Genomic DNA, 133,385 nt, shown 5'->3' with positions numbered 1-133,385 from the left:
GGGGGGAAATTTGATGTTTCTGTTTAGTTACAGGTTCCATCTGGATTCTATCCAGAAGAGCCAATACCTTAGTTGACATTTATTCAAGAGCAAGGCAGAGTTCAGTTATGGAAAGCAGTTATGGAAAGCTCCTATGGTTTTCTGTGCTTTGACTTTCACTGCCTCTGTATAACACTTCCCAGAGAGGCATTCATTAAAGAGTACACCCAGTTATTTAAATGAGTGAATTTATTCTATAGGCTGCTGATCCATGTCTGCCAAAAATGAAGAACTTTGTCATAGAGCAATTTATAGATAGGCTTTCCTGTTTACAGTATTTGCTGGACACCTCCAAAAGATTTTTGAGGTCCAATTGGGAAAGAGAGAAGGGCAGTAAATCATCTGCACACAACAAGATTGAGATCTGTCTGTTCCTTATATGAGGTCCCAGAAAATACCAGAGCATTTTGCATGGACATTTCATCAACAAGTCAAGATTTACTGCCTCTTTGAGCCAAATAGTTGTAATGCAGCATGAGAGAAGAACAAAGATGGCTCTAATTGGTTTTCTAAACATTGCTAACAGATTTGGGTGGAGAGGGAAATGAATTTCACAAAGAGAGGGTTTGCTTGAGCATAATATGAAGCAGGCATCAAAGGCCTAGCATCTGATGATAGAATCATGATTCCATGACTAATGAATGTCCTTATTGACCATAATGAAAGAGCCCCCCCCCCAATGGCCTGGCAATGCTTATCCCTGTTCATGCAGAACGCAAAAGCCGTTGACTGTGAAATTACCATTAATTAAATAGGACATCCTCTGAAAGTCAGAATATATGCAGAGATGATGGTGGCAGCGGCTGGGATAGAGCAGAGCAACACACAGGAAAAGGCAGTAATGAAGTCAGCAGGCAAGAAACATGTGCCAATCAGGCCTGGATCCATGACAGAGGGGAGACGTTAGTTGCTGACCCACAGCCAAATCTCCATGCTCTGTTCCACAGTGTTACAGGCCTCTCCTTTCTTTGGACCAATGGAGCAGCAACTGTCCAAACAACCTCCCAGTGCTAATGACTTCCAGAAGCTTGTTTTCTCTTAGGTTTTCTTCCCAGCTAGATTACTACAATGCACTCTTCCTGGGGCTGCCCCTGAAGAGCATTTTTTATAACATACTTAGATTTTCCTTATTGTAAACCTCTTCAAGATCTGTGGGTAGTAAGTATGAAAAGAAAGAAAGAAAGAAAGAAAGAAAGGAAGGAAGAAAGAAAGAAAGAAAGAAAGAAAGAAAGAAAGAAAGAAAGAAACTTTAGCCATAGCGGTTGATACCATTGTGCTGTCAATCAAGGATGGAACTGCTCCTCCCCCTTGGAAGTTTTGGCACAGAGAGCTGCTTTCTCCCTGCACCAACACTAGAAATGAGTAAAGCTGTCAATTTTGCGTTCTCTCTGTTTCTCATGTTTGAAATCTTAAGTTTGGTTCACATTTCCACATGAGCTTTTTTAAGTTCACTTGAAAATTCATCATCATTTTAGTGCAAATTTCTCCTGATTGCAGGTTTTTGTATGCAGTTCTGCCTACTATATGTATTTTTGCAAAGCATATTTACCTAACAGTTAGTAAAGGTAAAGGTACCCCTGCCCGTACGGGCCAGTCGTGTCCGACTCTAGGGTTGCGTGCTCATCTCGCTCAAGAGGCCGGTGGCCAGCGCCGTCCGAAGACACTTCCGGGTCACGTGGCCAGCGTGACGAAGCTGCAGCTGGCGAGCCAGCACCAGCGCAGTACACGGAAACGCCGTTTACCTTCCTGCTATAAAGCGGTACCTATTTATCTACTTGCACTTAAGAGTGCTTTCGAACTGCTAGGTGGGCAGGAGCTGGGACCGAACGACGGGAGCTCACCCCGTTCCGGGGATTCGAACCGCCGACCATACGATCGGCAAGTCCTAGGCACTGAGGTTTTACCCACAGCGCCACCCACGTCCCTAACAGTTATAACAGTACCTAACAGTTATATGTCCCCTAATATAATGATTGTCTCTCTATTATTTTCACTAAAAGGGCCCACTTTTACCCCTAGTATATGCATTTTTATACTCATTACTTGGCTGGAGAAAGGCATTGCAAAAGTGCAGATTTTGCAGGATTTTGTTTGGGAAGGTGCAAATTAGGTTGATTTGCTTTTATATGTGAACTGGATCAAGGTCCTTTCTAACCAATGCATTGAGCCATTCTTCAAGAGCGTGAGGACATTTATCTAATTTTTAGCTATATCTTTATCAAGATGCCCACTGTTGGATACTGGTCTCTCTGAGGGCCACCAAATGGCCTCCCTTCCACTTTCCCTAGGAACACTCTGCTTTCCACAAATTATCCCTTCCCTGCCATTCTTTATTCACCTGAATCCCCTCAGGCCATCCTTTTCCTCCACAGATGGATCTCATCCATCTTCCCAAAAGTGTCTCAAAGACAAAGGAAAGGAGCATATGTACAGATGGAGCCAGGGACACTCCATCATCCATCCAAATCAGCGGCCAATAATGGGACCCCAAGTATCCCCCTGTGTCTATTGACTGACCATCCCGGAACTGCCTAAGATGGCTGTGTGCCCATGTGTGTGCGTGCAGGAAGGGGAGGCAGGCTCAGAAGAAAACAGCATGTGTAAGTTATTAAGGTGCAAAGGCTGCCGGGGGTGGGGTTTCTGGAGGAGAATTTTAATAAATAGCCTGTGACACAAATAAATTATACATCTGGAAAGCAAATGGCTGTTGTAAATTTAGCTGCCAAATTAAATTGACGGTGGGTCTCCCTACGTGACAATGGGTGAAATGTAACCCGATGGGAGAGGAAGGAAGAGCATAGCCACACTCATGCTTCATATGGTCTATTAGACACTCATTAAAATGTCACCGCATCATTAGGTTTTGCATTTGGGGCATCAGGCAGAGCAGGGGGCCCTGCGCTCAAAGCACCAGAGAAAGCGTTAGCCGACCCCGCCCAGAATCTGCGAATCTTCTTATGTGTGATCTTGTAAAGGTGATAATAATAAATAAATAAATTGCAATGCTTCTGCATATATTTTATTCATCAGGAATGCTTTGTTCATCTGTTAAAAATGGCGCAACAGAAACTAAATTGGGGGAGAAGAAATCTCAGAACGAGGGACGCAGACCCTTCTTTTTCATTTGGCTCAGATGATGCCAAATATGGTAATGCCCCTGCCCCCACCTTCCCATCTCCTCTTCCCGTAAGGAAAGAAGTGACCCCAGTATTCCTAAAACAAATCCATGAGGAAATGGGACCATTCTGCTGCCTCCTTCAGGGCTGGGGGAACATAAAGGACACTGTCTATGTTTAAACGGAACTGACTACCCTTAATGCTGTGTCTTGAGACTTCCCAAAATTGACTGGAAGGTTGCAGGCAAGGAGGAGGGGAGGGGAGGAAGGAAGGTGACTTGTCTCTCTCTTTTCCAATGTGCAACATCCTACTCTGATCTTGCATATGGTTCACTGGTCACAAAACACATTCAGGCGACATCTGTGGAAAAGAACATCACCCAAATGCCCCAGTTTCCCCCTTTTGTTTGCAAAGCACATTTCCCCCATTCTTATTTTCTGTTGGTTTGTTTGTTTTATTTTCATTATTAACCCTCCCATTTGATGTCATAAATAACCACACAGAGAGAAAGAGAGAGAAAACAAAAAAAAACCAATTGCATCCTCTCGTTTCCAGATTCGCAACACAATCCTATGCATGTTTACTCAGGGGCTAAGTCCCACCGTGTTCATTGAGGCTTTCATCCAGGAACATGTACAGAGGACGGCAGCCTTGGAGTGGGATTCCATTTGCCTCTTTCCAGCAGTTCACCAGGCCAAAGCTTGACATGAGCCAACAGCGTGACGCGGCAGCTAAAAAAGCCAATGCAGTTCTGGGCTGCATCAATAGGAGTATAGCATCTAGATCAAGAGAAGTAATAGTGCCACTGTATTCTGCTCTGGTCAGACCTCACCTGGAGTACTGTGTCCAGTTCTGGGCACCACAGTTCAAGAAGGACACTGACAAACTGGAACGTGTCCAGAGGAGGGCAACCAAAATGGTCAAAGGCCTGGAAACGATGCCTTATGAGGAACGGCTAAGGGAGCTGGGCATGTTTAGCCTGGAGAAGAGGAGGTTAAGGGGTGATATGATAGCCATGTTCAAATACAGTGGTGCCTCACAAGACGAAATTAATTCGTTCCGCGAGTTTTTTCGTCTAGCGAATTTTTCGTCTTGCAAAGCACGAAATCCCATAGGAATGCACTGAAATTCAATTAATGCGTTCCTATGGTCAAAAAAAGTCCAAACAAAGCCAAATTTGGTACAACAAGAGTTTATTAAGTGCTCTTTAAAGTCACATATACTGTAAAGAGCATTTCAAAAATTGAAGGAACAATAAATTAAGTTTCTAAACATGACAGAAAAACATTTAAAAATCAACAAAGTGTACAGTATATTTTCTAAGACTCTGGGAGACAACTCGAAGAAGGTTCCTCTTCCACTCTTTGCTTCTTGCTGAAGAACCTGTCCATGGTCTGCTGCTTCAGCCGCCTTTTAAGCACCTCCCTGAAAGGCGACATGACCCTCATATCAAAAGTGTTCGCAAGGTCATGTGCCACGTGCTTGTCAGGGTGGTGCCGCTGTGCAAAAGCCTGCACATCCTTCCACTTCAGGCAAATGTCCCTCAGTTCTTTGGAGGACAGCCGTTCCTCAGTTGCTTCCTCCTCTTCCAGCGAGGCCTGCTCCTGCGCAGCCTCTGCCTGCAGTTCGACCAGCTCCTGGGTGGTCAGCTCGTGGTCGTGCTCCTCCACCAGCTCGCTGATGTCCTCCTCTGTGACCTCCAGGCTCATGGTCCTCCCCAAGGAAACAATGTCCTGCACCACTGTTGACTCTGGTGCATCAGAGTCACTTGGTGCCACACAGTCCGGCCACAGGCTGCGCCAAGCGCAATTCAAATTTCTCTGGCTGATCCCGTCCCAGGCCGTGGTGATCATCTTCAAGCAGGTGACGATGTCGAAGTGGTCCTTCCAGAATTCCCGCAGGGTGATGGTGCTGCAATCAGTTGCCTCGAAGCATTGGCTGAAAAGCTCCTTGGTGTAGAGTTTTTTGAAATTAGCGATGACCTGCTGATCCATCGGCTGGAGCAGTGGCATGGTGTTAGGCAGCAGGAACATGATGCTGATGAAGCTGAACTCCTCCAACAAGTCCTCCTCAAGGCCTTTAGGATGAGCAGGAGCATTGTCCATCAGAAGCAAAGCCTTCAGTGGCAGGTCGTTGTCCAGCAGGTACTGTTTGACAGCAGGGCCAAAAGCAAGATTGACCCAGTCCACAAACAGCACACGTGTGACCCAAGCCTTACTGTTGGATCGCCACATGACACTCAGCTGCTCCTTGTCGATCTTGTGTTTCTTGAAGGCCCGTGGGTTCTCCGAGTGGTACACCAGCAGGGGCTTGATCTTCAGGTCGCCGCTTGCGTTAGCACAGAAGAGCAGGGTCAGACGGTCCTTCATGGGCTTGTGGCCAGGCAACTTGGCCTCCTCCTGTGTGATGAAAGTCCTTTTGGGCATCCTCTTCCAAAACAGCCCGGTCTCGTCGCAGTTGAAGACCTGCTGTGGAACGTAGCCCTCCGTCGTCACAACCTCCAGGAACTCCGCTGCAAAGTCTTCAGCCGCAGGAACATCAGAACTGGCAGCCTCTCCATGTCTGACCACGCTGTGGATTCCAGATGTTGCCTTGAACCGGTCAAACCAGCCTCTGCTTGCCTTGAAGACTTCTGGCTCGCCTGAGGTTCCTGGCTGTTCCCGGACGAGGTCTGCGTGCAAGGCCTTGGCCTTCTCACAAATGACGGCCTCAGTCACTGTGTCCCCTGCACGCTGCTTCTCTTCTAACCAGATGAGCAGCAACTTCTCCACCTCCTCCAGAACAGCTGGGCGGTTCTTCACGATCCTGGTGACTCCCTTGGCTGCATCAGTCGCAAGGATCTTCTCCCTCATCTTCAGGATGGTCCCGATGGTCGATGGATTCCTCCCGTACTCCCTGGCGAGGTCTGTCACACACATTTCACCGTCGTGCTTCCGGATGATCTCCTTCTTCATTTCCAGTGTAACCTTCTCCTTCTTCCCCTCGCCGGCCTCTGCAGCAGCAGTCTTCTTGGGTCCCATGGCAGCACAGCTCCTACCTGCGCAACCCCCACCCCCCAAAAAAACCAGTGCTTCACATCCAAAAAATTCAAAAGCACCCAGCCACCCACCACACAGAAATTCAAACCCAGAACCAAGTCCTTGAATTCCAAACACCCCAACCCAATATCCAAAAACCCCCAAAAAAGTTTTAAAACTTTAACTTACCAAATGGCTGCAAAAGAAGTTTTGGAAAAGCTTCAAAAATCACCAAAGTCTTCAAAAACCTCAACTATTCCCCCAGCCACCCACCACACAGAAATTGCAAACCCCTCCCCAACTGCTGCAAACCCCTCCCCAACTGTTCCCCCAGTCACCCAGCACACAGAAATTCAAACCCAGATTTTTTTAAAAAAAAACCAGCAGAGTGGCCGAATGGTCACAGAAAATCATAAAAATGCAGAAAAAAACCACACAAGCTTCCAGATTCTTGCAAACCCCTCCCCAACACCAAGTCCTTGAATTCCAAACACCCCAACCCAAAATCCAAAAACCCCAAAAAAAGTTTTAAAAGTTTAACTTACCAAATGGCTGCAAAAGAAGTTTTGGAAAAGCTTAAAAAATCACCAAAGTCTTCAAAAACCTCAAAAAAGGCTACCACACCGCGTGCTATGAGTTGCTCCTCGAAGTCAAGTCGCAACTGCACCTCTTCAAGCAATGCACCCTGGGTATTAACGGTTTTACGAAAAAGGAAACAAACTTGCAAGACGTTTGGTCTTGCGAAGCAAGCCCATAGGGACATTCGTCTTGCGAAGCACCTCAAAAAATGAAAAACCCTTTCGTCTAGCGAGTTTTTTGTCTTGCGAGGCATTCGTCTTGCGGGGCACCACTGTATATAAAAGGATGTCACATGGAGGAGGGAGAAAGGTTGTTTTCTGCTGCCTCAGAGAAGCGGACACGGAGCAATGGATCCAAACTACAAGAAAGAAGATTCCACCTAAACATTAGGAAGAACTTCCTGACAGTAAGAGCTGTTCGACAGTGGAATTTGCTGCCAAGGAGTGTGGTGGAGTCTCCTTCTTTGGAGGTCTTTAAGCAGAGGCTTGACAACCATATGTCAGGAGTGCTCTGATGGTGTTTCCTGCTTGGCAGGGGGTTGGACTCGATGGCCCTTGTGGTCTCTTCCAACTCTAGGATTCTATGATTCTGTTCTATGAAAGCTCTGGGCTTGGAGCGGGCCATTTAGGCTGCAGCATTGCCTGGCTGAGCATGCTGCCAGCTGACCCTCCCATAGGAACAAAAAATGAACCCAGACTACTAGCAGGTGGTGGAGAAATTTGAATAAGTTTGCATCCAAAGACCAACCTACCTAATCCATACGTTCAGAAAAAGACATGCAGACTACAGCACATACATACATCAAACCTCACACTCCTCTGAATTTTGTGTGTACAAATATGCTCAGACTAGGTGTGCATGAAAATGCATATATTTGAGAAGATAACATTTGAGAAGATAAAGATTACAGTTGGGGAAATAGCTTTGCTATTTGGACAAATATAGCTTTGCTATATTAGACAAATCTGCATATAAAAGCATGTAGATTACAGGAAGTTAGCACTAAAATGCTGATGAATTTTCATGAGTGCTTTTAATGAGGATGAGGGTGATAATGATAATAATGAACCCAAACTGATTTGGAAATGTGGGGAAGGAAGGCTTAAGATTAGGAAAATGAGAAATGGTGAGAAACTGGAAGGGGCTGATTCATCCATCCATGCAGACCATCCCTGGACTCTGGACTGTGTGAAAGGAAGCGCGACCTTGCACTCTCTGGAAATATGAATAAGTGCTAACAAAAAACTTAAGTGCCCTGAGAATGAGGTGGAAACATGGAATCCACTTTTCTAGGGGAAGAAAAAATTGCAGACTATGCTAGGACAGGTTTCTTCAAGGAGCTCCAGGTGGTGTACAGGCAAGGCTAAGAAGCAGTAACTGGCCCAAGTTCACCTCAAGTGAGCTTCCTTGCTGAGTAGGGATTCAAATCCTGGTCTCCCAGGTCAAAGCCCAACGCTCTAACCATTATACTGCACTTCTTCCTTCAATATCCCTGAAGACATTTAGTTAAGTAGGTAGGAGCAGCACTGCACGGGTGAGTGGTGTCCCTAGGGGGCTGCTAAGAGGCAAAGGGGTAGCAGGAGGGCTGGAGGTATAAATGACTACCAGGCTTTGAAAAGCTGGTGTCACTGGGGCAAGTTCATCAGGTTTTTTGAATTAATTCAACTGAATAGATTTATTTGGATTTTGAATCAATATGCAATTGTTAGTGTTTGGAATTTCATGATGTTATTATGTTCCTTAGTGGGTCATGCAACATGCTATTCTGGTTCATGTTTTTTATAGGATAGGGGAGTGGGCACAGGGATTGAGTTTATGGAACCAAAGGAGGAGTGGCCCCAAAATATTTGAGAACAACTGAAGGTCAAACAACGAAAACCACCTTTATACCATAGTATTATTTACTGAATTTATATACCACCCTATACGCATAGGTCTCAGGGTGGTTCACAACGTAAAGTACAATGTAAAAAGGACAAGGTACATAATAAAAATAATTAAAACAGTTAACAATACTAATATATACAAAAAACCCCAAAACCATTCCCCAGCAAAGCCCCTAAATAACAATACCCCAGCCCACAAATACCAGGCTCTCCAAGTCTCCCTGTTTTTCAGGGACGGCCCTGATTTAGAGAAGCAGTCCCGGTTTCTGATTTGATCCTGGAATCTCCCACTTTTCCTTAGGATGTCATAGAATCATAGAATCATAGAGTTGGAAGAGACCACAAGGGCCATCGAGTCCAACCCCCTGCCAAGCAGGAAACACCATCAGAGCACTCCTGACATATGGTTGTCAAGCCTCTGCTTAAAGACCTCCAAAGAAGGAGACTCCACCACACTCCTTGGCAGCAAATTCCACTGTTGAACAGCTCTTACTGTCAGGAAGTTCTTCCTAATGTCCTTATTTTTTGGGAAGAAATGTTGGAGGGTATGGAGTTATCTGACCTCCAAGCTGTCTGAAGGCAATCCTGTATAGGGAAGTTTTTTTAAAATGTTTAATGTGAAATCCAGATACAAAATCCAAATTAACATATAACATTTAACAACAGTTTAAAACAACCCCATCCCCAATAAAACAACACCCCCCCCATCCCACCCCCAAAGGGCAGCCCCCAAAGGGACAACTCCTTCGGGGCAGCCCCAACCTTGGGCAGGCAGGCAGGTGTTTCCAATGCTGGCTACCTGCCCAGGGTGTTGGTTCCTGCCCTACTTGCACAGCTGCAGGCAGGTCCTGGTCTGGAAGTCCACTTGAGGCCACAGGTCCAGCGGGGGGGCGGGGGGGGCGGAGATGGAGATCAGATCAAGTGCTGGAAATCTTTGCAGGCCCTCTTGGAGGAAACTGATTTTCTAGATGCATTTCAGTCAGGATTTAGGTCCAGTTTTAGTGCAGAAACTGCTTTGGTCATCCTATTTGGTGACCTTTGTCAGGAGAGAAAGAGGGGGAATGTGCCCTTGTTAATTCTCCTTGAGCTCTCAGTGGCTTTCAATACCATCGACCATGGTATCCTTCTGGAGTGACACTCCAAACTAGGGGTGGGTGCCTTTAGGTGCCAGGCAAAAACATTCCTCTTCTCCCAGACTTTTGGCTAATTAAGCAATGTATGGCATTTTAAACTGGGGAGGGGGCATTGTTTTTGTTTGTTACTATGTTGTGCATTTTTCTGTTATTATATTGTAAACTGTGCTGTGATCCTCGGATGAAGGGTGGTATGGAAATTTAATAAATATTAATAAATAATAATTTTGTCTTCTGGAGCCCAGGCACAAACAGAATGCAGATGTGAAACAGGATAATCTACTATAAAAAGCAGATCTAATGCCAAGCGCCCCTTCATGTTTGAGCTCCATAAATGAGGTTTGTCAGTGAAAGGTTAGCTGATTGTCCCATCCTAATTAGAAACCACATCAGCCAATTATCTCAATTATCGTGCATTTGGAAAGATCTGCTGCATCCCCACAGGGAGGGAGGAATGTCTTAAAAATTAATAATAATAACCCAACCAACTCAGTTGTTAGAAGCAATTTGAATTACACAGATTTAAGCATCCATGTTCAGTGCATAATAAGACAAGCGCAATGGGGCATTCCTCTGTAAACTCAGCATGATTTGCAATTTTAAAAAATTCTATTGATCATGACAATCAGGAAATGGGTAGAACTATGTGGGGGGAAAAGATGACATTTGGATTTGAGAATTGAAGGTAATGGTTTCTAGAAAGTAGCTTTATTAGGTGTTATACTGGAGAGGGTGAAGTGAATAATGTTTATATATAGCAGACAGATGAAGAATTGGAAGTTCTTTAGCTTCTTAACTTTTTTCTCTACCCCCCCTTTTCTCTTCTCTCTCTCTCCCTCCTTCCACTTTTTCTTTCTATTCCCTTTCCTTTATCTCTTCCTCTTTCCTTCTTTCTTTGCCCCCCGACTTTCTCTATCTTTTTTGCTTCTTGATTTTACTTTATACATTCTAATAAAATTCATTTTTTTAAAAAGAAATGGGTAGAACTGAATTTCAGATTGGAAGAATGAAAACCTGAAAGAAACCAAAATTGACACATTTGTCCATCTCTAATCCCCGTTTTATATTTTTTACTGTAATTATTGGTATGTTTTAAACACATTTTATATAGGGACGCGGGTGGTGCTGTGGGTTAAACCACAGAGCCTAGGGCTTGCCTATCAGAAGGTCGGCGGTTAGAATCCCTGCGACGGGGTGAGCTCCCATTGCTCGGTCCCTGCTCCTGCCCACCTAGCAGTTTGAAAGCACGTCAAAGTGCAAGTAGATGAATGGGTACCACTCCGGCAGGAAGGTAAACGGCGTTTCCGTGTGCTGCTCTGGTTTGCCAGAAGCGGCTTAGTCATGCTGGCCACATGACCTGGAAGCTGTCTGAGGACAAATGGCAGCTCCCTCGGCCTATAGAGTGAGATGAGCGCTGCAACCCCAGAGTTGTCCACAACTGGACTTAATGATCAGGGGTACCTTTACCTTTATAGATGTATATAGTTTTCATTCTATCAATGTTTAATTGTATTTTAATGATTGATTTTTTCTATGCTTTTCTAACAGGTCTTGTTCTTATCTATAAGCTACCTTGTGTCCCATCAGGAAAAATGCAGAGTATAAACCAACCAACCAACCAACCAACCAACCAACCAACCAATGAGTGGTTTCCAATATCAAAGAGGCTGTGATATTCTGAAAAGAGCAATTTTGACAGGGTTCCTCCTACATTCTGATGTCTAATGCCCTTTGGAGTGGGACACAGGAAATCAAGAGTCGCCTGTTTGTACTTGCAGGACTTTTTATTATTGTTATTTTAAAGTTTTTAAAAGTTTGTGCAAAATATAATGAAAGAAGAGAGAAGAAGGTACAATATATGCTAATATATATATGATTCTTATATATGCTAATGCCTATATAATAACCAACTGTATTCTGTAAAAGAGCTGTGGGTAGAGCTGTGGTCTAAACCACTGGTTAAAGGGAATCATAGTTTTGTACTTCCAGTTCATCAGTACCAGGCTTTCGGCTACAGTTAGGGTGCATAGAATCCATTTTTGTTCTTCTGTTTCCAATTTCCATATAATAGGTATATAATTCAAAATAATATTTTCCTCTGAAACATTTAAGTTTTCCCATACACTCAAATTTATACAGTCCAACACTTTCTCCCAAAACCTGGTGAGAACAGGACACTGTAAGAACATATGTTTCAAAGAGACATTATCCTTAGTCCATCTCCAACAAAGAGCTACATACACCAGACACTCCTTTTTTATACAAACATAATGGAATCCAATAGATTCTAAATATTATTTTCTGTTGCATAAGTCTTAGTTTTAGATCCATTAATATTTCTGCTATTGCAGCTGAGACAGTGTCCCACTGCCAAGGTAGTATTGTTGTTGTTTAGTCGTTTAGTCGTTTCCTACTCTTTGTGACCCCATGGACCAGAGGTCACAAAGAGGCGGACACGAATAATGACTAAACAACAACAAACAACAACAATACTACCTTGGCAGTGGGACACTGTCTCAGGTACTCTAGGAACAACCAATTCTTCATTCCAATCATTTTGCAAAGTCTGCATATCGAACTAATTTATTAATAACAAATATCTATAAAAACGATAGTTGGTTTTTTGGTTCAAAATGATTTTATCAATTGTTCTAATATCTCTGGTGTCTCAGAGGCTGAAAAAGCTGCCAGTCCAAACATTGTTGTTACAACATGTTGTAACTGCAGATATTGCCATTGGGATGCATCTGATAGATAGTTGTCTCTTAAACCACTCTGCGTATAAAATTCATCTTCCTCATTTTGCCCGCTTGCATCCAATTTTTAAATATTCCCATCTTTTCCTAATTTTTAAAGTTGAGTTTCCCCAGAAAGCCAATTTAGCATGTGAAAATGGATCACATTTTTTTCTTAGACATTATATTCCATAAAAGACCCAGGGCTTGGCTATGCCTGTTTATTTTTATTTTATTTATTTCATAAAATTTATATACCGCTTGAGTATTTTTTTTTATTTAACCCCCCCCCCCAAAGCAGTTTGCAAAATGAAGAAAACAATAAAACTATTAGTGAAAACAATTAAAACATTCAGAATAGTAAAACCAGCAATAAACTGTTCTGGGTCAGCTCATCTAAACAGGCATTGAGAACACAGCAATGTCATTAGGCAGGGAGTTCCAAAGCACAGGTATCACCATACTAAAATACTGATTTCTTACAAATGCACCTGTGTCACTTCAGCTGAGAGGGCCTGTATGGGACAAGGGGGTCTCACAGGTAAACTGGTCCCCAGTTGTTAAGGGCTTGGTATGCAAGTAGCAACACTTTGAACTTGGCATTGCAGGGAAGACCCTTTAGTCACCTTCCAACTGTACAATTCTCTTATTCTCTGATTCATGGCCCTTCCTTTTGGCCCAGGGAGCAGAACATGGGGCAGTCTGTGGTCCACAGGACCGTTGAGGTGCATGAAATTGCAGGAGAGCAAAGAACAATGAAATGGTCACATATGTCTCTCCCCCCCCCCCATCCCCAGCCAGAGGACTTCAGCTGCAACTTCATTGAAGCCAAGACCGACCACGGTCGCCATGGGACCGTCTTCATCCAGCAAGAATGGCTTCTTGTAATAACCTCTTATGTTCAGCTGCTTCATGAGGGCTGCAGCGGCTGCTGTGACTCTTGTCAATGACAATTAATGAACAGCTCGTTAATGCTCGTTTTTGGAGACGGCCCTGCTATTATCATGAATGACTACAATTAGCCACTGGAAATGGAGCAGCTGTGCTGGGTGGGTGGGAGAAAGGGAGAGGAGCAACAAAGAGATGCAAAGTAGCTTATCTGGTTAGCAGGCCTCCTACAGAGCTTTTGCCCCTGGCTATACAAAAACAGGATCCGGATGCATCCTCCAGCCTGGAAGTGGAGGAAAAGAGGCACCATTATCCTGGATGACTTGATTAAGGCGCTCAGAATGTAGAATTTAGTCTGAAGCTGGTCCTTGTCTCTTTCCCTGCAATCTGGGGGGGGGGGGCATGCTTGACATTTAGATGCACAAACTCTACACTTCTGAGTTATTTTGCATAGCTTTATTTTGACCTCAGAAATGGTAAGATGCCTCCCATAGGTGTGTGGACAGAGTCCTTATATGGCTTAGTCACTAATGGGAACACGGGAAGCTGTCTAAGACTATTAATCAGCCTATCTAGTCCAGCATTGTCTACACTGACTGGCAGTGGCACTCCAGGGTTCAGGCAGAAGCCTTTTGCAGTCCTACCTGGAGATGCTGGAACTTGAACCTGGGACCTTCTTTGTGGACAGCAAGCCCTCAACCATTGAGCTTCAGTCCTTCCTGAAGGCACAGAGCTTGGATGAAGCCAGGAGTTTTCTGTGGCTGTTCTGTCCTTGCTTAAGAGAGAAAAGTTCTTGTCTCTACTTACTGGTGTGTCCTATAAGCCTTTCCTTCGTTCAAAAGCCAAACCATTTAAAGTAGAACTCTGTGAGTGTTCTGTGAGCTCTCAAGGAAGTCAAAGTCAAGAGGAGAGCATGGAGGTGCAGGACCTTGGACAGCTCAAAGGGACCCTGCCAGAGGCATCTGCCAGAGCTGTTTCTTCTGCAGTGATCTAGAGGCAACAAAAGCCTTGAGCGCACTGTCCAGACCTAGAGGGGCTGGACTCCACTGTCCCGGAAGAGCTGCCTAGGTGGCAATGTTGGAGAGAGAGGCTTGGAAGACAGATCCCTACTCTCCATTTGCAGAGTTAAGCACAATGGTGATTGCTCCAAGCATATGAAAACTTAGATTTATATCTGCCCTCACCCACCTTGAAAGTAATGTTCCCCATGAAAATACTTGGGCTAGAATACACATCACAGACACTTAGTTTTGCAAATAAGTGAATGCTTTAATCAGATAGTTTCCAGAAGTTACAGCAAACAAGTCTCCATCTGCTGGCAGTATAACAAGGATGGAAACAGGTTCTAAATGAGTTAAAAAGAAAAGTTTGGTTTCCTTACAAAAAGGATCGTGCCATCTTCGGGTTGGCAAAGATACAGGCTTTAAAATCTCCATTTGGGGAGTTCTGTTCACTTGGTTTTTCTTGCAGCTGGGAGTCATTGGCCGCCTGACTCCTTGCTTGTTCTAGGAAGCACAAACAGGGGAAAAGGGCAAAGAGGTAAAAGCTACTGGAAACCAGTTAGGCCACCCTCACTAGCAGCATGAACTCAGGGTTCAGGTTAAGTCTGTTTATGCAGGCAAGTAGGAGTCAGTAACCGCATATTACACCAGGCTAAAGGGTCTTCACATCATTTTGCAGTCTTTGGCTTTGCAAGGCTGGAGAGACTGAGGTACTCCAGGGGACTCATCCTCTAATTCACCCACCAACCTAACCATTTTATTTGTATGCCACTTTCCCACAAAACAAACATGCTCAAAGCTGCTTACAACAAAGAAAAGGGGGGCATTTCAAAACCATTCAATGGCAGAATGATAGAAATGCAGATACTGGCTACCACAGCAGCTCAACACATCTGGCCATTTCCAATGCAAGAGGTAGCTACATCATCTACATCACAATAATGAACTTGCCATGAGTCTTGGACTTATAGCCAGACAGGTCATTGGCCCAGTTCCCTGTTACATCCAAGCTTGAGGAACTGTGGTTTGTTCCAACCATAATTAGTTAACAAACTAGAATATCACACCATGGTTTGATCCTAGCTTGTTTTAAATAATCACAGTTCCTTGAAATATGATGTAACAGGGTATGGTGGTTAGTTCAAAAGCAGAATGTTCCAATCTTTTTCTTGCATACTTGAAGTGTCTAAGCTCACATTAGCTTGTTTTTACAATGGAAAACCAGTGTAAACTGGGCCATTAGCTGGGGAATGGGATGAAATGAAAGCAAATGCATCCAGATTATCTTTCTGACACTGCTGAAAATTCAGGTGCTGAAGCATATTCAAATGGTGGAAGAAATAATTTTCCATATGATTTCATTCCTTCAAGGGAAGAGATGGCTCTGGCAGAGCATGCAGCAACTCTGGGACTTGTCGCATCAGGTTGGATGGCAACGTCATAATGTGACATGACTCAGAAAGGAAAATGCCGTCTGTTGCCTCCTAAAGCAAGGTCTGCTCCAACACATTAAGCAGAAATAGAAATGTAAGTTTGCTGTGCAAAGCTGCCTACCTTGCTGAGGCATGGGAAGTGAATGGATGGATTATTTTCAGGTAGCAACAAAGGGGGCTGGCTTAAACTGAGCCACACCATTGCCCCACCCAACTCTGTACTGACTGGCAGCATCTCTCCATGGTCTCAGGAAAGGGACAGTTCCAGACCTACCTGAAGATGCCAAAGATTGAACATGGGAGCTTGGGCAGGCAAAGCAAGTGCTCTTCCAGAGACATCACATTTTATTCACCTCTGGCCAGAGGCAGGCCGTGTGGTGCCCTCTCATTCTCCCTGGTCCCAGGCTGACTGGGGCTGATGAAAGTGATGGCCTCCTCCCAATTCCCAACTTATTTACAAGGAACGTCACCCGAGTTTAGTAGTATGTGAATGAATGACCCTTTGCTGGGCTCCCCTCTCTGCTCTCTCTCCCACCTGACTTGGAAGGGGAGTTTGGAAGGTTTGGGGTTTGCTTTCCCTTAAATGCATCTTGTCATTTTCATCCAAACTGGGGATCACCATTTAACAGGAGCTTTGGGTAGTTTCAAAACAAGCCAGTTTCAAATCAGGCATCATGGAGCTGACTTGGTGAAACTAGCTATAGTTATTGCTAAACTATGGAACCCATTGCATGCAAACCAACCTTGATTCTTAGATTTCAAGCTTCCTTTCTTCTTCTTTGTGCAAGGAGAGAATCAACAGCTCACACTCCTGAGTTTGAACTAACCACAGTTCCTTGTTATGTCAAACTCAAGGAACTGTGGTTTAGATGAAACAAAAAATTGTGAATTAAGCTTCCAAACTCCTCCTCCTTGCTGTACAGGAAATGGAGAGAAGAGGAGGAGAAGGTGAGCCTGGGAGGATATGGTCACTCAGACAACACCAAAGCATAATTTTGTGTTAAAACATAGTTGAGACTGCCCAGTGGTTAGAGCAGCTTTCACAGCTCCCTTCATTTCTAACCATTGGCCACACTGGCTGCTGAGGCTGCTGTAACCTGGCATCCAACAACTTCTGAATGGCACCAGGTTGCGAAAGACTGAGTTCAAATCCCCAGTCAGTCATAAAGCTCAGCGGGTGACTCTGGATTGATCACTGGATTGCATTCAGTGTAGCACTACTTTCAAGTCATTTAGCACTATAGTTGTTGCACTAGTGGACCATTGTGGTACAAAAGTAAAGACAAGCACATTCCAGAAGATGGCTGGGCAACTGATACCACACCAAGGGTTAGCTGTTGGGCAGCAGACTTCCACTAGAGTAACTGTTGCATTGGATTCCTCTGTCATGGACCAAGAACTCCAGATACGGCCTAGCATTTCTCAGCCTAATCTACCTTGCAGGGTTGTTGTGAGTATTTTAGCAGGGCAGGGAAGAGGAACGTCTGCTGCCTGGAGGTCCTTGGAGAAAGCATGGGGAAAAAGTAATAAATGACATTTGGGGTGTGGGGAGAAGGAGTAAGTCTTCTAAAAATGGTTCTCTTACTCTTGAGGATAACATTGCGTGCATTTCTGAGAGGTTGCATAAAGTTCACTGTTGATTTTTCTGCTTAGAGGTTGTCTATTTTTGTTTTGCTTTCATGCCAAAGGAGGCTTGATGCATGGCTTATTTTGGATCCTTTGGCTTCTGAAAATCCCCAGGTGTCATCCCAGCGAGGTCGCTCTGCATGGCTTCATGCAGCCTCTGCAAAGTCTGCGGCTGAGGGAAACTGGGTCATGTTGACAAACTCATAAGAACATAACAGCACAAAAAGAGCCTGCTGGATCCAGCCAGTGGCCCATCTAGTCCAGCCTCCTGTTCTCGCAGTGGCCAGCCAGATACCCCAATGAGACCCCCTGGGCACAAGAGCACTCTCACCCATGCCATGGTTTCCAGCAACTGAAATTCAGAAGCATTGATGCTTCCAACATTGGAAGCAGAGCAGAGCCATCCTGGCTAGTGGCCATCAATAGCCCCTTGTCAGCCATGAATTGATCTAATTCTCCTTTAAAGCCACCTAGGTTGGTGGCCACCCCTGCCTCCTGGGGAGTAAGTTCCCTCGTTTAGTTATGTGCTGCATGAAGAAGGGCTTCCTTCTATGTGTCCTGAATCTCCAAACATTCAGCTTCAAAACTCAGCAGTACCTTTCCCCCTATTCAGCCACAGCAAACAATTTTAGCTGTGATCCTAAACATGTTGACTAGGAAGCAAGCTCCATTCTGCTCAGGGAGACCAATTTCTGAGCAAGCATGTGTAGGATTTTGCTGCTTGTCTGAGGAACACCACAAGGAACAGCCACCCACCCAGGATCATGAGCGCCCTCATAACTTGGAATAGAGGAGCTGTAAACTGCAGACACCACACCATGTTATTTGTTTGGGATACAAGCACCCCCCCCACTGACACAGGGGTCACATTCTGGGCCCCCAAGCAGAAGCAAAAATCATGTAAGTGGGGAGCACCCTCTAAAAAGCCTCCAAACACCCATTTTAACCCTACTCTCCAGCTCTCTCCCCTGCTCTCTCTCTCCACACAACTGGAGTTGAAGCTCTGGAGTCGGCTGGAGGATGTGCAGGAAAAGGGCCGCTGTGGCTGCTGCGCTATGCTGTACATCAGCTGTTAGGCTGTTAAGGGTGCAGAGCATTCTTGTTGTTGTTGTTTAGTCGTTTAGTCGTGTCCGACTCTTCGTGACCCCATGGACCAGAACACGCCAGGCACTCCTATCTTCCACTGCCTCCCACAGTTTGGTCAGACTCATGTTTGTGGCTTCGTGAACACCATCTCGTCTTCCAGTGTCATAACTTTCATATGCCTGTTGTCTTTGTCCATGGAGTTTTCTTGGCAGGGATACTGGAGTGGCTTGCCGGTTCCTGTTCCAGGTGGATCACATTTGGTCAAAACTCTCCACTATGGACTTCCGGGTTAGCGCCATCGGCGAATGGCGGAGTTCCTCTGACCGGAGGAACTGGCTCCGTGGAAACTGGGTCTTCCCACCGCGGCGAAGGTGGGGACCCGCTAGAAATCCCAGGTGGAGGAAGCCTGGGAACGTGGGGCTCAGCAGGGCACCAGGAGCGCCTCCCCTACTCACGGGGAACCCCATTCCGGGGTTCCGGAGTGAAGTGGGGTGAGCGGCGTGGTGCTGTGAACTGATTGCTACTTTCACGGAGTGAAGCCGCACAGCCATTGCCGGAGAGCGCTGACTTTTTCCTGTGGACAATTGGATTTAAAACAAGTACCCGTGAGTAGAAACGGAAAATTGGATCAAGAAATACCCTAATTTGGCACCGAAGCGGGAAGGTTCAAACAGGAAGTCCGCCTTCCGCTTTTTGTACATAGACTGAAGCAAAAACCTTGTAAGCTAAAGTCTGGAAAGTTGTTAAAAAAGTCTAAATTTCCTTCATTTATAACCACTAAAACCCCCTTGGAAGCAGGAGAAAGGGGGGGGGGATCTTTGTTTAAGCCTGCAGGAGAGGGAGTGAAGAAAGATAAGTTTCCACCGTCTCAAATCTGGGAACGGGGGGGTCAGAGACAGAAATTGTTGGAGAGGTTCACTGACTGTGAATGGAATACTTTGACAGATAGCTAAAGAAGAGAAATAAACTGATTCCAATGTTGCCTTTTGCATTCTAAAGAAACAAAATATCTGAAAAATGAAAGTAATTTTCCTTTGTTGGACTTGCCTTAAAAAGATGGATACAAATAGAAATTGTCTCCTCTAGAGGGAGCTTGTTAAATTGTTGCTGCAGTCTACTTGAGGACTCTACAGCTGTGAGATTAAGATTGTGGGACCAGTCCTTTTGACCTTGAATAAAAATGAGCTGGGAGGAAGTTTTGGTGCTTGCTTTATGCAAGACAAGTGCTTTGTTGGAACAGATGCATGAGAAGATGGATTTGATGAATGAGAAAACGGATTTGATGACTGTTGTGGTCAATAACTGTGGACAAACAGGGAATATTGATACAGAAACCATTCAGGGACCAACTCAGGAACCTGTATTGATTGGGCAAGTGCAGAAGATAATGGAGGAGGTTGCGGTTGCACCTCAAATAATACAAATGGAGAGATCCGAGGCCCTGCAGGAGCATAAGCCGCTGTTTTTGAAGATTGAAGTTGGAGTGGGCCAGGGGGAGTCTGGAGCTGAGGAGGTTCTTAACTTCGGAGGGACTTTGAAATATGCTCTTAAATATTTTTTGGATTACATTGATGACTGTGGGGAGTGAGACTGTGGGGAATGGGCTGGTTTGATGAAGGGAGATGGAGATAATTTTGGGCTGGAACCTCCCAGAGACCTACTCCTTAATGAGAAAGGAAATAAATTAATAAAGAGACCAACAAAAGACAAGGAAAAGTGCAGATATAAACAAGAAGAAGAAGATCTGCAGAAGGGACATGGAAGAGACTTAAGAGCCTTGGACATAAGATTACCAGGTTGATGGACTAGATGGAATGAACAGTAAGGACTGACATGACCCGAGACCAGGAAGAAGAGACGTTGGATGAAGATTGGAAGAAAATTTATAAAGAAAAATTTTTATTTAGGGAATTAGCCTAAAATTAATGAATATTAGGGAAAATGTTGGAATGAAACTATATGGCTTTAGTAGAAATGATATCAGGAGTTATGTATAATTGAGTATTAAGTTTCAAGCTCTAAGGTATTTTACAGTAAGATAAGGTTAAATAAATTAAGGCAATTTGAATAACAGAATATGGGGAAAGATGGAAAGGATTTGTTGAGTTAATTAATAGGTTAAATTGTTAAGATAAATTATTCAATAAAAATTGAGAAAGATGGAAAGAATTTGCTGAAATAACTAATTAAACTAGAATACAAAAAGGGAGGTGTGAGGAGGTCAATGAAACAAGCAAATGGAAGTTAAAGATATGTAATATGGGATTTGTGTTTTTTTTTAAATCTTTTTGCTGTATTGTTGTATTGGTTTTTATGCTTTGTTTTTTTCTTTTCTTCTTTTTAATGTATTGTAGTGTTGTTTCCTATTTTTTCTTTTTTTCCTGTAATTCTGAAACTTTTAATAAATATTATTTAAAAAACAAAAACAAAACTCTCCACTATGACCTGTCCATCTTGGGTGGCCCTGCATGGCATAGCTCATAGCTTCTCTGAGTTATTCAAGCCCCTTCGCCACGACAAGGCAGTGATCCATGAAGGGGCGGAGCATTCTTAGGAAGCCCCTATTCCCTCTCACAGAGCTGCCATTCCCTAGGAAGAGAGATTGATGGTTAAACAGCTCTGTGAGAGGGAATAGGGGCTTCCTAAGAAGGGATGCAGGTGGCGCTGTGGATTAAACCACAGAGCCTAGGACTTGCCGATCAGAAGGTTGGCGGTTCGAATCCCTGTGATGGGGTGAGCTCCCGTTGCTCAGTCCCTGCTCCTTCCAACTTAGCAGTTCGAAAGCACGTCAAAGTGCAAGTAGATAAATAGGTACCGCTCCGGCGGGAAGGTAAACAGTGTTTCCGTGTGCTGCTCTGGTTCGCCAGAAGCGGCTTACTCATGCTGGCCACATGACCCGGAAGCTGTACGCTGGCTCCCTCGGCCAATAAAGCGAGATGAGCGCCGCAACCCCCGAGTCAGCCACGACTGGACCTAATGGACAGGGGTCCCTTCACCTTTAAGAACGTTCAGAATCTTTAACAAACTGCGGCTCCCAGAATTCTCTGGGGGAAGCCCTGACTGTTTAAAGTGGCATCATAGTGCTTTTGGTGCCTGGTGTGGATGCAGCCAATGTACCTGCTTTCAGAACCGCAAGGGTAGTGCCTCCTGATTCTTAGCTGGCCTTCTTTGGATGTGTTGAAATGACCTGGAAAAGTGGAGCTAAATGCTTCTGGGGCTTTTCCACACAGCGACGGCTTTGCCTTCTACAGCAGCTTGTCCTGGGGGTATATAAGGCCTGCTCAAGTGCAGGACTCCCGCCCCCCCCCCCCCGCTTCAGAGGCTCAGCCTTGGCCTATCAAGCCTCACACAGGTTCTTTGGAGAGGATGTGGTCGGCCACTGCGAGAGCCGGATGCTGGAGTCGAGGGGCTGAGCTCTGCTTGCTTGAGCCAAGGCCCTGCAAAACGCCCTTCCTTGTTCCCAGTTCATGTCCTCCAGGTCTGATCCACTGCACAAGGAGGAAGCAACCCATCCTAAGTGAGGCCCTCAATCCAGTGATCCCGTATTGCTCTTAGCACAGAAGGTTTCAGACAGAGGATATCCTCAGCCTTACTGGGAGATGCAGGGATTGCGCTTTCTGCGTGCAGAGCAGATGTTTGGCCCCTGAGACGCTGCCTCCCCCTGCCTGGCACCTCGCTGCCCTCTGGGTGGGATGAAATTAAGCCTGGCTTCTCAGGAACTCTGAAAGATGAACTGAGTCATAAAAGATGTAGGAACTGGCCTCCGCTCTCACTCAGCACATCCCAAAACACAATGATGAACTTCTTTTAAGGCTAAAGTTTCCATAGGGGAAAACAAAACACCAAACAAAGACTGATGACAGCAAGTGTGTTAGCGTGTGTGAGAGTGGGTGCACATAGGGTGAAGTCAAACCAGTACATCATTTAAAAAGATATCAAAGCGGTTTACAGTAATATAAACATAAAAGCATACAATACAACCTACAAACAGTTAAAAGCAGACATCAATTAACTATTGTGGAAGGATGTATTTGTAATTCTCTGCATGGGTGTGGCAGAATAAAAAAAGTTTTCAGCAAGCATTTTAAAGTTAGCACAGAAAGCACCTACTGAATCTCTAGTGGCAGAGAGTTCCACAGGACTGGGCCAGTGACACTAAAGGCTCAGTTTTTTGATGTTGTCAAAGGAGCCTCACCAACTTGGGAAATGACCAAAGAAGCTTCTGCAGATGTCCTCAGTGACTGAGCTGGAGTATCAGTCTGCACTCTGTTGGGCTTCCCACTTGCAGCGTCCAGGGAAGAGCTAAACTGTGCCAGGGTTAGCAAGTTCACAAGTGTACACACAGAAACATATATCCAAATTAAATGCACTTCTTCAGTGCCTTGATTTAAATGGTTTTACTCGGAGTATGTCTTCATTTAGGGGCAGGAAAACTCTGGCCCTCTCGATGTTGTTGGAGCCCGGTGTCCATCCGCCTCTGCCAGCATGTCCACTGCTTAGGGACAAGAGGAGTTTGGGTCTAACAGCATTGGGAGGGGAGCAGGTTGCCCCTCCCCGACTTAGTTGGCTATCACTCATCTATTTTGTGGAGAGAATTGCCAGTCCCGTAGTAGGAGCATCACCCTCTTTCTCTCTCCTAAGAAAAATAAGATATGAATTGATTTGTTAATAAGACAATACTTAGGCCTTCAGGAAATCACAGCAACTGACATTAAGGGCAGATCACAACTGTACATTTAATGCACACCCAACAAACAGTTAAGCCATATGATCCCCACCCCCAATAATCTTGAGAACTCTCTTTGGTTAAGGGTGCAGAGATTTGTAGCTCTGAGAGGGAAACATGTGACTTGCTCCAAAGAATCCTGGGAACCATAGGTTCCCTCGGCAGCTTTGTGGGCTTTTTAGCACGAGGGCTGCAGAAACACCGCCCTTGGCAAACTACAGTTCCCAGCATTCATTTTTGGGAGGGGTGGGGGGGCATGCACGAGAAGTGTGTGAAGCTACAGAACATGCAGTGTTTGGAAATAAAGTAGGACGCTTGTCCCCCAAACCTTTTCAGCTTAGCGGTTGCGCAGAAAAGAAAGGAAAAGAGTGGCTGATGGTTGGAGTTTTGGAAGTTCCCAGGAAGGCAATGAAACGAAAGGAGGGTGAAAACCACGTTTGATGGTCTTAGCAAAGTCAGTGCAAAAGGATATGGGACGTGTGAGGCCCCCATATTCCTTTTTGTGTTTGCAGAAGCGCGCTGCCCCCCCGCCCGGCCCAGAGTTGCTTGGCGACCCAGCCTGGCGACGGAGCCCCCGCGCGCCAGCAGCCCGACGCCCTCTCCGCAGCCACAAGGGGCAGCAGCGAGCGGAAAGCGCAAAGGACGCCGCCCGGCAAACGGCCTCCTGCCCACCAGGTGGCGGCAGAGAAGCCCCTCTCGGGGCTTGCCAGGATTTCCCCGCCCTCCTCCACGACCTCCTGGCGGCGCGCGGCGCGTCATCGTCTGCGTCACCAGGAGGCGCCGGAAGTGCTGCGGGGAGCCTTGGAGACGGGTTGAACTATCGCTATATCCGTCGAGACAAAGATCTCTGAATTAGAGGCGAGCACTGCGTGCGGGGAAGGCGAGGGAGGGGGCGGGGTTTGCTAGGCCGCGTTTCCATAGCAACATCCCTTTCGCCTCCCTCGGGGGCTCCCTCTGCAGAGCGAGGAAGGGGTCCCCCCCCCTCAGGGTGGGCCTCTTGCCCGGGGAGGCGCTGGATGCGGCCGCCCTTGCGCTGCTGCCTCGGGCGCCTTGGGGCGAACTTTGGGCCATTGGCTGGGATGGGAAGCCGAGGGGAAAGGCCTCCCCTTCCGCCACCTCGGGGAGAGGGCGACCTCGGCGGCGGCTCCCTCGTCTGCTATTTTTATATTTCTTTGGACTCACCTTTTTTCCATGACAGGAACTCCAGGCGGCTTACAGATAAAATAGAAACAGCTGAAAATAAAGAGGGGTGGGTGGGAAGAGCCATTAAAAAGCAATTAAACAATAAAATTAAAGCTATCTATCTCTCTATCTGATATATGAGAACATACAGATCATTATAGTAAAAACATCACAGCACCAACCTTTTAGGACTTGGAAATCATGACCTAGTGAATTTATGGCAGAGGTGAAATTAGAACATGTAGCTTGTTTTCTTGCTCTCTACATTGTTTATTTTTTTTTGCTTTCCTTGTAACTTGATCTTACGCACATTTATTTCTTCACTGGGAATGTTTCTACCTTGGTTTGACTACCCCTCTTTCCTTCCCCAGACCAATTCTGTGTGTCCTCAGTTTGTATGAAGAAATGACTACACAAGTAAGTGTATCAGAGCCACAACTTTTAATTTTATGATTTAAATTTTATTACTTTATAACAGGGATATTCCTTTTTCTCCCCTAGTACAGTATTCTCTTCAAGCAAGAACAAGGTGAGGAAATAATCCTACTTTGTGCCTGATTAACAAAAGCTGGCAAATTGAATGTATGAGAAAGGTATAGACTTTTAACATAAGTTATGAATTCCATCTTAACTGTTCAAAGAAAGAAAGAAAAAAAGAATTTATGAAAGAAATGTTCTAGTTGTCGTGATTTCTGGTATGTTTGAAATATGAAGACACAAAATTAAGGATCAGAAAAGGGAAAAGTGTGAAAAACGAATCCAAATTGTATCCAGCTGTCATAATTTCTGATACCATAGGGAGAGGGTACCTTTGGCCTATCACATGTTCTTGGGCTCCAATTCCCTTCAGTCCCAGTCAGCATGGTCACTGGTCAGGATGATGGGATTTGTAGTCTCTAGGTTGGAGAAGTTATGTACAGTCTTGAGAAGAGACAAACGGGGTGGTGGGAGAGACATCCTAACACTCTTCAAATGGCTTCCTAAATAAAAGCTGGCAAAGGCTTAAACTCTGCTGTTCAAGAGGACATGATTAGATCTAATGGGCTTTAATTGCAGGAGAGTAGATTTTGGTTGTACCGTTCTTGAGAACGAGCAGTTTGACAATGGAACCAGTTTCCTAGAGCAATGATAGTGTGTCAGACCTAGTCACTTTGGATATCATCATCAACCTTTATTACAGTCCAGAGACTCAACAAATCGTTACAAGGCAATACACAATTCATACAGCCTACCTCCAAGTTAAACAAGCATTTTGTTCAGAATATAGGGATCATTGGTTCTTGCAACCACCGATAAAAACTTTGCCACTGCTAATGTTCTAGCGTTTGTCCGGTCTTCCAATAGGAACCTGATATAGTAAGCCTCTGATTTTCCCAGGAAAGGTACCAGCAAGGGTAATATCAGTTCAGCCCTGGCTTGCTCATATTTTGCACAGTGCAACAAAATATGTTTTATGGAATTGATGTCTTGAGCACCACGAGCAAAGTCTGTCCTGGTAGGGAACTCCTCTCAACCTGCCATCCAACACTGCAGAAGGAAAGACGTTTAGTCTGGCTTTGGTGAAAAGCCTTCGATAATTTGGTACTATCAGGTTTTTAATGTAAGATGTTAACTTAAAGACACTTTGGATATGGAGCCATATTTTCTGTTACTCCACCCACCCCTACCCCACCTCACTAGCTGAGTAAAACAAAGGAGAAAAATATCTACTTCTAAAATTGTGTCCAGAGTGGACTAATGGATATTAGGGCAGAATTGATACTATCTGTGACACCTTGCTGTTATCCAGTAAAACTTAAGATAACCACAGCTGTTAAACTGCATTCCTTTTTGGAATCATCTTGCATTCATCTTTCAATCAGTTATTTTCTTTCCCAGCACATGATGACGCCATCTGGTCAGTGGCCTGGGGGAAGAATAGAAACGATGGCTCAGAAACAGTCATCTCAGGCTCTTTGGATGACATGGTGAAAGTCTGGAAATGGTGAGTTCCAAAAAAGAAAGAAAGAAAAAGAATTGGTTAAACTGAATTCTCGAGAAGCCAGGAGCCTGATGTAAACATGTGCTGGTCTGTTTGGCATCATAGCTAGTTGCTGCTGGTATAACTTCTGTGAACTTGTCTAATCCTTTTTCTTTTAGCTCTGATATAATTTGGTTTCCTGTGTATACACGCTGTAGTTCAACACAAATTCAGATTTGATTTTTAAGCTGTGCTTTGATTTACCCAAGCAAGCCTTGCAAAAAATTGTTTTCATTGTGCTGTTAGTAACTTGTGGTTTCGAAAGTGTTGACAGTGGGTTTCAGACAAGGGTGTTTCCTTCCTGGAAATGCCAGGGATTGAATGTGGGATCCTTGCCACTGAGCTAAGGCCTTTCCCATTGACTTTCTTGGGACTTCTATGTGCATAATTATTTCATCTCCTTTTCATGTGGAAGACTGAAATTTGGGGAGGGCAATGGATTGTGAAAACCAAAATTAACATGGAAATGGAAAAATATGCAGAACAGAATTTCAGAATGTGGTGATAGGTGTGCCATATGAAGAAACATGTATTGTTTTTAAATTTTAGTTTCCTTTTATTTTGCAAAGGAACGGAGAGAAGCTGGATCTCAAGTGGACATTAGAAGGTCATCAGCTGGGTGTAGTTTCGGTGGATATTAGTCACACGGGTACCATTGCTGCGTCAAGTTCTTTAGATGCTCACATTCGTATTTGGGATTTAGACACTGGCAAACAGATCAAGTCAATAGATGCTGGACCTGGTAAAGTTCAAAAGTTCTCTGACTACTAAGAATATACAAATAAAAAAATTCCTTCCTGTAGCACCTTAAAGACCAACTAAGTTAGTTCTTGGTATAAGCTTTCGTGTGCATGCACACTTCTTCTAAGAATATACAGTTCAAGGGCTGCAAGTGTTCTGATGAGTAGTTAATATTTATTTTTAGCATACTGTTTCTAGTATATGTGTTATGAAATTTATATGAGAGTTATACATTGCTCTGAACCCTTTGAGAGGAAGGTAATTAATAGGTTATTGATTTATTGTTGATATTTAATTTAAAACATTAACTAAAGCTTTATGTATGTATTTGCTATTTTCATAAAAGAGGACCTTGTGGCGGATTACAAGGTGAACATATCATCATCAAACCTTTTGTTGGCATCACATACAAACATCCATAACATAACAGTACAGAGTTACCACTTCCCCCGTGGCACAAAACATTTACCAAAAAAAAAGGAGAGGCAGAGCAGACTATTGTCACATCTCTAGGTCTCCAGGGAGATCAGTCGTCTGCAATGTGTTTCAACAACAGAATACCAGATAAAGATATTTGGCCACTAACTTGGTGAGCTCCTGGTCATTCCCCAATAGTAGAAAGTGTATGACCACTGACTCTGGTTTCTATTTGGGGATGCAGAGTTGCTCTAGGAATTGCTGGTGGAGATCAGCATATAGTTTACATTTAAGAACCTTATAAGTAAGAGTTTCCACCAGGTGGTCATCACATGGGCAGATTCTACAGTGGTACCCCGCAAGACAAACGCCTCGCAAGACGGAAAACCCGCTAGACGAAAGAGTTTTCCGTTTTGGAGGCGCTTCGCAAAACGAATTTCCCTATGGGCTTGCTTCGCAAGACGACAGCCCATAGGGAAATCTCAGGGACAGCGGGGAAGCGCAGCGGGTCTTCCCCACTGTCCTCGGACCTCCTCCGAAGCCTGGCGGCGGGGCGGGGACACCTCCTCCCGCCGCCGCCGGGCTTCGGAAGGCTCCTCCGAAGCCGGGCGGTGGGGCGGGAACACCTCCCGCCGCCGCCGGGCTTCGGAAGGCTCCTCCGAAGCCGGGCGGCGGGGCCGGAACACCTCCCGCCGCCGCCCGGCTTCGGAACGGTGCTCCGAAGCCGGGTGGCGGGGAGGGAACACCTCCCGCCGCCGCCCGGCTTCGGAACGGTGCTCCGAAGCCGGGCGGGGGGGAGGGAACACCTCCCGCCGCCGCCCGGCTTCGGAACGGTGCTCCGAAGCCGGGCGGGGGGGAGGGAACACCTCCCGCCGCCGCCCGGCTTCGGAACGGTGCTCCGAAGCCGGGCGGCGGGAACACCTTCTGAAGGCGGGCGGGGGGCGAAAGTCTTTGCTCCCCCCTGCCTGCCTGTCCCGGAGGGCTTTTAAATCGCCCCGGACAGCGGAGAAGTCCTCCGCTGTCCCGGGGCGATTTTAAAATGCCGCCCGCCAGCATTTTAAGATCGCCCGGACAGCGGAGAAGTCCTCCGCTGGCCCGGGGTTTTTTAAAATGCTGGGGGTGGGAAGAAAAGCCCTTGTCCCCCCCCCCCCCGACTTCAGAAGAGGTCCGGGGACAGACTGTCCCCGGACCTGGCCTGAAGGCGGTTTCCCTAGGAACGCATTAATTGATTTTCAATGCATTCCTATGGGAAACCGTGCATCGCAAGACGAAAAACTCGCAAGACGAAGAGACTTGCGGAACGAATTAATTTCGTCTTGCGAGGCACCACTGTACCTCACTCCGCCTTGCCCGAGAACGTTTCTCCAAAGGAGGTTTTGATGGGTTTGAGTTGAACCTGGCCAGCGAAAATGCCCTTCTTTCTTGAGGGTTAAACAAAAAATTGAGATAGTTGTGGTTAGTTTCATGTGCCCAAGAAAGTAAAGAGGGGAGCATGTTTTTTGTGCTGCTACTGTTAGATCTGGCTTTCATTGTCCGACAACCTAGCCTTGGCAGATGGTAGGGACATTGAACGCAGAAGTTCCATTGACAGCCCAAGTTGCTGTACCTTTGTGTTAAACTGTTGTAGCCCTGGGGAAAGAAAGGGATCTAGCAACACTTCACTAAGGAGAGGATCTTTATCTGTTGTGAGGCAGATGTTTAACCAGCATAGAAGAAATCTCGTCCAGGCAACAGTCTCTACCTTGTGTTGACCTCCCTCTAGACACAAGGCTGCATAGGGTACACAGCGTGGGACAGCAAAAATCTTTAAAAGGAAAGCTGCCTGCACTTGTTCAACCATCTGGGTAAACCCTAGCAGCCAGATTGGAATTCCATAGAGCAATTGAGCTATAATTTTGGTGTTGAAGACCTTAAGGGTCATATGTTCCATAAAAATCTAGTCACAACTAACTGCAATCATATGCATGCTGACTGTAGTTCATCACATTAAACTCTTCAGTACTGACTTCTGAATAACTTGACACAGGATCAGGCTGTGGATCCCATAGAAGTCAATGGGGAGTTAGTAATTTGTTCCATTAGGAAGTAGAGCTCTGCATGTTTGCTCAGATGGTTTGTTCATTGGGACAGTTCCAATGTGACTGAGCTGGTGATGATTCAGTAAGGGGCCCCAGTTTTAACCTTGTCACTGTGATGAAGTTCACTAGCTGAATTTCAGGTAAGCCACTTCTTCTCAGCTTCTTTTTCTCCATCTGCAGAATGGAGGATAGTAATCCTGACTAGTGATGTGAGGTGAGAATATTCTCCGGAGAATGTTATCGAGAATGAGAATACAGTGGTACCTCGGGTTACAGACGCTTCAGGTTAAAGATGCTTCAGGTTACAGACTCCGCTAACCCAGAAATATTGTCTTGGGTTAAGAACTTTGCTTCAGGATGAGAACAGAAATCATGCTGCAGCAGCAGCAGGAGGCCCCATTAGCTAAAGTGGTGCTTCAGGTTAAGAACGGACCTCCGGAATGAATTAAGTACTTAACCCAAGGTACCACTGTATCCTCTGCTAGAAAATTATCTGGAGAATATTCTTCTCAAATTATAAATTTGAATGTAAGAACCAGTTTTACAACCCACATTTTAAAAATCTAGTAAATAGTCAAGCCAGTGTAAGTAATGAATAATGATTTTTTTGATCCACTTACATTACTGGGCATTGTGTCATTCACCACTGGCAGTTCTGAAATGTGAGCATTATTTATTTATTTTTTAGTTTTAAAAATGCTATTCATTTAATCTGATGTGCATTTTAATTCACATGCATTTCAGCTACATGTAATAGCCTTTTTTTCTATTTTGGTGTGACCTTATTCTTAACAATTCTGTACCCTTGGCCATACAGTGTTATTTTTTTTACAGAAAGTAGCTTTAATGCTTTATACACTTAAAAGTACCTAGGCTTATACAATTATGTGTAACAGCATGTGAGGTGGCTTTGATTTAAACAGTTGGTGTTTCTATATTTTTATTTAGTGCCAGTAACTGGTTTTTGCAGTGCCATTCAATGGTACAAGGTGCCATTTACCAGGGATTGACATACTGAAATATATTATCATTTTTATATGTATGCATATAGTTTTGTTTATCAAGCTGCGTTTTAGTCACCAAAACAGTTATTAAGTGTTAGAGCTATTAGAAGCACAAGATAGCCTATTACTAAATTTACTTGTATCAAACCTTAACATGCCAATTGGATTTTTTGACTAGTCCTGTAACATATACAATACGTGTTCTAATGGAAGAATAAAATATGATTTAACTACTGAGTTTCCTTATACCAAACCTTAACATGACCATTACTGGTGCCATCACCTTAGAATGGTTTAACTTTAACTATAATGAATATTCTATTTTAAATGAAAATTCTCTAATATTCTCATTAATCAAGAATATTCTCGAGAATATTCTCCAAAAGATTATTCTCAAGAATTTAGCATCACTAATCCTGACTCACCTTATTGGATTGTTTGTAAGGATTACAAGCTCCATCTGGTACGCAGGCTGAGACCCTACCTGCCTGTGGACTGTCTTGCCAGAGTGGTGCATGCTCTAGTTATCTCCCGCTTGGACTACTACCAATGTGCTCTACGTGGGGCTACCTTTGAAGGTGACTCGGAAACTGCAATTAATCCAGAATGTGGCTAGACTGCAGCTAGACTGGTGACTGGGAGTGGCCAACAAGACCACATAACACTGGTCCTGAAAGACCTACATTGGTTCCCAGTCGTTTCCGAGTAGAATTCAAAGTGTTGGTGCTGACCTTTAAAGCTCTAAATGGCCTTGGTCCTGTATCCCTGTCTCCTTCTGCCTGGACACTGAGGTCCAGCTCCCAGGGCCTTCTGGTGGTTTCCGCCTTGCAAGAAGTGAGGTTATAGGAAACCAGGCAGAGGGCCTTCTCAGTAGTGGCGCCGGCCCTGTGGAACGCCCTCCTGTCAGATGTCAAGAAAGTGAGCAACTACAGTGGTACCTCTAGTTGCGTGCACCTCGATACGAATCCTAGGGTTACGCACGTGGCAAACCCGGAAGTATTTTCCCAGGTTTCACCATGTGCACATGCACAGAGCAGGCACCTCCGGTTGTGAAAACCTCAGGATCCAGCTGGAGCTCCGGAACGCATCCTGTCCGCAACTGGAGGTACCACTGTATCTTACTTTTAAAAGGCATCTGAGGGCATCCCTGTTTAAGGAAGTTTTTAATGTTTAATGCTGTATTGTATTTTTAATATTCAGTTGGGAGCTGCCCAGAGTGACTGGAGAAACCCAGCCAGATGGGCATGGTATAAATTATAATATTATTTATATTATTATATAAATAATAATAAGTTGTTGTTGTTAAATAATTAATATAAATCATTTTGAATGATTCAAACCATTACACAGATATCATCTTCAACACCATCACCAGGATATTGAGCACAATAGCATGTGAACGATGATAATGGCTCGCAATGGGATGCACCTTCTAATATCTGCTTTCATGCACAGCTAGTCATACATCAACATTGCTGTGCACTTATAAGAACAGTTCAATCAGTGTTGGATATTTAATCTGGAGTTTAGAGCATTAACTTTTCCCTCCTTCTCCTCTCACAGTGGATGCCTGGTCACTCGCTTTTTCGCCTGACTCCCAGTATGTTGCAACAGGAAGCCACATAGGGAAAGTGAACATTTTTGGTGTCGAGACTGGAAAAAAAGAATATTCCTTGGATACAAGAGGCAAATTCATCCTGAGTATTGCATATGTAAGACTCCTGTCTGTTAATTGGCCTTTGGTGCAACCTCTTTTACTATCTCCACCACTTACTAATTTGTCCTGAATGCCCTGTGTTTTGCTAGCATTTAAAAAGTAGTGCCAAGGGAGAGATGACCAGGCCCTAGACCTCCGCTGTGCTAGGTCATTAATGGTTTCAAAATGCAGATCAATAAGTGCTGCTTAAGAAGATTTTCCACTCCAGCACCTCTTACTCCGTTTTCTTCTTCCCAAGGCTGTGTGTGCAAATCTAAACCAGATAAAATGCTATGCTTTCACACTATATGGGGCCCACAGTAGGAAAATTGTATGGGTGCCCAGAGACATTAAAACACAGGCCCAGATAAATTGAATGCGACAAGAATATAACTGTGTACTTGTCAACAATCAGTGTTTGTTTTTTCATGGGATTTATAGGTGTGTCCCCACTAGCTGATCCTAGAATATGTTCTGGTGGGGAGCCTTTGTCTTGCCAGCCAGTCATTGCCCACCAAAGGCTCTAAGCTGGCCAAGGCTGTTTCCCCCAATTCCTGATTCAAGGGCTTTGCATGGAACCCCAACTGAAACAGAAGTGTGGGGGGGGGAGACCTTCCTTTTAACAGCACTTTGTACATTATGTCATTTTGATGACATGTACGTATGGGCGTATGGGCAGCCCAGTGAGGCTGATCTTGATAAGGATCTGGTCCATACCGCCAAAAAGGTTCACCACCCTTGTGATATAGCCTGAAATCAGCAGTTGGCACATTTTATGCCCCGGACCAATTGGTGCACTTGATTAGGGATTAGGGATCCACCTCTGGGTTTTCTTGCAGGAAAATCAGAGCCTTGTTGAAGTGAGACTGATATCCTCTGGTGGAGTGTAGACCAGTACTGCAAAGCATCTAGTGCTCTGCAGACTTGCCTAATGCTGCCAAACTAGCCCCAAGCAGGATGATTTGTAAGAGACCTGCAATGTCAAGCTGCAGCTTGAAGCCTTTCCCATCACTGGATCTGCTTGATATACCCACAGGCATATTTAATCTTCATGCAGAGAGGGCTGCCTTTCTCATCTTTGTCCCAGAAAGAAATTGGCTGATGTTGGTCGAGGCTTAGGTATAGCTGACTTTTTCTGGGTTCCACAACCTCTGGTCTGAATCCCTGTTGCTGGGGAGAGTGCTGCTGCTCTCGGGCTTCCCATAGGCACCTGATGGGCCATTGTCAGAACAAGATGCTGGACTTGATTAGACTGTGGCCTGATGCAACTGTGCTCTTTTGACGTAATGTTCTTATAACGTGACCACAGTATTCAAGGCATTGGTGACTTCAAGGTTGGATTACTGCAAAGAACTCGGGGCGGGGGGTCCTTGCCATTGGTTTGAATACTGCAGTTGTTGAGAGCAGCATATTATAGCTCAAGATTTGCACTGGGTGCCAGTTTGTTACTCAGACAAGTTCAAGGTTTACTCTTATTACATAAAGCTGTTGAGAACTTCAGACCAGTTTACATGAAAGATCACCTTACCCCTTACATGCGTACTTGACCACTTTGATCTGTGGAACTTGCACTTTCACAAAATGCCACATAATGTTCATTCCTCATCTGTTTGGACTCATCCAGTCTATGCTTTGGAGCAATCTTCCTAACATTAACACAGGCAGGCATCTTTTCTATGCTGTTCTAGATGCTTTCAAAAAGCTTTTTATTTCAACTTAGTGGTGGTTGTTTTGATTAGGTGGTCTGTAAATTTCTCTAAATAGAATATGTTTTCCTTTTATGCCTGCTTGCACTTGGGGATGGAGGAAGATACAGTGGTGCCTCGCAAGACAAAATTAATTCGTTCCGCGAGTTTTTTCGTCTAGCAAATTTTTCGTCTTGCGAAGCACGAAATCCCATAGGAATGCATTGAAATCCAGTTAATGCGTTCCTATGGTCAAAAAAAGTCCAAACAAAGCCAAATTTGGTACAACAAGAGTTTATTAAGTACTCTTTAAAGTCACACATACTGTAAAGAGCATTTCAAAAATTGAAGGAACAATAAATTAAGTTTCTAAACATGACAGAAAAACATTTAAAAATCAACAAAGTGCACAGTACATTTTCTAAGACTCTGGGGGACAACTCAAAGAAGGTTCCTCTTCCACTCTTTGCTTCTTGCTGAAGAACCCCCTCCTCAACTATTCCCCCAGCCACCCACCACACAGAAATTCTAATCCAGAATTTTTTTAAAAAAACAGCAGAGTGGCCCAATGGTCACAGAAAATCATAAAAATGCAGAAAAAAACACACAAGCTTCCAGATTCTTGCAAACCCCTCCCCAACACCAAGTCCTTGAATTCCAAACACCCCAACCCAAAATCCAAAACCCCCCAAAAAAGTTTTAAAAGTTTAAAAGAAGTTTTGGAAAAGCTTCAAAAATCACCAAAGTCTTCAAAAACCTCAAAAAAGGCTACCACACCACATTCTATGAGTTGCTCCTCGAAGTCAAGTCGCAACTGTATTAACGGTGTTAAGAAAAAGGAAACAAACTTGCAAGACGTTTTCGTTTTTCGTCTTGCGAAGCAAGCCCATAGGGAAATTCGTCTTGCGAAGCAGCTCAAAAAACGGAAAACCCTTTCGTCTAGCGAGTTTTCCGTCTTGCGAGGCATTCGTCTTGCGGGGCACCACTGTAGCATTTTTTAAAAAAATAGCAAATTCTCTGTTATTTGCAGAGCCCGGATGGAAAATATCTTGCCAGTGGAGCTATAGATGGAATTATCAATATCTTTGATATTGCGACTGGAAAACTTCTTCACACGTTGGAAGGTAAGGCTTGGAATGCTTGCAGCAGATTGCTCTCCATCTCTGGGAAGTGGTCTGAAGCCTCCAAATATAGAGGCTGTGCTTTGCTTTCTTCCCTCGTTTTCAGGTTCCCAGCAGAGCTTCTCCTGCCCATGCTTCCAGAAACAGTTCAGGAAAGGAGCTGGTCAAACAGGGTTGCAGGGGTGGGGGCAGTACAAGATGTGATATCTTCAGGCCTTCATGGATAAAAGTGGGATTCTTTTATATTTCAGGGCACGCTATGCCAATCCGTTCCTTGACATTCTCCCCAGACTCCCAATTACTTGTCACAGCTTCAGATGATGGCTACATCAAGATTTATGACGTGTAAGTGCTAATCCTTCTCTGTCCAGAGCATGGCAATGTCTCTCAAAACTGATTCAGTGGTAATGTAATGGTAAAATCTTACCTTTTGGAGATAAAAAAGTCAATTTTCCCTTGACTCTTGTACACCTTTCTACCTCCTTGTATCTCCTCTTAACTGCTCCTCAGTTTCCCAAACCAACAGGAAGTTTCCAAACTTGCCAGGATGTATGTTGATAGCATGTCCTTCAGAGGTTGTTGGACTCCAATTCCTGTGTCAGCGCCAGCCTGCAAGGCCAATGGTCAGGACCGGTGGGAGTTGTAATCCAACATCTGGAAGGCACCAGGATGAGGAAGGCTGTCTGAATCACTTACGTCAGTGACAAACTTTGCTTTCATAGAAAAGAGCAAACAGCCCCAGAAGACAACCCTAATCTAGTGTTACCAGTTTCTTACAGTGGCCAACAGAGTTAGAAACTCAGATATACAAACTAGTCATCACATGGCACCTAAAGCCTAGGTTATGGTCACAACAATGGAAAGTCTAGCCACCCCCCCCCCCCAGATTACAAAGCTGAAAATGAATTGTGTATATCATCAAGCAGAATCAAATTTAACAGTGGTGGTTCCCCACCTTTTTGCTGCTGTTTTGATTCCTTTGGGTTATTCCAGGTGTCTTTTGTGGCCTTTTGAACAATGGAAGCAATTAACCATTCTAAAAAGAAAGCATCAAAAATAAAATGAGCACCCCAGACCATACCTTTGTGTTTTGGGCAAATAAATCCAGAGTAACTACCATTTCCTGATTCTGTTCTAACCAACAACACCACTTATTACAGCCTACGCAGCTGATGGCAGAGAGGCCCAATGCGTGCATGTGCATGTGCATGTATTGCTTGCTAGCTTTTTAATCCAATGGATTCACAAGTTAGTTTACAATTGAGACAAACAATTATAAGTGAGCCAGAACACCATCAGAAAAACTACCAAATAAAACAAGTATCAATAGAATCGATATGGAAGTGGGCCATTCTTCAGATTGTTAGATGGCGATGGCAATGGCAAGGAAATCTGCATGCTTCCCATGGCTTCCTCCACTAAAGAAAGGCTGTGTTAAATTTTCACCTACAAAGCTGGCCAGGCCAAATTTAGGGTGCAGAAAAGTCAAAAAGAAAGAAAGAAAAACGAAATAGGCCATCACCATGATAGGGTAGGTTTGGTGGCCTAGATTTGAAAGAAAATGGGAAGGATCTTACAAGAGTTGGGGAGAGGAGGGGAAAAAAGGGGCCACTGCATTTTAAGATAAAGGAGGAAGGAAGGAGGAGAGCAGAATGGAGCCTGCAGAGACAGGATTCAAACACAGAACACTGTCCCTTTAGAAGGGGTCTGGGTGGTCAGAAGGGAAGAAATGGGGGAAATATCCAGACAATGAAAAGGAGAATGATCTGGTGGGGCGGGGGGAGGAAGAGGTCATGAGAAAGCTGGGATTCCTCCCCAAAGGCAGAAATGGTGGGGTGGTGAGTGGGCAAGATAAACTGCAGGAGGCAGTAGAGTGAACATGGTATACTTTAAAACATACACAACCCCTAGCTGGCCAGGCAGCACTGATCCTGGAGGAGACGTTACCTTCATATGTTCACTCCAGCCTTAACAGTCACACACGGCTTCAGCCATTCAAGCACAGGCAACCATGCACATTTTACTTTGGAAGAAGCCCCATGGAGTTCTGTTGCAAGTAGAAGACAAACACCAGATCAGGGATGGAAACAACCCTTTTCTCCAAATGGCACACACATGCATACCTCTTCTCCCTCCCTCCCTCTGTCGTCGGAGAGATCTCAACCTCCGTCCCTCCTCCCACAGTGGTGGCTCCTTCCCTCCCAGCACTCAGACAGGCTCTCTGAAGTGCAGATTTAATCCTGAATAAAAGCCTCCCCTATGGCACCCTCCCACATTTGCTTGTTCTTTCTCAGCCTCCTGTGTCTGGTGGAGAAACACTCAAATGCAGCTGAGCAGCAGAGACACACCAGCAGCAGGCAGCCGCTTTCTCTCTAGAGAGCCAGTGTGGTGGAGTGGTTAAGAGCGGTAGTCTCGTAATCTGGGGAACCGGGTTCGCATCTCCGCTACTCCACATGCAGCTGCTGGGTGACCTTGGGCCAGTCACAATTCGTTGAAGTCTCTCAGCCCCACTCACCTCACAGAGTGTTTGTTGTGGGGGAGGAAGGGAAAGGAGAATGTTAGCTGATTTGAGACTCCTTCGGGTAGTGATAAAGCAGGATATCAAATCCAAACTCCTTCTCTTCTTCTTCTTTCTCATGTCTTTCTAATGTAGGGTGGCATTAGCATTCACGTGTGCAAGTAGATCCAAGCGGCAGCCAGCAACAGGCAACAGCCTCTTAGAAGCGCCAGCAATTTAAATTAGTTGCAATACACGGCGACAAGACATAAGAAATTCCTCACAATCAGCCCATTCTCTGTTACAGGAGGTGCCTGGTGCCCAGTTAGTTTCAAACACTGGTGGCCACCCAGATGCCTTTGGGTATCCTGCAAGAGCGGCCTTCTATGTCTGAATGTGGAAGTTCTATTTGGTTGACATGTCTAATAGCTACAAAAAACCTCTTTTTCCTTGGATTTGTTTTGTTCCCATCCAGCCATCAGCCCCTAGGAAGCTGCCTTTATACCAGGTGGTATTGGTTCATTGAGCCCATTTTCCCCCTGGACCACCATAAAAATATTTACCTTCCTCCATTTGGCTTCTGCAAAGAAGCATCTTTTGATGTTGTTAGTCCTTTTCCTTTGGAAGACGAAGGTTGTAATTAATGTGACTGATAAAGGCAGCCTTCCCCAGCCTCTTGCCCTCCAGCGGCTGTTGAACCCCATCTCCCATAAGCCCCAGGCTGCATGGCAACTATTTAGAGATGATGGGGGTTGGAGCCAGACATCTGGAGGGCACCAGGTTGGGGAAGGTTGAATTAAGGGATAAGTCATATCCTGCTAAGTGATGATGTTGGTTGCGTTTCCATGAAGTGTGAACCCTTTCACATGGCAGGAAATATGGGATGCAGTCTAGCACATACGTTTTATTCTTTTGGAATGCTAATCTCTTGGACCTTGAATGAAGAATGTGGTAAAACGGACCCATCACTCCCAGGTAGCTGAGAATTGCAAGGAAGATTCATGAGAAGCAACCGTTTTGTCACACTTGTCCACAATTGCTCCAACTTTTCATTGAGAATCCTCTGATAAACATCTGAAGAAACTCAGAAGTTCCCTGGAATATTATTTTGAAGAGCCTGTTGTTAGGGTGTATTTCTAAACTGGAGCCTGTTTTTGAATTCTGCAGGCAGCATGCGAATCTGGCAGGCACCCTGAGCGGCCACGCATCTTGGGTGCTAAATGTAGCGTTTTGTCCTGACGACACCCATTTCGTTTCTAGGTATGTAGAATGTTGACATGACCTGATTTGGTTGGGTTATGCGTTGCATGTTCATCTTGCACTTTCTTCATGGAACTCTAGAAAGGAGTATGTCACCTGTGGGTTCATTGTTGAGCAGCACTTAGCCTAATTTCATGTGGGTAGCAAGGAGAGGGGGAATTGGAGGGGAAAGGAGGTGGTGCAGAGAGCGAGAGAGAGAGAGAGAGAGAGAGAGAGAAGTGGTGACCCACACTGGGCTTCCACGCCTGTTGCTTGTATGTGACCCCCAGCAGAGGGAATGGTTGCCTGCTGCAGGCCTATGCTGGGTTTACTCTCTTCTGCCTCCCCCCAAGCCATTCTTTTTAAATCACTAATTTTATAAGGGGCAAGACTACAAACACATAACACATGAGAGGAATCCCCAGAATTACAACAGAGGTAAGTAGAGCACCCTTGTAAAGCAGGCTAGGCTGAGATAGGCTCTGGTCCCTCGTCATCTGGTGAACTTCAAGGCTCAGTGTGGATTTGAACTTGCCCCCTGAACCTATGACATTAGAGCATCACCGTTCATTTATGTGGATGGGATGTGGAGAGGAAGGCCTGTTTATAAATGGAGCTTCATAGAGTAAAATTCACATAGTTGTAAAACTGAGTGCATGATTTTCTTAATTGGGCAGAACTAAGAATTAGCAGCCTTATTTTCAAAAGGTGCCAAGTAACTGTAGGATTGTATTCAACTAACTTATACTCAGACTCCTTAAAAATTATGGACCTAAGTCATGGCCAGTTAATTACAATCATAGGTCTACTACTGAGTAAAAGTTAGTTGAATACAACCTATGCAACTGCTTCCCCTATTTTTAAGATGAGTTTTTCACAAATGAATATACTGTATTGGGGGGGGTTTGCCCAGAGTTGTTCAGCTTTTTGGGGGCGGGGGGTTGCCAACAATCGCTCCCCCACCTGACCAACACTCCCAATTGCCAGCAGCCACCAATCACCCACCCAATCGCCACTGACAATCTCCTACTCGCACCTGCAACCAATTGCCCCTCCCCCCTCTGCCCTATCCGTGTTTAAGGCGACCCACTAAAAAAAATCATCTTCTACACGGAAAAATGTGTTGACGTTAAAAGAAGTCTGATTAAGAGTGTATTGGGATAAATGACAAAGAATTCCTAAGGAAAAATTCTCAAATGGGGTCTGCTGCCCAGAGAAACGTGTATGAGGCATTCCGTTTCTTTACCTTGCTGATCTTGCTCTACTGAGTGTGGGTTTGCTCTACTCTGCTGCAATGTACTTCAGTGTGTGGCTTTCCCCATAAACAGCAAGGTGTTAGCAGCATGCCTAAGCTCTTGCCCTTGTTCTCCTGGGTTTGTTTGTGTGAGTGGAAGATAACTGTTGGTGTCATCTTCAAGCATGGCAAAATGAGGGGCATCTATTGCAGGGGTATGAGCCGTGCAGAATTTTTCTGACAGCTGCATTGAGCCACACGTCTTGCGGGGTTGTGCAGGACAAAGGAATTCCCTTACGCTGACTCACACCATTGATCTAGCTTAGCTTAGGGTTCCCTACACTGACTGGCAGCCCTTTCTGCAAGTGCTGGGGACTGAAGTCAGATGCCACACCACTGAGCAAGGTTCTGCATTAGACACAGTTGCAAGCTGTGGGCTCACTTTCTTGCATGTTGTTTGGTAACTGGATAGCTGCCGGTCATCAAGTGTACAGCGAGTGGAATGTGTGAACTGCATTTTGCTGTGGTGAAGGAACATGGATGCTTGAACTTTCAGCTGCCTTGTTGGGTCAGGCCAGTGAGTTCTGCAAGTTTGGTCTCGGTTGGAAACTAAATGCACTGCAGTCTTTAATCTTGTATTGCTAAGGTCAGTTAGTTACTCTTTACTCATCTGCTTAGTTTTTGTGGTGCTGTGGTGTAAACCACTGAGCCTTGGGCTTGCTGATCGGAAGGTCGGCAGTTCAAATCCCCACAACAGGGTGAGCTCCCGTTGCTTGGTCCCAACTCCTGCCAACCTAGCAGTTCGAAAGCACGTCAAAGTGCAAGTAGATAAATAGGTACTGCTCCGGTGGGAAGGTAAACAGCGTTTCTGTGCACTGCTGTGGTTTCACCAGAAGTGACTTAGTCATGTTGGCCACATGACCCGGAAAAACTGTCTGTGGACAAATGTCGGCTCCCTCGGCCAGTAAAGTGAGATGAGTGCCACAACCCCAGAGTCATTCGCAACTGGACTTAACTGTCAGGGGTCCTTTATCTTTATGTAGCATGGCAGCTTCTGCTTTGCACAACACATGGACTGAACATTATGCATGGCAAATAAACACTTAGGGAAACAAAAACAATTCTAATGCCAGTCTTCAGATTTTCTGCAGAGTCCCTGCTCCAAGCATCTTCTTTAGTATGCTACACTCTTAAAAGAGGACCTTTTCTGCGTCTGCTCAAGGGACACATCTGGTGCCAACACTGGCACCTTTTTGAATACCAGGGGAAGACCTTTTTGCCCAGACAATTCAGATGGTGGTTTTGTTTTTGCTTGCTCTGTTCTGCTTTTCTTTGGGGTTGGAGGTGTTAGTCACACTTTTGTACACCAGGCCTGGAACTTTTCAATGAAATATCCTAAATAAACATGACAAAATAGTGAGTACCGTGGCTTTAGGATAGATGAAGTGAGAGATGTGACTTGGAATTTTTTAATTCCCCAAAGGGGGAAGGGCGAGTTCAGGGTTGGAGGCTCACACCAGTGGACTGCACAAATTGTGATGATTCCAGGAAACAGAGGCCATTTCCTATTTCTGGTGGGTTGGTATTAACAGGGAACAAAATTGTTGATCATTGTTCTTTTCCAGTTCATCAGACAAAACCGTGAAAGTGTGGGATGTACCTTCCAAGACCTGTGCTCATACCTTCTTTGATCATCAAGATCAGGTATACAGAACTTTGTGGCTGTCGGCTGTGGCAGCCTAGGGAACTTTCCTTACATTAAAACCTCTAGTTCAGGCTGCATAGAACTAGTCTTGAGACGTTCCAAAATTTGAAGGGTTACTTCCTGCTATATTTGTGGAGTTTTCTTATAAAAGTAGTATATAAATTTTGTTCCATAAAATAAATGTGAAAGTGTGTCCAATTAATTGTCTATTAGTGCTGTCTACTGAGTTCTCTTAACACCTGAAACGGAAGATTTCCACCCACCCCCAAATAAAACTGGCATTTTAATTCAAGATGCTTGAACCACTCAGCTTGCCTCTGTGCAAAGTGCTGGTAACAGGGGTGTGAGAGACTGAAAGTACAATCCCATTGGCCTGCCTTTTTAGCAGAATGAGTGTGCTTTTGCTGGCAGAGGGGCCATAGCTTGGTGGCAGTATATGCCTGGCATGCAAAGAATGCAGGTCCAATGCTTGGCATCTCCACATCAAGGAGCAAGTGATGGGTAAGCTCTGCCTCAGACTATGAGTTGCTGCTACTCAATATGAGGCAGCTTCTCCTGTTTCAGTTCTACGATTGTCACTGTTTGACTCCTATCAGCCATAGTCAGGCACAGTGGAGTTGCAGCCCAACATCTGAGGGCCCATTGGGTTGGTTTTCTCTTGTGCAGGGGGCGGTACACAGCATATATAAATTACCTTTTAAAGAAAAGGACTTGTGATCATTATAATTTTTTAAATGTCTGTTATAAGCTATTGCCTAACTCTATGCAATCAATCTTAACAGATTTTTGGTTTGTTCACAGGTCTGGGGAGTGCAATACAACGGAAATGGTTCTAAAATTGTATCAGTTGGTGATGATCAAGAAATCCATATTTATGACTGTCCAATTTAAATGTACCTAAATCAATTTGGGTTCCTTTTGAAAGCTGTGGAACTTTCAAAAGGTGTCAAGAAAACCTTTAGATTTTGACAAATGCAAATAATCAATATATATCTAAGTTTGTATGAATTTTGCTATTTATGTTTATAAATGTATTTGTTACTTTAAATTACTTAATTTGCCAACTGGGCTACTGGAGTATCATTTCCCCTATTAGACATTTTTCTGTTTTTGGGGTGGCAGTGCTTGTCATGGACGGCACAGGTGTGACTACAAACAAGAATAAAGGCTGTGCATGTGCTCAGGGGAGCCCTGCAGTTTGTAAATATATGCAATATACAAAGAGTTTCTTTCCAGCAGGGGGCACCCAAGCATAAAAAAATCAGAAAAAGATGCTGCTTGCATGCAAGTTCTTAAGCTTTTAGCTGGTGAATTTCTATTGTATGTCCTAGCTCCCTAAGCCAAGAAAGCATTTAGTTCCCATTCCAGAGGGATGGGGTGAGAGAGTTGCCCTCTTGGTTAAGAGTCCTCACACCACACAGAATGGTCCTGTTTTATTTGAAGCAATAATTCAGTTTTACAGCAAACAGAGAACAGCCCATTAAGCTGAAACTATAGCTGTTTTATGTAAATAGTGTTCTGAAAATTATTTCTACATTAGGGATTTTTAGAGAAACTGGAAGTGCTTATTCAACCAAGTTGCAGTATACTCAAGTCTTGCTACAGAGGGATTTTTTTGGTGTGGGGTTTTTTTTTTGCATGAACGCTTAAATATATAGTTACAAAAATGATACTCAGCATCTCTGTGCTGAACATGACAAGTGGCTTCAAAAGCCAATTTTTGAATCTGTCACTAGCAGTCCAGTTACACCTCCAGTTCAAGACGTCTGACACTGCACACCAGTTCTAGGACCTTCGTCATCCTCCTCATAGGCTTCCCCATGATTACGGAAAGCTCGCTCTCTTGGATCAAATTCAACAAGATCAACTTGATCCATGTCTTCTGAAATCATTACTTCTTCTCTTGGAGGAAGCAGAGCTTCTAACAAGGGTAGCTGTTCCTTGGAAAGCCACTGATGCTCTGGGAATGCAACCTATAATAAAAAGGCAGCATTAATGTAACTAGTGTGGAGCTATGCTCACATCCTGCATTTGGAACAGCAGCTCCTTGAACACAAGCAAATACCTTAAGGCTGATTTTGTTAACTACCATCAGGAATTATTGCCACTGTCTTGCATAGATGGCAGGGTAGGCAATCTGGTGTGTGGAGGGGTCAGACAAAATCCAGCACTCTCTCCCTCGTTTTGTCCCTCAGCTGCTTTCTACCAAGATGACACACAGCTTGGCTTTCTCAAGATAGCTTACAATACAGTGGTGCCTCGCAAGACGAAATTAATCCGTTCCGCGAGTCTCTTCGTCTTGCGGTTTTTTCGTCTTGCGAAGCACAGCTATTAGCAGCTTAGCGGCTTTAAGAAAAAAGAAACAAACTCGCAAGAACTCGCAAGACATTTCGTCTTGCGAAGCAAGCCCATAGGGAAATTCGTCTTGCGGAACGACTCAAAAAACGGAAAACTCTTTCGTCTTGCGTGTTTTTCGTCTTGCGAGGCATTCGTCTTGTGAGGTACCACTGTATAAAACAAGCCAGCAATCCCAAAATAAGAGCAGATTAAGTGGCAGAGCTAGGTGAAAACTTTGCTAAAAAGCTATTCAAAGGATCCCAGATGCCATTAAAACAAGAAAACAGGGTGATGCTCATTTGACACTGAACAATGAGTAGTTTTTAGATAACATGGCTGGAGAGGGAATTCCTTTGTGCACCTCCCTACCTCACCTCGGAACAACACATTTTGGCACATCCCTCCCATTTTTACAAATCTTCTACTGCTTCATGTGCACAAACCCTGAAGCAGGAAGCAGTAAGGGACAGTTGAGGTGCCTCATGAGTTGCAGTTCAGTGTGTTTCAAGAACGCTTTGCTGCTTGTGTGGCACCTACAGGGCACAGCCCATGTTGCTGACTTTACAACTGCCCATTCAGTTGGAAATGCACTTCATCCAGCTTGTAGGCAGATAGATTCAAACAACTGTTTAAAAGCAACTAACTTACTTACCAAGAACTGAATTATTAGGGAACCTTTTTCCAATGGTGACTTGTAAATTGGCATTCCCTCATTTATGATGCATTTGACATCTCCATGCTTTATCACTTCACCTGTTTGAATAGCGATTACACACAGTTAAGTTCGTTAGCTTTCCGAAACCCCTTTTTCCTTGCAGAGAGGTTCCCAACAGCAAAATGATACACGAAACCCTACTGGATCAGACAAGGGTCTCTATCTCGGTGGTGAGGAACCTGAGGCCCACTGGCCTAATTAGGTAGGTTCTGTCTCAGCTCAAAGTGTGTTGCAGGCTTTGAGCCTTTCAAAGCTCTGTAGAGAATAACGTTTTGAAAAGGGCTTCTGACAATCTGGACAAAACAAAAAAAACGGGCAAGATGTCATTGTGACATCAGGTACCTGACAGGTGATTGACTCTGCTCTCCTGTCCAACTTTGCTCAAGATGGGTGGGTAGGGGAGACAATTTGGCCCTTTGGGCTAAAAAGCTCAGCGTGGTTCAGCATTCTACTTCCACACAGCCAATCAGATATTTGGAAAGCTCAAAAGTAGAAAATGGAGTATATTTATACAATATATGAAAGAACACTGTAAACATCTGAAAATGTTTGTAGGTTTGAGTTAAAATATTTTGTAATGCTAATATTTGGAGCTGGTTTACAATAAATAAGGTAAGTTTTATTAAGATAGAAAGAAGGTAAATAGGCGGTTATAGAAATGCAAAGATGTAAGTGAATATTTATGAAAGCCAGAGAGTGGGATTGGGGGGGAGGTCGAAGCTCAGTTTGAGAAATGTTTTTGGTGATGAGATTATTTAATGGATTGTGATCATGGTAAAATGTAAACTTAATAAAAATTATTTTAAAAAACTACAAAAAAACAAAAGCAGAACATGAGGATCTATAGCCCTTTCCCACTGTTGTTCCCTGCAATGGGTTCTGAGAGACAATCCCTTTTAAAGCCATCTAAGTTTGTGGGCCCCTTCATGGATCACTGCCTTGCCATGGCAAAGGGGCTTGAATAACTCAGAGAAGCTATGAACTATGCCGAGCAGGGCACCCAAGATGAACAGGTCATAGTGGAGAGTTTTGACCAAATGTGATCCACCTGGAGGAGGAACCGGCAAGCCACTCCAGTATCCCTGCCAAGAAAACTCCATGGACAAAGACAACAGGCATATAAAAGTTATGACGCTGGAAGATGAGCCCCTCAGGTCGGAAGGTGTCCAACATGCTACTGGGGAAGAGCGGAGGACAAGTACAAGTAGATCCAGAGCTGATGAAGCGGCTGGGCCAAAGCCAAAAGGACGCTCAGTTGTGGATATGCATGGAAGCGAAAGGAAAGTCCAATGCTGTAAAGAAAAATATTGCATAGGAACCTGGAATGTAAGAACCATGAACCTGGGTAAGTTGGATGTGGTCAAAAATGAGATGGCAAGAATAAACATTGACATCCTGGGCATCAGTGAACTAAAATGGACGGGAATGGGAGAATTCAGTCATCCGGACTATCATATCTACTACTGTGGGCAAGAAACCTGTAAAAGAAATGGAGTGGCCCTCATAGTCAACAAAAGAGTGGCAAAAGCTGTACTGGGATGCAATCTCAAAAATGATAGAATGATCTCGATACGAATCCAATGCAGACCTTTTAACATCACAGTAATCCAAGTTTATGCACCAACTACTGGTGCTGAAGAAACTGAAATTGACCAATTCTATGAAGACTTACAAGACCTTATAGAAGTGACACCAAAGAAGGATGTTCTTCTCATTATAGGGGATTGGAATGCTAAAGTAGGGAATCAAGAGATAAAAGGAACAACTGGCAAGTTTGGCCTTGGAGATCAAAACGAAGCAGGGCAAAGGCTAATAGAGTTCTGTCAAGAGAACAAGCTGGTCATCACAAACACGCTTTTCCAACAACACAAGAGACGACTCTACACATGGACATCACCAGATGGGCAACATCGAAATCAGATTAATTATATTCTCTGCAGCCAAAGATGGAGAAGCTCTATACAGTCAGCAAAAACAAGACCTGGAGCTGACTGTGGCTCAGATCATCAGCTTCTTATAGCAAAATTCAAGCTTAAACTGAAGAAAGTAGGAAAAACCACTGGGCCGGTAAGATACAATCTAAGTCAAATCCCTTATGAATACACAGTGGAAGTGAGGAACAGATTTAAGGATTTAGATTTGGTGGACAGAGTGCCTGAAGAACTATGGGTGGAGGCTCGCAGCATTATACAGGAGGCAGCAACGAAAACCATCCCAATGAAAAAAATGCAAGAAAGCAAAGTGGCTGTCCAACGAGGCCTTACAAATAGAAGAAGGCAAGCAAGATGCGAGGGAGATAGTGAAAGATACAGGAAATTGAATGCAGATTTCCAAAAAATAGCAAGGAGAGACAAGAAAGCCTTCTTAAACGAGCAATGCAAAGAAATAGAGGAAAACAACAGAATGGGAAGAACCAGAGATCTGTTCAAGAAAATCGGAGATATGAAAGGAACATTTCGTACAAAGATTACCGTAATAAAGGACAAAAGTGGTAAGGACCTAACAGAAGCAGAAGACATAAAGAAGAGGTGGCAAGAATGCACAGAGGAACTATACCAGAAAGACATGGATGTCTCGTACACCCCAGGTAGTGTGGTTGCTGACCTTGAGCCAGACATCCTGGAGAGTGAAGTCAAATGGGCCTTAGAAAGCACTGCAAATAACAAGGCCAGTGGAAGTGATGGTATTCCAGCTGAACTATTTAAAATTTTAAAAGATGATACTGTTAAGGTACTACACTCAATATGCCAGCAAGTTTGGAAAACTCAGCAGTGGCCAGAGGATTGGAGATCAGTCTACATCCCAATCCCAAAGAAGGGCAGTGCCAAAGAATGCTCCAACTACCGCACAATTGCACTCATTTCACACGCTAGCAAGGTTATGCTTAAAATTCTACAAGGAAGGCTCAAGCAGTATGTGGACCGAGAACTCCCAGAAGTGCAAGCTGGATTTAGAAAAGGCAGAGGAACCAGAGACCAAATTGCAAACATGCGCTGGATTATGGAGAAAGCTAGAGAGTTCCAGAAAGACATCTACTTCTGCTTCATTGACTATGCAAAAGCCTTTGACTGTGTTGACCACAGCAAACTATGGCAAGTTCTTAAAGAAATGGGAGTGCCTGATCACCTCATCTGTCTCCTGAGAAATCTCTATGTGGGACAAGAAGCTACAGTTAGAACTGGATATGGAACAACTGATTGGTTCAAAATTGGGAAAGGAGTACGACAAGGCTGTATATTGTCTCCCTGCTTATTTAACTTATATGCAGAATTCATCATGCGAAAGGCTGGGCTGGATGAATCCGAAGCCGGAATTAAGATAGCCGGAAGAAATATCAACAACCTCAGATATGCAGATGATACAACCTTGATGGCAGAAAGTGAGGAGGAATTAAAGAACCTTTTATTGAGGGTGAAAGAGGAGAGCGCAAAATATGGTCTGAAGCTCAACATCAAAAAAACAAAGATCACGGCCACTGGTCCCATCACCTCCTGGCAAAGAGAAGGGGAAGAAATGGAGGCAGTAAGAGATTTTACTTTCTTGGGCTCCATGATCACTGCAGATGGTGTCAGCAGCCATGAAATTAAAAGACGCCTGCTCCTTGGGAGAAAAGCAATGACAAACCTAGACAGCATCCTAAAAAGTAGAGACATCACCTTGCCAACAAAGGTCCGTATAGTAAAAGCTATGGTTTTCCCAGTAGTGATGTATGGAAGTGAGAGCTGGACCATAAAGAAGGCTGATCGCCGAAGAATTGATGCTTTTGAATTATGGTGCTGGAGGAGACTCTTGAGAGTCCCATGGACTGCAAGAAGATCAAACCTATCCATTCTTAAGGAAATCAGCCCTGCTCACTGGAAGGACAGATCCTGAAGCTGAGGCTCCAATACTTTGGCCACCTCATGAGAAGAGAAGACTCCCTGGAAAAGACCCTGATGCTGGGAAAGATGGAGAGCACAAGGAGAAGGGGACGACAGAGGACGAGATGGTTGGACAGTGTTCTCGAAGCTACAAACACGAGTCTGACAAACTGCGGGAGGCAGTGGAGGACAGAAGTGCCTGGCGTGCTCTGGTCCATGGGGTCACGAAGAGTCGGACACGACTAAACGACTAAACAACAACAAGAAGTTTGTGGGCATCACATCTCATGGAAACCAGCTCGTCTTTTTGTCCATCCTCTGTCTCCAATCATCAGCTCCAGTGGATGATCTAAACTGGTTTGCAGCAGAAACTCATTAAAATCAGTATCTTAATGGAAACATGCAAGCTGCTAATTAAATAGCATTTGCTAAGCATTTTTTTCTTTAACAAGGTAGATGCAACACCTACCTGCTTTGGAAGTTATTACAAGGACTCTGTCATCCAAGGTATCAATTGTCTTTTTGAAGCCACACAAGGCTTCCGTGAGCTGAATTTTCATTTTCATAATTAAGTCGTTGCCTCTTCTCTGAAACACTGGGTGGTCTTTCTGATCTAGCACAATGATGACATCTCCAGGCTCCAAATCAGGTTCCTGGTCACCTTCTCCGTGAAATACTATTTTCTGACCATCTTTCATACCTATGAAGCAACACATACACACACATAAAAGAAATCACATTCAGAAGATTTGTCAAAACAGTGCCAGCAACCTGATTAATGGATATCCTGTAACTTCTAGCCTATGGCAAGTTAGGAATACTTCCAAAAGTTCCAAATTATGTGGCCTTATTTCCAAAGTAAAACTGATGCATTAGGAATGCTTCTTTTTAAGTTTCTGACCAAGGGTTTCAACAGCCTTGTCCTTTTGCTTCTTTTCCCTTATAACAAATCATACGTATTGATAAAAACCACTACAATCCTAGCACAATCACAATGCAATGTTAAGTATGATTGCATGAAGACTGCTTACTCTGCAGTGTGTTTATAAATGTGTGTGAGGAAGAGGATGTGCTGCAAATTAACTCTAAAATGCAGCCAACTATATACACTGGGATGAATTATCCTAGTTAAGTTGTAACTTAAGCAACAAAGCACAGCAAAGCTTCAAAATGTGGAGGAACAGGGGAAATCCATCCATCGCTTAGTGCCATGCTACTCTACTACTGCCTTCTGAAACATACTGTATAGGATCAAAATTCCAAAACTGACAATTTTGAAAGTATCTCTAATATTTGAAACAAAATTTTAAAAATCCTTCCAGTAGGCACCTTAGAGACCAACTAAGTTTGTCATTGGTATGAGCTTTCGTGTTCATGCACACTTCAGCTATCTTCAGATACACGAAAGTTCATACCAATGACAAACTTAGTTGTTCTCTAAGGTGCTACTGGAAGGATTTTTGTTTGTTTGTTTAAACTACGGCAGACCAACACAGCTACCTACCTGTATCTAATATTTGAGATACTGTTTATGACTTATTTTAATCTGCTGTGGGTTCCCTACGGGGCAAACAGCAAGATAAAAATTATTGCATGCCTATGTGTCTGCCTTCCTTTCATCACTATGTAGTTACTTGAGCAATGAAATTCCAGTCCTCAAAGATCACTAGGATACCTTAGTGCCTTGTGGCAGTGAAGCCTTGCCATGAATGTCGTGCTTGAAAAAGGAAGCAATGGGCATGTGCAGGAGGGCCAGGCTTTGGGTATGAGCAAAGAGATATTCCCTCGTGAGCTACCAATTTGGGTAGCTAGCTGCCTGGGAAGGTTGGGTGTGATGAAATCCTTACCTTTGTCAATGTGTATTTCTATTATTTTTTTCTCTCTAACCACCTTATTGCCATTGCAGGTGGTGCATCTGTCTTTGGGATTTATTCGTTCCCCTTGGCCTTTACAGTCTGAACAAACAGTCTGGATTTGCTGCACCATTCCAGGTGCGATCTGCTGAACAAGCACCTGCACTCCTCTTCCTTTGCATGTAGGACACTTTTCCACAGCACCTTTCTTTCCACCGAGGCCTTGGAAGGAAATACATAAGCACACACACAGTAACTCCTAAAGTTCCCTGATGACAGACAGCAACTCACCAAGCTCTCATTACCAAACTCAACATCCGTGTATAGCTCTCGTACCAAGCAAACAGGGCTTTGACTACATCTTATCTACGAATTCAGCGCCAAACATTACTCCCTCTGAGCTCTGCGTCTCCCTGGGTCTGGCATAATTATTCAAAATAATGAACAAGTCTAAGCATATTTATGTACAGTTTGGACAACAGCAAGGAAAATATTTGATTAAGTCCGCAAACATTGCTAGGCTGCTCAACAGTTTCCAGTGCACTCTTTGAACAGAACAATCTGTTCACTTCTCATGACTTTTCATAAGACTGCCAAATATTTGACAATAGCCTTGAGAAGTGGAGATAGTTGGAATCCCATCAGTTCACAATTTATGTGATATACACTTATCAATCCACAACTGACCTGTATCATCGACCAGAGATGAACACCTTTTTAAAGAGGATCATGGCTACTTTTACTATGGACTCATTTTTTTTTGATAGCAATCATTCTTGTTTTGTCATTAAAAAGAATGTTTGCTGTTAAGAAAATTAGCCGTTTGCCTGTTTCAGAGGCAAATACGTCTGAAACAGAAAGTTTCCCGTTTCACCCCTTTGTGGATTGAGATTTTGGATCTTAAGTTCCCTTGGGGAGTGAATTTAACTTGGCAGCTTGTAGAAGAATACAAGCTTCCTAATTAGGTAAAGTATATTTTTCTCCATTCCCATCCTCAGAAGTTTGTCCCAAAAGTGATTTCTAGAGATAGAGTCAAATGCTCCTTTAAGGTCAAGAAAAGGGAAATTCTAGAAAACACCACTTGTAGAAAGACTATGCCTCTGTGCACAGACAAATAGAATCCGCTGCGCATAATCGGTTGGTTGTTAGTAGGGAGTGGTATTCACATGGATTTAATGTAGCCTTCTTTATGTTTACTCAGGATGGGGATAAGATGGAGATAGTAGCCAAGTTTCTGCACCATCCAATGAGGACTCATGAATGCTTATACAGTGGTACCTTGGTACGCTTCAAGTTACAGACTCCACTAACCCAGAAATAGTACCTCAGGTTAAGAACTTTGCTTCAGGATGAGAACAGAAATTGTGCTCTGGTGGCGCAGCGGTAGCAGGAGGCCCCATTAGCTAAAGTGGTGCTTCAGGTTAAGAACAGTTTCGGGTTAAGAACAGACCTCCGGAACAAATTAAGTACCGTACTTTTCGCTCTATAGGACACACCCGACCATAGGACGCACCTTGTTTTAGAGGGGGGAGAACAAGAAAAAAAACCTCCTCCTCTCTGCCCAGCGCCCCTCCAGCAGGAGGCGCTGTGCAGAGAGGAGGAGAATTTCCCCCCCTTGTTTTCCCCCTCTAAAACAAGGTGTCGTTCAAGGTGTATTCCGCCGCCTTCAGGCGGCTACCTTGGAAGCCTGGAGAGCAAGAGGGGTCGGGGCGCACCGACCCCTCTCGCTCTCCAGGCTTCAGGTTGCTTTCGACCTGCTCTTTGGGGCTGGCGGGGGGAAGCCCACCGCCCGCCCCAAAGAGCAGGTTGGGGAGCAGCGGAAAGGCACGCAGCCTTCCCATTGCTCCGCAAGCTTCTCGGGGCTGCCGGGGAAGCCCAGGGCTATGGCTTCTTTAGCCCCGCGCATCCTCTCCCGTCTGGTGAGGTGGTGCGCGGCTATGGCAATACCCCACCTCCCGCAAAAGCCCACAGGAGCTGCGCACCCTTTAAGGAGCGCGCAGCTCCTGTGGGCTTTTCTACAAGGAGGGAGAAGGGAGTGACTGGCCGCGTCAGTCCCTTGTCCCTCCTGAGGAAAAGCCCGCAAGAGCCGCGCGGAGCTTGTGTGCGGCTTTTGGGGGCTTTTCCTGCCTGCCTCCCCCCTGCATTCGCTCCATAGGACGCACACACATTTTCCCTTCATTTTTGGAGGGGGAAAAGTGTGTCCTATAGAGCAAAAAATTTGGTACTTAACCCGAGGTACCACTGTACAATGTTAACTCAAGTGTTAGATGCAGGTTTCTGATGAGTGATTTTATTGTACTGAACCATACTGGAATCTTGTGTAAACGTCAATAAAGGTTTGTGAATTTGAAAGAACGTAATGGCACATTCTTGATTTTAGATTTAAGAATGGTTTGGTGAGCACCGCAAGTACTTCCTGAGTAATCACACCCACAAAATGATTCTGTGTCTGACTTTAATGTATTCAAGGCAGCTGGTGCCGTCAAATACAGTGGTGCCCCGCAAGACAAATGCCTCGCAAGACGGAAAACCCGCTAGACGAAAGGGTTTTCCGTTTTTGAGTTGCTTCGCAGGACGAATTTCCCTATGGGCTTGCTTCGCAAGACGAAAATGTCTTGCGAGTCTTGAGTTTTTTTTCGCTCCCCCCCCCTTTATCTAAGCCGCTAAGCCTTTAATAGCCTTTTAGCAGCTAATCCGATAAGCCTTTAATAGCCGCTAAACCGCTAATAGCGCTAATCCGTTAAGCCGCTAATAGGGTTGCTTCGCAAGACGAAAAAACCGCTAGACGAAGACTCTCGCGGAACAGATTAATTTCGTCTTGCGAGGCACCACTGTATCCCTGCATATAATGTTCAGCATTTTCACCTGAGGTTACAGGAGTGGCCTTTAGAACACTTTTTGGGCACAGCCCAACTTCTATATTCAAGTTCACTGAGTCATTACCTTTGCACTTATCACAAATTACATTCTTCTGAAGCGCCAGCTTTCTTGTGGCTCCATTGTACAAGTCTTCAAGGGATATACTCAACTGATGGACAACGTTCTTTCCTTAATGAAAATGAAGGTCAGATGCTTAACACAAGATCCCCATTTCCAATGTTCATTTTAAGCTTTTTATCCTACCTCCCTGCAAGCCTAACAATCCTCCAGAATGGAATGTGTACCTTTTACTAAGAGGAAACACAACAGCTCTGTTTCTGCAATACGGCTTAGCTTTTCAGAATTTTGTAAAGTTAGCTTCCTATATAGCTATTTAATTTTTTTTTCTTTTTAACTTATCTGTAATACCACACATGGACAAAACCAAGATGAAATTCCCCTCATCTGGCTTTATCATATATGCATCCTAGGCAAAGAAGAAGGCCATGGCAGTTCCTCCCTCTCAAAGGCAATTTTCTTGAAAAAAGAGCCAGGGCTGCCAGCAACCATGGCAAGATATAATTTAAAAAATTGTACTTGGGAAGGTTGAGCAGAGGCTATTGACCAGAATAAAGTTGGTCCTCTGGACAACTTACCTCTATCCACTTCCTTGGTTAGACACTACTGGGCAGTACTGAAATATGTATCCCTAAACCAACCAGTTTTCAAATGCATTGTATTAATAGTTATAGCCCTCAAATTCTAAACACTATTCTAAGTGCAGAACAAACCCTCCCCCCCCCCAAAAAAAAAACCCCAAGGGGAAACTCTCAAAATTAGTATGTTTCCTGGATATGAAACCAAAGTACTGATTAAACTATCCTGGTTTGAATTTTGCATTTTTTTTGTTCAACCACACCCCCCAAATTATTTGGTTCTGAGGTCTATCACCTGAATCTAAGCATTTCCAAAGATAACCTCAAGTTACAGTGCTTCAGATAAACCACACTGCCATTTCTGCAGTAATGCTAAGATATTGCTGCCATATTCCCAGAATGGAAAAAACAGGTGCAACAGGGCCAACAAAAGTCAATCATTAATAATAGTAGCTTTGCCTTACAGTAAGGCCAAGAGAGCTGCCTCATGAATGAAACCTTCAGTTGCAGTTCCCATTGGTAACTACAGTGGAACCTTGGTTCTCCAACGCCTAGGTACTCAAACATTTCAGCTCCCAAACGCCGAAAGCCCGGAAGTAAGTGTTCTGGTTTTTGAACTCTTTTTCAGAAGCCAAACATCAGATGCAGCTGTCAGCTATTGTTTTCAGGGCACCCACGCCAATCAGAAGCAAAGCCTTGGTTTTCGAATGTTTCGGAAGTTGAACAGACTTCCGGAACGGATTACATTCGAGAACCAAGGTACCAGTGTAAATATTTTACGCTTTGGACACAATACTACAGTAGCATTCTACATTTTGGTCTCACACACTAGAATTTAACTGATGCAGTATTTAAAACACACATGCATACCTCTTCTTTCTCTATTCATTCTGCCTCCACCACCAAAGAACATGTCAAAGATGTCCATGGGTGAAGAGAAATTGCCGCCACTTAGGCCTCCTTCTTTAATAGCTTGCTCCCCACCCTGGTCATAGAGGTCTCTTTTCTTTGGGTCTGACAGAACTTCATAAGCCTGGGATATGAGTTTAAACTAAGAAGAGAAAGAGACCCTCTAAATAGCTGGCTAGCAGACAACAATAGTTAAGTTTCATACAAGTGATTTAAGAAAACTCCTGAACATCCATCAAGAGACTATTCAGTAAATATATACCCAGCAAAAGCAGTCATCCACCTATTTTAGAGTATTTCCCCCCCTGCAGTGGTTAATATAAGAAAAAGCCAGGCCAAAATAAATGCTGTAAAGGAAATTATATCAATATAATATAATATATCGATCAGCATAAGAAATGTTCACAGCATGCCACTGAAAATAAAACAGATATACAGCATTACTCACTGAGGAAAATGCTCTATTGCCTGCAAGACTTCCCATCCCTGGGTTCAGATGGAACCCAAGAAATTACTAGCAAAATGCCAATCATTTTAATGGATAAAATGTAATTTATATTGCAAGGATCTCCGGAATACAGTGTGTGTGTGTGTGTGTGTGTGTGTGGATACTCTGTATGGACACCCACTGTACTCCTGTGCATAGAGTACCTGTTTTAGGACTGTTGTTTAGTCGTTTAGTTGTGCCCGACTCTTTGTGACCCCATGGACCAGAGCACGTCAGGCACTCCTGTCTTCGTTTTAGGACTACTAAGTGTCAAATGTTGGTCATTCCCACTACAATAACTAAGCACAGTGGTTTACTTCCTTCTGCAAAAGACCAGCCACTTGCTTTCATGAACTAAAAAATAAAACATGTGCCTCCTAGCTGGTGTCTCAACTGGCCCACCTGCAGTTGCCTCCCTAAGACCCCCACTTCACCCTCTCCAACCGAAGTCCATACCCGCTCGCCCTCGCTGGGATTCTTGTCCGGATGGAACTTCAGGGCTAACTTGCGGTAGGCCCGCTTGATCTCATCCGAGGTGGCACTTGGCTTCACCCCCAGCGTATCATAGTAGCCCGTTTCCTTCACCATGGCAGCAGCCTGAGAGGATGAAAGAAACAGAAGGAATGAAGACAGGACTCAGGTTTTTCTTCATCAAATTTCCCTCGTTTTGCTAAAGAATTTCCCATCCTGGAATGCAGGTTGTCATCAAATATGTTTGAAGGCACTAAGAAAGCTTTGTATATGGTAAAAACCAGAACTGGATACTGCCAATTAATCAAATGTTCCCTTTTTAAGCTGAGGTTTAAGACAGAAGAACCTGTAAAAATACAAATGGCAAGAACCATTTTAGAAGAGGTATGCTCTTTCCTTACACACAAAGTAAATGCTTCATTATTTTCTACATACATTTCATTGTCTAAACACAAAACATGCTTTCTTCAGAACTACTGTATTATGTAAATGTATACTTTAACAAATTAATCCAAAATGAACGCAATTGAATGAACACATTAAACAAGCACAAAAATTGTCCCAGACAGTCCTTACTTTCTTCAATTATCAGAACAGATATCCTCTGGTACAGCAGGATTCACCCTTCCACTCCTCCTCCCTGCAGCCCCCCCAAACTCTGCTTAGGATGGTGGGAGAACCTCTGCAGCAGGTTTGAGGATGGTGGGGGAACAGAGAAGGGGAAGTCCACTGACAGGGTTATTGGCTGTTGATATGCGACTATGCATTTTGCATGCTGTTTTCAGTCACGTTAAAAATATTTCGGCATCTTCATCTAATGCATTATTTCATTTCATCTACTTGAGGGAACTGGATTTTTTTTTTCAAACATTGATAAGAGAACATAATAGCAACACAGAACAGATTTTTAAAGTTTTGTTTATAGGTTAAATAACTATGGAAAAACAAATTCCCATCAACTTAGAGTAGAAAAAATCCAACAGAAGGCCCACACCACTAGACACAGAAACTACCTAAAAATGACAATATCAGTTTGCTGCTCTCCTTTTTAAAAGAGTATTCTAGTATCTAAGACACTGAGGCCTCAATGACAGAGCACTTGTTTTTGCCTGCAGAGTCCTTAATTCTCCAACCCTGGGCATCTCCAGCTGGTGTTATGGAAAGACTGCTGTCTGAAACCCTGGAAAACTGATGCCAGTCAATGTGCTGCCCTAGATGGACCCATGGGCTGACTTGCTACAAGGCAGCTTCTTCAGATCATGTCTCAGGTCTCAGCCTGGAGTTTTCTAGAAGGCCTTAGATGAGACACTTGGCTTCAGCCACTTCACTCAACCCGCAAATGGGGACGACAATGCTGGCCTAGCTTGCACAGAGAACTGCAAGGCCGTAAGCTAAAATAAATTATGACATGGTAACAAAAATGAAGCACTCTTGAACATTAGAAATGGGCCACGGTTGTTCTCCATCTCCTAGAGATGGGAGATAAAAACTGAAGGTCTCCAGTTTGACTATCCCTATAGCCAACAGTTCGTTCTTCCTCACTCCCCATTTGTCACATTAGTACTGACCTACCTCACTGGGTTGTCAAATATATATATCTCTGATGTAAATGCCAGGCAATACCAAGACCGCTCCAGGTGTCCTCTTTTAACCCCAGTGCCGCCACACGAGGTCAGCAGCGTGGACCCCCCTACCGCACAGTGTTTGCCTTAACTACTACAAGGCAACTTACAGAAAACCCTCTGAACACTCAAAAACACAACGGAAACACTATGTTCCCCCAACATTTCTAAAATGCATATTAGAAATTATCGTATTGAACCAGTAACAAGCTCTACTTGATGCAATTCTTGTTTCTTCATTCATCTCTATTTTTATAATACTCTTCACCACGAAAAACAGTGTTTGCGCCTATTGGCATCCACAACGCAAACAAATGCCTCGCTTAAACCGTTTCCATTCCCCCTCTCCGTTTCCAGCCCAGAGCGACGCCTGAGGAGGCAGGGGGCGAGAGGCCCCGCCGAGCCCCTTCGCGGCAGCCCCGGAGCGACGGCGCGCCCCGGCGCCAGAGCAGGGCCCCCCAGGGATCATCCAGCCCACCCCCGTCCCACTGCTGCGCCTGCAGCTCTGAAGGCGTTGGCGGCGAGTCCTTCCTCGCGAGCCGCGTCGGCCTCGGCCCGCCCTCCGCCCGCATTTCATCCCGCGCCCGCACCTCAGCCTCGCCGGCGCTTCTCTCGCGTCTCCCTCGCGCGCTCCGACCCGGCGAGCGGCGCCTCGACCGAGAGCCTTTTATAGGCGCCGCCGCCGCGAACTTTCTGGAACGACGCCGCCGCGACGTCACGACTAAAGCCTCGACAAACCTAGCAGGACCAATCGGCGAGCGCCGGGAGGGCGGAGGCTCCGCCCCCTCCTTTCCGCGGCCATTCAGAGGGGAGACGAGGACGGAAAGGGCGCCCCGGCCGCGCGGAGTTGCTAAGCGACGGCCGCCGCAATCGGGCCGGCGCCGTGCGCGAGGAGGGCGGAGCATGAGGCCCCGCCTCTTGCCTTATATGGCAGCCGGCGGCCAAGCGCCTCCCGGCTTCTGCCGCTTTCTCGTTGCTTCGCGAGCGGCGCTTCTGGGCGCCCCAGTGCGCAGTCTCCGCCCAGCGCTGCTCTAACGAGCTCCTGTTTTGCACAGCTGCCTTGCGATTCGTCCTTCTCTTTCCGCCTCCCCCCGCGGGGTCCCTTCCGATCCCACCAAGCCGTGATTCCTCTCGGAGGAGCTGAAGCCCCGGGGCCTCCCGCGTGGGACTGGCTGGAGAGGGAACCTGCCCCGCGGGGCGCGCCCGGCTGGTCCCCCGGGGCTCCGGGCAGGAGACTGCCCCGCTTATTTCTTACCATTTGTTTATTAAATGTATTAGTCTCCTGTTATGGCCCAAGGCATAGCGGCTTGCAAGCTAGGACCTAGGCTCACGTGGTTGACCTGCAACCTCTGGCAGGTGTCAATCACCTGGTGTCATAATTACATCAGAAGATGTAATCGTCCCACTCGCTTGCTAAAGCTGTCACCCCACCCCCACCCCCCTACTGAAGGAGGTGAGGACAGGTGCCCCACCTAGGCCCGAAGTCACCCCCCCCCTCAAATCAGGCCTCAAGCCTCAATATTTTTTCCGAAATTACTTTCTCAGTAGTTAGAAGCATTTCGCTGTGCTGTAACAAAGGTAGCTGAATAGAACAATGCCTTTTTGCTTCTCAGGCTAGCTGACCTTGTCAAAAAGTACATTCTACTTGCAACTTTTCTTTCCGGGAACTGTGCCAATAGAGCAAGAGAAAAGAAACATATTTTGGACACGCTGAACGCAAGGCTTCTCGTCCCCTTTTCCTGGGAAGGGCGCCAAGAGTCCAAAAGAGTCCCAAGACAGGAGCTTTCTGTTCATGCTCAGGAAACTCAACATGGGGCAGGACTCCGGAGGAGGAGGAGAAAGGGGAGGGAACTGAAGGGGAATATATGCTCTGTGCAAATGGCTGTGAACTCGTGCTTGCTTTGTGAATCTATCACACTTGCTCCTTCTACCAGCCCAGATGGTAGAAATAAAGCTTTTTCTCTGAAACTATTCCTTTAGTGTCTGTTGACTCCCATTTCCCCGTCCCGGGCGCAAAGCTCTTCTCACCCGAGGCTAAAAAGGCTACGCTACCATAAGGATCTGGAAAGCCAGGCCAAAAAAATTGCTGGTTGGTTTATTTTAATGCATTTATCTTGCCCCTCCCCTCCTCATTTAATCCATGGTCCTCCCCTCCTCATTTAATCCCCACAACAACCCTGTGAGGTAGGCTAGGCTGAGAAGCAGCCCAAGGTCACCCATAGCTGGGGAGGGGGGTTCTCCCAGGTCCTCACCTGACACTCTCACCACCCCACATAGGTCAGATGTAGAATTGCATGGATAACAAGGGGTGGATAAAACCGAATTCCAATCCCCACTCGGCTGTGATACTTGCTTGAATAGCTTGGGTCACCCTCTGCCTCTCAGCTTAATCTACCTCACAGCCCTGTGGTTGTGAAGGTAAAATGGGGAAGGGGGTACCACGTAGGCCACCCGGAGCTCCTTGGAGAAAGGGTCAGATACAAACATAATAAATAAGCAAATTAAAACAAAATTCGAGATGAGAGTCAACTCCATTGAGCTCCATGAGATGCAATTCCAAGCAAACATTCATATTTTAAAATGTATTAAACATTTGTTCTCTATATTGGATATATTGATATATCCAATATTTTGTTAGATATCTCAACAAGAGATATCCAAGGAAGCTGACCATTGAAAATAAATAAATAGGTAAAACAGTTAAAAAACAAACGAACACCCCCCCTCCCGCAGTTACTTAGGAGTACGTCTTGTGAAGGCTTATGACTGAGTAAGCCTGAAAAGGGTTGATTAATGATCTGCCCTTTACCTGAAGGTTCCAGAGTGGAAATATATACACTTCAGAATAATAAAACTAAAAATATCCATGATACAAAATAAAGGTTTCCTTGAAAGCAGCAGTGGCCAAAACTACAAATCAGCAATACACATCACCCCCCCCCCCTCTTCTTTTGCAATGCAATTATAGATGTGTTTAATCAGAAGCAAGCCCCATTGAGAAAGGACTGCAGCCTTACAATGCAATCGTACCCATGCCTACTCAGAAGTAATTCCCGTCAGGTTTGATGGACAAGTGAGAGCATAGGACTGCAGTTTAAAGCTGGACCCCCTTGCACACAGAAGGCTTTTTAGAGCATTGTTCTGGGCATCTTCCCAGTTTTCAGGGCTGAGTGAGGACTGTCACTTCTGAGCCACCTCAAGAAGGCAATGGGGCAAGAAGGTCACTGCCCTGACCAGAAGGGGTCAGATCAGTGGATGAAAACCAATGGAAAGGTTTTGTGCATGGAGCACCAAATGCATGTAAATCCAAAGCTCATGACACACAATTTGGAAACAAATTGCATTGTTAGGACGAGCCTTCCTCAACTTCGTGCCCTCCAGATGTTTTGGGACAACAGCTGGAGCTGATGGCTGATTAAACCATCTACAGCCTTTAAGATGTGTTTGCAGGGAGGGGAATTGCTTTTTTGTTACGATTTAATTGCAGTGCCTGGAGACAATCGGTCAGGCTGCGTATCCACAGCAGGGACTAGAGGAGGAAAGAGCGCTGGGAGGAGTGCAGAGAGAAGAAGAAGTGCCAAGGTGCATCTGCAGCAGCCTTCCTCTTCCCTAGCTGCAGCAAAACCTGTCTCCTCCTCTATAGCCACAGCAGGCACTGTAACTCTCCATTGGTTTGACTTTAGCTCTGAAAATGCAGTCCTCCATTGTCTCTCGAGACAGGCGGATGTCAACAACAACAGTTTTTAATTTTTGTTTTATGTTGTAATCTGCCCTGTGATCTTTGGATGGGCAGTATATGAATTTAATAGTTAAAATAAATAAATGGGGGTTGTACTCAAAATATCTGCAGGGCGTTAGTGGTGTGTTGAGGGGGGAGGCTGACTGAATGTTATGTGTGCAAATCCTTCAGAAATATTGGGATGTCTCCAAAGTCAGTCGTACTCTGAGCAGACCCCTTGAAATCAATGAACATGACTAATTTCAAAATTGCCACTGTAGGCTCCTTTGGGAAGAATGTAAACTAAATAAAAATTATTCAGGTACATTGATTTCAATGGGTCTACTCTGAGTAACACTTTGCCGGATACAACCTACTGGGGTACATTGTTCTGTTAGTGGAAGCCAGCACAAGGACTGCTGCTGGTGCAACTCTCCTGCCCCCTTCCCATGTGTCCCATGTGTCTTCCCCAGGCCTGCTCTGGGGGGTCAAGAGAACCCCCAAAACAGTGCATGGGAGGGAGTAGGAGAGGGGAGATGGTTCTGTTTAGTCCAAAGAAATGCTTGCAGCGATGAAGCCATCTCAGAGCCACATTGCATTCCTGCCATTACATCCGCATAGGGCTCTCCAGTGGTGAGCTTGGAGATAGGATCCATGTGCCCGGGTGACAGGCAGCCTGTCTTGGCAGAGAGGTCCATTCAAACTGGCCCAGTAAGCAGAGAGCAAGAATGCACAGATCTGAAATTTAGGAAAGGCTTCCACGAGGGAGTAAAATGCAATTCATATCAAACAACTAGAGAGCTTTGTGCTAGAATGACCTGGCAGTTTAGAAGTACTGTAGTTTTCTGAAAGTATGCTGACATGTTATAAAATAGTATCTTGGATTACTTTGATTTAAAGGAAGGAATATGCGTGGAATATAAGGAGGTTGTCTTACTGCATTTCCATCAGCTTGTTTGTCCTCGGTTGCTTGTCCATCCACTTGCTGCTTCTCTGCAGAATTGGCACTGGATGCCTTGTCCTCTGCTGGCTGCCCATTAGCCTTCTTCTCCTCTGAGGGCTGCCCGTTGGGTTTTTTGTCCTCTTTAGGCTCCATTTCAGGTTCCTTTGTTTAGATATGCTGAAGTAGATTGGGAAAAACATTCAGAAATGATGAGATATGAAAGTACCTATTCCCCAAATGCAAATTGCAAGTGTGTCCCCCTTGCCCATGATCCATTTTGGGAACACAGTACACATAAACCTTTTTTAAAAAACACTTTAAAAACCCATCCTCCACATCAGGGTCCCAATCTGGATCAGCACCACTATTCCTGCTGACAATTTGTGGAAACAAAAACAACAGCCTTGCACTTTAGGACACAGATTCATAGCTAACATAACACATACTTGAATCTTCACTGTCAAATAAGTGCACAGTTCTTTGCAATCTTAAAGCAAAATTATGCATGTTTCCTCGGTGTTTCCCATGGAGGTCAGTTGTACATACCCTTAGGGTAGTGGGTGTAGGATTTCAGGCCTAAAGTCAAGCCTGTTTTCTCAGAAGTAAGTCCCACTCAATTCAGTGGGACTAACTCCCAGGAAAGCATGCACAGGGTTGCATTCTTCCCTCTGCATTCCCTTTTCTTTGTCTTTTAATATATGTAGAGTGCATAGAAAAAATAAGGTGCTTTAGGAGTGTTAAATAATATTAATATACATACTTATATGGGATCAAGTCCTATCATGTGTTCCTAAATTCTTCTCTGGCTTGGATTCAAATCTGCGCCCAGGAAGAATTGTCAGCTGATTCATCTTTCATTCATCATACTGCACTGATAGCACAAAAAGGCACCTGAGTAATGTAGCTTTCCTAAGATGTACTTCCAAAAGAAGACTGGACTAAAAAATGCACCAAACTTCTTTTGGGACGAGGGGGATTTCTGAGCTACTCCAACCTAGACTGAAGGGAAAGTGAGTTGCCTATCACTAGTGCTTGCACTGAGCATCCTTTACCATCATTTTGTCGAGTTGGAAGAGACTCCAAGGGTCATCTAGTCCAACCCCCTTCAATTCAGGAATCTCAGCTAAGGCATTCATGACAGGTGGCCATCCAACCTCTGGTTGAAAATCTGCAAGGAAGGAGAGAGTCCACCACCTTCCATGGGAGTCTGTTCCACTGTCGGACAGCTCTTATAATCAGACTGTTTAGTTGGAATCTCCTTTATTGTAATCTGAATCTATTAGTTCAGATCCCACCCTCTGGAGCAGCAGAAAATGAGTTTGCTCCATCTTCCATGTGACAGCCCTTCAGATATTTGAAGATGGCTTTCATATCCTCTTCTCCAGGCTAAACCTACCCAACTCCCTCAACTGCTTCTCATCAGGCTTGTCTTCCAGACCCTTTTATCACCTTAGTCACCCTCCTTTGCACACTTTCCAGCTTGAACATTGACTGAGCATTGACTTGTAATCTGAAATGTCCTTTAAAATGTCCAGTTTTTAAGTATAGGGACTGAATCAGGGGTGCCAACCTGAATAAAATATTGGGGGGGGGGCAGGTAAGCCCCACCCCGCATAATCAATCACATGACATGGCACACCCACACCATATGAATGGCAATGCCCATGAACTCTGGGGGGCTGAAGGGACCTCAGTGCCTAGGAGGTGGCTCCTATGAACTGAATTATTATTATTATAACAGTCGTGAACTGTAATCTTTTGTTGAAGAGGTGTCCAGGACAGGACATACCTGTATTTATGTAAGAATTCATCTAACAAATGTGATGCTTGAAGACATCTTGTCCAAATGTGCAGATGGGAGATTCAGCTGTGGCAGGTGTAAACAATGGAAGATCTGCTTGAGAAAAACAAAAACAACAGAGAGCTTAGAAACATCCCGTCCTTTCAGAGACCACTGAACAATACCACCAGCAGCCTTTCCTCTGGCCAACTGTCAAATGGAATGAATGGAATGTTTCCCCCTTTGACCTTTATGGTCGCTTAGGAACACAGTTGCTCCTGATTTGCTGCTTCCTTTACCCTCTAAAAATATGTGTGTTTGTGTGTGTGTACATGGACTTTTTAAAAGAGTGAGGTCTGTTTTATGTGTTTAAAATATTTCCATACTGCCTTGTCTAGTGACTTAATGCAGAACAAATTACTCTGCCACAGCAAAAGTGTGTCCCCCCAAAAAAATCTATGTAGCAAAGCCACAATTTATTAAAACAACTTCAATAGTAAAAATGCCTGTGCAAGTAATGAGAGAGAGGGTGATTTGGGGGGAGATGGAGTTGCAAATTTGGGCCACAGAAATTTGAACTGGCCCAAGACACTTGGACACCTGAGGCAAACCACGAAATGATGCCCTCTCCCCACCAGGGAAGAAGGGGTGAGTGATGATCTACAGCGGGAACAGGGAGTGGGGTGGGGAATAAAAATCTATGTTGGGAACAACGGTGGGAAGAGACCAGCAGCACCTCTATTTGACCTCCAGCAAGCGCATTGCAGCTGTTGCTGCCACAGCAGCAGTGGTGATGCATTGCTTGGCGGCCAGATCTGCTGCCCCTGTGGATCCTGCCACCTGCGGTGGTTGCCTCCCCTTGCCTCATGGGTGGGCCAGCGTGGGTGTGAAGTCCCTATGGAACACCGGACAAGGCCACTGAAATGGTTTGAGACCCTGGCTGGGTTGGCTCCAGATCATTTCAGGTCCCCACTCTCATGTGCTGGATTGGGCCCCAAATCAGATTGAGGGGGACACACACCATTCTAATACAGACTTGGAATAGAATCCTAAACACCCTTATCTGGGAGTAAATCCCAGTGAGCCTTGTGGGGCTTGCTTCCAAGAAGACATGCACAGAATTAAAGCCTTGGAGCAGAAACAGCCATCCTGGAGCCCTCCAGATTCTGTTGGAATGCAACTCCCATCTGTCATGGGCCAGAAGTTGGCTTCACCTGCTGAGCAGCAGCCTGAAGGAGCAGAAGATGAAGTGGCTCTACCTGCTGCTGATCAACCTTCTTGCTCTTGATGAGAACCAGCTGGCTCCAGATTTCTTAAGCAGGGTTTCCAGTCTCAGTGAGTTGCTGAAACAACATTCATAATTCCTGACCAGACTCTTGCTGCTTCATGCTTCTTGTGACGTTGGACCCTCGGCTTTCTTGACCCCCGGATCGTCTGACTATGTGAACTGAGATACTCCTGAACTTAGGACTGGACTGGACCTTGTACAGTGGTACCTCGGTTTATGAACTTAATCCTTTCCAGAAGTCTGTTCTTAAACCAAAGCCATTCTTAAACCGAGGTGTGCTTTCCCTAATGAGGCCTCCCACCACAGGTTCCCCTTCCACTGTTTGGCTTCCGTTCGTAGACTGAGGTAAAGTTTGCTAACCGGAACACTACTTCCGGTTTTGCGGAGTTCATATACCAAATAGTTCATAAACAGGGCTGTTCTTAAACCGAGGTCCCACTGTATATGGACTCTGCTGTCAGGCAACCTCTCCCCTGAGACTCGGCCGGTTGGCTGGCCTCTCCCCCCACTGAGCTCTGCCGTGGCCGGCAGCACAGGACTACCACCCCATCTCTGCTGACTGTTGGCTGTAGCTAACAACATCTGGGCAATTCCATATGGGCTATCTCAGGCCCTCCAAGTGTCCCTGTTTTCCAGGGAAAGCCCCAGATTTACAAAAGCTGTCCTGGATTCTGATTTGATCCTGGAATATCCTGCTTTTCCTTAGGATGTCCCTATTTTCATCAGAGGATTGTTGAAGGCAGTGCTATTTTTCCAAAAAAAGAGATGCCAGAACTCACCATGAACACCTCCCTCTTTCTCTCAGAATGGTAATAGTGGCCACCTGGAAGGTGATGGAACCCACCGAGAGGTGCCAGAACAGAGCTATGGTGCGTTCCGGCTGCAAAGAAACCCTGGTTGGAGGGTTAAAGATGTGCTGCTGAGCCTTAAAAACTTGCAGCCAGCTGGCAAGGGGTTAGGCATGAGGTGGCCAGCAATGGTTTGGGGGAACTAAAGTTTTTTAGGAACTGTATGAAAAACCTGCTCTTCTGGTTTCCTGCCGATCGGGAAGGGAGCGTGGATCTGATCGTCCGATCAGTCTGAGACCTGCAGGGGAAAGAGGGGAGAGCTCCAAGGCAAGCCCCCCCCCCCGCAAGTTCCGCTATGTTGTGGAACATTGAGAAGTCCGGCAGAGCCCCTGAAAAACACCACCGGAAGGCAAGTAGCGGGGAAAGAGTGGTCTAGAGCGCTCATGGCTGCATCGCGAACCTGTGGGTCAAAGCCTCAATCTGCCACTGTAAGCAGGGGATTTTCATACCAACATTATAAAGCCGAAAAATATCAGTAAGAAGATTTCTGTAAATGTTTGAAATTTCTTTCTTTCAATTCAGTGAAAACGGAACCTAGAAAGGAAGTCAACTTCCATTTTCTGGCTACTTTCCAACTGCTGGGGAAAGATTTGTAAGTGGAAGATTGACAAGCCTCTGGTAAGAAATCCTTTTTTTGAGCTTCATTAGCATATCTATCTTATTGGAATACTGCATATACTCTTTGATCTTTAACTTGAACTTGAACACTGAACTTGAACCGTGATATAGAATACTGGATATAATTTTGATCTTTAACTTAAACTTGCACAGTTTCTGATTTGGAAAATACCTTACTGAACTACAGTGGTGCCCCACAAGACGAATGCCTCGCAAGACGGAAAACCCGCTAGACGAAAGGGTTTTCCGTTTTTGAGTTGCTTCGCAGGACGAATTTCCCTATGGGCTTGCTTCGCAAGACGAAAATGTCTTGCGAGTCTAGATATTTTTTTTTCGCTTTCCCCCCCCCTTTATCTAATCTGCTAAGCCTTTAATAGCCTTTAATAGCCTTTTAGCAGCTAATCCCCTAAGCCTTTAAGCCTTTAATAGCCGCTAAACCGCTAATAGCGCTAATCCGTTAAGCCGCTAATAGGGTTGCTTCGCAAGACGAAAAAACCGCTAGACGAAGACTCTCGCGGAACGGATTAATTTCGTCTTGCGAGGCACCACTGTATTTGGAATTATTTGGAACGACCTGGAACTTCACAATGAAACCCAAACCTACGGAGGGGAACACTCATCTAACTTTGGACAAAAAAGTCCATGGAAAAGCCTGGAAATAGCTGGAGGTTGAGCAACTAATCAGGCCAAATAAAGTGATTGGTGAAGACCAGAGTATTTGGAACTTTGGAAGGAAATAATAACTGATCACAAAAAGAAAGTAGACTACATTTAATTGGACTTGGGGAAAGTTTCTCTTTGTCCTTGCGGCCTTTTCCTTCAACCGACGGTTCTGGATTGATGTTGAGAGAACTAATTAACAACTACTGCATACCATCTATCATTTTGTTAACTTTTCCCACTTTATTAGCTTTATTTTCTGTCATTATTTTGTGGAACTGTCTTTGTTAATTTAGGGTATTTCCATTTCTGAATTGCTCCTATCCCTTTGTCTGATATTTTGCTTTCTATTTTGCTTGCTCCCAACTAAGGCTGGGTGGTGAGAACAACCAAGGGGTGACTTGTGGCCTTGAAGGAGTGATAAGACTGAGCTGAAAGAATTATTGTTTTGAGAATAAACCAGAAGACTGGCTAGTATAGAAACAGTGTAAACTAACTTAGAATGACAACATCAGAAAACAGGCTGCTGCAGGCAGAAGGGGATCTATGCAGGAGACACCAGACAGACCTGTCTCTCCAGAAATGGCAGATTTTCTGGCAGAATTTTAAAAAGACACGTTGAAAGAAATGCAAAAACAGTCTGAAATGATGGTAGTGGAATTGGGAAAAAATACTAAAATGGTCACGGAAATGTGCAATAAATTAGAAAATTTAACAAACCCCCCCCAGAAGCTTTGCCGCCTTGCCGACGTGGGGATCCAGGGCACAGTCCTTCAATGGCTGCGCTCGTTTCTCTCTGGTCGGGGACAGAGGGTGGCGCTTGGGGGGGAATTGTCATCGCGCCACTCCTTGGTGTGTGGAGTGCCTCAGGGTGCGATACTCTCCCCAATGCTTTTTAACATCTTTATGCGCCCCCTCACCCAGCTTGTCCAGAGTTTTGGGCTGGGTTGCCATCAGTATGCTGATGACACCCAACTCTATCTGTTGATAGATGGCCATCCTGACTCGGCCCCAGACACACTGACCAGATATTTGGAAGCTGTGGCTGGATGGTTATGTGAGAGCCGGTTGAAGTTAAATCCTTTGAAGACAGAGGTCCTCTGGCTGGGACGGGATGATATGGGATTGAGGGGGCAACTCCCATCTCTTGCGGGGGTGCAATTAGTGCCAGCACCGTCCGTTAAGAGTTTGGGTGCAATCTTTGACACCTCCCTCTCCATGGAGGCGCAGATTACAGCTATAACAAAGGCGGCATTTTTTCATCTCCGCCAAGCTAAGCAGTTGGCTCCTTACCTCTCTGGCCCTGACCTAGCCACTGTGATCCACGCGACAGTCACCTCCAGACTGGATTATTGTAACTCGCTCTACGTGGGGCTGCCCTTGAGACTGACCCAGAAACTCCAGCGGGTGCAGAATGCTGCAGCGAGACTCCTTACGGGGTCTTCGCTGCGAGATCACATTTACCTGGTGCTATACCAGCTGCACTGGCTCCCGGTGGAGTACAGGATCAGGTTTAAGGTGCTGGTTTTAACCTTTAAAGCCCTATACGGCTTAGGACCCTCGTACCTACGGGACCACCTCTCCTGGTATGCCCCACAGAGGCACCCACGGTCTGCAAATAAAAACATCCTGAAGGTCCCAGGCCACAGAGAGGTTAGTCTGGCCTCAACGAGAGCCAGGGCTTTTTCGGCTGTGGCTCCAATCTGGTGGAACGCTCTGTCACAAGAGACTAGGGCCCTGCGGGACTTGACATCTTTCCGCAGGGCCTGCAAGACAGAGCTGTTCCGCCAGGCCTTTGGCCAGGGCACAGCCTGACTCCCTCCTTTGGCAATCTTCGCGGAGCTCTGGCCCAATGGTTGCCATCGGTTTGATTTGAATTAATTTTTATAATGAAATGTTTTTAGAATGTTGCACTATTTTATTGTTGTTAGCCGCCCTGAGCCCGGCTTCGGCTGGGGAGGGTGGGATATAAATAAAATTTATTATTATTATTATTATTATTATTATTATTATTATTATGAAATACAAAGATCTTTTAGAGAGGAAAACACCCAGATGGCTTTCGCCAATGGAGGCAAAGGCCCAGAAAAAGTTAAATATGGAAACCAAGTGGTTGAGATACTCTGATCTGTTATTGGAAGATAAAGGATACAAATTAAAACCATTTGATCAAATTAAAGATAAAATAAATTGGCTACACAACCACCAGATCAATGAACTGTACAAATTAGATAAGAAAAATGGTTTTGCGTCAGAAAAAACTAAGTTGAAAACGGAGTTGTTGGACTCTAAAGTTAAAAATTGGTCTAAAATGTATAATTTACTGTTGGAGTGGCATACAAAGGATAAACAAGTTAAATCTGTGATGATAGATTGGGCAAGAGATGTGGGACATAATATAATGTTTGAAGATTGGGAAAGGTTGTGGAGGAAAGGAGTCAAGTTCACTGCATGTACGGTGTTAAAGGAAAATATTGTGAAAATGATGTATAGATGGTATTTAACCCCTGTAAAACTAGCAAAGATATATCATAATAGTAATAATCTATGCTGGAAATGTAAAGAAAAAGCAGATACCTTTTTATCATATGTGGTAGACCTGCACCAAGGTGAAAGACCTCTGGGAGAAGATTTATAATGAATTGAAAAAAATGTTGAAATATACATTTATTAAGAAACCAGAGGCCTTTCTTATTGGAATAACAGGTATGGAATTGCCCAAAAAAGATGTTAGATGGTTTTTGTATGCCACAACTGCAGCTAGAATTTTGTTAGCCAGGAACTGGAAATCACAAGAAGTCCCAACAGTAGAGGAATGGCAGATGAAGATGATGGACTTTTTGGAGCTAGCCGACCTGACTGGAAGAATCTGCGACCAGAAGGAGGAGGAGTACCAGGAGGAATGGATGAAATTCAAAGACTTAAATATGCTAAGATAATTTAATTGGAAAAACTTGCAAATATCAGATAGGCTTAGGATTTAAATATGTGATGTTAGAGAATAATATGTTTAAAGTTAAAATGAAAAGAAAAGAAAGATGTTAAGTGATTAAGTTAATTTTATGAGAAAAATTGGTTTTGTAAAACTGTTACAATGATATACACTGAAATTCAGCCAGGGGGATTTGAGGAAGTCACTTAACAATGTTACTAAGATTGGATCAAGTACAGTTAAGATCTATGTTTGTTTGTCTGTTTAAAATTTTGGAAAATCAATAAAAAAATTTGGGGAAAAAATAGATCAGGGGTCAGCAGCATGCAGCCCATGGGCTGGATGCCGCCCACGAAGACCATTTTACCGGCCCATGAGCCGCCCCTGAACCGAGCCGCCTGCTTGGCCAGTCTCCCGCGCGCTTCGCTAAACCAGTACAGTGCGGCACAGGGACTCACCAAGCGGCGCCAGAAATCATGCCTGTGCGTGCACAGATACCGGAAATCACTTCCGCACAGGCACAATTTTTGGCGTCTGGGCATGCGCAGAATTGATTTCCGCCGCCGCGGACATATGCAAATGCAATTTTTGTATTCGTGCTGCGCCAGTCTGGCCCACAGATGATCTCCGTGAGAGTGATTCGGCCCATGGCCAGTAAACCTTGCCGACCCCTGCATTAGATAGAGAGTTTACAGTCTTTTCACATGTCTACGAAAGTAGTGCAAGAAGTCATGCAATGTGGCTCTCTAAAGAATTGGAATTAAGAGAAAAGAAAAGAAAAAGAAATAATGCCAAGAACACAATCCATTAATTTTAGAATTGCAAAATGAAAAACATTCCACTCTGAGATGGAGATTGAATGAAGATTTGTTAGACAATCAGAATCTGTTAGAGAAAACAGAGAAAATATTAGGGGATTATTCTGAGCTAAATTTTAAAAAAAGGAACAGACCTTCAGATTGTTAGGGATGCCAGTAAGGCTGTGATGAGAGGTTTTTTATTCAACAAAATGCATACCAAAAGAAGGTGAGGGAACAGAAGAAAAGGGAAATTTTAGAGACTCTGATAAAAATGGAAAGAGTTAATAAACAAACCAAATAAAGAGAGTACAAAGCAAGCTATTAAATTATTACAAACACAATATTCAATGATCATTAGTAAAGAATTAGACTGGAAAATTAAAAAAATGAAACAAAAATATTTTGAGAATGCTAACAAACCAGGGAAGTTGTTGGCATGGCAATTAAATAAAAATGAGATGAAAAATACTATAAGTAAAATTAAAGTTAAGGAAAAACTTATAGATAACTCAAAGGAGATTAGGAAATAATTTTTCAAAAATTTCACAGATCTATATAGGACAGGGCTAGAAAAGAAGATTGAAATAGAGGACTATATGACAGCAAGCAAATTACCAAAAATCACAGATGAGAAATTAGTAATTCTAAATGCCCCAATAACAACTTCAGAGATATTGGAAGTAATTAATCGGGCAAAAACAGGGAAATCGCCCGGACTGGATGGAATAGCAGCCAAATATTATTAAAAAATAAATAAACAATTATTAGCACCATTACAAGCTACAATGAATGAAATTTTCATTCATTTTGAATGAAAGAGAGAGGAGTATATAACCCTAATCCCAAAACAAGAGACAGACTTGACCTCAATAAAAAATTATAGACCGATTTTGCTATTAAATAACGATTATAAACTGTTTGCCAATATATTGGCTAATAGGATGAAAACAATATTGAAGGAATTTATACATCACGATCAGGCAGGTTTTCTTCCGGGGAGACAAATGAAGGATAATATAAGAAATATCATAGATGTGATAGAATACCTGGAAGTAAGAAATGAAAAACAGGCAGCGTTGATGTTTATAGATGCTGAAAAAGTGTTTGATAATGTTTCATGGGAATTTATGAAAAAAAGTCCCTGAAGAAATGAATTTTGGAGAAAACTTTAGGAAAGGGATTCAAGCAATTTACTCTGATCAAAAAGCCAAACTAATTGTAAATCAGGTGGTAACAGATAATTGTAAGATACAGAAAGGAACAAGACAGGAATGTCCATTATCACCTTTATAATTTATTTTGATTCTAGAAGTCCTGACAAGAAACATCAGGGCAGATGAAACCATTAGAGGAATTACGGTGGGGAAAAAGACATAGAGGCATATGCAGATGACCTTGGAATTACAGTTGAGGACCCTAATAATTCTCTTCCAAAAGTTTTAGAAAAAATACAGAAATTTGGGCAAGTAACAGGTTTTAAGTTGAATAAAAATAAGACAAAGCTGTTGGTGAAAAATCTATCAGAAAAGGATAAAAAAGAACTACAGCAGAATATAGAAATAGAGATCCATAAAAAAGCAAAATATTTAGGAATTTGGTTGACAACCAAAAACATTAACATTATTAAAGACAATTATGAAAAAAATTGGGATGAAATAAAAAGGAATTTAGAAATATGGGGGAGAATGAATTTATCATTGTTAGGAAGAATTGCAGTGATCAAGATGAACGTATTGCCAAAAATGTTATTTTTATTTCAGTCAGTACCGGTTATAAGTAATGCAGCATGCTTCAAGAAATGGCAAAGAGATATTACAAAATTTATCTGGAAAGGGAAGAAACCAAGTATAAAATATAAATTACTTACGGATATCAAAAATAGAGGAGGTTTCTCTCTTTCAGATTTTAACTTATATTACGAAGCTGCTTGAATTGCTTGGATCTGGGACTGGATTAAATTAGAAAATACAGATCTGTTAGACTTCGAAAGACATAACAGATTTGGGTGGCATGCGTATTTGTGGTATGATAAAGGGAAAGTGTATAAAGAATTTTACAATCATATAATTAGGAGCTCACTTCTAAAAGTCTGGGAAAGATATAAAGATTTATTAGAACAAAAGACCTCGTGGTGGTTGTCACCAAGAGAAGCAAAATCAATTAAAAAAATAAATAGGAAAGAAAAATGGCTTACCAGAAATAGAAGGGAAATTAAAATTGAAAGATTGTGAAGAGATTTGAGAACATGTCAATGACTGGTTGCAGTACAGTGGTACCTCGGGTTAAGTACTTAATTCATTCCAGAGGTCCGTTCTTAACCTGAAACTGTTCTTAACCTGAAGCACCACTTTAGCTAATGGGGCCTCCTGCTGCCGCCGCGCTGCCGGAGCCCAATTTCTGTTCTTATCCTGAAGCAAAGTTCTTAACCTGAAGCACTATTTCTAGGTTAGCGGAGTGTGTAACCTGAAGCATATGTAACCTGAAGCGTATGTAACCAAAGGTACCATTGTATTTCCAAGTAAATGAGGTATTTAAAGAAGATAAAAGGAAAGGATTCAGTTATACTTTATCTAGATTTCAAAGAGAAATTATAGATGACAATACCAAATTACTGAAGATGTATAATTTATCGCTAGAATGGGAAACCAAAGATGAAGAGGTTAAATGTGTAATGATTAAATGGGCACAACATTTAGGACCTAACATACAAATGGGAGATTGGGAAAAATTATGGCAATTGGATTTAAAATTTACTGACTGTATAACTTTGAAAGAGAACTATATGAAAACGATGTATTGATGGTATATGACTCCTGTTAAACTTGTAAAAATGTATAGAACAAGCTCCAATAAGTGAGGGAAGTGTAAAGAGAAAGAAGGTATGTTTTATCACATGTGGTGCACTGGTGGAGGGACGGGGGAGCGGAGGAAGTGAACCGTCCCCGGCACCACTATTCCGGTAGGGTGCCATCACGGCGCCCCCCTGGACACACGCTGTGTACCCCGTGTGCACCGGGCGCCACACCCCCACAGACGGCACGCCACACCCCCAGAACACGTGCCACGCCATTGCGGGAGACGTACCACGCCCTCAGGATACGTGTCCCGCCCCCTGGGGGCGCCAGTCACGCTCCCGCCTGCTCTCCACCCCCGGTAGCAGAGCATGCAGCTTCGCCACAGATGTGGTGGAATTGGACAGGAATTGCCAAAAGAGCGGAAGAAGTTGTTTATGTATTCTGCAGTGGCAGCTAGGATTCTACTAGCTCAAAAATGGAAAGAGGACAAGATACCGACGAAAGAAGAATGGCAAGTCAAACTTATGGAATACGTGGAAAAACAAAACTCACGGGAAGACAATGATAATGAAGACTTAAAAAAAAGATTGGGAACCATTCATGTTGTATCTACAGAAATATTGTAAAGAAATGGACTCACTAGCAGGATTTGAGGAAACACTTACAACTAAGAAAACAAGTGTAAAGGTTAAGAAACAACAACATGGAAATTAATTAAGTGTAAGATGTAATTTGAAAGAAATTTGGTATAAAAATGATAAGAACATAAGAGCATTTAGCTAAAAGATCATAAAAATAAGATAAAAATTAAGCAGAAGTAGCAAATATTTAAAGAATCAGAAGGGGAAGTTGAGGGAAGTCACAGGATGGAGGGGTTTCGTTTTCTTTTTTTCTCTTTTATATGATAAATGTGTTGAATACTAAATTGTAAAATTTCATATACAAAAATTTGAAAAGAAAGGAAAAAAAGAAAAGAAAGAAAAACCTGCTCCTCTTTTGCTGAACCTTTGATTTGCACAAGATGTGTCTGCATCCGCCTCTCCATGGGCTGCCTCACATGGGTCTTTTTGCTGCATTGGCCAATGAGAGACTGGCTGCCTCAAATCTTGGGGCTTTTGGTTGTGGCACCCTCACCATGCAACTGTCTCCTCGCAGGTGTTATACTGGCTTGCTTAGCATTTGGTATAGTTAGAGAGCTGGCAATCATGTGGTAAACTTTAAAAACAAACAAACACATTCTCTGATATTATATTGAAATTATCTTGGGAATTGTTACTGTTACAGTGAAATTTTGTGCATTTTTTTAATATTAAAAAGTGATATTTTCCCCCTTCATTGCACACACTTTATTTAGTCATTTTAGGTTATTTATTTAATTTGCATAGTGCTTAAATGTAAATAAAACCTCTAAGTGGTTATGAACTCTACAATTCTATGATATGAAATCATTGGACAGCAGAACAGTAGAGGGAAATGACACACACACGGCTTGCAACAAAACATTGTAATGTGAAGTTCCCCTGTTCAGTATTCCTGCCAACCAGCCTGCCATGCCCTTTCCCACAATACTCCATTCCGCCTCCCCCCCCCCCCGGTCTTTTGTTTCCCTCACTTGTCTGCTGCACACTTAGCCAGATCAGCCCTTCTGTTTTGCACCCCTCCTTAAGTTTTCCCCCTCCTCCAAATCTTGGAGTTCTCCCAAGCCTGCTGATCCGTCCAAAGGCTCCAGACTTGGAGAATGAGTTTGTGACGAGTATATTGTGAGCGGTAAACTGCCTCATGGGCTCTTAGAGGCTATGTTAGTCACCCCTAATCTGAACAAACATATATGTTGCTGTTGTTTAAGAGCTGGATGACTTCATTTCACGAATTTTGCACAATAGCTGCAGACTCTCCCATGCTGAGATTAAGCAGTATGAATCTGGGTTTTGAATGATGTGTGCCCCACATTCCATCTTTCTGTCGGTCTGTTGCAGAAATGCCTTAAGAATTTCAACACCCTTTCCCCCAAGTCAGTGACTGAGTTCCAGTTCTGTCCTACAGAAAGAGAACCACTATCCTACAAAATATAATATTCAAATAAGAGAACTGGAATAATTTGAACCAAAGATTAGAGGGGGGGAGCGAGAGAGAGAGAATTTGCATCTTAAAAAGCAGCAGTCTCATTGACATTCTTCTCATGGATATTAAAGAAAGGCAAAGGAAAGTTGTAACTGTTGAACACCATCCAAGCATTGATACATTTTTTAGCATGGTCAGTGAGAAATGGCTCCTAGGAACTCTTGAGTCTCCTCCTATTGCATTACGTCTTTGACTAAGAAAGTGACCATTTGCTCTTGGTTTCCTAAGTCGTATCAGCTTATTTCTGCCTGGCCATACAAAACTCTTAGCATATTTGAAGCCAGCATTCGTCTGCCAAAGAAGTGGCACCTCTCCCCCAACTCCCATCAAGGATAAAACAATAAGTGGAGAGAGAATGACCGAAAGCAATGGAATCAGGTAAAGTAATTTTTGTAAATTCGATATTTCTTTCCTAAGAAATGGTGGCTGCAGTCCAATGCAAACTTACCAGCTAGAGTCCTACTGAACACAGCGGGGCTTGCATTTGAGTGAACATGAGGAAGGTTGATTTTCTGTGCATTCTGAGAGCATGGACCTGATTCTGCTCTTGTAAGAAATTAAATGAGTGTTCTCTCTCATTCCATGACAAGAAGTAGTAAATGTTGTAGATTTCAGCGAACGCTCCCTGTAAATCAGCAGGCTATGGGTTGCTCATTTAAAACTGGTAACAAGGATAACCAAACAAGGAATTCTTTGTCAATGGAAGGACATGGAAGTTTGCGCACCGTTTCTCATTTGCTGACATTGACTTGGGAAAGAGAACTTTTGCCCTTCAAAAAATAGCTACTTTGCACCTTGTTTGTTTTTTTTTGAACAGCAACAACAATCAAGCAATAATTTTAAGTTGCTGAACCTTCTAATATTAGCATACTATGTATGTTAGTACATAGATGTGATACTATTCCCCCCCTAAAAAAAAACAACCCACACCTGAAACCAGTAAATGGAGAAAATAGAACAGGAGAGAATGAAGTGGGGAAAGTAGCAATTTGCATTCCGACATGGAAACAAGTGCTGCTCAGTTGGGAGGGAAGCCAAGTCATAAGAATGCATGCAGAAAGGGGCAGGCAGGGAACGGGAAAAGTTTTGTAAAATCGCAAGGTATTCTGCAAACCACATACATGTACACAAAGCAGCAAAAATTGCTGTTATGGGAGTAAAAAACCAAACAACAAATAAATAATAATAGTAACAACAACAACAACATAATTTGCACTGATTTTCTATACTAGACACCATTATGTTGTTGTTGTTGTTGTTTGTTGTTGTTACTATTATTATTTATTTGTTGTTTGGTTTTTTTTAACCAAGGTAATTCAAAGCAACTTACAACATATAAACAAACACACATGTTGAAACTGTCATAAAAGAAAGAAATCTAAAAGACAGTTCTGTTTGTAAAAGGCAGGATTAGAACATCCCACCCACTCAAGGATAATTAAGAGCCAAAGACCTGGAGAAAAATAATGGTGTCTGATGTGTGACATTGGGAGTGCGGCAAGGCAAGGCACAGCTGGATTGGCTGTGGGGTTGGCTGTGGGGCCCAGTTCCCCATGGGGAACTCAATCATGCAGCTAATCCCCACTCAGAAAGCAGCTCTGCCAACCCAATGCAGGGTGCTTTGCTGGGCAAAGAGCTTGCAACACCCCTTGCGGTTCCCAACTTCTCCCAAACCAGGTCACTGTCAGATAAATTGTCCTGCCCACCTCTCAAAGCTGGCTCAGGGGGTGGGGGTTAATGAGCAGGGCCAGCCACCCTGGGCTTACCTGAACAATGAATAAGACTGAAATTATTATGCAGCTCAGGACCACCATACCTCAAGGACTGCCTCTCTCCCTATGAACCTCTGAGGCCCTTCTTTGTGTGCTGCCTCCTTGAGAAACCTGGAGGGTGGCAACATGAGAAAGGGCCTTTTTTGTGGTGTCTCCTCAGTTGTGGAATGCTCTCCCCAGGGAGGCTCACCTGGCGCCTTCACTACATGTTGTTAGGCACCAGGTGAAAACATTCCTTTTAAACCACATTTTATGCAAATCTATCTCCTTTTTTCTTTTGGTGATGTGCTTCTTCTGAATCCATGCAAAACTCTGCCTACAGACTTTCTTCCTCCTTCTTCAGGAATTTGTCAGAAGCACAGAACAACTGGAAAAATTCTGGAACAGGGCAAGAAGATTCCTCAGGTAAGCATATGTCAGGAAAGGGGATACCCACAATGTAGTCCATAATTGCCTAATTGGGCCTTCTGTGAAAGGGGGGAGTGGAGGAGGACGCACAAGAGGCCAAGTAACCTGCTCCAGGTGTAACACCCATCTTTGCTGCAGGTAAGCGTGGGGGGAGAGCAACTGCTAAAGCGCAGCAAACGCAACCTATTCCTGCGCCTGCAGCGCAACCCAAGCCACCTCCTGAGTGCACTGGCACTTTCTCCCACATAAGTTGGATGGGAGCCTTCCGGATTTGTCCGTGGTAACTTTTTATACTGTTAACCTGAGTTTCATACCTCTCCCTGCTGTGCGCACAGAGTTTCAAATGCGGCTCCTTTCCCCTCTTGTGGTCTGCGACCTCTCTTGCTCAAAGCATAATCAGGAAAAAGCCAAAAATGAACTAGTTGTCGGTGTCTGCAGAATAAAGGAGCTTTTGTGGGGACCTAGAATGGCTTTTCTGTTCCTCAACAACTTTGTGCAGGGTTTCGATGGCACTCTGCCATTTCTTGCTATGGGAGCATTTTGCCATTGTTGAACAGAGCCAGCTTTAAAAAGGGGCTTCCTTGCTTCTGGGACTCAGAAGGGCTTCCCCATTGTGTCTGTTCCTCCTTTGTGTGCGGCAACTTCCTCAGTGGTGAGAAGAGCCCTCTTGGATCAGACCAAAATCCTGTCTGATCCAGCATTGGGTTCCCTAAGGGGGGGCAGTTTGAATCAGTCTGCATTGAAAGGCAAAACTATTTCTACTTCCCCAAACAGTATTCTCACAGAAACCCAGCCATCCTTTGAAATTTGCACTTTGTTTAATTTTGCAATGCAGTTTTCCCACCAAATAATGCACACAAAAAGGTATATACTGAGGATAAAGTGTGCCACTGGGCTGCATGTTCCTCACCGCTGTCCCACATGAATGACTTTGTGCACGTAGAAACGTGGCACAGCAATGAGAGGACAAGGCCAGATCCTTTGTCCTGGCTTTAGGAAGTTCTTATATGGAAGAGCATTCAAATATTGTATCTCCCACCTGGTGGGAAAACAAACAAACGGGTTTTGCACCTTCAACAATTCCAAACAAGAGGGACCCTCAGGAATGTCTAGCTCAGGGATACAGAGGCCCCGTTTTGAATGAGCCTCGTTGTATGGCGGTGGCAATCCAGAGTAGCTCCACCAAAGAGTTTCCAATCCCTTTCAAATCCTCTGCTGCCTTCCTCCCTGACTTTCCTTCCCTGGAAAAATGCAAACTTTCACTCTGCCTTTCTTTGGGGGATTTGTTCTCCCTTTCCATGCCTTGGTGGCAAAATGATCTTCGCCTTAGTTTTTCTCTCAGCTGAGGATGCAGCACATTCCAAAAGGGACTCTCAAACTTTCTTTCCTTCCCGCCTCCTGGCTGAAGTAAGAGTCGAGTAGCACTTCCCCCACCCCTCCATGGGTTAGAAACAAGTGCTGCTCTGGGGGCTACTTGAGAACTAAGTGTGTTGTTGTTGGGCTAAGCCTTGTCCTATTCTGACTGCCAAACCCTCTACCTCCATGCTTACCAAATGTCTGTCTCCCCTCCATGGATCCAAGTCCTCCCTCCCTGCCACTTTCTGGATCCCTTCACTTTGTCGCACTCTAGCACAGCCATGAAATAAAACACATGGCTCTGTAGCACCTCCTCGTTTGGAGGCAGTGATGCATCTGAGTTGCAGCTGCAGGAAAGAGGCTCCTTCTTATGCGTTGCACTTTTGGGCATCGGGCCGTGGTCCTGGGTTGGGGGTGGGGGCTGAAGACCTTTTGCTCTTTCTGCAGTGGGGTCTCTGCAATATCCCAGTCTCCAGGGCCCTGGAGTCACCCCACCAACATAAGAGGGGAGCTGTTTAGCCACTGCATGCCCCAAAGTTGAGCATTCAGGAACTCCGAAAACATTCAGTGCCTCCATTTCCAGACAATGGGATGCAGCAAGTTCTGTGACATGCAGTGGAACTTCCAGGAAAATACGACTTAGGTCACTCTGAAAGTGATATTGGAGCAGCCTGCGTCCTTTGCCCAGTATGTGCACAGCAAATAGCAGATCTTGGTGAAAGGCAACATTCAGCAAGGATCATTCTAATGAATTTATTATTATTATTATTATTATTATTATTATTATTATTATTATTATGTTATAAGATTATTGTATCATCTTAGAAGGTTGCACAATCTTAGAAGGGTCATGGCTGTGACTATTGTGAAGGACCCCACACTTCTGAATTTGCTACCTCACTCCTGGTGTTGGGTTGGCCTCTGTGCGAAACAGGGCCCTGAACTAGATGGACCTTTGGTCTGAATCTTGGGCTCTTATTAGCTATGATAAGAATGGAACCTCCATGTACAAATACAGTATACCTCTGAATATCAGGCAGCAGGGGTAAACATTAACAAGAAGTGAGGACTATTGCCTTCAAGCCTGGGCTTCCTGCTGGCAACTAGTTGGCTACTGGGGGGGGGGGCAGGACATTGGACCCTAATGGATATTTAGACTTACTCAGCAGAGCTCTTACCTTCTTAGCGCTCCAAGCTTTTGTAGTTTTTATTCCTTTAAAAATCTTGACAGTGAGGAATTGCATCTAAATGCCAAATCCTACCTTCTCTATAGCAGAATAAGCTGCCTGTAGAATGGGTGGCAAGCACTGAGACATCATTAATGAGAAAATTGTTATGTGCCGCCTCATTCGCTAAGCATGGAGAAACTTCAGGGATTCCAGGGCTCCGTTTCCTTGGAGACGGTGGTGTCTTGAGGATGTGTGGTTTTAGTTGCACACATATAGAACCTGAGCCTAAGATGGAGGGGCTCACAGCATTAACGCCCCAACAGATGTTGCTTCTTCATTAGTCTCAGCTTGAGAAGTAGCACAGAACAAGCAGGGTTCTGGGTCTCCGGATTCAGTGGCAGACCTTGGCAACTCAGATTTCAGTGGCCCTCTGTGCGATGCCAACCTCTGGTGCCCCCACCTCTCGCCTTCCATTGGACACCATAGTTGTGGCACCTGCTGCAGTGCCTGCAAGGCTCCCTGCCCTGTGCAACTGAACTGGCCTAGATCTGCCTCTGCTTGCTTCCAGCTCAGCTCTCTCCCCACTCTACCCACAGTTCTCCTCCCAAGCAGCTAGTGGGGGTGGGAGTAAAGGCCACCCAATAGCCTGGAGGGCAGTTAGCTCTTACAACTGAGCTCGGGTTTTTTAATATGCTGATGAAGACCCTTAGGTGGCCCCCTAAGGTCACTTAGCCTTACAAAGAAACCTGTCTGACCAGTCCAGCAACCTCCTCCATGAGATTCCAGTCCTCCCTGGGCCCAAGAGCCCAAGATCTGGATGGGACCCAGGGCATCATACAGACTGGCTCCGCTCCTGCAAAACACAAGAGAATATTTCATTGTCTGCATGGAGATGCATGGGTGCTGCAGCAGTCTTCTATTTCTCTGCCTGTTCCCCAGTGCCTCTCTGGACCACGTCTGCTGATGGGCTGGTTAAGCTGAGGATGGACCCCACATGTCTGCAAGCTCCCATAACTGTTCATCAGATGTTTCAAGAATCCTTAGAGAAATATGGGTCTCTCAATGCAATGGTCAGCAAGAAGGATGGGGAATGGGAAAAGATCACCTTTGCTGAGTATTACAACTATTCTCGCAAAGCAGCTAAAAGCTTCCTGAAGGTAAACTTGGGGGGCCTGAAGCGGGAGATCCAAAATGCTCTCCTTTGGGGTGTGGCTCTTGTGTGGTTGCTTTTCAGAGTAATTTTTAAAGCTTAAGGAGAGGTGTGAACAATAAGGCCACCCAATAAGAACAGGCGAGCATCCTAGGAGGGTGGGCAGGTCCCTGGCAGGAGGACCAACAGCCCCAACGTCAAGAGCAAGCCTGAGAGATGTCTGGTCCAGAAGCTGTCTGTGTCTCAGAGGGGGGGGGGTTACTGATGTGCCAGTGGGCCAAGCTCATAGTGTTTCTATTAGTGTTTCAAGCCCTAGCAATTTGGGACCAGCTGACCTACAAGATGGCCTTACAAGACTGCTTCAATCTGCAGAACTGGCACTATTGTAGGTGCCACATAATCCCAGTTCCACATGTGCTGGAAACTGATCTTTTAGTGCAGCAGCACCTGCACGCTGGAACTTCCCACCTATTGACCTCAGGCAGCATTCAGACTCCTATTTCTTTTGCAAAAAATTGTGCTTTATCTTCTGTCTCTCTTTCTCTCTCCAGCTTGGCCTTGAGCGATTCCACAGTGTAGCGATACTTGGGTTCAATTCCACAGAATGGTTCATTTCAGCCGTGGGAGCTGTTTTTGCTGGGTAAGCTTTGGAGGAGGCATACAGGACTTATTTCAGGCACTGTTCAGCCAACCTTGCTTTGCAAGATCAGAAACAAAAGGAACCACCATTTATTCCATTATGTCACCACCTCACCAGTATTTAATTTTATTTTTTTTACTCTTTTCTTATGTTGATAGCGCACCTTTCTTCCAGCTTGGAACCCTGAGCACATGTGCTTAGCTTTTGCAAGACTATATCCTGGGGAACACATTCTATACTGTAAAGCCAGCGATGTGGAGCCTGTGGCCTTCCAGATGTTGTTGGACCCAACACTCATCAGCCTAGCCAATGGCAGGGGTCAGAGTCCGGCAACACCTGGGTGGTCCAGAGGTCAGGGTAAGGGACCCCTGACCATTAGGTCCAGTCGTGGCCGACTCTGGGGTTGCGGCGCTCATCTCATTTTATTGGCCGAGGGAGCCGGCGTACAGCTTCTGGGTCATGTGGCCAGCATGACTAAGCCGCTTCTGGCGAACCAGAGCAGCACACGGAAATACCGTTTACCTTCCCGCCAGAGCGGTACCTATTTATCTACTTGCACTTTGAGGTGCTTTCGAACTGCTAGGTTCGCAGGAGCAGGGACTGAGCAACAGGAGCTCACTCCGTTGCGGGGATTCGAACCGCCAACCTTCCGATTGGCAAGCCTTAGGCTCTGTGGTTTAACCCACAGCGCCACCTGCATCCCAAGAGGTCAGGGTAGAAGACTCCAATTTCCAGTGTTACTTGCACTGTTTCCATTACACGGCTGTTTAGTTTCCAACAAAAATTACATCATTGGGCTTGCTGTCCACTGTGGTGGAATTTTGTGCAATTAGCTGCATGGTTATTATTATGTGATATTCCATACCGTTAGTTTCAGTGTGAAAGAAACACAATGACAATGGGTGTATATCATCCATTATGTGTTGATTTGTGGACTGAAAGCAACAATAACAGTAAATACAGTCCATATTGTCAGGGAACTGACATTGGAGCTAGAGGCGGAGGGAAGGCTCTCAAATGATGCTGGAGAAGGGCCCAGCAGGGAGAGAGGCAGCTCAGCAGATGGGGAAGCAATTCAGCGCAACACCAGGAATAAAGGGGGGCAGATGGGGGAATCGGCGAGAGGGCTCCCAGACTCTTCACCGGACACCAGCGGGGAGAGCACGGGTCCTCCGCTACCCACGCCCTCCCTGCACAGAAGACTTCCGCGCAGAGAGAGTAGGAGGAGACTGGGTGTCAAACAACTTTTATGTTGGAAAAGGTTTAAGAAACGCCCACTGACGGATTCTGCTAGCGACTGAGGCAGCCATGAAGTGAAGGGCTGTCCAGACAGAAAGGTTTAACAAGGCAACAAAGCCAGGAGAGGCGGCAACTTACGCACGAGCAACCCATACTCATTACACATATGCATCAGACTGATTTCCATTCTGGACACAGGACGAATGAGTAAACATTGCCAATTTCCACACCAGTTTCCGTCGGCATCCTCCGACCTCCTGAGCCACAGATTCCCCAGCCTTATGAGTAATTCTGGCAGGGTGAGGAAGGAGCCTTGGAGTACCATGGTGTGACCTAAGCCCTTGCAAGGATGGTCAAATTTCCTATCTGGACTTGGAATAACCAGCCAGATTACCAGTGTGGCTAGAAGCTGATGCTGGAAGCTAGAGAGACAGAGGCATCTCTGCTCAGCACTGGACCCCCGGCTGGGGGGGGGGGGGCACTTCCCTAGCAACCTAATGGGGAAGTGACATCTGCTGGAGGGTTAATGCTGTGACTGCCTCCATCCCATGCTCAGTTTGTGTATGGGTGTAAATAAAACCATAGGTCCTAAAGACACCACCGTCTCTGCTGACCTTTGTTGCAAGGAAAGTGCAGGAACCCCTAGAGCCTCTGGAGATTGAGGAGCACACAACATTGGCAGGAAGCAAAGCTTTCATTTTTAAAAAGTGTCTTTCCCTCCCCTTCCAGCGGCATTGTGACAGGGATCTACACAACCAGTTCTCCTGAGGTCTGCCACTACATTGCTCAGGACTGCCGAGCTAATATCATTGTGGTTGAAAACCAGAAACAACTGGACAAAATCACACAAGTAAGAGACTCCAGCTTCTTCTTCTTTTTACTGACCTGCACAAGAAAGTTTGTGCTAGAAAGCTAACCCATTCCCAGAGGAATCGACTGGGGGCTGAAAGGCAAGGCTGGTTGCAGCTGGAGAAAGACCTTGCTCTGGGGTGAAGCACCTGCTCTGCATGCAGAAGGTCTCAGGTTCAATCCCTGCCACCCCCAGTTAACAGGATCAGATAGCAGGTGCTAAGAAATAACCTTCTGCCAAAGAGCTGCTGCCAGCCAGGGAAGACAATACTGGGCCAGGTGGAGCAGCAATCTGATCTGTCTGCAGGAGGGCCTTGTTTTCTGGGAAGGCCTGAAGAGCAGAGTCAGGACTCACTGAGTTGGGTTGTATTCCATCAGCCTGAGCAGCTGCAGATGAGGAGGACACTCCCCAGATCAGCAGACCTTGCACTGGTGCTGGCGTAGGGGAGGCTGTGTGGGTGGTAGTGCCCCCTGGGGTGGGATCACTTGGCAGGGTGCTGGGAGGCAAGGGGCGGCATTGAAAAGCTGGGCTCACTGGATCAAGTTCATCCATTTTGTTGAATTAATTAAACCAAATACAAGCACCCCCTACTTACTCACATTTTACTTGCATGCAACTGTGTATACGCACAGCACCAGGAAATACCGGTAAATAAATAGAGTCCAGCCAGGTAATGGTGGGAGAGAGCTGGAGAGTCCTCATGACTCCCAAGGAGACCCTCCCTGGAGCCTGAAGGGGACAGCAGTGAGGGCAAAGGATGCCCCAGAGAGACCAGTGGCGCAGCGGGGACCATCGGCTGTGGGGAGGACTGCAGGGCCTGCGCCCTTCCAGGGCCTTTTCCAGCTGGGCCAGGCCCTCATTTGGAACAAACTTTTGGGGAAGTGCGGGAAGTTGTTCTGCTATTGCTTCCCTGTTCCAAGTGGTTAATGTGTTTTAAAATGTCCTTAAGCAGTCGGTGGCATTTTAAATTTTTCTTTCTTTTTCTCCTTTTTTGCTTTGTGGGGGTGGGTGGGTGGGATGGATATCTGGTTGGGGATTAATTTTAGTATAATTGTTCTGTTTTTGTTTTTTGTTGTTTTATTGGTTGTTGTATAGTTTGTGTTTTGTTTTTAAGGGGTGGGATCAGGGCTGCCTGGGAGTGGGGCCCCAGCCAACATAATGGCTGGGGCAAGTTCCACAGGGGGGGGGAAGCACTGGGACATCCAATCTCGGTGATCATGGGCAGGAGGAGGAGTTACGCTAAGACCAGACTATGTCATTACCGAGGAGGCAGGTTTAGTCGTTGTTTGAAGACTATCCCTGCCTCCGGGTCTGGCCTTGACCGGATGGATACTGGAATCAACAGAGGGAAACCCACATGACCTGAAAGTGTTGCTGTGCAATGCCAGGTCAATGATGAATAAAACCACTGCCATCCATGAGTTGATCGTGGATGGAGGATTTGACCTGGCATGTGCGACAGAGACCTGGTTGGAGGAAGCAGATGGGCCTGTCCTTGCCGCTGCTTGCCCACCAGGTTTCTCTTACGCACAGCAACCCAGGTCATGTGGGCGGGGGGGGGGGTTGCAGTGATTTTTAGGAAGTCACTAGCTTGCACCAGGCGTCCTACTGGGAAGACCCAGTTCTCTGAGTGCGTGTTCTGGAAGTTGGGCAATAGGGGCAGTACAGGATTCCTTTTGGTGTACCGACCTCCCCACTGCGCCAAGGATTCCCTGCCTGAGCTGCTTCAGGTCGTGGCAGATGTTCTCCTGGAGACACCTAGTTTGGTTGTCCTAGGGGATTTTAACATCCATGCCGACACAACCTTACAAGGGGCTGCTCGGGACTTCGTGGAAAGCATGGCCTCCATGGGGCTGTCCCTGAATAAGTTTGGTCCAACTCATAGCCACGGACATGCCTTAGACCTGGTGTTCACCTCTAGTGAAGTGGGTGATCTGACACTAAGTAAAAGTGAAACAAAAGAAGTGCCATGGTCAGATCACTTCCTGGTGCAACTGGACTTCTCCGCGACCCTTCCCCTCTGCAGGGAGTTGGGACCAATTCGGATGGTCCGCCCCGCCACTTAATGGATCCAAATGGTTTCCAGAGAGTGGCAGGGGATGCTTTATCCCATGTTGATGGCCTTTCAGCTGATTCCCTGGTGGCCTGCTGGAATGCGGAGTTAACTGGGGCTATTGACTGTCTGGCTCCGAAGCGCCCTCTCCAATTGCATGGAGCCCGGACAGCCCCATGGTTTTCTTCGGAGCTGAGGGTGATGAAACAATCGCTGAGATGGCTAGAGCGTTGGTGGCAGAAAACTCATTCCGAATCTGACCAGACACAGGTTAGAGCTCAACGTTGAGCCTACCAAGTGGCAATAGCAACGGCGAAGAAGACTTTCTTCACCGCCTCTATTGCATCTGCAGAAGATAGTAGCAGGAGACTCTTTCAGGTGGTCCGCAATTTAACGGAACCACCTTTACCACCGGGGCCTTGTAAAGACCCCAAGATCTCCTGCAACGATTTTGCAAAGTTTTTTGCAGATAAAGTCACTCATATTCGGAAGGAGCTAGACACCACTGTGGGAGCAGGGCTGGGGCGGGAGAGTGCTAGAACCCTGTCTGGTCAAGTTGCATGGAATCAATTTCAATCTGTTACCCCCGAGGATGTGGACAGGCTGCTTGGATGCGTGAAACCAATCACCTGTCTCCTTGGCTAATAAAAGCAAGCCAGGAAGGGCTGGGCGATGGGCTCTGCGGGGTGGTGAATGCTTCCCTCTGTGAGGGAACATTCCCAGATCCGCTGAAAGAGGCGGTCATTAAACCGCTTCTTAAAAAAACATCTTTAGACCCGGCCAGTATGGCTAACTATCGCCCAGTCTCAAATCTTCCATTCTTGGGCAAGGTGATTGAGCGTGTGGTTGCTGAACAACTCCAGGCACACCTGGAGGATGCGGACCATTTGGATCCCTTCCAATCGGGATTCAGGCCTCATCATGGGACTGAAACTGCCTTGGTCATGCTGGTTGATGATCTCCGGCGGGCTAGGGACAAAGGTGAGAGCTGTTTCCTAGTTCTGCTGGATCTCTCAACGGCCTTTGATACAATCAACCATAACATCCTTCTGGACCGTCTAGAGGGGCTGGGAGATCTTAAAAAAAAAATAAAAATAGAGGGGCTGGGAGCTGGGGGCACTGTTATACAGTGGTTCCGCTCCTTCCTCCTGGGCCGTGTTCAGAAAGTGTGGGGGGGAATGAGTGTTCAGACCCCTGGGCCCTCACTTGTGGGGTGCCTCAGGGTTCCGTCCTCTCCCCCATGCTTTTTAACATCTATATGAAGCTACTGGGAGAGATCATCAGGGGGTTTGGACTGGGTGTCCATCAATATGCAGAATGATACCCAGCTCTACCACTCTTTCAAATCAGAACCAGTGAAGGCGGTGAAGGTCCTGTTTGAGTGCCTGGAGGCGATTGGAGGATGGATGGTGGCTAATGGATTGAGGTTGAATCCTGACAAGACAGAAGTACTGTTTTTGGGGGACAGGGGGTGGGCGGGTGTGTAGGACTCCCTGGTCCTGAATGGGGTAACTGTGCCCCTGAAGGACCAGGTGCGCAGCCTGGGAGTCATTTTGGACTCACAGCTGTCCATGGAGGCACAGGTCAATTCTCTATCCAGGGCAGCTGTCTACCAACTCCACCTGGTACGCAGGCTGAGACCCTACCTGCCCGTGGACTGCCTCGCCAGAGTGGTGCATGCTCTAGTTATCTCCCGCTTGGACTACTGCAATGCGGTCTACGTGGGGCTACCTTTGAAGGTGACCCGGAAACTACAACTAATCCAGAATGCGGCAGCTAGACTGGTGACTGGGACCACATAACACCAGTCTTGAAAGACCTACATTGGCTCCCAGTACGTTTCCGAGCACAATTCAAAGTGTTGGTGTTGACCTTTAAAGCCCTAAACGGCCTCAGCCCAGTATACCTGAAGGAGCGGTCCACCCCCATCGTTCTGCCCGGATGCTGAGGTCCAGTGCCGAGGGCCTTCTGGCAGTTCCCTCATTGCGAGAAGCAAAGCTACAGGGAACCAGGCAGAGGGCCTTCTTGGTAGTGGCGCCCACCCTGTGGAACGCCCTCTCATCAGCTGTCAAAGAGATAAACAACTACCTGACATTCAGAAGACATCTTAAGGCAGCCCTATTCAGGGAAGTTTTTAATGTATTACATCTTAGTGTATTTTTGGTCTTTGTGGAAGCCGCCCAGAGTGGCTGGGGAAACCAATAATAATTTACATGGCTCAGCCTCCCCGCCTAACAGCTGGTGTGCTGGTAGCCCAGCAGCAGCCACAGCGGCCCTTTTCCTGCGCATCCTCCAGCCAACTTCAGAGCTTCAACTCCAGTTGTGTGGAGAGAGAGAACAGGGGAGAGAGCTGGAGAGCAGGGTTAAAATGGGTGTTTGGAGGCTTTTTAGAGGTGCTCCCCACTTTATGTGGTTTCCTTTATGTGCATGGGGTGGCGGGGGACACCTGTACTTTAAAATGGATTTTGATTGGTCATGAATTCAGAACAATGCTTATTATAGGGTAAGGGGGAGGGACACTGGGGATGAGTTATGGAACCAAAGGCGGGGGTGGCCCCTAAAAGTTTGGGAACCCCTGATAAAAGCCAAGCCTGCTGGGTGGGAGTTGGGTACATAAGCAGTGGCTCTTGTCAATAGATTGCTGGGGACAGGAGGAATGCAGGGGGCCCAACCCGCAGAGAGCGTCCTTGGCCCAGGAAATCCTATGTACATGGCTGCTTGGAAGGAGCAGGGTCTCTTCCCTCCTTCTGCTTGCGTCATCCCTAGAAAGCACCGGCCAAGCAGATTTTCCCTTGCCCTGCTCCTTTCCAAGGGAAAACCTGCTCTTCAGTGACAGATTGGAACAAAGGGCAATCCAGGGAAGTTGCCGTTTGCTCTGACTGAGCGCCAAAGAGTGGTTTTCCCTGAGGGAGGCCATGGGTGGTAGCTGGGGAGCAGTGGAACAAGAGGGGGTTTGGAGAAGCCCCAGGGCTGTGCTCCTGAGTCAGCCTGGTCACTAGCTGCTCAGGTGGCCCCATGGCTGAGAGTCTTTTCCCAGCTCTTCCAGGTTCACTAGCTATGGGGCTTTTTTTGGAAAAAGGATTTAAAATGCAATAAATTCACATATGTTTCATCTCCCCCCCTCCTTTAAATGTTGCACAGATCCAGAATTTTTGGAACAAGGATTTAAAATGCAATAAATTCACATATGTTTCATCTCCCCCCCCCCTCCTTTAAATGTTGCACAGATCCAGAATTGTTTACCACACTTGAAGGCCATTGTGATGTACAGGGGGCCCTTGGCTGAGAAGCATCCCAATTTGTACACGGTATGATGGGCAAGGAACCATAAACCATACAAGAAATTCTGCTTATTTCTGCTTATCTGATTCATTTTGTCTCTTCTTCCTTGTTGCTGGAATGCCTGAAAAACAATGAAAAATGCCTCCAGGAGTGCAAGTTGTTAAAAATAGTAAAGAACAGCTTTTCTTTGGAATACATTGTGCATGCAGAATATAGCTTATATATGAAATAGTTGGTGAGCTTGTTATCCTGCAAGCAGAATATTCCAAGGACTGTTTTCAGTGAGTCTCTTTCTTCCTTTAGTGCAAGGATGGGAGAACCTCTCTCAAGCCAAGGGCCGCATTCTCTTCTGGGCAGCCCGGCAGGGGCCACACATGAACTTGACACACATTTGCAGTTCAAGGGCACTTTCCAGGCAGGCCAGGGCACCAAGAAGGCAGGCGAGAGGGAAGCCCAAGAGCCAGGGAGCAGCCTAAAGGGCTGCATCCAGCCTCTGGGCTGCAGGTTCCCATGCTGGCTATACCAGCATTCTGCATGAATTCCCTGAAGCCTCTGCAGAAGAGCCCTGGGGCTCATTTCCCCTTTGCTCTTCAGATGCAGCCCAGGCTTTTCAAATGGCGGCATCAAATGTCTGTGGAAACGGAAACTTTACCCTGATGCAGGAGCTTGCCAAGAAATCCGCAGCCAGGCGGCTTGGGAGCAGAAGGATTAGCACTTCATGGGATGACAGGGATCACTTGGCCAGGATGAGGGCATTATGAAGCGTCACCAGGGAAGGAGAACTAATCCTTGACCCATAACCAGAGGGATGGCACCTGCCCAGCGAGCGCAGAGGGCAGAAAAGGACGTTGGCTCACGGAGACTCGCCACAACAAGGAACGTGGATTCAGGAATCTTTAGCTCAAACATCCATTCTTTATCATCATGTAGCTATGCCTTAGACCCGACAAACAATTTGGTGTAGATAAGGGCAGCTTCAGATCAGCCCCTATCACTAACTTCAGTTAGATTAACTCTCCAGTAAGCGTCTGCTTACACATTATACATTTAAAGCACCTCACCCCCAGAATCCCGGGAACTGTAGTTTGTTAAGAGTGCTGGGAACTGTAGCTCTGTGAGGGGTACGCTGCCATTACCATTTGAGCATGTTTGCAGCAAGTGTCTTTAGTACAGGGGTCACCAACCTAAGGCCCATGGGCCGGAAGCGACCCGTGGAGGTCGTTTGACTGGCCCATGAGCTGCTCCCAAACTGAGCTGCCCACTCACGCTGCGCTAAACCGGCACAGCGCGGGGACTCGCTTCCATGGCACTGGGAATCGTGTCTGCCAAAAATCGCATCTGCACAGACGCAGAGCCCGAAAATTGCGGGTGCGCGCGTGCAATCCAGCCCACAGAGAAATCTCCATGGGACTGATCTGGCCCAGGCAAGATAAACCTTGCTGACCCCTGTATTAGCTGATTCACATGTACTTGTACGTTGGGGGAATTTAGTAAGAGTAACAAAGATCAGAGTTTTTTATTTCTCTCTGGTAAACAGGCTATCAGGAAACAGAAGTTCAGCAATATTCACTGATTTATTTAGCGCACGTGCGCCCTGCAAAAAGGCTCCCAAAGCAGAATACGACAGTCCCAACCCTCAGGCTTATGAGAGCCCACCTGCTTTTGATATCTGCTCCTGAATTCCAGATGGTGCTTATAAGAATTGCCACACAACTCCAAAAATTAGCTATTTAATTTGCTTGTTTTACTCTTCCCTCCTCTTCCCCTTTTTCTTTTGTGTCGTGTTTGGTTTTGCTTTTTTTTTAATAAATTGTAAGACAGCAGGGAGGGACTGTCTTGCTTTTATTATTATATGAGCTGTTCTGGAAGTCACATGGCTGAAGGGCAGGGTAAAAATGCTTTATATAAATGATGTTAAATAAGCAATGTCTCTCCTTCCTGTTCTATTGCAGATGGATGAATTTATGGAGTTGGGCAATGAGGTCCAGGATGGAGAGCTGGATGCTCTAATTGAGTCCCAAAAGCCAAATCAATGTTGCGTTCTGATCTACACATCCGGAACGACGGGGAAACCCAAAGGGGTGATGCTTAACCATGACAATGTGTGTATTCCAGGCACCCACCTCTCCATGGGCTGGCCCATGGCGGGAAAGTGCAGTTTAGTCTTCAGCTTCAAATAGGCAGTACCTGGTCATGGGAATGCTTGGAAGTGACTTGCCTTAAGAACACAACCGGACAGGAAAAAATGTTTCTTAAACTCTAAGCAAGAGAGCAGAACAATCCATGGGGTTTGTTGGGACATCTCTCAAAAGCCTGCCTCCAGAATGTCAAAAATTTCACCCAAACCAGAACGGTTCAGGCCATGGCAGCTGCAGGTAGGGCTGGGAATGAACCCATTTGAAATGGAGAGCTGCTCCCAGTCAGTGCAGATGAGCCAGTGGTCTGAGTCTGCATAAGGCTATATTCCACATGATTTGCACACTGAACCTCCCAGGGTTCAGTTGCTGGCTCCTCCAGCTGGAAGAATAAGCAGACAGCAGGTGATGGAGAAGACTCACTCCCCCAGGCCCTAGAGAGCTGCTGCCTGCCAGAGTCTACCGTGCTGGGCTAGATAGACAATAGGCTACCTCTGCAAAAGGCTGCTTCCTGTGTCCCTGACAGTGAATGCAAAGTTGGTGACTCCTGTTTCCCTACGTGATTTCTATTCTGGCTGGTCGACCTGCTCCTGACAGCTGTCAGCGGAGAGGTTATTTATAATGTCACCCTCAGTCTGGAAAAATCCCTTGCCCACATGTGTGGGCTGATGCCCTCTTTATTAAAGTATGTTTCCCTCTGCCTGTGATTAAATTCGGAGCCACAGCATCACAGGATGATGCAGAAAAGCATATTTAGATGCGCAGGAGACACCAAAGCCTTGGACTCAGAAGAAAGCTTTCTCTGCCACCAGCTCTTGCACCTGCTTGATCTCAGCCTTTGCCCATTGCCCTTCTCCTCACATGCCACAAAGCTTCCCAGTCTTACTCCGTTCCTAGTCAAAGTGCTGTGGTCAGAGTGCCGACTGGCGCTGGTCACAGGACACAAGCTCTTCCCCTACTGAAACAGCTTCACTGGCTACCAGCCTGTTTCTGAAGTTTGGGCCAAGAACCTAAGAAGAGGCTGGCTGCTGGATCCAGCCCATCTAGCCCAGCCTCTTGTCCCCCAGCCAGATGCCCCCAAGGGCAGCCTGCAAGCAGCACCGGAGCACAAGAGCCCCTCCCCTCCTGCTGCCTCCAACTGTGGACTTTGAGAGCCCTTTCCTCCATGAATTTGTCTAATCTTCTTCATCTCTCTATACACATCTGCCCGGGTGCTAAGCTCCTCGGGGAGCACCTTCTCTGGGTCCTGACAACATCAGAAGCTCAGCTGGTGGTGAGACAAGAGAAAGCCTTTTCTGTGGTGGCCCCCAGGTTGTGGAATTCCCTCCCAAGAGAGGTCAGACAGGCTCCCTCTGTCTATACTTCTGCTGGGAGGTTAGGAGCTTCCTGTTCAGGCAGATGATGCTGAGCACTGGGCAGCTGCCACTGCAAACTGAACTTTAATGCTGATTTTAAATGTGCTTTTATGTATTTTAACCATTGTTTTAAACTAGGGTTTACTTTGTATTTTATAATGATGTTTTAAAATGTTGTAAGCCACCTTGAATCCCAACCTGGGATTCTCCCAAATCCTTGGAGAGCTGCTGCTCTTCAGAGTCAACATTACTAGGCTAAATGGACTAAAGGACCATGTAGCATTTCAAGAAGTGCTAATTGGTGAACACAAATTTGAAGTGGGCCAAAATCCCCCCTCCCGTCCCCTCTGATCATGGAGCGACAATTCCCAGAGTTCTCTGGGGAAAGGGATTGATTGCTAAACCACTCTGAAAACTGTAGCCTCCTGGGCCAACTCCCACTCCCAGAATTATTTGGGGCAAGCCATGAACTGCTTCAAGTGGACTCAGTGTTTTCCATGCATGGTGTGAATGTGACCTTGGTCTTTGCTGATGGAGGGCTCCTCGTTGTCAAAGGACATCTGCTCCATTGTCTAACGCCTCTGTATTTATCTGCACAGATAACCTGGACTTCAGCCCATGCCAGCCGGGCAGGGGACATGCAGCCAGCTGAAATCCAGCAGGAGACCATCGTCAGCTACCTTCCTCTCAGCCACATTGCAGCCCAGATTTATGACCTCTGGACTGGAATCAAGTGGGGAGAACAGGTCTACTTTGCAGAGCCGGATGCCTTAAAGGTCTCTGTACAAAAAAATGTAAAAAATAAAAATGCCCCAGTTATTTTTCACTCTTCAAAACTGTCAAGTTGAACTTGGTGTTTTTCAGTGAGATGATGCAGAAGACCCTTTAAAGCTTTGGAAACCCCTCTGGGAAACAATAAGAAGCAGACTATATGGGAAACAAACAGTTAATTTACTGCCTTCGGGGGTGATTAAACCCTTCAACACCCTTTAAGTGTAAAGTCAGACTAGTGATCAGGATGGTTAAAGTATCATTGACTGCAGATATATGTATTTATTCTAACTGTCCCTTCCTGGACAAAGAGTCTGTAGATTTTGAAAGAACTACAGAACTCAGGCTGAGCCGAAAGGGAGCACTTTTTGAGAATGTCTTTGGTAGCCACAAAAGGCCTTCCCCTCTTTTCAACAATGGGGTCTTCTCCGAAATGAAGCTTCACCCATTCCAAGTGAGGGCAATTCCTGTCTAGGAATGATTGCCTTCACTCTCAAGTGGCTTTGTTTGACCTCAGAAATATCAACAATATGTAGCCAAATAGGAGTAGCTAGCTAGTGTCAGGCTATATTGTGTTGTCTATGCAATTTCTGGTTGTCTGTGGTCTCTGCTTTCCAATTTTGCCATCCATTCTTGGTCTTCTTAGGGGGGCTTGGTGGGTACCCTGAAAGAGGCGCTGCCCACCGCACATATGGGAGTTCCCCGGGTGTGGGAGAAGATCATGGAAAAGATCAAAGATGCCTCTTCTCAATCTGGATTTGTGAAGAAGAAAATCCTCTCTTGGGCCATGTCGGTCAGCTTGGAACAAAACCTGAGTGCCTCTTATAGGTATGTCATTCAGATCTGGCCAGCAGGAGATTCAGCAGAGATTAGCACCAGGGACTCCTAGTCCTTAAAAACAAGCTCAGGGTAGACTTCCATTTTTCCAGGTTAAAAAGGTCAGGTGGTTTTTGTAGGTGACAAAAGACTCAGCTGAAACTTTCAGCTTTCATGTCATTTTAGAACAAGCTAAAAACTAGCCAAGTTCATCAAAGTTAGAGTGCAAGTGACCCTTTACAAGTTGCATGGAACCAGGCAGAGGGCCTTCTCGGTAGTGGTGCCCTCTCCATGGAACGCCCTCCCATTAGATGTCAAGGAAACAAACAAAGATCTGATTTTCCATAGACGTCTGAAGGCAGTCCTATAACGTGAAGTTCTTAATTTTTGAAGTATCGTTGTGCTCTTTTATATTCTGTTGGGCGCTGTCCAATGTGGCTGTGGCAGCCCAGTCAGATGTGTGGGGTATGAAAAACAAATTATTATTATTTCCTGGTGTCCCCTTTAATCCCTCCTAAAAGAATAAAGACACAGGAGTCTTTCTGAGTAAAGTAACAAAAAGTTTACTCACATTTCAGTTCACGATTTGATCCCTGAAAGGCAGACTTTTCTTAATAGTTACACAAAGAAAGTGTGAGTTCATCTCATATGTAGACTGAACTCATGTGCTGCCGGCTGAGAGCCAGCAGACAGCAAAATTACGTTAAGAGAACAAAATGGCTGCAGGAGACCATCATGACAGCAAAAGAGAGAAGCAAGACAACAGAAAGACAAAACCAGACTGAGAAAATTGCTGCGAGACTCAGCTCTTCTGTGGAGTCAGCCAGAGCCATGCCCATCTCCCAGGTCACATGCAGGGGGAGGATGCTCCAGACCAGAGGAACAGGAAGTTACCCTGACTGGATGTCCCCCTCCCTGTGACCACTCTAGGGAAATAAGGAATGTTGCATTTGACTGCACCAGTGGATTACACCCTACAGGAGGGAGAACCCTGAGGGCCAGAAGCTGAAAACTGGAGGGCCACATTCCTCTCTCCAGTTTGAGGTTCCCCACCCCTGGTGTAGTCCAACAACACCTGGAAAACCACAGGTGGCCCATCCCTGGAGCAGAGCATTTTTGGCCTCTGTCTGTCTCGGGAGACAATGGAAGAGTGTGTTTTTGGGAATGAAGTCAAACTGCTGGAAGGTAGCAGCCCCTGCTGTGGCTGTAGAGACCAATTCAGGAGAGACAGGTTTGGTTGAAGCTGGGGCAGAGGAAGGTGTCTGGTTGTGCTGATGCAGATGCACAGTAGAGTAGACTGGAAGAGATATTATTCTAGGCAGCTTCCTGGGGGTGGGGGGAGCCTTTTCCCTGTGGCTGCTTTGCATATTGTTCCATTCTTGATGTCAGTTAGAAAAAAATTCCATTTGGCCTCTTTTTCTGTATCTCAAAGCTATTGCCATTTCTCTTGTGGGGGGGGGGTCTCCCTCCCTCCTCTTTTATTTTCCATAGTGATTTAAAGCCCTTTCGAATGAGGTTAGCAGACTCTTTGGTACTTGCTAGAATCCGCCAGGATCTGGGCTTTTCTCGGTGTGAGAAGCACTTCTGTGGAGCCGCTCCTCTCTCAACAGAAGCGCTGCACTTCTTCCTGGGCCTGAACATCCCCTTGTATGAAGCTTACGGGATGAGCGAGACCACTGGCCCACACTGCATGTCCAGCCCATATGTTTACCGGCGTTACAGGTAAAGCTGTGCCATCTTTGTTCTTGCAACCTGATCGGAAACAATCTTGCAGTCAGGACAATGGCCCTCAGTTAGGGATTGGTAAGAAATTTGATTCTGTTCACATTGAAACGCGAACCAACCTAATTTGTGCTTTCTGAAACTGTTCACAAACCACAATACAGGAATCTTTGAATCTTTGAATCTTGCATTTCTCTGAATTTTGCAATGCAATTCTCTAGCCCAAGTAATGTGGTTCAAAAAAACATATATTGAGGTAAAGTATATATTTGAATCCATGTATCAGTGAAAATAAAGTACAGAAATGCTGGTATTGAGTAATGCTGCTTCTGGGACAAGAAGGGCTTAGGGGAACCAGACGGTGTTAGCTGTATTCCTTCCCACTGCTGATGTTTGCACATTTAACTTTTTTTAAAAAAAGTTTTTAAAGCTTCCAGCTGCCATCTTGCCTTTGTCCCCCAGTGCCACTGAAGTTGAATAATTCCGAAGCCTTGGGCATTAAAACAGATGCCCGCCATCTATTTTTATTTTTATTTTAAGCTGGAGCCATCTTCCCCAACTCCTCCAAGACTACAGAATAACTCCAGTTCTGGGGCTCTGAGTTTTACAGCATCTGTGTGTCAGAACACTCACATGTTTTCCCCCCAACAAACATACACAATTATTTATTTTTCCACATGGGAGCTCAGAAAAGGGACCCAGGCAGGACTTTGGAGGATGTTTGGGCCCTGTCATCTGCCCAGGCAGGGCTTGGGGGGGGGGTCAGGCCTGCTGGGGGAGGACCACGATGATGCGACTGTCCACTCTTTGGGCTGTTGGTGCTGTTGCTGCTGCTCCTCATGTTCTCTTTCCCTTGCAGCTGCGGCAAAGCTGTCCCAGGTTGCAAAGTGAAGTTAATGAACAAGGACGACGATGGCAATGGGGAGATTTGCTTCTGGGGGCGAACTGTTTTCATGGGCTATTTGAACATGGAGGACAAGACCAGGGAAGCGATTGATGAGGATGGCTGGCTGCATTCTGGAGATCTGGGGAAGATGGACAGCGATGGGTTCCTCTACGTCACAGGAAGAATTAAAGGTGAGATGCCCTTGGGCAACACTTCCTGGGACCTAGTCATTCTCAGCAGGCCAGCATGCTTAGCACCAGGGTTGCTCAGTGGAGAGGGTCACACCTTCTTGGTGTGTTTTTAGGGGGACCCTCATCAACCAAGCATCCTGTGCCTTCTCCCCTTGTTAGCATCTACAGGGCCAGCCCACCCCTGAGGCAAGGGGAGGCAACCACCTCAGGCTGCCTGAGATGTAGATCTTCCCTCACCCCTTCTTCCTTGGTGGGGAGGGGGCTCCATTTTTGGGTCTGGCCCTGGCAATCTCGCTCTCTCCTCTCCTGCTCTTTTGCTATTCCAAATCTGCAGTGAATTGTCCTGTCCTGCCCCCTTCTGGTGGTTTTGCAGCTGGCACTTCAGTCTAGCATTTCCACAGGGTGACACAGAGGCTCAGCTGCTCACCTTAGAAAGAGCTGTGTTTCAGAGGGAGAACACCTGCTTTGTACATAGAAGTTTCTGGGTTCAACACCAGGCATTTCCAGTTTAAAGGTGATGGGGAAAATCTTTCTCTGCTGGAGGTTTTCTCCTCCGGTCCTTGTGGGAGTGAGGTCAGCTCAGGAAGCCCTTACACCTGGGTTTGTCTGCTCCCAATGTACATTGAGTTGCGGTTCTCCAAGCCACATAGTCCCCCTCAGCACACCAGTGTAGTGGATGCAATCCTGGTATGGACAAATTTGTCCAGTTTCTCTTGGTTTCTCATTATTCTGACCATAAACTTGGCTTCTCACATTTCCACATCACTTTGCTTTTTTAAAAAATCCTCTATATTTCAAAGGATAGTTGTGTTTCAGTTCACATGTTGAAGTGTGAATTAAGTAGTTTCTCATTAAACTACAGACAGAAACAAAATTCTCTCTCTTCCCCCACCATCCCCATAGTCCCATAGCAAGGGCTTTACATTTTCCCCACTTTCTTTTTTCTTCTTCCATGGAAAATTGGGTTAGCACTACAGATGGGCAAATAAAACGATTTCAGTTTCTCATCTTCCCAATCTTCAGTTCAGTTCTACATTGATTGTTCAAAATTACTTTTTTAAAAAAGAATTAAATTGCCAGACATGCAACCTGTTACAGTTCGCCCCCCCCCCTTGCAACAGCAACCCCAACTACATCCAGTTGTATCTAGTACAAATTTCTCCTGACATCCACCTTTTAAAAATGCAATTTTGGCAACTATAAACATTTTTTGCAAAGTAATTTCCCAAATACAAGGCAGTATAACCTGCTATTTTCACTATTCTAGGCAACTATTTTTGGCACACTTTTTGTATGCATTGCTTGACTGAAGAACTGTCCTCCAAAACCTGTAGAAGTGTGGATTTTGAAGGATGCCTGACGGGGCGTATATTTTGCAAATTTCTCCTCATGCATGTCCTTTCTTTGGGCTTCCTAATGTCTCCTTTGGTGTGACTCATCAGAAAGCAAGCTAAGCCATCCATAAGTAAAAGAGTGAGATCTAAACTCCACAATGAGGAATGCCTTGTCTGTCTGTCTGTTTCTCTCTGAGTGCAAACCAGTGTTTCCTGTTCTCAGAGATCCTGATTACAGCTGGGGGTGAAAACATCCCTCCAGTCCCCCTCGAAGATGCTGTCAAGAGGGAGCTGCCTCTTGTGAGCAACGCCATGCTGATTGGAGATCAGAAGAAATTCTTGTCCATGTTACTGACTTTAAAGGTACAGGTCCAGCACAGTTAAACATTTCTGGCAGATGTACAAATGAGGCATAGAATTCAGCGGCTCACTCACTTGGTGTTGAGCAGGAGGGGGACACCTTCTCCACTGAAAACTGCTTATGGCAGTGGTGTCTCCTGAAGGGAGGGTGGGAGGCCAGAGGCAGGGGCGTAGGAAGGGGGGCGGTGCGCCCTGGGTGCCATCATGGAGGGGGGTGACAAATTATCAAGGAACAATTACTGCCCTACTAGGGCGGTTCATTAAAAACTTTTTTTGGGAAAATGGCTGAGGGGAAAAACAGAAGATGGGTGGCCATCGCTCAGGCATGGTCTAGTTGAGATCCCCAGGGGTTTGGCTAGATGACCCTCGGGGTCCCTTCCAACTCTACAATTCTCTGGCGCAGGCTTGTGCAGAGTTTTAGGTACAAGTTGGATGCAAGGGGTGCATAGGATTGCAGCCCATCTTACGCACCGTCAGCTCAGGAATAAGTCCCACTGATCAGGATGCGACTAGATTGCTGCTGTGGTCCTGTTTTTTAAATCAATGTTTTCCTTTTCAGATGATAGAGCATGGTGAAATCACAATAAATAAAACCTCCCCTTCAGTAGTTTCAAGCACTACTACAGGTTCCACATAATATCTGTACTGCATTGTTTACTGTGACAGCACCTGCACTTTGGAACTCCCCACCTACTGCAACAAAGCCCGTGCCTTTGCTAGACTCTTTTCAGGCACCTGCTAAAAGCATTCTTCTTTAGGCAAGCATACCTAGATGCTTAGGAAGTAGAAGTAATTTTAATCTTTATATTTTAGCTTTTATATGTTCTAAAGTAGGATTGTTATTTTTTCTTGATTTTACTGCTGTGGTGTTTTTTGTTTTGGTAAACCACTTTGCAGGTTTTTTAAAATAAATTTTATTAAATAAATAAACAATAAATATAAATAAAATAACACAAGCCTAAACACAATCCATCCTGTAGATTTAAGTATCTGTCCACAGTCATCTACTTGTTATTAGAGGCCCAGAATAAGAAAATATGAAATAATGTAAACCCATTTTTGCAGGCAAAAAATTCAATGTGGGGGGTGACAAGAAATTTTCCGCACTGGTTACCACCTGACCTTCCTACGCCTCTGGCCAGATGCCGCCCCAATGTTGTCAGATTGCAGCTCCCATCAGCCTCTCAGCCAGGACTGCCTACTATCAGCGATGGCAGGGTGTCGCTCTCCCTGGTCTATGAAATGCCGCCCCCAAAATGGTTCAGCTGGTACATGCAGCATCATCTTTTCCAGAACTTTCTGTTCTCTAAATTTTTAACTCTCATTGTGCTGCTTTGAAAATTCTGTTTCTGCATTTTTTTAAAGCATGTGCTTTTATTCCTTTAAATTCCAAGATGCTTTCTGGGGCTTGCTGCAGTTTTTAGTTCTCTTTTACATTTACTTGCTGCTTTTATATTGTTGCATTTTAAATACTGTGGATGACTGCATAGTGTGGAAAAGAAAATGGAACAGAGAGACGCTTCTCTACCTTTCTCCTGTTAGCAGAACTTGACTCATCCAACAAAACTGCTAAGTTCAGAAGAGGCTTCTTCCTAGGAGTCAATGGAAATTGCTGCCCCAAAGAGCTGAGAGCTGCCAGCTTACCTTGGCCCTTAATTGGGAGTTGACAAAGAGAGAATCCAATACTGTCCCAGGACCTGGAAGCTCTGGGTCTGAGATGAGAAGCCTCAAGACAGAGGTGCCCCCCTGACTCCACTATTGAACCCTCAGCTCTTCCCAAGCCACAACTCTCAGTGACTCTGCTCCCCCCCCCCCCCCCAGTATTTTGGCCTGATTGAAATGTCTCCTTGAATGCAAATCCTCTGGCTTGTCTGGATGTAAGACTCTCTGTGTGTAGCAAAAATGAAACAAATCCACATTTGCTGTTCTGCTCCCTTTTTGCCACTGGCAGGTGTCCTCTCCCCTGCAAAGGCTGCCCGAAAGGGCATGTGCCTGGCTGGAAAAGGTTCCTCCCTCTGGACTAGATGGAGCTTTGGCCAGATCCGGCAGTAGGGAAGTTCAGGCTGGGTAGCCTCCTTGGTACTAGCAGGGCCCCTTTCCACACCAGGATCACTGCCACATAAGTACCTGTGTGAACACTTTATGCTGTAAACCACCCTGTGATCTTCAGATGAAGGGTAGTATATAAATTTAACAAATAATAAAAAGCTGTTTATTTCACCACACTCTCCTTCCCCATTTCCAGTGTGCAGTGGATCCTGAGACTTCTGAGCCTACGGACAGCCTGACCCAAGAAGCCAGGGAGTTTTGTCAGAAAGTTGGCAGCAAAGCCACTCAAGTGTCTGAGGTTGTGCGGACAAGAGATCCGGCTGTTTATCGAGCCATCCAAGATGGCATAGACAGAGTCAACGGACGGGCAGCGGCCAATGTTCAGCGCATTCAGAAGTGGGCAGTTCTACAAAAGGATTTTTCCATTTCTGGTGGGGAATTTGGTAAGTTTTCCAAGGGCTGGGTTACAATCTGGAATTCAGTTATATTAAAAATTCCAGATATATCTCTTTGGAGGGATAGTAAGACTGCTAAATTTGGGGTTTGACTTTGGTAAATGTATCCAGTAAAGTAGAACTGCAGGATCTCTGGTGTCATATGCAGTTCTTCAGCTGGGATCATTAAGCCTCTGGATTAGAATCTACCTTTTCCACACACACTTTCCTCATGACAAACTGCTAATATCAATTCATTTCCATTTTAGGTCCAACCATGAAATTAAAGCGGCAAACTGTTGTTGAGAAGTACAAAGATGAAATTGATTCCTTTTACAAAAAATAAAGTTAGCCGTCCAGTATTGCTCTTCAAGCTCCAATAGAACAGAAACGCACATTCTGTAGAATATGTAAGACCATCTTTCCAAGGAAGCTGTTTGAAGACCACCACCATTTTGAAGAGGAGCACCAGATACTAACAAGTGCACGTTTTGGGTTCCACTTCTAAATGCTAATTAGGCTACAGAAGCCAGAGAGAAGCACGCACCCCAGAATCAGTGTTGGAAGGGGTCCAGAGGGTCGTCTAGTTGAGCCCCTGCAATGCAGCAATCTCAACTAAAGCATCCATGACAGATGGCCAGCCGATCAATCCAATATTCATTCCAGTGAATATAGATTTTCATTCAGTTATTGATAGGGATGGACCAATCTGTCAGTTGTGATTTCTCATTTTCAGTCCAATCTTAAATAGGATTTGCAACTTTTCAACATCAGTTTGTTTCTTTAAAGAAAGCATTCACTAAAATTCACCATCATTTTAGTGTGCATTTCTCCAAATACACAAATTCTGCCTTGGTCAGACCACACCTGGAATACTGTTTCCAATTCTGGGCACCACAATTTAAGAATACTGACAAGCTGGAACATGTGCAGAGGAGGGCAACCAAGATGATCAAGGGTCTGGAAACCAAGCCTTATGAGAAATGGTTGAGGGAGCTGGGTATGTTTATCTTGGAAAAGAGGAGACAAAGAGAAGAAATGATAGCCATTTAAAAATATCTCAAGGGCTGTCACATGGAAGATGGAACAAGCTTGTTTATTCCTGCTCCAGAGGGTAGAACCCAAACCAGTGGCTTCAAGTTACAAAAAAGGAGATTCTGACTGAACATCAGGAAGAACTTTCTGATGAGAGCTGACAGTGGAACAGACTCCCTTGGGAGGTGGTGGCCTCTCCTTCCTTGGAGGTTTTCAAGCAGAGGTTGGATGGCCATCTGTCAGGGATGCTTTAGTTTAGATTCCTGCATTGCAGGGGGTTGGACTAGACAGACCTCAGCTTCCCTTCCAATCCTACAATTTTGATTCTTTACTGTCACAATCACTGAGTAGGATTCTCCTAATATACATACTTTGTATGCAGTTTTCCTAAGTATAATACATTTTGACATTAATTTTGACCAATATATGTAGTTTTATGCACACTTTCCTATAAGATATATACCTTTGGTTGGAGAACTGCACTGCAAAATTCAGAGAAGTATAATTTCGAAAGTTAGCTGCGTTTTTGTTTCCTGCATTGTTTTGAGACACGCTAATTTGGTCTGGTCACATTAAAATGTGAACTAAGCTAAATTTTTCCATCTTTATTTATAGCTTCTGGAAACAATTCAGATTCAAACACTATTTCTGTTGAAAACATAACCATATTTTTTAAAGTTATGTTTTCTAGCAAATGAAGTTAAACATACTAATTTGTACTAAATGCCACAGGACTGCTTTCATTGAATGGGTGCAGGTTGTATTTTTGTCAGCTGAATAACAAATTAAAATAAAATTATGTAGATCAGACTACAGAATTCAAGTTTTGCAACAAATGAAAAACAGGCATTGGCACAAGATGTAACTATGAGTTAAATCAATGGTCTTTTAACCCAATCTTACAAGTTAAGGCTTTTTCTGGCACTGGCAAATCCAGGTCTCTCTTAGCTGAAGATATGAACCAAGCACCTTCTGAATGCAAAGGTTAAAAACACCTCTTGAATTTATGCTGATTCATTGTAGTAGTAAAGAACATGACAACACAAAACATATTCCTTATGTTCCTTAAAAGGACTTATTTCCAAATCAACATGTAGGATTGCATTGTTTGTGTTGAGGCAAGAGCAAGGATAGGGAACCCCTGTGGAGGACTAGCCAAGGATATTTTTACTGCACACCCATAATAATATAATAATAATAATAATTTATTATTTGTACCCCACCCATCTGGCTGGGTTTCCCCAGCCACTCTGGGCGGTTTCCATAGAAACCAAAAATACACTAAAATCACAGATTAAAAACTTTCCTGAACAGGGCTGCCTTAAGATGTCTTCTGAATGTCAGGTAGTTATTTATCGCTTTGACATCTGATGGGAGGGCGTTCCACAGGGCGGGCGCCACTACCGAGAAGGCCCTCTGCCTGGTTCCCTGTAGCTTTGCTCCTCGGCGCTGGACCTCAGCGTCCGGGTAAAACGATGGGGGTGGAGACGCTCCTTCAGGTATACTGGGCCGAGGCCGTTTAGGGCTTTAAAGGTCAACACCAGCACTTTGAATTGTGCTCGGAAACGTACTGGGAGCCAATGTAGGTCTTTCAAGACCGGTGTTATATGGTCTCAGAGGCCGCCCCCAGTCACCAGTCTAGCTGCCGCATTCTGGATTAGTTGTAGTTTCCGAGTCACCTTCAAAGGTAGCCCCACGTAGAGTGCATTGCAGTAGTCCAAGCGGGAGATAACCAGAGCATGCACCACTCTGGCGAGACAGTCCGCGGGCAGGTAGGGTCTCAGCCTGCGTACCAGGTGGAGTTGGTAGACAGCTGCCCTGGATACAGAAGTGACCTGCGCCTCCATGGACAGCTGTGAGTCCAAAATGACTCCCAGGCTGCGCACCTGGTCCTTCAGGGGCACAGTTACCCTATTCAGGACCAGGGAGTCCTCCACACCAGCCCGCCCCCTGTCCCCCAAAAACAGTACTTCTGTCTTGTCAGGATTCAACTTCAATCCATTAGCCGCCATCCATCCTCCAATCGCCTCCAGGCACTCAAACAGGACCTTCACCGCCTTCACTGGTTCTGATTTGAAAGAGAGGTAGAGCTGGGTATCATCTGCATATTGATGGACATCCAGTCCAAACCCCCTGATGATCTCTCCCAGTGGCTTCATATTGATGTTAAAAAGCATGGGGGAGAGGACGGAACCCTGAGGCACCCCACAAGTGAGGGCCCAGGGGTCTGAACACTCATTCCCCCCCCCCCCACTTTCTGAACACGGCCCAGGAGGAAGGAGCGGAACCACTGTATAACAGTGCCCCCAGCTCCCAGCCCCTCTATTTTTTTTTTTAAGAGCTCCCAGCCCCTCTAGACGGTCCAGAAGGATGTTATGGTTGATTGTATCAAAGGCCGTTGAGAGATCCAGCAGAACTAGGAAACAGCTCTCACCTTTGTCCCTAGCTCGCCGGAGATCATCAACCAGCATGACCAAGGCAGTTTCAGTCCCATGATGAGGCCTGAATCCCGATTGGAAGGGATCCAAATGGTCCGCATCCTCCAGGCGTGCCTGGAGTTGTTCAGCAACCACACGCTCAATCACCTTGCCCAAGAATGGAAGATTTGAGACTGGGCGATAGTTAGCCATACTGGCCGGGTCTAAAGATGTTTTTTTAAGAAGCGGTTTAATGACCGCCTCTTTCAGCGGATCTGGGAATGTTCCCTCACAGAGAGAGGCATTCACCACCCCGCAGAGCCCATCGCCCAGCCCTTCCTGGCTTGCTTTTATTAGCCAGGATGGGCAAGGATCAAGGAGACAGGTGGTTAGTTTCACGCGTCCGAGCAGCCTGTCCACATCCTCGGGGGTAACGGATTGAAATTGATTCCATACAACTTGACCAGACAGAGCTCTAGCACTCTCCCGCCCCAGCCCTGCTCCCACAGTGGTGTCTAACTCCTTCCGAATATGAGTGACTTTATCTGCAAAAAACTTTGCAAAATCGTTGCAGGAGATCTTGGGGTCTTTACAAGGCCCCGGTGGTAAAGGTGGTTCCGTTAAATTGCGGACCACCTGAAAGAGTCTCCTGCTACTATCTTCTGCAGATGCAATAGAGGCGGTGAAGAAAGTCTTCTTCGCCGTTGCTATCGCCACTTGGTAGGCTCAACGTTGAGCTCTAACCTGCGTCTGGTCAGATTCGGAATGAGTTTTCTGCCACCAACGCTCTAGCCGTCTCAACGATTGTTTCATCGCCCTCAGCTCCGAAGAAAACCACGGGGCTGTCCGGGCTCCATGCAATTGGAGAGGGCGCTTCAGAGCCAGACAGAATAGCCCTGGTTAACTCTGCATTCCAGCAGGCCACCAGGGAATCAGCTGAAAGGCCATCAACATGGGATAAAGCATCCCCTACCACTCTCTGGAAAGCATTTGGATCCATTAAGTGGCGGGGGCGGACCATCCAAATTGGTCCCACCTCCCTGCAGAGGGGAAGGGTCGCGGAGAAGTCCAGTTGCACCAGGAAGTGATCTGACCATGGCACTTCTTTTGTTTCACTTTTACTTAGTGTCAGATCACCCAGGTCACTAGAGGTAAACACCAGGTCTAAGGCATGTCCATGACTATGAGTTGGGCCAAACTTACAACAACACCACGATTTGTGCTCATGATGCTGTCAGAGCAGTGGCATGCTGGCCTACCAATTCTGGGATGTTGCAGAATACACCCGCCATAAAACTGTGTGGAGAGGCCACTCAACTATAGTCAAACCTCGGTTCCCAAAAGCCTGTTTCGGAACGTTTCGGCTCCCAAATGCTGAAAACCCGGAAGTGTTCCGGTTTTCAAACTTTTTTGGAAACCTAACATCCGACGTGGCTTCCGCTTGAGTACAGGAAGCTCCTACAGCCAATCGGAAGCCACGCTTCAGTTGTTGAACATTTTGGAAGCCGAACGGGCTTCCAGAACGGATTACATTCAACAACTAGGTTTGACTGTACCTCTTTCTTCACCTCTATCACTGGCCATGCCTGGAAGCAAGACTTTGGGGAGATGGGAAAGGAAGCATAGGTCAGCTTTCATCAACCTGTTGTCCTCCAACTTTTTTTGGGACTATTAAAGTTGTAGTCCAATGATTCTGGATCGTGCTCTAGGTTCAAGAAGGCTGGTGCACAATTGTTTTTTAGATTATGCAGCAGCCAACATTGATGTGGAGATGTTGCCTGTGGTACATTTTTTTGAATTATAAATTACACACTTCAAAGGAGCCATGTTACTTTGGGGCACTTATTTGCCCATCAAAAGGCTTTAAAACTGATTAACCAATCCATCCTCTGCTACACTATGAATGAAAACCAGTAGATTCTGGACTGAGGACATTGCAACATTTATTGCTTATCACCTCAGGCACCTGAAATGCATTTCTTCACACCAACACTATTTAGCACATTATATATTTTTAATGAGCCAGTTGTATGTTACTAGCAAAAGCTACTAAGGGGACTAATTTTTGCCTTCCAGTTTAAAGAAGATGTACTCAGAGCTGCCTTTTCCAGAAGAGCCAATATGGACTTCCACAGAGGGACATGAGCTCTCTGAAGGCTGGATTATTCAAAGCACTTAAAACTAGTCACCTAATTAAGAACCAAAACAAAGGCAGCGTTATCTTGGGGGGAGGGACTTTATTTTTTCCTTGCTTTGTGTGCGAATGGTAACCTCAGTACAATCCAAGAGACAGACAGAAGCAGCAAAAATATAACACACACAGATCAAGCGAGAGCTCTGTTTCCCAAGTTCTTTGAGAAGCCCATATTAATACACAATATTGAAAGGTACCTCTCAGTGCAGAAGCAAAACACAAAAAAGACAAGTTTCCAAGGCCTCACTCTCATCCCTACTTCTGGTTGTGCAGATACTACATGGAAACTGGCAAGGCAAAGCAATCCTGCACGGCGGCTTTAATGTGTGGGAGAAAAAGCCAGACTGGTGGCACCAGCCAGCTGCAGGCCCAGCCACAGTTCTCCTATTCCTCTTGGATAGAGACACAATGGAGAGAATCTGGCATGGGACTTCTAGATGATCAAAAGGTTTGTAACATTCATGCCCATAACAAAACGTGCAAGGGGCATGTTATGAACTTGCAGCAAGAGTTGTTGCAAAATACAGCATCCCTGAAAAGTTCTCTTCCTTTGCCCCTGGATAACATCTGCTCAACACAATCTACGCACAATGATGCTGTAAGATTGTCCACCCATTTCCCCACTTCATCTGTTGTTGCTTTGGGAAGGCACAGCTCAGGGGTACAGCATCATGCACTTTAGTGTTACCAAATGTCACCAGGAGGTGCAAAGCTGCTGTTTCCAGCAGCAGCTATGAGCCACGCACCATTATCTCCTGGCCTGGATTAACTATAAAATCTCTCCATCTGATTGGTTCAAAAAAAAATTAATGACCAAGCAGCCTACTTAATGGTAAACTGAAGAGATATATATATATATATGTATGTATCATTGAGCACAATACAAAAGCCATTACATACATACAGTAGTAACTGTAAATTATACATTTGGTATCCCATCTAGACAGGAAAGCATTAAACATTCCCTTCACAATCTGTAGCCGACAAAATCAAGTTGCGTAACTAATCTTCATTGAAGAATGCTGGAGCAAGTAATGTGCAGAGAAGACTAAAAAGGAGTAGTCATTTTTACTTTTAACACTTTCCCTTCAGTCCCAGAAGGATAGAGATACCTTGCATTTTATATATAACAGCGCAAACCCATGTTTCCACAGTTACAAGGCTTTATTTATGCTTCTGAAGGACAGATTCCAGGAGTACCTCTGTATAGCAAGCTTTCTTGTTCTTTGCTTTAGAAAAATATATTGTGCTATTTTAAGGCTGTGCCACCTCCTGCATTCCTAATGGATAACAAACCAAGCCTCCTTCAAAGTTGTAGTGATAAAATCAGACTTTTGCATATCTGCACACTTAAATACATCAAGTGTTTCTGAAAAAGTAGGACTCAAAATGGAAGGTTGCCAATTGCGTGCAATATGAGCTAAAAAAAGGAATTTGACTTTACAAAAATGTGTCTGACATGTAATAAATAAAAATAAGCACTTGGAAAAAGTCCACCAGAAGCAGGCACAAGAAGAATCGCATCCATTTGGGCTGAATTTATTTAACAGAGAGGCTCTCCGTCTAACAGTTTGCTTTCCTCAAGAGAAAGGCAAACAAAATGGAAATGAATTGCAGACAGCTAACACGTTTTAGTAACAGCTTCCATCAGGGGCAACTGAAACCAACAAGCTATGGAGATGCTTTATTCCATCGCCCTTACTCTGCGACAGATCTCTGCTGTGAACTCTGAACACTTTGAGTTACCTCCCAAATCTTTGGTCAAGACCTGAAAAGAAAGATGGAAAAAGATGGTGAAGAAGAATGGACACTTTAAACGCTTCAGTTTAATGAAATGTAATTAGCTAACTACAGCCACATAGTCTTTTCCAGGATCAGGACACATAGTGTGGTGTTGTCCTTCTGTGCCCAAAGTTAGAAGACTTGTGCTAGTCCTTGATTAAGGGAAGGTTTTCCAAACCATCATCTCAAAGGCTGGACATTTTGCAAAGTGGTGCCCAACTCAACTGGATGGACATCAAGTGTTTTGTGCTCAGCAGGGCCAAGTGCCAGTTGCTCCATCTGACTGTGTCCTCTCCATAATTATTGTGACAAGTCTGGGTTGAGCCAAGAAAGGCAATGGATTGAACCTGGGATCTTCTGCTTGTATAGCAGGTGCTATAGTATCCCCCCGTGTGCCACCTGTATGAATTTTGAGTGCCAAAGGCACTCTGAACGTCTAATCAAAATCTTATTCAGCACCTATATGCTCACTTAACACATAGCGCTGGGATGATAAGAAAGCTCTCCGTTTTCACCGCTGCTCAATTCAATAATAAGAAACCAATCTAGTTCACGCAGAAGAGAATCTATCTACACTGCAGGTAGAGATAAGCACTCCTTTCTCCTCTTTGCAGAGCACACATGCTTGTTGCTGGATACAAACAGCTAAATATTGTCTCCCAACTAAATGCCAACCTCCAGTTAACAGATAATGCTAGCAGCACTGTTTATAAGCTAGAAACTAAAGCAAATACTGAGACACAAATTGGAGCTGGTGGCGCTATCGACCTAGTAGAGTTTTTGTGTATGCGCTGCAAAAGAGAGCATTTATAGACCTGGTAGAAGAGAGTGGGAGACTTGTTCAGTGTCAGTGGAACTGGACAACAGAAAATTCTTCCAACCTGGCATAGCGTGTGCTCTAGTCCTATCTGAATCACATTCTGTAGAAACTGGATTGCGAGATCGCCAGTGATAGGTGAACCCTGACAAGGCATACCTTTCCATCTTTGATGGTATCAAAACAGGCATCTTCTATTTTCGTGGCGTATTCTTGCATTCCCATGTGTCGCAGCATCATCACTGCACTCAATAGTAGTGCTGTTGGGTTTGCCAAGTCCTTTCCAGCAATATCTGGAGCTGTTCCATGAACCTATGAAAATAAAGAATGCTGACCTGATTCTTTGGCTAAAACTAAAGTATTGATTCAGTGGATTATCTTGCACCAGCAGTGGAAAGTTGGTGCTTTTTACAAAGCCTGTCTATTATCACATGTCTACTGCTGCCAAGGTAAGTGGTGATGCTGGTAGTGGCAGATGCAGCTGGCCTCTGTGCTACACCAGCGTGCGACCAAGATTCTAAGCAATTTCCCAACAGTGAATGCTAGTCAACATCAAAACAAAACAAAACAAAACAAAACAAAACAAAACAAAACAAAACAACAAAACAACAAAACAAAACACTGCACTACACCCTTGTTTGGAAGAACAACAAACTCAGCTGTATATTGAATAATATTTCCGTATGAGAAGTGAATTTGAACTCCTAATTCTACCTAATTCTTTCAAGGCAGCTTAAATGCTGCCTTGGAAGATCCTCTTTTCAAAATATTGCTACGTTCAGTAATTCTTATTTGACAAAAATTGTATACCATTTGATTGTAAAAAAATAAAATAAAAAACCTCTTAGTGTTTTACACAAATATAGACTAAAACATTAAATTGGTTTAAAAAAAGCATTTAGAAATATTCCAACAAACAATTGCTAGAAAGAAACAAAATAGTTGCAACTTCTACATATCTGGGTAGGCTTGTCTAAACAAAAATGTTTTCATCTGGCATTAAAAAGAGTACAGTGAAGGCGCCTGCTTGATGTCAACAGGCGGGGAGTTCCAAAGCGTACGGGTTGCCAGACTTGCAGATCTATTTCTTACAAGTGAGGAACAAGCATGATGCAGCACCTGCAACAGACTGAAGCAGCTGAGTGGGCATATATGGGATAAGGCAATCCTGCAAACAAACATATCCTACCCTGTTATACTGTTATACCTCCGTGAACATCCGCCTTGTCTAGCATCCATTCCGTCAAACTTCCGTGGCAAACCTGAAAGTACTGGAACAGGTTACTTCCGGGTTTGCCAATCGCACATGCACAGAAGCACTAAATCGCGCTTTGTGTGCGTGCACAGAGGCGGCGCTTTACCCTATGTCCTTTCTGGCTAGCGGCCAGGGCTCCAGAACGGATCCCGGACACAAAACAAGGTACAACTGTATAGCATTAGTAACCCTTTGAACCTGGCCTGGCAGCAAATGGGCAGCTAGTGCAGATCTCTGAGCAGAGGTGTCACCTGCTGGCAGGTTCTCCCTTCAGCGAGCGACCATGCTGAAGTTCTGCACTAACTGCAGCTTCTGGATTGAGTGCAAGGGAAGCCCCCCTCAGAGCGCACTGCAGAAATCCAGTCCTGAAGTCAAGCTTCTTTGTTACATGCACTTGAACAGACCTGTTATGAACTTATTAAAACCCCGCAGAGAGAGGCATTTGCTTTTCCAGAAAGCAATTATGTCAAAAATCAGAGTTCAAGTTCCAGAATTTTATTTCAGAATAGGAATCTTACTGATTCAAAGATTGCGACTCCATTGGCACCAATGTTTCCACTTGGTGTTACTCCAAGACCTCCAATCAATCCTGCACACAAATCACTGGAAGGAAAATGCAAACACACAATAAATATTTGAGTTGGTATATTTAGGCTCTTTAAATTATTATATACTTGCAGTGGGAAGTTCGGGGAAAAAGGGAGCTAAAAAGAAGAGCTAGTGGAAAACAGATGATGATCTTCACAAGGACCTAAAACACAAAAGGAGTGTTTGGTGGCAGAGTGCAGTCACGCACAGCCTGTTTACTGGGTGCAAATAGGAGCAGGCCAGTGCAAAGCATGGCTTGAGGAATGGAGGAGGCCAGACAAACTTAGAAAGCTGCAGCACAGGAAGACCCAGAGAAGCTGTGAGCAAGTGATGCACTCTGATGGACTTTTTAGGTATCCCAAAACCGTTCCTCCAATCAGAAGTACAGGGTGGCCAACAACACAGACTAAATGAATAGAACATACAATTAAAAAAACAACAACACAAAATCAGTGGTGACAAATAACTATAATCACCTCTGAAAAATCAATTCCAATCGTGGTCCAAAAACCTGGACAAATGAGATGTCTTTAGTCTTCATTTAATATGTTTTTATTGTGGGAGTGAACTGGATGTCAGCTGGAAAAGTTTTATAAGCAGGGCATCACCACAGAGAATGCCACCTCATGACACTGTCCTGACAACTCCAAGAGATGGGATGAGTAAGGCATCTCCTGCAGATTGTAACGCAGGCATCAGCTGGCACTGGGGAAAAGACACCCAAGTTACTGGGTCCCAAGTGGTTTAGGGCTTTACATGTAAAACAGCAAGACCCTGAATTGGGCTCACAGCTGACCAGCCGCCAGTGCAGTGCTTTAAGAACTGGAGGGATGTGGTCCTTCCCTGCTGGCCAGCAGCATTCTGCACCAGCTGCAGCTTCCAGAACATCTTGAAGATTAGCCCTGAGCACAACACATTTCAGAAATCTACCCAGGATATAACTAGTGTGTGTCTGAGAGGCCAGGCTATTCTGATCCAGGAAGAGCTGTAGCTGGCAAACCAGGTGGAGCAAGGCACAAATGCCCCTTGGGCACTTGCAGTGGGCACTTTCTGAGTTAACATGCTTCAAGTTCCATTTTATGCAGCAGGCCAAAATTGGCTTCTGCAAGAAATAAGGCCTAGTTTTATGGCTGCTTTTCAGAGATTTGTTCATTATTTGCACACCACTTTGAGAGCTTGTGTTGAAAAGCAGTTTATAATCATCTTATAAATAAATACGTACATAAAATCCTTCACACTAGCTCAAGTCTCCTTACCTAAGGATGTCACCATACAAGTTTGGCATTACAAGGACATCAAACTGAGATGGATCCTGCACCATCTAAGGGACAAGAAATAAGCTGCTGTTTTTAGGAGGAAAATAGCAACTATGAAGCACCTTAATCATGAGTTTGCTATATACTCACATTCAGACACACAGTGTCGAGATACATTTCATTAAACTTAATGTCTTTACAGTTTTCTGCTGCTTCCCTGCATTTTTTCAGGAACAACCCGTCAGACATTCGCCTGTGCATCAAGGGAAAAAAAGCCGCATTTTAGGGTCCTAGATGTGCGTACCAGATTAATGTTGCATTCAGACATGGGGGAGGGGACAGTAGTAGAGAGGGAAAGCACCTGTCGACGGCAACGATAGTGTAACATGCCAGGCGTTTAGTTTGAGTTCAGAAGCAAATATCCATGTTTCAAAGGTAATATTCCTTTCTAATCTTAAGCAATTCACAAATTTTAAGAGAATGAGAAAGATGGAGATATAACAAGTTATTTTTATGCTTTCTGCCCTAAAAGCAGAAATTGTATTTCTCAGGGAAGATTTATAACCTGCCTTTCCTCCTAGATGCTTAAGGGAGCAAACGTGTGTTTTGTTCTCCCAATAAACCTGTGGAGCAGCAGGTGAGGCTGAGACTGGCACAAGGTCTCCCAGTAGCTTCATGGATGAACGGGGATCGGAACACTCTCAATCACTAAATTACACAGAGACCTTACAAGCTATTGTTATATTTGATACTGTTCTCTTGAATGGTTACAGAGATCTATACACATAATGATGCGCGCACACACCCCTCTGGAAGCCAGCGAGGTCAAAACGTTTCTCTTCTTTTTGGCTGTGCTCAGTATATATTGTGGTAGACAAGTCCACTGAAGAGAACGAAAGGTCAAAACATATCTGACCAGCCAAGAGAGATTTTTCACTTACTGCTGTAGCTGATCCGCTAGGGTGGCTGGCAAGGGCCCTCCAGATATACAAGGGAAGGTCTTTTTCATGCCACCCAGGGACAATGCTATGGTACTATTTGAGTCAGATTGTTCTGTGACCGTAACATGATGTAAACTCTTCAGAGCAAGGATGGCTAACCTGTGGCCCTCCAGATAATGCTGGACTTCAACTCCCATCAGTCCTAGCCAGCAAGGCCAATGGCGAAGAAAATGGTAGTCCAAGATCACCAAGGGAGACACAGGTGAGCCATTGCTGCTTTGGCCATGGTCTCAAGTGGCCTTCAAAACTGTGTTTAAGATACATAAATACAAACTGTCGATATCCTCACCCACCATAAAATTTTCAAAGCAAGGTATTTAACCATATACTATTAAAAAAAGAAGTCTGTGGTAAAACTGAAAAGTTGCTCTGCCTTCCTTGTTCAGGAGCATTGTGATTCCAAGTTATGGAGACAAGGGAAGTGGGCACACTCAGCTATAAATAATACAGCAACACTGTATTGTACCAAACGTTTGGCAAAAATTTCTTTTTCCACCCTAGGTGCAGATTTGAATACAAATTCGATTACAGTATTCATGCAGCAGCAGCATCAGGTTTAGGTTATTCTCAGTTACAGTTTTAGACAAATGTTGCAAAATTTAATTGTGCTATCCTGGATTACTGAAACATCCTTATTAATACAAAATTAGCTTTTTTCTATGCAAAACCTTTTTTTAGTTAAGGCTTACTTTCATAATTACCTCTAGTATGCACCATCTGCCAAAAACAGGAAAAAGAGGTGAATTATTTTCATCTAATAAAACATACTGGGCTATGGGGAAAAAGGTTTTCTAACCGAATGGAATTTAGGAGGGACGGTTTCTAAACAAGAGTGCTATTCTTACATTCTAATATAGAGCAGACTAAACTGGGGAGAGAGAGAAACAGGAGCCCTTCTGATGGCCCCAGTGGAAGATGAGAACCTGGCTGTTATTTATTTAGAGCATTTTTATCCCTCTCTTCAGCCAAAAAAGGCTCTTCAATGCGATCAGAAATTAAGAACGTAAGAAGCGCCTGAGAGCTCAGGGCAAAGGGGGCTCATCTAGTCCAGCCTCCTGTTTTCACAGGGGCCAGCCAGATGCCCCCATGGGAAACCAGCAAGTGGGATCAGGGGCACACGAGCCCCTTCCCCTCCTGGGGTTTCCGGCAACCACTATTCAACCGCATTAATGTATCAGATAATGGAGGGAGAGCATAGCCATTGTGCCTAATAGCCAGTCCCAGCCTTTGCCTCCACGAATTTGTCTAATCCTCTTTTAAAGCCACCAGACTCTGCCCAACACCATTCCCACACATGCACACAACTCCGTACTCAGCTTCTGGATGTGGGGAGGCCGGGAGCAGCCGGTTATCTTCCCACTCTCCTCCATGGTTTTGACGGAGAGAGTGGCTAATAATTTCATAAACACGTGAAGAACTATTTTTTAGTGAGTTAACATATAAACTGTTTTTTTTAAAGTAGAGCAAGGGAATGGAGTTTAAACTTTGACAAAGGCCTGACTGCCAAAAGAAGGCTCCATCAAATGTATGGCATCCTCTTCCGGCAGCAACAGGAGGCAGCAAACCGACACACGCTTGTCCCTTAAAGAAAGCAGCATGACTTTTGCACATTAGAACTGGGTTACCATCATGGTCACGTACATAATGTTTGCTTTGTGCACAGCTGTAACTTTGCTTCTTTGATTATTTCTGGCATACTCAAAGGCAAAATCAGCAATGCGTTTGCTGGCATCTTCTGTGATGAGCTTGATACTCTGTACAACACCATCAACAATCTGAAAGACACAAAACGGTTACATGGGTAGTCACAAGCAGACTCCTAAGAAAGTAATTCTGTATAGGTCCGGCAGGGCTGGTCTGGTGAATCATCCAGCCCGCAGAATACTGCATTAGAAAATTCTACAGCAGTTAAGGAAGCTAATTTGTTCAAGTGCTTTTTAGCTTCTGGCTGCATTCTGCACTCATACCACGTGCTCGATTCCGCTGTATTCCCCTTCTGTGTTCTCTCGTATTGTGACTATGTCGACATCTGTGTAAGGGGTTTTGTAGCCTTCAATCGATACACAAGGGCGGACATTTGCATAAAGGTCAAATGTTTTACGAAGCAGCAGGTTCATTGACGGGTGGCCAGCAGCTATGGGTGTTTTCAAAGGGCCTGAAACAGACAAAAGGAATGGGCGAGGTACAATTGTCAAACCACGGCCTGCTCCTTAGCAACAGCATTCCTCCCCGCCACTCCAGAGTTAAACCCTCTGGTTTGAGATGGGAGGAGGGGACGTTCTCCCTTATAATGAACGCCTGTCCTTGTTGCCAGGCTCTTGCTACAACTTGCCATGGCATACTGCTCAGCACTAAGCAGAATTTTACACAATGGGTGTCACGGATGATTGGTGGGTGCTAGAAGAGATAAGAGCCCGGGACTCCAGCCAGCTTTACAGGATTTATTAGGTCCATTTTACTATTTACACCACAGAGCTCTCAGAGCACGTCTGGCTCTTTCAGTATCAGTTGCCGAGACTGACCCCTCCTTTTGTTTTCTCCAGCATAACCATTTCTGGAGCCCTCCCCTCTTCCTTTCTCTTTTACGTGAAGAGCTAAACCGCGGAAATTGCTCCCCCCTCCCTGATTCATTGCTTCCTGACAACCCTTCGTCATCCTCCCCCTATGATGAGGTGCAGCTGCTTACAATCGGAGGCTTATCTCTGTATTTCCCCAGCATTTCCCCCTTCTCAGCCCCCAGTTCCCTGACAATGGGGATATATTCTGCAGGAAAGTTCCTCATCCTCAGCTGCAGTATTTCAAAAGGCAAGAATGATTTCAAACTTTTGGAATCTGCTGAAGGAAAACATGTAAGAGAAGCGGCTGTGTGGGGATCAGGCAGGACAGCCTTCCCTGACACGGCACCCTCCAGGCGCTTCAGACTACAATTCCCATCAGCCCCCGTCAGCACAGCCAGAGATGACAGAAGTGTTAGTCCAAAACATTTGGAGGTCACTAGATTATAAATTATTGCCATTTTTATTCTGTTTGGCCAAAAAAAAAAAAAAAAAAAAAAAAAAGGCTCCCAGACCAGCTTAAAAATATCACTGACAATACAGTCCCTGTCCTCGGGCCCACAATCCAAGAGATACAACTCAAAAGGAAAAGGGCCTGGGAGGGAGAAGGGGGGGAAAGCAGGCCCTAATTCTTAGTAATGGAGACTTTGCAGCAGGAACAGAAAATTTTGGAGAGGAGTCAGAAATTGTTGGTTCTTCAGGAGAGGCAACGGAAAGGTCCTGCAGTCCCAGATCTTCCTCTCCTTCGGGAAACTGCACAGGAACCTGCTTCAAAGAAGGCCACACTTTGTCTATTGTCTAGCATTGTATACAATAGCAAATAGCAGATCTGCAGGATTTCAGGATGAGCTCTTCTCTGTCACCTGCTGTGTTTCTTTTAAATAGAGCTGCAAAGAATTACTTTGCACCTTCAGCACGCACAGGATGCACTCCACCACTGAGCTATGTTACCTTTACAGTTAGCATAACAAAGAAAATTCAGCATCAGAATTGAGAAAATATTTGGAGGCAATTTTGGGGAGAAGTATGCATGAAAATGTAAGCAAGCAGAAGTAGGTAGAATATTTATTTAGGACTCCCCTCTTTTTCTGGGTTAAAAAAAAAAGAATATTCAAACAAGATGGAATGGGGCTGGGGCGGGCAGATGCTGGGGTTAGGTGTTGCTAGACTACAAGCCCTATCATCCCTGGCCTTTGGGCTATACTTGCTGGACCTGATGGAAGTGGTTCCTCAGCCGTTATGTGAAGGGCTACAGGTTCCCTTCCCCAGTGAAGGGCTCCTCCATCATCACTCTGGACTAGAGATAGGAAGGTCTGGAAAAAAACCAGAAAAATTTGGGGGGAAACCAGGTTTCCCCCCGGTTTTTCCCAAAGCCATTTTTTTCCGGAAAATTTGAAAAAAATAGTTTGATATAGTTTGAATATTCCATACACTATTCTCCCTCCCCCCCATTTTTCCTGAAAAAAATGGCTTTGGAAAAAACCTGAAAAAACTGCCCCATTTTCCCCCCAGGCCTTCCAGCACCCCCACTTTGGAGCTCCCTGCACCAGGCAGGTTCTCTCACTGTACTCTTTCCGGCAACTGCTCAAAACATTTTCATTAGGGCAGCCCATCTGAACACGTGGAAGCTGCATGCAATTTACTTCCTTTTAACCATTGCTGATCTTCTGAATACTCTTAAATACCTGCTTTTAACTGTGTTTTATCAATCATTTTAATCTTCTGTTGTACATTTTTGTAAACTGTTTAGAAAGCTCTCTTACCATCATGCGGTTTATAATATATAATAACAAATTCAATTCAAAAACACACACACTCCTTTTCCTTTCAAACAGAGTTTGAGCCTTAGTGCAACATACTATTCAGTAACTGAATGTTGGTTACTTCTGGGCCTGGCATGCAAAAAATCTTCCTTATGCTTTGCCCCAGATGGAAAGGCCTGGGGGAAAAATCAGAAAATGTTTTTTTGGGGGGGACAGCCCCTCCCCTTTTGAAGTCCATGAGAAAAATGACAAAGAAGGAATGATGGCAGTAGTTCAGAAAATGAGATAGAATAAAGTGACTGTATATGTTGTGTCTCCCCCCCTTCTTTTTAAAGCAGTACTCAAAGGGTAGACCTCCTAGGGAGTTTAAATATTGAGGTGGACCTTAACTTTATTTGCTGTTGGTGCTAAGAGGCAAATCTGATTGTTTTTTATGTTTATGGTTTCTTGCCTTTTTTGTTGCTTTTGAGGGAAAGGGGGTGGCTACCTGTTTTATTGCAAGCAAATACTTTTTCTACAATGTGTTTCATGCAATTTGTAACACTGAACTTCTTTTCAATTTTTCCAAAATGTCAATTATTTCTGGGAAAAAACAGGGGGAAAACGTTTTTTCCTTTTTTTTTATAATAATTTTATTAAAGTTTCAATCAAAAATTAAACAACCAAAAAAAGAAAAGAAAAACATCAAAGAAAAATACACAAATACACCATACAAGTCTCAAAGAGAAAATAAAAAAACACAAAAGACAAAAATCAACAATAAAAAAAGAACATAACAATTAAAAAAACAATATCTCTTTTCCATTTCCGTCTTTAAATTTGCTTATTTTCTGGACTTCCTCATACCTCCCTCTTTTGTATTCCAATCCAAATTGTTTGTCCAGCAATTTCTTTTCCACTTTTTTAATCCCAGTCTTTAATTTAATATAATATTGAAATATATAACTTCAACTTCTTTAAACCTAATCTTTAGTCTTAATGTAATATAACATTAAAATTTTACCTCTTAATTGTCAAATTTCCATTTCATTAAACATCTTTAATCCTAATCTTTAGTCTTGATCTATCATTAACCTTAACCTGTACAGCTGGAAACCGCTTATTTTCAGTCCAACATCACTCTAACATTCTTTAATTTTGAAACGTTTTTTCCTTATGGCTTCAAAATTTCCAGAAACTTCACATCTCTACTCTGGACCTGCACACCCATCAAAAATTAGGCTTAGGGAATGTTTCTCATGACACTTCCTATACATACTGGGGGAAAGAAGGGGAGCTTGACATGAACAGAACAAATTGTATGTTAGATTTGTGGATCTTGTTTGCTCCAGGAGATCAGAGTTCATGGGGTTTTCCCATTTATCAACAACTCTTTGAAGGAGGTTAGGTTGAGTGATAATGATGGGCTCTGGCTAGAGGTCACCTGGTGAGCTTCATGGCTGAATAGGAATTTAGCCACAGGTTTCTCCAGCTGAAGTCCACTTTCTACTACACAGCACTGGCTGCCCCATATGTAAGAGAGCTGAGTCATTAAGCACCAGTAGAAGGAAACACTTTTGAGGTTGTTCTTTTCATAGTGAAGGGATCGTATTATTCTGGTGTCTTACAAGAAGACTTACATGGAGTTCAAATGCAATGTTTGAGGAATATATACAAGTTGTCCTTGAGAGGCTGCAATCCTACTTGCACAACCTGGGGGTAAGCCCCACTGAATAGTCAGACTTACTTCTGAGTAAACACACAACTAGGGTGCTCTGTGCACTTTACAGAGCTGGAGAACATGACATGCTGCAACAACACCATTTCTCCAATAATGATGCTTCTGTCCTTAGACACAAACTATTAACGGCTTTGTGGGCTTATAGAATAAGGAAGTTCAGAACGTTACTAAGAAATTTATTTGTATAGAGCAAAACTCTGTACAAAATTAAACACAGGTTTGTTCAGTAAAGATGCGCCTTTATTTCTTTCTTTCTCTCCCCCCCCCCCCCCGTCAACAGGAACCTCCAACATACCTTTCAGTCCTATTTTGTTCTTGTCCATGGATTCTTTGGCATCTTGAGGTATTGTCCATTTGCCTCCTGGCCCTTGTATTGCTGTCACGTTTCTCTCTTCAAACTGAACAGGTGCCTAAAAACAATTGTTTCACATTATCTTCTGATCTGTTTTGGGGGGAAATGATCAATTGCCAAAGGGACTTTGTCAAAACACACCCTGCAAAAGAGAAAACACAGCCAGTGTTTTCAGGTTGGATAATGGGAAATATTTACACAGGAATACAAGCTAGCAGGAAGGATGAAAGTATTATTATGAGCTGCTGTTTCTGGATATTGTGGGCTCATGGGAGTATAAGTGGGTGATAAGAGGAAACACCATCAAGCAAGTTAAGTGGTTTAAATATCTAGGCGTTTATTTTCATTTTAAGGCTGGCTGGGTAGCTCAGAGAATCCGCCATTAATGCTGCTAAAAGCAGTGTGTCAGTGATCACTCGTTTCTATTATTCCAAAGGGAACCAGTATGTTCCAGCAGTCCTGAGGGTGTTCAATGCTAGATTAAGCACACAACTACCATATGGGATAAATGCCTTCAATCAGGCTACTGAAAGACTTCAGTTTTCCTTTGAAAAAAAATTGGTGTACCAAATCGTGTCCCCTACGCTGCCCTATGCCTAGAAACAAACCAATGCCTTTTAGTAACAAAAGCCTGGCTGCTAACATTCAAGTTCTGGTTGCAGCTTCACTTTAGAAATGAACCTAACAGTCTGGTTACAGACATGATAGCTGAATAAGCAACTGTCATGATGGTTGAGAGGAATTGAGAAGAAAATTAAGCAGACGGAATCCTACTAGACACCCTGTACTCCTTACTGGAAAATTCTGCATTTCAGACAATTAAACACAGATTGTTAGACAACACATTTCAAGAACTTAGTAGCCAAATCAGGAATAGTGTCTGTGTAAGTCTGGGGATGACGTGAGGCAGACAGCCAATGGTGACTTACCTTTTCCACTTGACCAACCCAAATCAACGCAGGGCAGGGTGGATAAAAATCAATGGTGTTTTTTTTTTTTTTAAAAAAAAAATTAAATCGGATTTCAAAAATTTAAATTGGATTTTTAAAATAAAATGTTTTTGGAGGGAACATCTTTCTAAACATAAGGTAAAGGTAAAGGTACCCCTGCCCGTACGGGCCAGTCTTGACAGACTCTAGGGTTGTGCGCTCATCTCACTCTAGAGGCCGGGAGCCAGCGCTGTCTGCAGACACTTCTGGGTCACGTGGCCAGCGTGACGAAGCTGCTCCGGTGAACTGGCACCAGAGCAGCACACGGAAACGCCGTTTACCTTCCCGCTATAAAGCGGTACCTATTTATCTACTTGCACTTAAGGGTGCTTTCGAACTGCTAGGTGGGCAGGAGCTGGGACCGAACGACGGGAGCTCACCCCGCCGTGGGGATTCGAACCGCCAACCATGCGATCGGCAAGTCCTAGGCGCTGAGGTTTTACTCACAGCGCCACCAGCGTCCCTCTTTCTAAATATAGTTGTCTATTTAAGTTACATTATAGTAATTTTTTATATAACTGTAAAAACTACTCTGAAAATTTATTATTCCAAAAATGAAACCTTCATCTGGTTGTAAATATTAAGATTATACCAGCAAGAATGAGTCTTTCTGTAAAAAAAAAAAAATTAAATCAAGTCTTACTGACTAGTGATTTAAATCAAGTCTTACTGACTAGTGATTTAAATCAAATCCACCCTTACGCAGGGTGTACATCCTAGTCAGACTGAATGTGCTACCTTTGGCAATACTACAGAGGAGACTCTAGAAAATGCCATTTGCAGAATGCCATTTGCCCCTGTGGACAAAGGCAAATAGAAACCATCGCATATGTTCTTCTGTCCTGTCCCTGGCATCAGACAATTCAATCTAAGTTTATTATTCAGTTGATTGCTAGTAGGGAGTGGCATTCAGACAAATGTTAGGTAGCTTCCTTATGCTTACTCAGGTTGGGGATAAGATGCAGATAGCAGCCAGGTTTCTGAAACATGCTATGAGGATTTGTGAATGTTATACAACATTATCATAAGTGTTAGTTGCAGGTTTTGATGAGCAATTTTATTGTACCGAACCCTACAGGAATCTTGTATATATGTCAATTAATGTTTGAGAATTTGAACAAGAGTGGGTTCATGTCAGCAAAGTTGAAAATTTTCTGGTGGATTTTTTACCCATTTTTAGAAATTCATTGTTTTTTAGAAAATTGGTAACATAATAAAATGAAACAATGCAAGTTGAATTAGGGAACAGGAATGGACAAAATGTTGGCCTTCATTCGGTCTTCATTGCCTTCATTCCCTACCCCTTTAAGTCTAAGTGACTGGATTCTAATTTACAAAGTATTTTCACCAAATACACTTTAGTGATTCCCGATCCCATGCCCCACCTACTTCCACTACTATTGGCTACAGGGTGGAGTGGGGACTTCTTAGGTCTTTACTAAAACTAAATGGTCTTTACTAAAGGCAAGTCAAATAAGCAAATCAAATCAGGTCTCCAACATCTTACGGTAGGGATTGGAAACTTTTGACTATCCCTGTGTTGCTGGATCCCTACTCACATCAGAATGGCCATTGGTTAGGAATGACTGATGGGAGTTGTAGTCAGGCGGTCCATGGAGGAGCAAAAGAAATGTTTCCCAAAACACACTGGAACTAAATAACATCTCTGGTTCTGAGAGGTTTTGTTAGGCAATGTTCACAAGGGCTTGGAACCAATCCAAGACTTCTGATATAGCAGTAGACTAATCTAAATTTAAGTGTTCCAGTTGGTGGAGTCTCTCTCAGCTTTCTTAGATGACAGTCACCTGGGGAATATCCTTTTCTGCAAGCAGCTTATGTGACTTGGCTTGGAGCTCTCATTTGATTATAAGGATAGCCTATCACATCAAAGTCTCCTGCTGTTATGCGCAGAGCCACCACAGCCAAGGCATTTGTTGCTCTGAAAGCTACTGCTCTATCCTAAAAAGAAAAACAACGGTTCCCAAACAAGCAGATCGCTTCTCAAAGCAAGAGACCCTTGCTCTTTTGAACCTCTCCTTCAACTGAACTTTCATTAACTTACCGTATTTTTCGCTCTATAGGACGCACTTTTTTCCCATCAAAAATGAAGGGAAAATGTGTGTGCGTCCTATGGAGCGAAGACGCCATAGCCCCGCGACCCTCTCCCGGCGGGAGAGGTGACGGGCGGCTATGGCAGGAGCTTCTATAGCCGCGCGTCACCTCTCCAGCCGGGAGAGCGCCCGCGGGGCTAAAGCAGCCCCCCGTGACCCTCTCCCGGCGGGAGAGGTGACGCGCCATAGCCGCCCGTCACCTCTCCAGCCGGGAGAGCGCGCGCGGGGCTAAAGCAGCCCCCCGTGACCCTCTCCCGGCTGGAGAGGTGACGGGCGGCTATTGAGGCTCTTGCCATAGCCGCCCGTCACCTCTCCAGCCGGGAGAGCGCGCGCGGGGCTAAAGCAGCCCCCCGTGACCCTCTCCCGGCTGGAGAGGTGACGCGCCATAGCCGCCCGTCACCTCTCCAGCCGGGAGAGCGCGCGCGGGGCTAAAGCAGCCCCCCGTGACCCTCTCCCGGCTGGAGAGGTGACGGGCGGCTATTGAGGCTCTTGCCATAGCCGCCCGTCACCTCTCCAGCCGGGAGAGCGCGCGCGGGGCTAAAGCAGCCCCCCGTGACCCTCTCCCGGCTGGAGAGGTGACGGGCGGCTATTGAGGCTCTTGCCATAGCCGCCCGTCACCTCTCCAGCCGGGAGAGCGCGCGCGGGGCTAAAGCAGCCCCCCGTGACCCTCTCCCAGCTGGAGAGGTGACGCGCCATAGCCGCCCGTCACCTCTCCAGCCGGGAGAGCGCGCGCGGGGCTAAAGCAGCCATAGCCCAGCGACCCTCTCCCGGCTGGAGAGGTGACGCACGGCTATGGCAGGAGCCTCTCCGCTGCGCCTTTCCGCTGCTCCCTGAACTGCTCTTTGGGGCTGGTGGTGGGCTTCCCCCCGCCAGCCCCAAAGAGCAGGTCGAAAGGAACCTGAAGCCTGGAGAGCGAGAGGGGTCAGTGCACACCGACCCCTCTCGCTCTCCAGGCTTCCAAGGTAGCCGCCTGAACGCACCTTAAACAGCACCTTGTTTTAGAGCGGGAAAACAAGAGGGGGAAAGTTCTCCCCCTCTCTGCACAGCGCCTCCTGCCACTTCGCTGAAGGGGCGCTGGGCAGAGAGGGGGAGAATTTTTTTTTCTTGTTCTCCCCCCTCTAAAACAAAGTGCGTCCTATTGTCCGGTGCGTCCTATGGTGCGAAAAATACGGTATACCAAAAGTGAACAAATCCCAATGGTGTCCAACTGAACCTAAGACATGCAGTCAAAGAGTAACTTACTTTAGCAGCTGCGAAAATCTCCACAACAGCAGCAGATATTTCTGGTCCAATGCCATCTCCTGGGATCAAAGTTACTGTCTGAACCTAGATGTTAAAAAAAAAAAAAAAAAAAAGGCACCACATACCATAATTAAACACAGATTGACAGAAATCTGTATGCCACTTGAGGCTTGCATGGTTTTAAGTTTCTTCTTTTTATTCTAACAGAAATAGAAAGAGCAAGAGCAAGGGCAACCCTCTCAAGCAGCAACTGGCAGAGAAGCAACAACAGTGCATACTAAGCTTTCAGAACAGCATCACTACGCAGCAAGGCACACGACTGAAAATAAAGTCGAATATGATACTCAGATGAAAGTGACAGTTCTGCTTGCCTGAGATTTATTCGTTTAACGCTAATCCTTTTACAGTTACACAAGTTACAATCCTCCAGATTTCCTCATTCTCCACTGACACTTGGTTATTACAGCATTACCACTGTCAGCCAATAATTTTTTGAAGTTCTCTTTGCCTATGAAACACTAAATGCTACTATGAGGGTTCCCTTACTCCCCATCAAGATGTACATGTGAGATATTTTAATATGGGTACCATATTTTTCGCTCTATAGGACTCACCGGACGATAAGACGCACCTAGTTTGGGGGGGAGGAAACAGGAAGAAAAAAAATTCTGAACCCCAGAAGCCAGAACAGCAAGAGGGATCTGGCTTCTGGGATAGCCTCTTGCTGTGCTGGCTTCAGGGACAGCCTGTGAAGTCTCCACAGGGCAGCGGGGTGAAGGCACCCCGCTGCCCTGTGGAGGCTTTGCGCAGCTAAACCCAAGCTAGCGCTCCGTCTCTCTGTTCTGGCTTTGGGCTTAGCCGCGCAGCCTGCATTCGCTCCATAAGACGCACACACATTTTCCCTTACTTTTTTGAAGGGAAAAAGTGCGTCTTATAGAGCGAAAAATACAGTACCTAAAGTGTGAATGTGACAAACACTTGGGAGGGAACCAAGGAGGATCACCAGGCACTGTCGTTATATCGCTTTAGGTTCCTTTCTTCAGGCCTCTGGCTTTTAACTATCTATGGTCTTCTTGCAGAGGTGGGATGTTTGATTTTTTTTTTTTTAAGTCTTTTAGACTTCTTAAATTGCTGGTTTTAAATGTATGTATGTGTTTGCTTTTTGCTTTAAATATTGTAAGTCGCTTTGAGCTGCCATCTCAAAAAACTGGATAATAAATGAGTTAAGATAGACTACAGTTCCTTGATGAACTGCATAATGTCTCCAATTTATTCAGTTTTCAAGATCCTACTCCTGCTGATTTTTATTATTATTACATATGCATCAAGTATATACATCAAGCATATGTTTGCAGCAAGGTTAAAAACAAAATAAACACGCTCAAAATAAAGTCATGGACAAGCTTGAAGAAATATGGAAGATTTGCAAAAGGCAACTCACACTATGCTAATAGAAGCATATGTGACAACTGTAATTAAGCACTATAAAAATCGTTGAAATAAACCAATGAAACAGTTCTGAATATCATCACTGTTGAGGAATCATTCTAAAATAATTAAGGATTTAAGCTGCAGAGAAATCTACTCTAGATAGCAAAAATGAATAGGTCTACTGCCTGCAGGGGAAAATATTCAAAACAATGGTGCCAAAGATAAGAAGGTTCTCAACTGTCTGTCCTCCACCGCTTTGAAATTTTCCAACCGAGAAGCATTAAATACAAACTATTATTTTCTTTGTAGACTTAGACTCGTGATAAAAACCAAGGCTTGGGTTGGGATTTGGTTTTTTGCCACTATTCAACAGGGTTTCCTCCAAATGTGTGACCACACAGAGATCTATTTAGTCAAGTTAGACTGAAATGTGGTACTGCACTGAAGTGTATTGGAACAGAATTAGGCTACACTGGCAGAGAAATTCCACAAGCTTGGTTTTATCTTGGTATTTAGCACTTTTATTGAGAAGCTTCTCAAAAAGAAAAGAAAAAGTTATACTATTATACTCACAGAACTACCAAAACTTCTGGTCACCTGTTTTTGGCCTTTGAAAGCCCCTAGTAGACGAAAGACCTGTAGAAATGTGACAAAAGCAGAAATGCCAATATGTTACACAATCCGGGCAATTAAAAAATAATAATTCAGTATGGCTGTATTCTAAGTCAGCAGTGAAAAGACTTTTACAGTGGCACCTCGGTTTACGAACTTAATCCGTTCCGGAAGTCTGTTCTTAAACAAAAACAGTTCTTAAACCTAGGCACGTTTTCCCTAACGAGGCGTCCTGCCACCGGTGCCCTTCCATCGATGGGATTCGGTTCCTAGACTAAGGTAAAGTTCTCAAAACAAGACACTATTTCCGGTTTTACAGAGTTTGAAAATCAAATAGTTCTTAAAGCGGATTGCTCTAAAACCGAGGTACCGCTGTACTCCATAAAATGGTTTGCGTGTATGATTGCAATGCACCTATTATAAGATGGCCTACAAGAAAAGAAAGAACTTTTTATCTTACAAGAGTTCCTAACTGTGATTTCCCCCCTGATCTCATAGGTGTCAAAGAAGATGAGAAATTGACTGGAGCAAACTGCAGGAGGATTGCTGTCTATGAAGTTTTCCACTCCTGAAGCCCAATGTCTCCTTCCTTTCAAGAGTCAAGTGGGTACTCATCTACATATACATCTCTCTTTTCTCAACACAACCATAATTGCAAATACAATTCCATAAGTACTCTTGAAATTGTGATGAGGAAAGCTTATTGCATCCACAACAATCACATCAAATACAGAGTCTGTTGCAGTGATGTGCTACAGAGAGCTGCAATATGAAGTAGCATGAAAATCTGCAAAACATATTTAACTAGACACTATGGAAGGACATGAATTGCACCATATGCAGCAACAGACCTACAATGTCACCTCTTACATATCTGATAGAATACCATCACTACATATTCTGAGATTGAAAGATGCTGCAGTATGACCAGCCAAATTCACCAGCTCCAAAAGAGAAGTCAGAGTAGAATATCAATTTTTACCAAGCCCATTCTTTTTGTATCACTTCAGCAAGCCAGAAAATTGTCAAGATTACTTGAGGACAAGAGGCCATGTCACATTTAATCTTGACAAGCACAAGTAGCAACATGCTCCACTGACCCTGCATAATCCAAGCGCTCAACCATTCTCCCTAATGGACAAGAGCAGCGCAGGAAAAACCTCTTCACCCATTTGAGGAAAGGACAGCCAACATAATGTTCCATAGTAGTCTGGAATATGACATGTTTGTTGCCACACCTGGCTGGGTGCATACACAGATCACAGTAACTATCACATTTGCTCAAACCTGATTCGGAAACATTCAATTCCCACAGCCCAAACTGCCCTCTCTCCTGTTTTCCTCCCCATCTGACAGGAACCAGTATGACCTATAGACTACAACTGGCAGGCTAGATTTTGGCAGCAAGCAGAGTGCTTTCCCTCATGGAGCAAAGTGTTCTCACCCCTTATTCAGATTTAGGATTCACACTGCTGCAACCAGCTCTGTATGGGAATAAGCCTCAAAGTTCAAGTCACACACTCAGCTGCAAAGCTTATTAACAAACTCTGACCATCTCTCATGGGCATTTTTGCACCAGCACTTTGGACTTTTCTTCTCTTTGCAAGATAGTGAGCATCATACAGAGAAAACAGGGGTGATGAAGCATCTGGAACTATCACATTGCTCTTTAGTAACACAGCTCCTTTGACATATTCAGCAAAAGCAATCTTCTGCTGATAAAGGATGCAAAGCCATGACAATAAACAGAATATCCCCTTCACAAAAGTGCTTCTGAGCTTGACAGGGAACACTCCACAAAGTAACCAAACACTTTTAAGTGCATTGCCAGTCTACCCAACTCACTCTTTCACAGAGTTGCTGCAATTATTTTAAAATTTGAATACTATTGCTAACACACTTCAAGCCCTTGGGAAAGAGTAACAAAGGCATTTTAATTAGAAGAAAGCAAGCCAACTAAGTGTGTGAGGAAATCCAATGGAATAATACCTCCAATAAAGGTTGGGATGAAAACGGGTTGAAGCTTAGATTTGAGGAAAAAAATACTATCAGTCACTTAAAAAACCAAAATATACCAAGAAAGATGACTGCCATCCCTCCCCTTTCCAGTCATTTATCCACATGTGAATGAGAGGTGAAAGAAATTTACTCAGAAGTTTTATCCGTGACTCTCTTCCCACACTAACAAAATAGTACAATAACACCACTGAGTTGCCTTCCAACCCTGCTTCTGAGCATCCCAGAGGTACCTGGTTGGGCACTGTGTGAAACAGAAACTAGCCCAGAATCCTGTTTACATATTTATCACATTTATATGTCACCTTTCCTTCCAAGGAGCTCAAGGTGCAGTACATGGTTCTCCCTTCCAAATTTTATCTTCACAACCCTGTGAGGGAGGCTGGGCCAAGAGACAAGGGGCAGGCCCAAGGTCACCCAGTGAGTTTCATGGCTAAGGATTTGAACTCTGGTCCCTCCAGGGTCAGAGTCCAACCCTTCACCACTGGGCCAGCTCACAGTAACCGAACAGATGCCCCGAGGAGAAGCCCCCATGGCCTCTCTTCTGCTTCAAGAGCGCGTCCTCCTTCGTCCCCTTCCTCAGTTACTTGCCCTTTCCTTCCTTCCTTCACTTTCCTGTCGTGATTCAACTGCCATGAACAAAATGCAATGACATGTGGTTATTAGCACCCAACACTAACCAATGACTAATTAATAGCAATAAACAAATGTCCTTTGTGGGCAATTCGGGGTGGGAAGCTGCCGGGTCAAGCAAAGACCAGCGCCGGCGCCCCGGGCCGGGCAGCCTCCTCCGCCCGCGCCCTCCCGGCCAGCAGGCCCAGTGGGCGGAGCGGGGAGCAGAGCCTTCCAGGGGAGGCGCGGAGAGGCCCCCCCGGCGCCCGCCCCGGGAAGGTCACGCAAGGTCACGCGAGAGGGAGGGGCGCCGGGCGGGCGGCCTGAGGGGAGAGAAGAAGCCTCGGCGTCGCGCCAGCCCCTCTCGCCTCACCTTCGGCGCCCACCAGGCCATGGCAGCGGCGGCGGCTCCTTCTCCTCTTCCCTTCGAGGCGCCTCTTTCGCTCCGCGACAGCAGAAGAAGCCGCGGCCTCCTCGACGGCCTCTGCCCGCTCAACCTCGCGCTCGCCCGGATGTGGCAGCTGGTTGGCCGGGAGCCGCCGGGCAAGGCGGGGCTTCTGGCGGGCACGCCTCCGCGCTTCCTCACTGGCCGGCGTGGGGCGGGGCGGGGCCACCGGGCGACGGACTCCGCCCACTCGCCTCGGCCCGCTAGGGGGCGCTGCGGGCCAGGTGGGGGGGGCGCTCCGCCCGTGACCTCCCGGGAGCGCCTGGAGATCCCTGCTGGAGCAGCCGGCCAATGGGCTTGCCTTGGTTTATTTCTAGAGTATTGTTTTTTAAATACCGTACTCTTGGTTGAAAGCGCAGCGGAGGAGGCAGCCGCCTCTGGTTTCTCTCGCTGAGGAGGGAATGTCTTCTAACTTCAGCATGCTTGTAGTGTGCACGTGAGAATCATCTAAAAAACAAAGGCCTCCGAAATATTGTTTTCATCACTTGCAAATGTAATTGACAGATCAATTTGCCATCTAAAATCCATATGCTTAATCAACATTTCTTGTAATAGGGTTGTTACTCTATTAAAATGCGTAAAGTCTCCCTGAATGGTGCTTACTTCCAACTGGCCTGTTCCACAGAGTTGCTATATCCTGATGTGCATTGAGAAAACTTACTTTTTTAGGAAAGATGCCCAACTGCCACATTGTGTGCTCGCTTACTTGGGAATTCAGTAGCAGTTATTGCTGAATAAACATGGTACCTGGTTGCAGGGTCACTATATCCTGTGTCCAGGCACAATGGCTACATGTTATGCTTCCATGGCTGGAGGCAATATGCCTTGATGCATATTTCCCACAATGGGGAAGGTGCCATGGGCAGAATTGGCAGGGGAGAAGGACTCCCCACCTGTCAAACACCTGATGTTACAATAATATCAGATGACTGAGTGCACTGAAGTCCCAAAGCAAGAGCTTCAAAGGGCCCAGAGTGGGTTGCAAAGAGTGGCTTGCTTTAAGGTCCCTGAGGCTACCCACCAGCAGATGTGGTGGGGCCAGATCCTACTTTCCTTTGTCAATGCCAATCAAGAGAGCACTTTACCTCTCCACACCTGATGTCTCCACCTGCCGCAACCTTGTGCCACATGCAATGCCAGGTGTGCGATAGGAGGCTGTGGTTTGAGGATAATGGCCTCATGGGCCGGATCTGAACCCATGTTGAGCCAGATGTCTGGTTGGTGGCTGTGAGAACCGAATGCCAGACTGGACAGGCCTCTGATCTCATTCCACTGGGCTCTATGCCTACATTCTATGCATGCTTACAAGAGTGAGCTCCATCGAAAGCCACAGGACTTGCTCTGCATAATCACACTTCAGATCCATGGCTGCAATCTAATGCCCGCTTGAAACTGAAGCCCCCTTCAAGTGCGTGGAGGTGGCTGCACTTCAGGTTTGCAACATGCAATACTGGGGCCAGCCCTATCATTGGCTTCAGGCCACAGGTGTATCATTTTATTTGTGTGCTGCGTCTCCACAGTTAAAACCATGTGAGATGTTGAAGCACAGAGCTGTGTGCACCATGTGTCTGATCTGTGTTCTCCTGCTCTTATGTGTGGTGGGGGACACGGTTGTGGGTGGTGAAGTAAGATACAGCTGCCAGCCTGGTAGGCTTGTGTGGGTCAAATTGGGTGGCAGCGGCACCCACTTGACCTTCACCGCAAGCAGCCAAGCAGCTGGGCCCAGCCCCGTGCAATATATGGCTGTTTCTGTCCTCAGACAGATGGCAAAGAACACAGCTGAACAGCTTAGCAAGTCAGCGACTTTTTGAGCCTGTTGAATAGATAAACCTCTGAGGACTGACACCCTCTGAGTAACCGGTGGCTGGGAGCGGCCGCCAAGGCCATGTAACACCAGTCCTAAAGGATCTTCATTGGCTCCCAGTGTGTTTCCGAGCACAGTTCAAAGTGTTGGTGTTGACCTTTAAAGCCTTAAATGGCCTTGGCCCTATAGATCTGAAAGAGCACCTCCACCCCCATCATTCAGCCCAGACACCGAGGTCCTCCTCTGAGGGTCTTCTGGCAGTTCCCTCACTGTGAGAAGTGAAGCTACAGTGGTACCTCGGGCTACATACGCTTCAGGTTACATACGCTTCAGGTTACAGACTCCGCTAACCCAGAAATATTACCTCGGGTTAAGAACTTTGCTTCAGGATGAGAACAGAAATCATGCGGCGGTGGCATGGCAGCAGCAGGAGGCCCCATTAGCTAAAGTGGTGCTTCAGGTTAAAAACAGTTTCAGGTTAAGAACGGACCTCTGGAACGAATTAAGTACGTAACCAGAGGTACCCCTGTATAGGGAACCAGGGACGACCTTCTTGGTAGTGGTGCCCGCCCTGTGGAACGCCCTCCCATCAGATCTCAAGGAAATAAACAACAATCTGACTTTTAGAAGACATCTGAAGGCAGCCCTGTTTAGGGAAGTTTTTAATGTTTGATGTTTTATCATGTTTTTAATATTCTGTTGGGAGCTGCCTAGAGTGGCTGGGGAAACCCAGTCAATCAGTCCCTCCCTCCCTCCCTCCCTCTCCTATAGCCATCTCTAGCACTTTCCTCCATGGGAAAGTTTTAACTTTGCACTGCACAAACCTCCCAACCTTCTGCTTAATTGGATGTCCACAAATCATTGTGTTTTAGAGGCCCTGAGGAAGGAGCTGAAGATTTATGACAACACTGGGAGGTTATGCAAATGAAATTTGAACATGCCCTCTGCAAAAAGAGTCAACGGAATGTTATTTTCCCCAGGGGAAAAAAGATGATCTCTGTTCCGGGGGGGGGGGAGTGCCTGCAACCCAGAGGTGAAGAACCTGTGTTTCCATCAGTCCAGTCTTAATGGTCAGAGATGATGGGACTTGTTGTCCAGCAGCATGTGGAGGGCCTCTGGCTGGGGAAGACCAGTCAGTGTTGGACATCAGTTTAGGAATGGATTGGGGGAGTGGCAGTGAGCACACTCAACACAGATCCAGACAAGGCAGGGTTGCTGTGGTCAGGACTCTTGTTGATGGGAGAGAAACTGTTTAATGC

At 45.0% G+C, this 133,385-nt stretch overlaps 4 protein-coding genes, 1 long non-coding RNA gene and 1 pseudogene across 15 annotated transcripts; 2 read left to right on the top strand and 4 right to left on the bottom strand.

Annotated features, from left to right (window-relative positions):
* Nucleotides 1–4,569: 4,569 nt before the first annotated feature.
* On the bottom strand, nucleotides 4,570–6,878 carry LOC308462460 (tigger transposable element-derived protein 1 pseudogene; annotated as a pseudogene). Its single transcript, XR_013991539.1, has 4 exons — nucleotides 6,778–6,878; nucleotides 6,363–6,421; nucleotides 5,082–6,193; nucleotides 4,570–4,581 (listed from the first exon to the last, which is right to left on the bottom strand). The product of XR_013991539.1 is annotated as a tigger transposable element-derived protein 1 pseudogene (transcript).
* A 17,135-nt stretch (nucleotides 6,879–24,013) lies between these two features.
* Nucleotides 24,014–43,094, top strand: SKIC8 (SKI8 subunit of superkiller complex). 4 transcript variants are annotated; one of them, XM_080980852.1, is made up of 11 exons: nucleotides 24,014–24,124; nucleotides 24,820–24,865; nucleotides 24,950–24,977; nucleotides 26,327–26,432; nucleotides 27,038–27,210; nucleotides 32,272–32,420; nucleotides 35,120–35,213; nucleotides 35,462–35,555; nucleotides 38,875–38,967; nucleotides 41,806–41,884; nucleotides 42,687–43,094. In XM_080980852.1, exons 2-11 carry the CDS (start codon nucleotides 24,854–24,856, stop codon nucleotides 42,774–42,776), a joined length of 918 nt encoding a protein of 305 aa, XP_080836978.1. In that variant the 5' UTR covers nucleotides 24,014–24,124; nucleotides 24,820–24,853; the 3' UTR covers nucleotides 42,777–43,094. The 4 variants fall into 4 exon arrangements, with proteins under 4 accessions (XP_080836978.1, XP_080836981.1, XP_080836980.1 ...); XM_080980855.1 differs by having other exon boundaries at nucleotides 24,038–24,124; nucleotides 24,955–24,977; XM_080980854.1 differs by having other exon boundaries at nucleotides 24,038–24,124; nucleotides 24,955–25,041.
* A 211-nt stretch (nucleotides 43,095–43,305) lies between these two features.
* Nucleotides 43,306–64,307, bottom strand: DNAJA4 (DnaJ heat shock protein family (Hsp40) member A4). 2 transcript variants are annotated; one of them, XM_080980785.1, is made up of 9 exons: nucleotides 64,105–64,307; nucleotides 62,310–62,492; nucleotides 56,018–56,158; nucleotides 55,036–55,216; nucleotides 53,594–53,698; nucleotides 50,645–50,872; nucleotides 49,267–49,497; nucleotides 44,875–44,975; nucleotides 43,306–43,858 (listed from the first exon to the last, which is right to left on the bottom strand). In XM_080980785.1, the coding sequence occupies exons 2-9, from the start codon at nucleotides 62,466–62,468 to the stop codon at nucleotides 43,643–43,645; spliced, it is 1,362 nt and encodes a 453-aa protein (XP_080836911.1). In that variant the 5' UTR covers nucleotides 62,469–62,492; nucleotides 64,105–64,307; the 3' UTR covers nucleotides 43,306–43,642. The 2 variants fall into 2 exon arrangements, with proteins under 2 accessions (XP_080836911.1, XP_080836910.1); XM_080980784.1 differs by lacking the exons at nucleotides 62,310–62,492; nucleotides 64,105–64,307 and adding an exon at nucleotides 58,245–58,393.
* Nucleotides 64,308–64,433: 126 nt separating this feature from the next.
* On the top strand, nucleotides 64,434–104,216 carry ACSBG1 (acyl-CoA synthetase bubblegum family member 1). Of its 5 annotated transcripts, XM_080980758.1 has the most exons (15): nucleotides 64,434–64,449; nucleotides 66,754–66,849; nucleotides 78,273–78,334; nucleotides 81,802–82,019; nucleotides 82,564–82,652; nucleotides 84,621–84,741; nucleotides 90,022–90,102; nucleotides 92,029–92,178; nucleotides 94,166–94,342; nucleotides 94,984–95,165; nucleotides 96,645–96,875; nucleotides 97,735–97,952; nucleotides 99,510–99,649; nucleotides 101,892–102,138; nucleotides 102,399–104,216. In XM_080980758.1, the coding sequence occupies exons 4-15, from the start codon at nucleotides 81,846–81,848 to the stop codon at nucleotides 102,473–102,475; spliced, it is 1,887 nt and encodes a 628-aa protein (XP_080836884.1). In that variant the 5' UTR covers nucleotides 64,434–64,449; nucleotides 66,754–66,849; nucleotides 78,273–78,334; nucleotides 81,802–81,845; the 3' UTR covers nucleotides 102,476–104,216. The 5 variants fall into 5 exon arrangements, with proteins under 5 accessions (XP_080836884.1, XP_080836882.1, XP_080836885.1 ...); XM_080980756.1 differs by lacking the exons at nucleotides 64,434–64,449; nucleotides 66,754–66,849 and adding an exon at nucleotides 76,316–76,535 and having other exon boundaries at nucleotides 78,252–78,334; XM_080980757.1 differs by lacking the exons at nucleotides 64,434–64,449; nucleotides 66,754–66,849 and adding an exon at nucleotides 76,317–76,535.
* A 3,582-nt stretch (nucleotides 104,217–107,798) lies between these two features.
* IDH3A (isocitrate dehydrogenase (NAD(+)) 3 catalytic subunit alpha) lies at nucleotides 107,799–130,404 on the bottom strand. Of its 2 annotated transcripts, none has more exons than XM_080980820.1 (11): nucleotides 130,251–130,404; nucleotides 127,235–127,273; nucleotides 125,207–125,290; nucleotides 120,808–120,922; nucleotides 116,442–116,629; nucleotides 116,116–116,249; nucleotides 113,624–113,726; nucleotides 113,474–113,538; nucleotides 112,148–112,232; nucleotides 110,534–110,686; nucleotides 107,799–109,543 (listed from the first exon to the last, which is right to left on the bottom strand). In XM_080980820.1, exons 1-11 carry the CDS (start codon nucleotides 130,269–130,271, stop codon nucleotides 109,460–109,462), a joined length of 1,071 nt encoding a protein of 356 aa, XP_080836946.1. In that variant the 5' UTR covers nucleotides 130,272–130,404; the 3' UTR covers nucleotides 107,799–109,459. The 2 variants fall into 2 exon arrangements, with proteins under 2 accessions (XP_080836946.1, XP_080836945.1); XM_080980819.1 differs by having other exon boundaries at nucleotides 127,211–127,273; nucleotides 130,251–130,399.
* LOC308462885 lies at nucleotides 114,755–116,109 on the bottom strand. The gene is made up of 2 exons (XR_013979413.1): nucleotides 115,741–116,109; nucleotides 114,755–115,705 (listed from the first exon to the last, which is right to left on the bottom strand). It is a non-coding gene; the product is annotated as an uncharacterized lncRNA (long non-coding RNA).
* Nucleotides 130,405–133,385: the final 2,981 nt, after the last annotated feature.

The sequence above is a fragment of the Podarcis pityusensis genome (genome assembly GCF_964106645.2).
Source record: "Podarcis pityusensis genome assembly, chromosome: 14".
Taxonomy (NCBI): domain Eukaryota; kingdom Metazoa; phylum Chordata; class Lepidosauria; order Squamata; family Lacertidae; genus Podarcis; species Podarcis pityusensis.
The sequence above is the reverse complement of the archived record's forward strand: the minus strand, read 5'-3'. Positions and strand labels throughout refer to the sequence as shown.

What these genes read in the sequence shown, in the direction of transcription:
- SKIC8 (XM_080980852.1), top strand. An exon ending in TCTCTTCAAGCAAGAACAAG is followed by an intron (nt 24,978 to 26,326) that starts GTGAGGAAATAA and finishes TTTCTTTCCCAG; the next exon opens with CACATGATGACGCCATCTGG. An exon ending in GTCAATAGATGCTGGACCTG is followed by an intron (nt 27,211 to 32,271) that starts GTAAAGTTCAAA and finishes CTCCTCTCACAG; the next exon opens with TGGATGCCTGGTCACTCGCT.
- IDH3A (XM_080980819.1), bottom strand. Translation starts at nt 130,271, where the DNA reads ATGGCCTGGTGGGCGCCGAAG. An exon ending in TTGTATGGTGACATCCTTAG is followed by an intron (nt 112,233 to 113,473) that starts GTAAGGAGACTT and finishes TTTTCCTTCCAG; the next exon opens with TGATTTGTGTGCAGGATTGA. An exon ending in ATACCATCAAAGATGGAAAG is followed by an intron (nt 109,544 to 110,533) that starts GTATGCCTTGTC and finishes CTTTCTTTTCAG; the next exon opens with GTCTTGACCAAAGATTTGGG.
- ACSBG1 (XM_080980756.1), top strand. Translation starts at nt 76,513, where the DNA reads ATGACCGAAAGCAATGGAATCAG. An exon ending in AACCTGAGTGCCTCTTATAG is followed by an intron (nt 95,166 to 96,644) that starts GTATGTCATTCA and finishes TATTTTCCATAG; the next exon opens with TGATTTAAAGCCCTTTCGAA. An exon ending in CCATGTTACTGACTTTAAAG is followed by an intron (nt 99,650 to 101,891) that starts GTACAGGTCCAG and finishes CCCCATTTCCAG; the next exon opens with TGTGCAGTGGATCCTGAGAC.
- DNAJA4 (XM_080980785.1), bottom strand. Translation starts at nt 62,468, where the DNA reads ATGGAGCCTAAAGAGGACAAAAAACCCAACGGGCAGCCCTCAGAGGAG. An exon ending in AATTTGTGATAAGTGCAAAG is followed by an intron (nt 50,873 to 53,593) that starts GTAATGACTCAG and finishes TTTCCTTCCAAG; the next exon opens with GCCTCGGTGGAAAGAAAGGT. An exon ending in AGAAATACACATTGACAAAG is followed by an intron (nt 49,498 to 50,644) that starts GTAAGGATTTCA and finishes GTTGCTTCATAG; the next exon opens with GTATGAAAGATGGTCAGAAA.